General features: G+C 44.3%; 3 protein-coding genes across 6 annotated transcripts; 2 read left to right on the top strand and 1 right to left on the bottom strand.

Annotated features, from left to right (window-relative positions):
* The first annotated feature begins 29,657 nt into the window (after positions 1-29,657).
* LOC139382273 (protein Aster-B-like) lies at positions 29,658-111,466 on the top strand. 3 transcript variants are annotated; one of them, XM_071126141.1, is made up of 22 exons: positions 29,658-30,333; positions 45,830-45,907; positions 89,872-90,091; positions 92,310-92,330; positions 93,649-93,672; positions 95,698-95,718; positions 96,503-96,526; positions 101,538-101,622; positions 101,868-101,971; positions 102,196-102,291; positions 102,409-102,489; positions 102,616-102,731; positions 102,963-103,149; positions 103,366-103,549; positions 103,720-103,866; positions 103,978-104,242; positions 104,353-104,456; positions 104,576-104,782; positions 105,017-105,107; positions 106,179-106,286; positions 106,553-106,673; positions 107,229-111,466. In XM_071126141.1, exons 1-22 carry the CDS (start codon positions 29,915-29,917, stop codon positions 107,316-107,318), a joined length of 2,793 nt encoding a protein of 930 aa, XP_070982242.1. In that variant the 5' UTR covers positions 29,658-29,914; the 3' UTR covers positions 107,319-111,466. The 3 variants fall into 3 exon arrangements, with proteins under 3 accessions (XP_070982242.1, XP_070982244.1, XP_070982245.1); XM_071126143.1 differs by lacking the exons at positions 92,310-92,330; positions 93,649-93,672; XM_071126144.1 differs by lacking the exons at positions 92,310-92,330; positions 93,649-93,672; positions 96,503-96,526.
* LOC139382274 (C5a anaphylatoxin chemotactic receptor 1-like) lies at positions 106,002-137,889 on the bottom strand. 2 transcript variants are annotated; one of them, XR_011628625.1, is made up of 3 exons: positions 137,762-137,874; positions 107,584-107,764; positions 106,002-106,622 (listed from the first exon to the last, which is right to left on the bottom strand). XR_011628625.1 is itself a non-coding variant. In XM_071126145.1 (2 exons), exon 2 carries the CDS (start codon positions 134,015-134,017, stop codon positions 132,962-132,964), a length of 1,056 nt encoding a protein of 351 aa, XP_070982246.1. In that variant the 5' UTR covers positions 134,018-134,029; positions 137,762-137,889; the 3' UTR covers positions 129,870-132,961. The 2 variants fall into 2 exon arrangements, 1 of the variants encoding a protein (XP_070982246.1); XM_071126145.1 differs by lacking the exons at positions 106,002-106,622; positions 107,584-107,764 and adding an exon at positions 129,870-134,029 and having other exon boundaries at positions 137,762-137,889.
* On the top strand, positions 115,258-125,098 carry LOC139383015 (dapper homolog 3-like). Its single transcript, XM_071127308.1, has 4 exons — positions 115,258-115,488; positions 122,808-122,931; positions 123,309-123,422; positions 123,618-125,098. Exons 1-4 carry the CDS (start codon positions 115,258-115,260, stop codon positions 125,096-125,098), a joined length of 1,950 nt encoding a protein of 649 aa, XP_070983409.1.
* Positions 137,890-144,179: the final 6,290 nt, after the last annotated feature.

Raw genomic sequence — 144,179 nt, 5'->3', positions numbered from 1 at the left:
CAGAATTCAGAACGGTATTCTCCCTGTACATCAAGTCAGAACCGTGGATAAATAAAGGGGGCATATAACCAGACAATGAAAGCTCTTACAATATTCAACGTGTTAATTTCTCTAAAACAGGCTACAGGCTACATGTGCAACAATAAGTCAGAACAGTAGGCTAAATTATGAGGGAAAAGGGACCAAATTATTAGGGTGAGGCACATGTGCTACTAACAGCTTACATCACAACATACCCTTAGTATTACTTTCTTCGCTACAGTATATATATTTTCCTAACATATTACATCATTTATGCAGCAGCATACAATACATTTTTGGACTCACCTCGTTGTGCTGTGCTCACTTAAACAGGAGGGTGGTGCATAGGTCCTTTGTGGGAAAATTTTGTCAACAAACTTTCTCATCAAAGTCTGACATTCTCTGGATTTATGGTGCTTTCAAGACAACTGGGAACTCTGAGAAAAACAAGGTTGATTCCTGATAACGTCAGTGATCTTCAGGTCGGAGCTTTAGAAAGAGGCCAGAGTTCCCGACTTGCAATTCTGAGTTGGATGACCATTCAAAGCGTATTTTGTCAGTCAGAGCTCAGAGTTCCTAGTTGTCTTGAACTCACTGATTTTCGCAGTTCCCAGTTTCCAGTTGTTTTGAACGCCAGTAGATTGTCGACTTGATTCATGATCATGACTGCTAGCTTGCTAGCTAAGATTTTGAATGTATGATGTTGACATGATCAGTCCAATCAAAGCTACGGTAGATATAACATGATTTGATGTCATTTTATCTGTTGGCAATGACCTTGAGCCTTCTTGGATGGGCACTTCTAATATAACTCTATGGCAGCACCAAGGGGCTTGAATTTTCGAACTCTACCGGTAGATTTGCAGTGACGTAGTGTCCCCATGAGTGACAAAACACTGAGCTAATCACGGCGCAACTAGAGGACATTACCAACCCCTACGCTGGCTGCCCCACCACAACAGAAAGGACTGTTAGGCTGAAACACCTGCATTTTGGAGCTGCCTTACTCAAGAAAGCAAAAAAGAGACCAAGTTTGTATGCAGCTTTATTAATAAGAGCACCTCCTCCCAGCTGTCCACTGCACTGAGGCTAGGAAACACTGTCACCACCGATTAAATCCACGATAATCGAGAATTTCAATAAGCATTTCTCTATGGCTGGCCATGCTTTCCTCCTGGCTACCCCAACCCTGGCCAACAGCTCCACACCACCCGCAGCTACTTGCCCAAGCCTCCCCAGCTTCTCCTTCACCCAAATCCAGATAGCAGATGTTCTGAAGGAGCTGCAAAACCTGGACCCGTACAAATCAGCTGGGCTAGACAATCTGGACCCTCTCTTTCTAAAATGATCTGCCGCCATTGTTGCAACCCCTATTACCAGTCTGTTCAACCTCTCTTTCGTATGGTCCGAGATCCCTAAAGATTGGAAAGCTGCTGCGGTCATCCCACTCTTCAAAGGGGGTGACACTCTAGACCCAAACTGTTACAGACCTATATCCATCCTGCCGTGCCTTTCTAAAGTCTTTGAAAGCTAAGTTAATAAACAGATCACTGACCATTTCGAATTCCACCATACCTTCTCCTCTGTGTAATCCGGTTTCCAAGCTGGATACTAGGGCACTTCAGCCATGCTCAAGGTACTAAACGATATCATAACTGCCATCGATAAAAGACATTACTGTGCAGCCGTCTTCATCGACCTGGTCAAGGCTTTCGACTCTGTCAATCACCGCATTCTTATCGGCAGACTCAACAGCCTTGGTTTCTCAAACGGCCTGTTGTCCGGACCTCTGGCAGTCTCTATGGGGGTACCACAAGGTTCAGTTCTTGGGCCGATTCTTTTCTCTGTATATATCAACAATGTCGCTCTTGCTGCGGATGATTCCCTGATCCACCTCTACGCAGACGACACCACTCTGTATACATCTGGCACTTATTTGGACACTTAACAAACCTCCAAACGAGCTTCAATGTCATACAACACTCCTTCCGTGGCCTCCAACTGCTCTTAAACGCTAGTAAAACTAAATGCATGCTTTTCAACCGATCGCTGCCCGCACCTGCCCGCCCGACTAGCATCACTACTCTGGACGGCTCTGACTTAGAATATGTGGACAATTACAATTACCTAGGTGTCTGGCTAGACTGTAAACTCTCCTTCCAGACTCATATTAAACATCTCCAATCCAAAATTAAATCTAGAATCGGCTTGCAACAAAGCCTCCGTCACTCATGCTGCCAAACATACCCTCGTAAAACTGACTATCCTGTCGATCCTCGACTTCGGTGATGTCATTTATAAAATAGCCTCCAACACTCTACTCAGCAAACTGGATGCAGTCTATCACAGCGCCATCCATTTTGTCACCAAAGCCCCATATACCACCCACCACTGCGAACTGTATGCTCTTGTTGGCTGGCCCTCGCTACATATTCAGTGGACCCACTGGAGCCAAGTCTTTGCTAGGTAAAGCTCCGCTTTATCTCAGCTCACTGGTCACGATAACAACACCCACCCGTAGCATGCGCTCCAGCAGGTATATCTCACTGGTCATCCACAAAGCCAGCACCTCCTTTGTTCTCTGCTGTTCTCTGCTGCCAGAGAACAGTTCTCTGCTGCCAATGACTGGAATGAATTGCAAAAATCGCTGAAGTTGGAGACTTATAACTCCCTCAAAAACTTTAAACATCAGCTATCTGAGCAGCTAATCGATCGCTGCAGCCGTACACAGCCCATCCGTAAATAGCCCATCCAATCTACCTACCTCATCGCCATATTGTTTTTATTGACTTTTTTGCTCTTTTGCACACCAGTATTTCTACTTGCACATCCTCATCTGCACATCTATCACTCCAGTGTTCATTTGCTAAATTGTAATTACTTCACTACTATTGCCTATTTATTACCTTACCTCCTCACGCCATTTGCACACACTGTATATAGACTTTATTTTCTATTGTGTTATTGACTGTACGTTTGTTTATTTCATGTGTAACTCTGTGTTGTTGTTTGTGTCGCTCTGCTTTGCTTTATCTTGGCCAGGTCGCAGTTGTAAATGAGAACTTGTTCTCAACTGGCCTACCTGGTTAAATAAAGGTGAAATAAAAAATATATATTAACTCAACGAATGGATTGGATTTTTTTACATTGTTTTCAAACAGATATGTGACACGTATTAATGCCAAAATAATATGCAAAACAGGCAAACAAAAAATTGACGGGTCGCCACTGGCCAGTTTATACTTGGTCTAACAACATGTCTGTTGTCACGCCCTGATCTTATAGATCCTTATTATTATCTATGTTTGGTTAGGTCAGGGTGTGACTCGGGTGGGAAAGTCTATGTTTTCTATTTCTTTGTTTTTGGTCGAGTGTGGTTCCCAATCAGAGGCTTGGGGATCATATATAAGTTGTCATTTTCCTTTTGAGTTTTGTGGGATCTTGTTTTCTGTTTAGTTTCTTAGCCTTACAGAACTGTGCGCTTTCATTTTTTTTGTCTTTGTTATTTTGTTTCGGTGTCATCAATAAAAAGATGATGTACGCCTCTTCATTCTACAAACGAGAGCCGTTATATCTGTAGACAATTAGAATCGCTGGTCAAAACAACTTTTAATTTCCTCTGGTGGAAAGTCTGTAGATCATCACTGCGACTGTCAGTTTCCTTTTCACACAGACATGAAAAAGTTTTTGTTTATTTTACCCCTTTTTTGTGGTATCCAATTGTTGTAGTAGCTACTATCTTGTCTCATCGCTACAACTCCCATACGGGTTCGGGAGAGACGAAGGTTGAAAGTCATGCGTCCTCCGATACACAACCCAACCAAGCTGCACTGCTTCTTAACACAGCGAGCATCCAACGTGGAAGCCAGCTGCACCAATGTGTCGGAGGAAACACTGTGCACCTGGCAACCTTGGTTAGCGTGCACTGTGCCCGGCCCGCCACGGGAGTCGCTGGTGCGCGATGAGACAAGGATATCCCTACCGGCCAAACCCTCCCTAAACCGGATGATGCTAGGCCAATTGTGCACAAACCTCCCGGTCACGGTTACGACAGAGCCTGGGCACGAACCCAGGGTCTCTGGTGGCACAGCTGGCACTGCAGTACAGTGCCCTTAACCACTGCGCCACCCGGGAGGCCCAGACATGAAAAAGTTTAACGCCTCAAACTCTTTGTGCCTGTAGGACCATATCACTAGAGTCTCCCTGGATCCCTGGGGGCCACAGTGTGCTCTCAGTCACTGCACACTGCAGGTGACAGGGGCATGGCCTGATTGACTATGTCACACTGTGAGCCTCAGCTGGTCTGGTTTGTCCATGCGCTGGGGATAATCCATAGAATTTATGATGCATTACATAGGAGATAGGAGGTGGGGGAGGAAATAGTTATCATCCCTTTAAGGGACCATTGCAGCCATACATTTCTCATGGAGTAGATGTATCTATGCCCTATGGAACTAGCATGGTGCAGGATACATTTGTTTTCTTTCTTATTTATTCGTTTTTATGTTTAGTCGACGACCATCTGAAGCCTCATTAATGAAATAATTAGCATATTTTTTTTATTTTGAGAACAGCATCACGAATAACAGCTAACTAAATGTGACTGCCTAAAGAATTTTTGAATTAATTACCTTTTTGTTGCAGCACAATATAATTTGTGATGTATTACTGTACGCAATACCACATGTGTTGCATGAACAACCATGTAGACATGGAGACTTTGGAAATAATTTCATCATGGTATTTACTTTAATGGAATAGGAAGAACTGTGAAACAGAGAAAACGTATGTTAGTAACATCTTTGATAATGTCAGGGGTGTGTACGGGAGGCGAAGTCAGGTGCAGGAGAGCAGAGTATAATAAACAGGCGCACATTAATTGCGGTCCAAAAATGACAGCACATAAGAACAATAACGTGCCAAAAACACGGAACATAGCAAAAGTATAGCGCCTGACAAAATCTACATAACAATAAACAATTACACATAAAGACATGGTGGCGAACAGAGGACTAAATACATGCAGTAATTATGGAATGAAAACCAGGTGTGTAATGGAACAAGACAAAACAAATGGATATATGAGAAATGGAGCGTCGATGACTAGAAAGCCGATGACGTCGATCGCCGAACGCCGCCCGAACAAGGAGAGGAGCCGACTTCGGTGGAAGTCGTGACAGATATGCAAGATAACATGTGGGAGGTTCATTGTTTCTCCTTTAAATTCAAATGGGTTCCTTTTGTAACACCAAGACTGGAAACACAATAAAACACAATACATTTTACACATCACAATAGCAAGAGCTTTGTTAATGGTCTGAAAATTAAACTTAGCAGCAAAATAAATTCTAACTTCCATTGTTACCATGGAAACTGTCTCCCCTCCAAAGCATGTACTGTATATTTATTACAACATGTCTATCAAAACATGTATGTGAATGAGTATTTTCATTGAACAGTGAAAAAAACTGCTACCACAGATTCCTTCCCTCAGTGTTTCTGGAGCTGTCAGGTAGCTGAAGATGAATGTGATGTTGTCGACACACTGCAATTACTTCAGCTGGCAGTCGGTGGGAAACGCACATGTTCACTTCGCCTCTCTCTCTCACTCCCTCTCTTTCTTTTCTTCTCTTTTCTGTCTTTCTCTCACTCAAAAACATCAGATTGTGCAGGCAGTGCAACTCGGCTACAAAGGCCTTTTTGGTCAAGTCAATCTACGGTAGTGTCACACCCTGACCTTAGTATTCTTTGTTTTCTTTATTATTTTGGTTAGGTCCGGGTGTGACATGGGTGATATGTGTGTTTTTGTCTCATCTAGGGTGTTTGTACTGTCTAGGGTTTTTTGTAGATTTATGGGGTTGTTTACATCTAGGTGTTTATGTAGGTCTATGGTTGCCTAGATTGGTTCTCAATTAGAGGCAGGTGTTTATCGTCTCTGATTGGGAACCATATTTAGGCAGCCATATTCTTTGGGTATTTTGAGGGTGATTGTTTCCTGTGTCAGTGTTTGTGCCACACGGGACTGTTTCGTTTACGTTTCACTTTGTTATTTTGTATTTGTGTCATGTTCAGTCTTTTCTATTAAAACATGGACACTTACCACCCTGCGTATTGGTCCGATCCTTGCTACACCTCTTCAGACGAAGAGGAGGAAATCCATTACAGGTAGCTAGTTTGAATGTTGTCTGTGCTGCCAACCAACAGCACACTGCCTGAGTTTCACAAGCAGTGTTCCAACGACAGGTACCACAGGCCTGGTCTCCACACCTTGATGAAGAGGTGGAGGTGGGGGTGCTTAACTCTTTCTGGAGTAGTGGCTAATTTGTGTAATTTATCTTGTTATGTGTTCTCTGGGGTGGCTGGAGATCCAGGTTCAATTCAACCTCTCCTCAGCTCAGATGATACAGCAGTTTAATGTGCTCTGTGCGACATCATTGATCTATTCACAAAGTGTTTCCAGTTACACAAGCTGTCATACAGACTGGCAAACTCATCATTAAGTGAATTAAGATTTTTTGAGCACACAATTGTAACGAACCCCCCCCCCCCCCCCCCCATCAGGCTAATGGATTACAGTCATCTTGCCAGCTAAGAACATGAATAAGGTGTGTCGTGGAAATTTCCTTAATTACCAAATGATGAGAGAGCAAATCACACACGAGTCAGAGTTATGCTTAATCTTCACCTTTAATAATAATTAAGCTTTTGCAATAGCATTTTGACTTTCAACAGTTCAGTATCTCTAATGAAAAGTTGAGAGTCCTCAACATAATGGCAAATGGGTTCCTTTATAGCAAAGATCTACCCCCTCTCAAGACGACATGACAAAACACAGGTCTTAGGAACTTACACAAAGAAAAGACTTTACAACTGAGAGGAGTATCCCCAAAGAAGACAGAGTTGGCTATAAATTATTGTTCAGCTTGGTCTCCTAAACTTAGCTCTTATCTCGTCCTTGGTACAAAATGGTACCAAGACATTACCCCCACCCTATGATATATATCAAATTGTCATTTAGATACAACCAACTCTAAATACAACCAATCCTGGACAAGCTCACGGAGAGGATAGAATGATTCCAGACACTGCCATCCTCCTTTCCCCGATGGGAAAAGTAGGGACTGGCACACAGACACAGTGGAGCAAAAGATATGTTTACACATGATTATACCTTGACCTCTCCCCTCTCTGCGGCCCATGCAACTTAGTCTTGACACAGAACAGATAACTGCAACCCTGCCACAGTATTATACAAAAATAACATTCTTGATGAGAAGTAACTTACAAACATGAGGAATATAAAACATCTTACCTATGTTACCCACCAATTCTGATTGTTCCCTAACAGGTGTTCATTAAACAAAAATATATATATATATATATATATATATGTATGTATTTCACCTTTATTTAACCAGGTAGGCTAGTTGAGAACAAGTTCTCATTTACAACTGCGACCTGGCCAAGATAAAGCATAGCAGTGTGAACAGACAACACGGAGTTACACATGGAGTAAACAATAAACAAGTCAATAACACAGTATAATATTTTTTAAAGAGTCTATATACATTGTGTGCAAAAGGCATGAGGAGATTTTGCAGATTAACACTGGAGTGATAAATGATCAGATGGTCATGTGCAGGTAGAGATACTGGTGTGCAAAAGAGCAGAAAAGTAAAAAAATAAAAACAGTATGGGTATGAGGTAGGTAAAATTGGGTGGGCTATTTACCGATGGACTATGTACAGCTGCAGCGATTGGTTAGCTGCTCAGATAGCAGATGTTTAAAGTTGGTGAGGGAGATAAAAGTCTCCAACTTCAGCGATTTTTTCAATTCGTTCCAGTCACAGGCAGATGGAACTGGAAGGAAAGGCGGCCAAATGAGAAGTTGGCTTTAGGGATGATCAATGAGATACACCTGCTGGAGCGTGTGCTACGGGTGGGTGTTGCCATCGTGACCAATGAACTGAGATAAGGCGGAGCTTTACCTAGCATGGACTTGTAGATGACCTGGAGCCAGTGGGTCTGGCGACGAATATGTAGCTAGTGCCAGCCGACTAGAGCATACAGGTCGCAGTGATGGGTGGTATAAGGTGCTTTAGTAACAAAATGGATGGCACTGTGATAAACTGCATCCAGTTTGCTGAGTAGAGTATTGGAAGCTATTTTGTAGATGACATCGCCGAAGTCGAGGATCGGTAGGATAGTCAGTTTTACTAGGGTAAGTTTGGCGGCGTGAGTGAAGGAGGCTTTGTTGCGGATTAGAAAGCCAACTCTAGATTTGATTTTAGATTGGAGATGTTTGATATGAGTCTGGAAGGAGAGTTTACAGTCTAGCCAGACACCTAGGTACTTATAGATGTCCACATATTCTAGGTCGGAACCATCCAGGGTGGTGATGCTAGGGTGTCTCCCCCTTTGAAGAGGGGGATGACTGCGACAGCTTTCCAATCCTTGGGGATCAGACGATATGAAAGAGAGGTTGAACAGGCTGGTAATAGGGGTTGCGACAATGGCGGCGGATAGTTTCAGAAATAGAGGGTCCAGTATGTCAAGCCCAGCTGATTTGTATGGGTCCAGGTTTTGCAGCTCTTTCTGAACATCTGCTATCTGGATTTGGGTAAAGGAGAAGCTGGGGAGGCTTGGGCGAGTAGCTGCGGGAGGGGCGGAGCTGTTGGCCGAGGTTGGAGTAGCCAGGAGGAAGGCATGGCCAGCCGTTAAGAAATGCTTGTTGAAGTTTTCGATTATCATGGATTTATCGGTGGTGACCGTGTTACCTAGCCTACGTGCAGTGGGCAGCTGGGAGGAGTTGCTCTTGTTCTCCATGGACTTTACAGTGTCCCAGAACTTTTTGGAGTTAAAGCTACAGGATCAAATTTCAGCTTGAAAAAGCTGGACTTTGCTCTACTGACTGACTGCGTGTATTGGTTCCTGACTTCCCTGAACAGTTGCATATCACGGGGACTATTCGATCATATTGCAGTCTGCCACAGGATGTTTTTGTGCTGGTCGAGGGCAGTCAGGTCTGGAGTGAGCCAAGGGCTATATCTGTTCTTAGTTCTGCATTTTTTGAACGTAGCATGCTTATCTAAGATGGTGAGGAAGTTACTTTTGAAGAATGACCAGGCATCCTAAACTGACCGAATGAGGTCAATATCCTTCCAGGATAACCGGGCCAGGTCGATTAGAAAGGCCTGCTTACAGAAGTGTTTTCGGGAGCGTTTGACAGTGATGAGGGGTGGTCGTTTGACTGCGGACCCGAAGCGGATACAGGCAATGAGGCAGTGATCGCTGAGATCCTGGTTGAAGACAGCGGAGGGGTATTTGGAGGGCCAGTTGGTCAGGATAACGTCTATGAGGGTGCCTTTGTTTACAGATTTAGGGTTGTACCTGGTGGGTTCCTTGATGTTGACATGCATGACACCAAGGCTTTTTCGATCACAGAAGTCAACAAATGAGGGTGCCTGGGGACATGCAGGGCCTGGGTTTACCTCCACAACACCCACAGAACAGAGGAGAAGTAGTATGATGGTGGGGCTAAAGACTATCAAAACTGGTCGCCTAGAGCGTTGGGGACAAAGAATAAAAGGAGCAGATTTCTGGGCATGGTAGAATTTATTCAGGGCATAATGCGCAGACAGGGGTATGGTGGGGTGCGGGTACAGCGGAGGTAAGCCCAGGCACTGGGTGATGATAAGAGACGTTGTATCTCTGGACATGCTGGTTGTAATGGGTGAGGTCACCGCATGTGTGGGAGGTGGGACAAAGGAGGTATCAGAGGTATGAACAGTGGAACTAGGGGCTCCATTGTAAACTAAAACAATGATAACTAACCTGAACAACAGTATACAAGGCATATTGACATTTGAGAGAGACATACAGCGAGGCATAAAGTAATCGCAGGTGTTGATTGGGAGAGCTAGCTAAAACAACAGGTGAGACAACAACAGCTAACACAACAACAGCAGGTAAAATGGTGATGACTAGGCAGAGAGAGTCGGATTAACTACACACAGAGCCTGAATTTGTAGCTGGGTCCGACAGATAAAAATAAATAAACAGAATGGAGTACCGTGATTAATGGACAGTCCAGCAGGCATCAGCTATGTAGACAAGTGATCTTAATGAAGGAACTTCAGAAGAAACTTCAGTCCAATCGGGGAATTTATGAGTTAGTTCTTTATATTTGTCTTAGTGAATGGTATAGCTCTTAATGGGCTCCTGCCCCATATGTATTACTCACAGTGATATAACTGCCTAGCCACCTCCCACTCCCCTTTCCAACCATGTATTAGAGCAGCGACATTATAGGACACATTTACTGCAAAATGGGAGAACAGCCCAGTACAATCGGGTCTGACACATCCCATTTAGTTCAACATTTCAGTTGAATGCATTCAGTTTTTGGTAGCCTAGCGGTTAGAGCGTTGGACTAGTAACCGAAAGGTTGCAAGATTGAATCCCAGAGCTTACAAGATAAAAATCTGTTGTTCTGCCACTGAACAAGGCAGTTAACCCACTGTTCCTAGGCCGTCATTGAAAATAAGAATTTGTTCTAAACTGACTTGCCTAGTTAAATAAAGATACAAAAATAATTAAGAAACCCTATGTTTTTTTAATCATCTTAGGCGGCAGGTAGCCTGGCGGGTAGTATCGTTGTGCCAGTAAGCGAAAGGTTGCTGGATCGAATCCCAGAGCTGACAAGGTAAAAATCAGACATTCTGCCCCTGAGCAAGGCAGTTAACCCACTGTTCCCTGGGTGCTGATGACGTGGATGTTGATTAAGGCAGCTCCCCGCACCTCTCTGATTCAGAGAGGTTGGGGTAAATGCGGTAGACACATTTCAGTTGAATGCATTCCATTGTACAACTCACTAGGTATCTCCCCCTTTCCCCTTCCTTAAAGATGCAGTCTGGGATCTTATGACTTGCAAAAGTACACAGTTATCGGGGAGCTGTTTTGGCTTGTGAGCACTACTTTCAAAACTACTGGGAGAAATTACACATAACCTTTGGAGCATCGCTTCAAGCCAAGTGATATTGCTCCATTGGAGTGCCTTCAAATCAGAAAAGGTCATTTTGAATCTATTCCAGAGGCCCTAATGGCCTAATTGTTTTTTCATGTTTGGAATGCAGTGAAAAAAGGGCAGTTTAATACAATACAATACAATACATTCACCAATCAATACCAGTTAGTCAAACGTTGACAAGCCCACCAAGTTCTAACAGACAGACAGACAGACAGACAGACAGACAGACAGACAGACAGAGATTCAATCCTAGGAGGGACGTGAGCCACCCATCTCTAGTTAAACACACATTTTTTGATTTTCCTCCCAACCACAAACATAAACACCTTAAAATGTCAATTAATAGCCCCGGCATTTATTTTTCAATCATGGACAACCGGTGCTTATTAGAGACAGGCTTCTATTTGAGCCAGGCGTCTATTTCCTTAATGCACACAGCTTTTGGTAAATAAAATGTTGAAAAGACTACCGCATGTGTATTGTGACCAGTATGACCATAAACATTATAATAACATCCATCCTAGATTAGACTTGCAAAGACTAGGCTGCCTATCATACACCCCCGATTTCACGCCTTACCATCACTGAGAGCGATACCGGCACCATAGATAGCAATGTTGACCGAATATATATATATATTTTTTTTTTATGTTTAATGCACGTGACTGTGGGAATAGCAGAGCTGTATCTATGGTAACCTCGTAACAAATTCATTTAGATGTGATGTTTATTTGAAACAGACGTTTATTTGATGAAATGTGTTCTGATGCCCAGCTATTAAAAGGGACAGGCAGCTATTTGAGACTCAGAGTTTAATAACGTTTTATGATAGATCAATGGGAGGAGCTAGTGTTTATATTTCACATCCAAATGTTTAAGAAGCATCATAGACAAACCTCTCACAAACATTTATTTTAGATTCAGGAAAGGCAGATCATCAATAATAAGTTAATTATTATTAAGTTTCCACCTCTCTAAACTGTTATCTAATTACAGTGAAGTCGCCACCGCTCTAAACTGTTATCTAATTATAGTCAAGTCTCCAACTCTCTCCCAAGTGGCGCAGTGGTCTAAGGCACTGCATCGCAGTGCTACCTGTATTGCTAGAGATCCTGGTTCGAGTCCAGGCACTGTAGCAGCCAACAGGGAGACCCGTGGGGCAGCCCACAATTGGCCCAGCATCGTCCGGGTTAGGGGCAGGGATGTTCTTGTCCCATCATGCTCTAGCAACCCCTGCGGCAGGCCAGGTACAATGCATGCTGATGCAGTCGCCAGGTGCTTCCTCCGACACATTGGTGCGGCTGGCTTCCGGGTTAAGCAGGCATTGTGTCAAGAAGCAGTATGGCTCGGCTGGGTTGTGTTTCGGAGGACGTACGGCTCTCGACCTTCGCCTCTCCCGAGTCGGTATGGGAGTTGCAGTGAAGACTTTAACTACCACGTAAAATGAAGTTAAAAAAAGTAAAAGTAGTAAAAAAAATATATAAATACTAATAATCAAATTAAAAAGTCTCCACCTCTCTAAACTGTTATCTAATTACAGTCTCCACCTCTCTAGACTGTTTCCATTTAGAATCATTTATAAAACTGGAGATGAAAACTGACACAAATACTTTTTTCTGCCGGTTTGGACTTAATTTTATTTACAGGGGAGGAAATTAAATTTCAATTTTATTTGCTCTCTTATAACATACCTTTTTCCTTTCAATCAAGCTAAAGTAAACCGACACCCACTTGCAATAACCCTTAGGAAGTAGTACAGATCGATCACTTGGCTGGCACAGACAACACAGGATACAACCCAGGATATTCTCCATGACAAAAAACTGTTATTCCCATCCAACAGACATCTCTTGCTCTAACAGGCTCAAATTATGAGGGGCATGTTGGTGGTTCACTAACTTCAGACAAGGAGCCAAAGAGAACACATCTATTATCTGTCCCCACCTCATTGGCTAAGATGCTATTCTGGACTTGGGTCACGTGTCTCTCCCACTCCGAAATGTACAGTGGCTCCTGGCTGCTGTCAGTTTTAATAGGGAAAACTGACTGGAGCCATGGAGGAGATGGAAACGCTCCGCTCCTTCAATAGAAACATTGTTTAGCAAAGTTATCAATAGTGGCAGAGTGGCCATTGCCAGATAGAAGGCTTGAATTTGAACCAACCACACACAGGTCACATTGAGGAGCTTAGCACTCTTGTGAGGAGGAGGTGGTGACACACACACAGACGTCCACTCTGTTGTCTATGGCCTTTTAATCCTTTGTTCTGAAAGAGGCGGAAAGGTCAGGATTAGCATCAGGGTCTATGACATAACTATCTATCATAGAGATTTCACTGTCACTATATGAGCCATGTTTCCCTCTGAACTCAATATCAGTGCAACACAATTGTGAAATGTGATGTAAATGAGACAAAAAATGTGTCATTAACATCAGTAGTTGTTTGCCAGACACCACTAAAGGTTATCCCAAACACCATTGAATGCTAAGACATGAGATTACACCAGTGCCACTTCTTCCTTTACGCAGACTATTTGATACTCGTAGCCCCGTGACTGCCTAGGGGGGCAAAAATAAATAAATAAACTCAGTCAGGGTCTCAATTTACTGTTGAGATTTAGAAAAGTAGAATTCACAAGGTGCAATTTCGACATTTGGTAGTGCATCAGCAGTTTTCAACTTGTTATGACATTCAATTAGCCCATGTCAGCTAACATTGCTAGGTAGGGTAGTTTAGCCATCTATCTAAACCTTGTGGTCGGCCTAATCATTACCGGACACGCAGGGCATGTGCCCAGGGGCCCTGACATCCAGGGGGGCCCCGTTGATATTGTCGCCAAGTCATGGAAAAAATGCATAGAAATCCAGAAAATTGGCTTTAAAACTGCAACATTTTCTCTGCCCCATGGCAAAATGTGTAGAATTAGGATGGAAATTGTGCGTCAGGCAGGTACAGTGGTTAATTTTTGGAGGGAAATTCTAAATTAAAACTAACAACCAATTATGCCCACAACACGATAGTTAGAAATGTCCAATGCACCTGTCAGTTTGAATACAAAAAAAGGCACATTTCTGTATCCTTGTAGAATTTGACCATCTGGCAGCTGTTTCTCTCGTGGTGCCAAGTTCCGGGTAGAGAGCTCTGTGTGGATGTTTCCTGGGCTGGGTGCCACGACTAAGAGTCACTGACTCTGGCTCCACTGTCTGGTGGTAGTTTAACTGTTGCTAAAGCACAGTCTGAGAGAGAGAGAGAGAATGTTGTAGTAACATTTTGTGCAACAGTTGGCTAACAATTTGACATCATATATAGCTGTCGGTTTTTAAAGGGTGGTTGTATCACATTGAACATTGAGGTAGAGTATGTATCTGTCTCCCTGGACTCATACACCTCATGTGAGTGAAATGGGGGGACATGGTGATGATGATGATTGATTGTGGAAAGATTGTCAAAGTTGTGAATCTGAATAGCATTAGGAAATTAAACAATGTGTAGGCATATTTAGGAAGACCTACCTCACATATTTTGGATGTTTCTGTTTGTGGGAAACATGTATTTAATCTCGATAACTAAGAGGTTAAAATGAGGGAGGTCAGTTTACTGTTTTGGTCAGCAGCATGTGCTTGCAACTGATAGGTCACTGGGCAGTGGTCTGCTCTCTCTGGCTCCGAGAGGCAGGGAATGATTGCTCGGATCCAGAGTAACGGATTTTGCCCCGCCTACAAGATGCGCTGATTGTTCTTGCTTGTTCAACGAATCAACTTCCCAGTGCGCACTGAACTACTCCGCGTCAATTTCACGTTCAATGAATAGCCTTCTCAAAATTGTTGATGTTGAGGAAACATTTTACAACTTTGAAGAACATATTTAAGGTAAAGCACATTGAAATACAGATAACGATTATGGAATAGGCTTTATTGGCGTTTTTCTCTATATAGCCACACGGTCAACTTCAACAAATTGTTAGGCTAAATCAATGAAATCGTACGCTAAACAATGAAATATAAGGATGGAGGCAATTTAATATTTCATGTAATAACTGAGAAATCAACGCGTCACACTGGCCACGGTTTGTGCAGGACCTCTGCAAAGGTAGGATATTATTTTCCTTCAGCATACAACATTCCTTGTTCACTTGTTGACATTCATTACATCCTACGAGTATAAGTTAGTTTGAGTGAACATCGATGTGGGTAATAGAAATATCATGCATCGACTGTCATGTCAAAAATACAGTATTCTCTTCTGCCATGACTTGAGTCGCATCGTTTCCTTATAACACAATCATATTGCTTGGCATGCCTGGCAGTGTTAAAACAAATAACAGTTATTAGGCGTATCACTTCATGGAAAACGTTTTCAAAGACCATAACTCAGGATCCTCTTGAACACTTTTTTTTGGAACTAATCAGACTGGGCAGTAATTAATATTGGGAGACTGGGTGTGTGAGACCCACTAGTCAGTTGGACAGGTTGCTGACATTCTGCATTCTCCTCTCTCTATTGGCTTTTTAACATGACCCCATAGCCAGCTGTTATGCAGGGCAGCATGTGTGCAGCGCAACAACTGGAGGAATACCCATAGGGGTCCCCAGTCCTTCTCTCTCCAGTCCTACCCTTGTGCCTCTGATTATGCATGTTTCTAAACACTCCTTTGTATGCATTTACCCCATAAAGCCTTTGTACACTAACTAAACCTTTCTCTCTGTACCGTAGGCTATATCTCTACCAATAATATGTGCTATCTCCATTTCATTCTGAGTGAAACTCTCTCAGGATGCATGCAGTATGAATGTAGCTAACACTGGCTCTCATCCTAGCCAACTCTAACTGAATAACACCCCTTGCTTCTCACAGCCAGACTCTCTCAGCCTCAGACAGCTTCTCTTCTTCTGTAATGTGTCAGGCCTGGGAAAATGCTTCTCTAGCTCACAGGAAGTGTCAGTCAGGGCCCTTTCTCTTTCTGTCATATTGAAACTACAATGTTTTCTTCACAGATAAAATAAGTTCACAAACCTCCTCCCACACTGCAGTGCCAGGTGGCTTGGAGGCAAAAATGTCCATTCATTAGAATCCACATAATAATCCTGTTGCTGCAGGATTATTTCCCTGCTGTAGCAGACTGGCTCAGAGATCCTACATCTGTACTAGAGAGTTGGAGATACTCTGAAGTGGCTGGTGGTGAAGAAGCATGGGAACGGTCTGTCCGAGAGACTGTGGCGGCACTAATGACTTCTATGGAAATTACAGAGTCAGACTGGCCTTAAAAGGCATTGTTTGTTTGAGATGACCTGAACCAAAATGTCATTTCTGAAAAGGATTCAGTGATTGGTCTGCCTGTTTGTAGCTGGACATAATGTGTGGTTTTGACAGAATGTTAAAGATGTCTATAACACCATTACCATGTAGGATGATTAATACTGTAAACCTGTCTTCTCTACACACTACAAATTAGCCATATCTAGTTAAACCTCTCTCTTCATTCATTCAGTCAATCAATCAAATGTATTTATAAAGCTCTTTTTACATCAGCCGATCTCACAAAGTGCTATACAGAAACCCAGCCTAAAACCCCAAACAGGAAGCAATGCAGATGTATAAATACGGTCGCTAGAAAGGCAGGAACCTAGGAAGAAACCTAGAGAGGAGCCAGGCTCTGAAGGGTGGCCAGTCCTCTTCTGGCTGTGCCCGGTGGAGATTCTAACAGTACATGGCCAAGATGTTCAAACGTTCATTGATGACCAGCAGGGTCAAATAATAATAATCACAGTGGTTGTAGAGGGTGCAACAGGTCAGCACCTCAGGAGTAAATGTCAGTTGCCTTTTCATACCCAATCATTCAGAGTTAGAGACAGCAGGTGGGTAGAGAGAGAATTGAAAACAGCAGGCCCAGGACAAGGTAGCACGGTGATCAGGTCAGGGTTCCATAGCAGGTAGACTGGGGACAGGAGGGGTCAGTAAACACTGTAGCCCCGCCCGACAATACAGGACCAACCAGGCAGGATATAACCCCACCAACTTTGCCAAAGTAAAGCTCCCACATCACTAGAGAGAGCTCTTCAAACCACCAACTTACTACCCTGAGACATGGCCGAGTATAGCCCACGAAGATCTCCCCCACGGTACAAACCCGAGGGGGGCGCCAACCCGGACAGGAAGATTACATCAGTGACTCAACCCACTCAAGTGAGTGGGTTGATCACCCCTCCTAGGAATGGCATGGAAGAGCAGCAGTAAGCCAGTGACTCAGCCCCCGTAATAGGTTTGGAGGCAGAGAATCCCAGTGGAGAGAGGGCAACCGGCCAGGCAGAGACAGCAAGGGCAGTTGGTCGCTCCAGTGCCTTTCCATTCACCTTCACACTCCTGGGCCAGACTACACTCAGTCATAGGACCTACTGAAGAGGTGAGTCTTCAATAAAAACTTTAAGGTCAAGACCAAGTCTGCGTCTCGCACATGGATAGGCAGACCATTCCATAAAAATTGGGCTCTATAGGAGAAAGCCCTGCCTCCAGCTGTTTGCTTAGACATTCTAGGTACAATAATGAGGCCTGCGTCTTGTGACCGTAGCGTATGTGTTGCTATGTACGGCAGGACCAAATTGGAGCCCATGTAATGCTTTGTAGGTTAACAGTAAAACCTTGAAAACAGCCCTGGCCTTAACAGGAAGCCAGAGTAGAGAGGCTAGCACTGGAGTAATATGATACATTTTTTTCTCTTTTTTTTATGGCCATGAAAGCAATTCCTTCTAGTTATCACAAACCAGTTATCGCAAACACATCACTTAACCCTATATAGAAGATAGAATGTGGATAATAGAGCATATCAAACCCAAATAGACTGTGTCAAATGCTTTGTTGGAACAAATCACATCTATTAAGCTTAAATGAATGTGCCGTCATCTAATTAATTCCTAACAGGCTCAATCAGGCTTAATAACCCAGACATTTCCTCCTGTGATTAAACAAACACTGTCGGTCTGGTGAAAACCCACCTTTCACTGTTTTGGAATGAGACTGTGTTAAAGCTTGTCTGTCTGACTGACTATTTCACTCACAGCATACAGTGTCACATGTTCCACACTCCAATCTGGGCCCATGTAGGTGTCCACACTGGAGCAAGTGCTATTTTTAGAACACACAGAATACTGTAAATAAAATATGAAAGCTCTCCTTTCCTCCATAGACGTGGACCAAAACAACATTCAGCTCTTTTTAGGACGGATAGAGTCAGAGGTAGACATAAGTATTCAATGCCAGGCTGATTAGTTGTGATGCACTTCATTAAGCAGAGTTTGGTTTAGGATGGCACTTTAATGTGTGTAGTGTGAAGATACAGTCACAGTACAAGGCCCTCAATGCACACAAGTATGCCTTTGGAGAGTGTTGGTATGATATGAATCCTTGTAGCCATTGATGTAAGATTCATGCGACAGATAAACATAGTACAGATACTTTCCAGAGGCATTTAAAATGCTATTTGTGTTTACACAGGATTTTTCTGCGTAACTCATTTCTATCTGTGGTCCATTTCGGTTGTCATGTACCATCTGACATTGTTGTCACATGCACATACAGTAAGCAACACAGAAGCAGTTGTATAGCTTCTGTATACAAGATTAATGGTCATGAATACAGTGGTTTGGTACATAATGTGTCCCACTACAGTGGGTTAATTAGTGATCAGATTCCAGTGAAGCCTGTAGCGTACTGTGAGGCCTGTAGCATACTGTGATACCTGGAGCTTACAGTGAGACCTGGAGCGTACAGTGAGACCTGTAGCGTACAGTGAGGCCTGTAGCGTACTGTGAGGCCTGTAGCGTACTGTGAGGCCTGTAGCGTACTGTGAGGCCTGTAGCGTACTGTGAGGCCTGTAGCGTACTGTGAGGCCTGTAGCGTACTGTGAGGCCAGTAGCGTACTGTGAGGCCAGTAGCGTACTGTGAGGCCAGTAGCGTACTGTGAGGCCAGTAGCGTACTGTGAGGCCAGTAGCGTACTGTGAGGCCAGTAGCGTACTGTGAAGCATGTAGCGTACTGTGAGGTCTGTGAGGCCTGTAGCGTACCGTGAAGCCTGTAGCGTACCGTGAGGCCTGTAGCGTACCGTGAGGCCTGTAGCGTACCGTGAGGCCTGTAGCGTACTGTGAGGCATGTGAGATCTGTAGCGTACTGTGAGGCCAGTAGCATACTGTGAGGCATGTGGGATCTGTAGCGTACTGTGAGGCCTGTAGCGTACTGTGAGGCATGTATTGTACTGTAAGGCCTTTATTGTACTGTGAAGCCTGTAGCGTACTGTGAAGCCTGTAGCGTACTGTGAGGCCTGTAGCGTACTGTGAGGCCTGTGGGATCTGTAGAATACTGTGAGGCCTGTAGCATACTGTGAGGCCTGTGGGATCTGTAGCGTACTGTGAGGCCTGTAGCGTACTGTGAGGCCTGTAGCGTACTGTGAGGCCTGTGGGATCTGTAGCGTACTGTGAGGCATGTGGGATCTGTAGCGTACTGTGAGTCCTGTAGCGTACTGTGAGTCCTGTAGCGTACTGTGAGTCCTGTAGTGTACTGTGAGCCCTGTAGCGGTCTATAGCGTACTGTGAGGCATGTGGGATCTGTAGTGTACTGTGAGGCATGTGGGATCTGTAGTGTACTGTGAGGCCTGTGGGATCTGTAGCATACTGTGAGGCCTGTAGTAGCATACTGTGAGATCTGTAGTGTACTGTGAGGCCTGCAGCGCACTGTGAGGCCTGTAGCGTACTGTGAGGCCTGTGGGATCTGTAGCGTACTGTGAGTCCTGTAGCGTACTGTGAGTCCTGTAGCGTACTGTGAGTCCTGTAGCGTACTGTGAGTCCTGTAGCGTACTGTGAGCCCTGTAGTGTACTGTGAGCCCTGTAGCGGTCTATAGCGTACTGTGAGGCATGTGGGATCTGTAGTGTACTGTGAGGCATGTGGGATCTGTAGTGTACTGTGAGGCCTGTGGGATCTGTAGCATACTGTGAGGCCTGCAGCGTACTGTGAGGCATATGGGATCTGTAGCGTACTGTGAGATCTGTAGCGTACTGTGAGGCCTGCAGCGTACTGTGAGGCCTGTAGCATACTGTGAGGAATGTGAGATCTGTAGCGTACTGTGAGGCCTGCAGCGTACTGTGAGGCCTGTGGGATCTGTAGCGTACTGTGAGGCCTGTAGCGTACTGTGAGGCCTGTAGCGTACTGTGAGGCCTGTGGGATCTGTAGCGTACTGTGAGGCATGTGGGATCTGTAGCGTACTGTGAGTCCTGTAGCGTACTGTGAGTCCTGTAGCGTACTGTGAGTCCTGTAGCGTACTGTGAGTCCTGTAGTGTACTGTGAGCCCTGTAGCGGTCTATAGCGTACTGTGAGGCATGTGGGATCTGTAGTGTACTGTGAGGCCTGCAGCGCACTGTGAGGCCTGTAGCGTACTGTGAGGCCTGTGGGATCTGTAGCGTACTGTGAGTCCTGTAGCGTACTGTGAGTCCTGTAGCGTACTGTGAGTCCTGTAGCGTACTGTGAGTCCTGTAGCGTACTGTGAGTCCTGTAGCGTACTGTGAGTCCTGTAGCGTACTGTGAGTCCTGTAGTGTACTGTGAGCCCTGTAGTGTACTGTGAGCCCTGTAGCGGTCTATAGCGTACTGTGAGGCATGTGGGATCTGTAGTGTACTGTGAGGCATGTGGGATCTGTAGTGTACTGTGAGGCCTGTGGGATCTGTAGCATACTGTGAGGCCTGCAGCGTACTGTGAGGCATATGGGATCTGTAGCGTACTGTGAGGCCTGCAGCGTACTGTGAGGCCTGCAGCGTACTGTGAGGCCTGCAGCGTACTGTGAGGCCTGCAGCGTACTGTGAGGCCTGCAGCGTACTGTGAGGCCTGTAGCGTACTGTGAGGCCTGTAGCGTACTGTGAGGCCTGTAGCGTACTGTGAGGCCTGTAGCGTACTGTGAGGCCTGTAGCGTACTGTGAGGCCTGTAGCGTACTGTGAGGCCTGTAGCGTACTGTGAGGCCTGTAGCGTACTGTGAGGCTTGTAGCGTACTGTGAGCCATGTAGCGTTCTGTGAGGTCTGTAGCGTTCTGTGAGGTCTGTAGCGTACTGTGAGACCTGTAGCGTACTGTGAGGCCTGTGGGATCTGTAGCGTACTGTGAGGCCTGTAGCGTGCTGTGAGGCATGTGAGATCTGTAGCGTACTGTGAGGCCTGCAGCATACTGTGAGGCCTGCAGCGTACTGTGAGGCATATGGGATCTGTAGCGTACTGTGAGGCCTGTAGCGTACTGTGAGGCCTGTAGCGTACTGTGAGGCCTGTAGCGTACAGTGAGGCCTGTAGCGTACAGTGAGGCCTGTAGCGTACAGTGAGGCCTGTAGCGTACTGTGAGACCTGGAGCGTACTGTGAGACCTGGAGCGTACTGTGAGACCTGGAGCGTACCGTGAGACCTGTGGCGTACCGTGAGGCCTGTAGCGTACCGTGAGGCCTGTAGCGTACCGTGAGGCCTGTAGCGTACCGTGAGGCCTGTAGCGTACCGTGAGGCCTGTAGCGTACCGTGAGGCCTGTAGCGTACCGTGAGGCCTGTAGCGTACCGTGAGGCCTGTAGCGTACCGTGAGGCCTGTAGCGTACCGTGAGGCCTGAAGCGTACCGTGAGGCCTGTTGCGTACCGTGAGGCCTGTAGCGTACCGTGAGGCATGTGAGATCTGTAGCGTACTGTGAGGCCAGTAGCATACTGTGAGGCATGTGGGATCTGTATTGTACTGTGAGGCCTGTATTGTACTGTGAGGCCTGTATTGTACTGTGAGGCCTGTATTGTACTGTAAGGCCTGTAGTGTACTGTGAGGCCTGTGGGATCTGTAGAATACTCTGAGGCCTGTAGCATACTGTGAGGAATGTGAGATCTGTAGCGTACTGTGAGGCATATGGGATCTGTAGCGTACTGTGAGGCATGTGAGATCTGTATCATACTGTGAGGCCTGTATCATACTGTGAGGCCTGTAGCGTACTGTGAGGCCTGTAGCGTACTGTGAGGCCTGTAGCGTACTGTGAGGCCTGTGGGATCTGTAGCGTACTGTGAGGCCTGTAGCGTACTGTGAGGCATGTGAGTCCTGTAGCGTACTGTGAGTCCTGTAGTGTACTGTGAGCCCTGTAGCGGTCTATAGCGTACTGTGAGGCATGTGGGATCTGTAGTGTACTGTGAGTTCTGTAGCATACTGTGAGGCCTGCAGCGTACTGTGAGGCATATGGGATCTGTAGCGTACCGTGAGGCCTGTAGCGTACTGTGAGGCCTGTAGCGTACAGTGAGGCCTGTAGCGTACAGTGAGGCCTGTAGCGTACTGTGAGGCCTGTAGCGTACTGTGAGACCTGGAGCGTAATGTGAGACCTGGAGCGTACTGTGAGACCTGGAGCGTACTGTGAGACCTGGGGCGTACAGTGAGACCTGTGGCGTACAGTGAGACCTGTGGCGTACCGTGAGGCCTGTGGCGTACCGTGAGGCCTGTAGCGTACCGTGAGGCCTGTAGCGTACCGTGAGGCCTGTAGCGTACCGTGAGGCCTGTAGCGTACTGTGAGGCATGTGAGATCTGTAGCGTACTGTGAGGCCAGTAGCATACTGTGAGGCATGTGGGATCTGTAGCGTACTGTGAGGCATGTATTGTACTGTAAGGCCTTTATTGTACTGTAAGGCCTGTAGTGTAATGTAAGGCCTGTAGTGTACTGTAAGGCCTGTAGTGTACTGTGAGGCCTGTAGCGTACTGTGAGGCATGTATTGTACTGTAAGGCCTTTATTGTACTGTAAGGCCTGTAGTGTAATGTAAGGCCTGTAGTGTACTGTAAGGCCTGTAGTGTACTGTGAGGCCTGTGGGATCTGTAGAATACTGTGAGGCCTGTAGCGGAATGTGATATCTGTAGCGTACTGTGAGGCATATGGGATCTGTAGCGTACTGTGAGGCATGTGAGATCTGTATCATACTGTGAGGCCTGTGAGGCCTGTAGCGTACCGTGAGGCCTGTAGCGTACCGTGAGGCCTGTAGCGTACCGTGAGGCCTGTAGCGTACCGTGAGGCCTGTAGCGTACCGTGAGGCCTGTAGCGTACCGTGAGGCCTGTTGCGTACCGTGAGGCCTGTAGCGTACTGTGAGGCATATGGGATCTGTAGCGTACTGTGAGGCCTGTAGCGTACAGTGAGGCCTGTAGCGTACAGTGAGGCCTGTAGCGTACAGTGAGGCCTGTATTGTACTGTGAGGCCTGTATTGTACTGTAAGGCCTGTAGTGTACTGTAAGGCCTGTAGTGTACTGTAAGGCCTGTAGCATACTGTGAGGAATGTGAGATCTGTAGCGTACTGTGAGGCATATGGGATCTGTAGCGTACTGTGAGGCATGTGAGATTTGTAGCGTACTGTGAGGCCTGTAGCGTACTGTGAGGCCTGTAGCGTACTGTGAGGCCTGTAGCGTACTGTGAGGCCTGTGGGATCTGTAGCGTACTGTGAGGCCTGTAGCGTACTGTGAGGCATGTGAGTCCTGTAGCGTACTGTGAGTCCTGTAGTGTACTGTGAGCCCTGTAGCGGTCTATAGCGTACTGTGAGGCATGTGGGATCTGTAGTGTACTGTGAGGCCTGTGGGATCTGTAGCATACTGTGAGGCCTGTAGTAGCATACTGTGAGATCTGTAGCGTACTGTGAGGCCTGCAGCGTACTGTGAGGCCTGTAGCGTACTGTGAGGCCTGTAGCGTACTGTGAGGCCTGTAGCGTACTGTGAGGCATGGTGATAGTATGGTCACTGTGGATCATAGTATGATTCTCCTTGAACATGCAGTAGACATGCAGTAGGAACTAGGGTATAGCCTGAAAGTCTTTGACAAAGGTATAAATCACAGCAGAGCACTAGAGCCCGCAGGCAGCTCTGTCCTCCACAGCACCAGCTGTTTCACTCGCACACTCTGACTTCCTGCCATGCTGAGAGGAGAGCGGACTACTCTTATCAGTCAGAGATGCTACCATAGCTCTATTATAGTTTAGGCTTATAGAAAAGATGCTGACGATAATTCATGATAGCCCTGTATGTGATACTTACAGGTAGTACGGTCAAAGTACTTCAAAGTATCTACAGTGCCTTGCGAAAGTATTCGGCCCCCTTGAACTTTGCGACCTTTTGCCACATTTCAGGCTTCAAACATAAAGATATAAAACTGTATTTTTTTGTGAAGAATCAACAACAAGTGGGACACAATCATGAAGTGGAACGACATTTATTGGATAGTTCAAACTTTAACAAATCAAAAACTGAAAAATTGGGCGTGCAAAATTATTCAGCCCCCTTAAGTTAATACTTTGTAGCGCCACCTTTTGCTGCGATTACAGCTGTAAGTCGCTTGGGGTATGTCTCTATCAGTTTTGCACATCGAGAGACTGAAATTTTTTCCCATTCCTCCTTGCAAAACAGCTCGAGCTCAGTGAGGTTGGATGGAGAGCATTTGTGAACAGCAGTTTTCAGTTCTTTCCACAGATTCTCGATTGGATTCAGGTCTGGACTTTGACTTGACCATTCTAACACCTGGATATGTTTATTTTTGAACCATTCCATTGTAGATTTTGCTTTATGTTTTGGATCATTGTCTTGTTGGAAGACAAATCTCCGTCCCAGTCTCAGGTCTTTTGCAGACTCCATCAGGTTTTCTTCCAGAATGGTCCTGTATTTGGCTCCATCCATCTTCCCATCAATTTTAACCATCTTCCCTGTCCCTGCTGAAGAAAAGCAGGCCCAAACCATGATGCTGCCACCACCATGTTTGACAGTGGGGATGGTGTGTTCAGCTGTGTTGCTTTTACGCCAAACATAACGTTTTGCATTGTTGCCAAAAAGTTCAATTTTGGTTTCATCTGACCAGAGCACCTTCTTCCACATGTTTGGTGTGTCTCCCAGGTGGCTTGTGGCAAACTTTAAACAACACTTTTTATGGATATCTTTAAGAAATGGCTTTCTTCTTGCCACTCTTCCATAAAGGCCAGATTTGTGCAATATACGACTGATTGTTGTCCTATGGACAGAGTCCCCCACCTCAGCTGTAGATCTCTGCAGTTCATCCAGAGTGATCATGGGCCTCTTGGCTGCATCTCTGATCAGTCTTCTCCTTGTATGATGTGAAAGTTTAGAGGGACGGCCAGGTCTTGGTAGATTTGCAGTGGTCTGATACTCCTTCCATTTCAATATTATCGCTTGCACAGTGCTCCTTGGGATGTTTAAAGCTTGGGAAATCTTTTTGTATCCAAATCCGGCTTTAAACTTCTTCACAACAGTATCTCGGACCTGCCTGGTGTGTTCCTTGTTCTTCATGATGCTCTCTGCGCTTTTAACGGACCTCTGAGACTATCACAGTGCAGGTGCATTTATACGGAGACTTGATTACACACAGGTGGATTGTATTTATCATCATTAGTCATTTAGGTCAACATTGGATCATTCAGAGATCCTCACTGAACTTCTGGAGAGAGTTTTCTGCACTGAAAGTAAAGAGGCTGAATAATTTTGCACACCCAATTTTTCAGTTTTTGATTTGTTAAAGTTTGAAATATCCAATAAATGTCGTTCCACTTCATGATTGTGTCCCACTTGTTGTTGATTCTTCACAAAAAAATAAAGTTTTATATCTTTATGTTTGAAGCCTGAAATGTGGCAAAAGGTCGCAAAGTTCAAGGGGGCCGAATACTTTCGCAAGGCACTGTATTTTCTGACTATTAACCATGCTTTGCACCACAGGAGTTTATTTAATTCTCTGAGAGCAGGCAGGACAATGAAATGTTCAGCTATGTATCCTCTGTGATCTCTCTCTGAATTGTGTAAAAGTCTTAACTGATTGCAGTACTTAGAGCTGCTGTACTGTTCTCACCAGAGCCTTACATCATGTGCTTACTTTTCCATGAAAGTCTTAATGATCGTTAACATGACTCTGTAATCTGCACATGCTTTGTTACTGCGTGCTGTTGACATGGCGATGGACGAACAATAAAATGGGGAGAAGACAGAACAATACTGTGAAACGTTTGATGGTCAGAAATGAGGCATGAAAGGAGGCTAGCGGACAAGCAGTCAGACTGTAGCGCAGAGCGATGGACCGCAGCGGTCCAAGTAATGGAAAATAGCCATCTATGTCTCAGCTGTAACAGCAAAGTGACTCTGTGGTGGGTCCAGCTGTTGGTCCTAATAATGTACACCAGGCACAATAAATGATGAGGGCATTTGAGGTTCCTCCATCTGTGCCTGATGGCCTCGAGTTGCCGCACGTTCCTTTTTAAGGGGAGGCCAGCATCTTAGAAAGGCTCGGGGACAGTGTGGTCTTCTGTACCGCTTTGTTCCTTTTCTTTAGCATATTTATTCATCATTTCCATGTGCACTTTCATGTAGAAACCATATGTTATATGCAGTGGCGATTTTAGCATGTACATCTTGGTGGGGCAAAAAATATATATGTTTTTGATGCGTGCCAGGTGGTAAACAGAGCCCTGAATGATGCATTGCCACTGGTTATATGACATGACTTCACTGTTGTGCTGTTACAGTGGAATATAACACCTTATTAATGAAGTGACTGTATAGAGGTGAGACCACTCTTCTCCTCCTGTCTCTTCATTCTCAGCACCAGCCTCTTGTTTAGTGGTGGTTACATCACCTGTTCACCTGAGCATGTCCAGGGCGACCGGAACGTGTGAAGCTGTAAAGAGAATTTATAAAGCATGTATAATGCATGCTGTTTTCCCACTGCCATGCTGAGCCTGCCAACAGGTTGGTCTGTGGAGAGGGGGGGTGAGGGTTGATTTAGAGAGGTGGGGGTAGCTGTGGAGCACGCTCAGACCAGACTAGATGAAAGGTCTAAAGGAGTCCCGCAGTGTCACCACGAGTCTCCGTTTCCCCCGGTAACTTAATCTGCTGCTGATGAGTCACGGGGACAATCACCTTGGAATTTGACACCTGGATGAGAGGTGTGTGTGCGTGAATTGCTGCTCTCTATTGTACTACCTTCCAACTTTAAAGGCATAATCGACCTGAAGAGTGATATTTTAATTTCTCCCAAATTTGCTGTCGATCGTTTCACAGATTGTGGGACGTTTGTTCATTACTGTCTGTATTGTTAATACCTAGCATAAAAATAATTGGATGGCTAAGACCTGAAGGTGAACTGTCTCCACATTGTCCTCCTTTTAAATGGTCATTTGACAGAATAATACATTCAGTAGTGTACAGTGGAGTGTTGTGTAGAAAACAAGCTGATATTACATGGTACAGTATCGTACTGTAGGCAGCTTTTGGAAACAAAAGTTTTTTTTGTTTTTTTTACCCCCTTTTTCTCCCCAATTTCGTGGTATCCAATTGCTGGTAGTTACTGTCTTGTCTCATCGCTACAACTCCTGCACGGACTCGGGAGAGGCGAAGGTCGAGAGCCATGCGTCCTCAGAAACACAACCCAACCAAGCCGCACTGCATCTTAACACAGTGCGCATCCAACCCGGAAGCCAGCCACACCAATGTGTCGGAGGAAACACAGTACACCTAGCGACCTGATGTAGTGTCTTCTAGTTCATCATTGGCTGCTAGTAATAGCCCAATATTTGACCACGGCACCCAGGTGAATGTTGTTATCTCTTGGGGCCAGTGCTGGCTCAGTGATTTGAATCGCTAGATTTCTTTACTATGTCTCAAATTCAGTTGCAAATGCAACACCTTGGCACATTCATCCATCAATCTTCCCAGTTGTTGTAGTAGGCTAGGTAATATTAATACAATTCATCTAACGAAGGTATTATTGTTTCAGTTTTATACAGGTTACAGACCTCTTAGTTTGAACTTTGAACATTCAAGATTTTAAAAGTTTGTTTGGAAGCGGAAAACATCCTCTTCCACTATCAAAGACCAACTTGATTTACAAGATCAAGGCCTGTACTTTTATATAGAATAAGCAGTATGACTATAAGCAGAATAAGCTATTTCTTCATAACATTTTCAATACTGTGTATTAGTCAATATGCTGAGCTTAGGTCATGGGAAACTGGCTTGTTCAACCCAGATGGTTATGATTACCATTGACTTCTCTGTGTGTCTGCTGTGCTCTGACCTACAGGTAACTGACAAAATAATGGAAACACTTGAGTGAATGTTGGTGTTTCCTTTATTTTGGTATTTACCTGTATATCCTCTGTGGGTTGGTTCAACAGCCAGTCTGCTTTAGTGGTTATTTCTACCCACGCTGTCTTTTCACACTGTTTATAAAGAGGCCATGGAGCAGGCTTGTTGACACATAAAACTGTTAGTGTTGTTGACAGATACAGCCGTTTGAGTGTGTCATAGAGGACATGAAACCTGCCTTTTAGAGTGTGGGGTAGAGGACAGGAAACTTGCCTGCTCCATACAGTAACAATGGAAGGCTAGAGCTCCATTCTGCAGTAACAGGTTATTACTTCATCAAAGCCTTCATCCAAGTGTTTTTCTCTTTCATAATAATTGTCTTCTTCATACCCCCATGTCTCAGATATTTACACTTTCCCCATGGCAATATCACTTACCCATCACACAGTTTAACAAATACATCTGCTACTTAAATAAAGTGATCGTCAATGTGTCTTTGGGGCTATGTACAGTATATTACACGGTGAGTATATCTGAAACTAATACTACAATTACCTCTGAATTTGTACAGTGAAATGTAGACTTGAGTACATGGCTAGTGGTTCAAAACTTCTCTTATTGGTTACTGTTCTCTGAGTTAGTAAGGTGTATGGACTGGTGGTGGACTCAGACAGTGGAGACACAGAGTAGCACTGCCTGCTAACAGCATTACATGCATTACATGGAGATCCCAGTGTAAGAACAGGTTAGTGTAAATGAGAAAGTGTGTGTGTGTGTGTCTCTACATATTTGTTTGTGTGTGTTTTCTGTCTGTGTTCATTGTGTTTCCTGGGTGCATGTTTGTGTGCGTGTCTTTGTGTGTGCGTGCGTGTGTGTGTGTGTCTGCTTTGCTGTGTCATCGCCCTCAGAACCCCTATCACCTCCCTCTAACCTGTAGGAAGTGTCTGTGCGGAGCCAGAGAGGACAGCGGGACACTGGCGCTCCAGACGACGGACTGCAAGAGCCTACCCAACCTACAACACAGGCATGGGACAGTAACCAATAACCTGGAGCATACAGTACAGCATACAGTATAGAGCTCATCTTTTCGGTCAACTTCAAGACTGGAGGGTTGCTGATACTTGGAGTCTTCCTGTCTAGCATTGGGAGTAGCAGCCAGTCAGTCCTAGCAGCCAGCAGTGGACAGTAGGCAGCCAGCGAGCAGAGGGAGCGAGAGAGCTGTGAATGTTTAAGTGTGTAACTGGGCCTGCCAGTCCCGGGGGAGAGCGGAGGAGTACTGTTACACTCCCTGACAGACCTTATACATGTTTCATCTGCTCCTTGGAGAACAGACGCCCCCTTTGTTGTCTCATCCATCCGTCTCTCCTGGCCCGAGACGCTTCTGCAAATCGCTAGTCTCGCCGTCGCCCGACGACCAGCAACAGCCACACATCTCCCCACAGCTGAGGACCAGGCCAGGCCCAGGGTATCTGAAGGGCTCACCTGTAAGCAAACCTTGAAAACCAGTGGTGAGGAACCAGAAGAGGATATAAGGCTATATGAGAGATCAGTAAATGAGGACGACCCAGTATTTTTTGAGTGTGTGCTGTGCTATTGGAGCATCTTGGCACCTGACTCTCAACAACCAGCTACCGCCTCAGCTTCCGCCAACTACAGCTCCCAGCAAGCCTGCCAACTACTAAAACGGTGAGCCAGCCAGCACCTCTCCTCCAATATCCACTGTCCTAGTAGCAGTCTCTGAGTGTGATTGTGTGTGTCTGAGTCTGAGCCTCGACCATGAACGAGAACTTACGGCCCCCGTCGCTCCAGTTGAGTGTCCCTCGCGATGCCCCTGCCTACTCGGATGGGGGGAATGGCGGGGTCTCGGATGGTCCTGTGTGGTCAAGCTCGTCCACACCAACACTACGACGCAAGCGCTTCAAGATGCGGCGCATGAAGAACGTGCCCAGCGAGAGAGAGAAGGAGAAATACAGGGGCAGGCTGGTGAATGGGTGGCTAGTCTCTACCCGCTCCCACTCGAACTCCAAGGAGTACCTGCAGCTGCCCTCCATCGAGATCACCCCATCCAGTGACGAGGATGGGGCCACCTGGTCCAACTGCTCTACGCCCAGCGCCTCACCCCGACGCAAGCGCTTCCTGCTCCGCAAGTGGCTGAGGGTGAGAGAGAAGAAGGAGCACGCCGGCAGCGAGAGCAGGTTGGTATGGAGTATTACCTCCCCCAAACTTAAACTTCTCCTTTCTTCCCTCCTGTTTCTCCCTTAAACCCTTCATGCTTCTTTGAGCCTGCTATCACTGTCCACTAACGTTTTAGCCAGTACTAACACTAACAGAAAGAACCTTGTCAAGGTCCTTGTCATGTTAGAATGTCTGTTTTTTTTAAATTGAGCTGTAAGATCGAATAAGAATCACAGGTTTATGATCGTGAGGCAGCAGCCTGCTGCCCATTGTGCTGCCCACAAAATCAATGCTGCCCATTGTATTCAACATTATATGTATATATATATGTATGTTTTACACACACCACGAGGCAGGAATAGAAGCTGTCAGTTAAAAGCTATCTGTTAAAAGCTGTCAGTAGCGCCTGTTCAAATGCAGTGTTCAAATGCACCATGAGCTAGAGGTAACAAAATCATTCTGAAAATCCCTGCTGAACTGCACATAGATGTATTTAGAGAACATAGAGGCCGAGGGTCAGTGGATTCAAGCAGTCTAATGATTTGGTTACTGTGCATTACCATGTAAAGAGCCCCATGATCACAAGTTTCAAGTTATATTGTTACATGCACAGGATACAGCAGGTGTAAAACAGTATAGTGGAATGCTTAACCTCTACGCTATTTCCTAATATTCCACAATAGAAGTAGTAATATAGATAAGAACTAAAACACTTGAAATGCAAGACACTTGAAATGCAAGACAACACAAAAAAAGAAAAGAACAAGAATGCAGTTATATACAGGTCTTACAGTATACACAGATCAAATCCAATTTTATTGGTGACATACACATGGTTAGCAGATGTTAATGCGAGTGTAGCGAAATGCTTGTGCTTCTAGTTCCGACCATGCAGTAATATCTAACAAGTACCTTAATCCCACATGTGTAAAGGAATGAATAAGAATATGTACATATAAATATGTGGATGAGCGATGGCTGAACGGCATAGGCAAGATGCAGTAGATGGTATAGAGGACAGTATATACATATGAGATGAGTAATGTAGGGTATGTAAACATTATATAAAGTGGCATTGTTTAAAGTGACTAGTGATACATATATTACATCCAATTTTTAATTATTAAAGTGGCTAGAGATTTGAGTCAGTATGTTGGCAGCAGCCACTCAATGTTAGTGATGGCTGTTTAACAGTCTGATGGCCTTGAGATAGAAGCTGTTTTTCAGTCTCTCGTTCCCAGCTTTGATGCACCTGTACTGACCTCGCGGGGTGAACAGGCAGTGGCTCATGTGGTTGTTGAACTTGATGATCTTTTTGGCCTTCCTGTGACATCGGGTGGTGTAGGTGGCCTGGAGGGCAGGTAGTTAGCCCCCGGTGATGCGTTGTGCAGACCTCACTACCCTCTGCAGAGCCTTGCGGTTGTGGGCGGAGCAGTTGCCGTACCAGGCGGTGATACAGCCCGACAGGATGCTCTCGATTGTGCATCTGTAAAAGTTTGTGAGTGCTTTTGGTGACAAGTTAATTTTCTTCAGCCTCCTGAGGTTCTTCACGCTGTCTTTGTGGGTGGACCATTTCAGTTTGTCTGTGATGTGTACGCCGAGGAACTTAAAACTTTCCACCTTCTCCACTACTGTCCCGTCGATGTGGATAGGGGGGTGCTCCCTCTGCTGTTTCCTGAAGTACATGATCATCTCTTTTGTTTTGCTGACGTTGAGTGTGAGGTTGTTTTCCTGACACCACACTCCGAGGGCCCTCACCTCCTCCCTGTAGGCTGTCTTGTCGTTGTTGGTAATCAAGCCTACCACTGTAGTGCCGTCTGTAAACTTGATGATTGAGGCGTGCATGGCCACGCAGTCATGGGTGAACAGGGAGTACAGGAGAGGGCTGAGAGCGCACCCTTGTGGGGCCCCAGTGTTGAGGATCAGCGGGGTGGAGATGTTGTTTCCTACCCTCACCACTTGGGGGTGGCCCGTCAAAGTCCAGGACCCAGTTGCACAGGGCGGGGTCGAGACCCAGGGTGGGTGACGAGTTTGGAGGGTACTAGGGTGGGTGACGAGTTTGGAGGGTACTATGGTGTTAAATGCTGAGCTGTAGTCGATGAACAGCATTCTCACATAGGTATTCCTCTTGTCCAGATGGTTTAGGGCAGTGTGCAGTGTGATTGCGTCGTCTGTGGACCTATTGGGGCGGTAAGCAAATTGGAGTAGATAAGGTCTTACCGTATACGCAGGTCTTACCGTATACACAGGTATTACCATATACACAGGTATTGCCATATACAATCTATTACAGTATATACAGGTCAGTCCAGTGCCAGCACTGTTAATACAATGTGCAGGGGTTCTTGAGTGATTAAGGAAGGAATATACATGTATAGTGCATTCGGAAAGTATTCAGGCTCCTTGACTTTCTCCACGTTTTGTTACATTGCAGCAATATACAAAAATGTATTAAATTTGATTTTTTTGCTCATCAATCTACACACAATACCCCATAATGACAAAGCAAAAATATTAAAAAAAGAAAATATCTAATTTCCGTAAGTATTCTGACCCTTTACTCAGTACTTTGTTGAAGCAACTTTGGCAGCAATTACAGTCTCTAGTCTTCTTGGGTATGACGCAACAAAGCTTGGCACACCTGTATTTGGGGAGTTTTTCCCCATTCTTCTCTGCAGACCCTCTCAAGCTCTATCAGGTTGGATGGGGAGCGTTGCTGCACAGCTATTTTCAGGTCTCTTCAGAGATGTTTGATCGGGTTCAAGTCCGGGTTCTGGCTGGGCCGTTGTCCTGTTGGAAGGTGAACCGTCGCCCCAGTCTTCCCTCGATCCTGATTAATCTCCAGTACATTACTCTACAGTAGATTACAGTTTTTGTTTAAATACAGTACTGTAGACCAGAATACACTGTACTTTACTGTACTGCACTATAGTCTACTGTACCGAACTATACTGTGCTATACTATTGTCGAAACTCGAAACTTGTCAAACAAACAACTATGATAGGTACAGAATTTATCACAAATAATTTTGATATCAATCATTATTCTAATGAGCTCCACCCCCAAACAAAACCAGTCTTCTTCTTTGGGAGTGGCAATCATTAGAATAATAGCCAGTTTAATTGGACAGATATACACTGCTCAAAAAAATAAAGGGAACACTTAAACAACACAATGTAACTCCAAGTCAATCACACTTCTGTGAAATCAAACTGTCCACTTAGGAAGCAACACTGATTGACAATAAATTTCACATGCTGTTGTGCAAATGGAATAGACAACAGGTGGAAATTATAGGCAATTAGCAAGACACCCCCAATAAAGGAGTGGTTCTGCAGGTGGTGACCACAGACCACTTCTCAGTTCCTATGCTTCCTGGCTGATGTTTTAGTCCCTTTTAAATGCTGGTGGTGCTTTCACTCTAGTGGTAGCATGAGAAGGAGTCTACAACCCACACAAGTGTCTCAGGGAGTGCAGCTCATCCAGGATGGCACATCAATGTGGCAAGAAGGTTTGCTGTGTCTGTCAGCGTAGTGTCCAGAGCATGGAGGCGCTACCAGGATACAGGCCAGTACATCAGGAGACGTGGAGGAGGCCGTAGGAGGGCAACAACCCAGCAGCAGGACCGCTACCTCCTCCTTTGTGCGAGGAGGAGCACTGCCAGGGCCCTGCAAAATTACCTCCAGCAGGCCACAAATGTGCATGTGTCCGCACAAACGGTCAGAAACAGACTCCATGAGGGTGGTATGAGGGCCCGACGTCCACAGGTGGGGGTTGTGCTTACAGGTGGGGGTTGTGCTTACAGCCCAACACCGTGCAGGATGTTTTGGCATTTGCCAGAGAACACCAAGATTGGCAAATTCGCCACTGGCGCCCTGTGCTCTTCACAGATGAAAGCAGGTTCACACTGAGCACATGTGACAGAGTCTGGAGACGCCATGGAGAACGTTCTGCTGCCTGCAACGTCCTCCAGCATGACCGGTTTGGTGGTGGGTCAGTCATGGTGTGGGGTGGAATTTCTTTGGGGGGGCCGCACAGCCCTCCATGTGCTCGCCAGAGGTAGCCTGACTGCCATTAGGTACCGAGATGAGATCCTAAGACAGATAATATACCTGGGCATTACAGATCAGACTTTTGACCAAATTCGTAGTTATTGCGTTTTGCCTTTGTAGGGCAGTGTGTGAATGTTTAAATGTTTAAAACTTTTAAATGAAAATGGGAAGTTAATGTTAAAGGGATACTTCCTTTATCTACTTCCCCAGAGTCAGATGCATTTGTGGATAGCATTTTTATATATCTGTCCAGTATGAAGGAAGTTAGAGGTAGTTTCGCAAGACAAAGCTAACTAGCATTTGCCCAATGACTGGAAGTCTATGCTATCTGCTAGACGCTAGTTAGCAATTGCGCTAGCGCTAGTTCACAACTTCTTCAAATTGCACGCAGAGACATAGAAGTGGTATCTACGAGTTCATCTGACTCTGGAGAAGTAGATAAAGGGCCTCATTGCCAAAATCCCTAAGTTTCCCCTTGTTTTTTTTCTTCCACAAAATTTAAATCACAGTGCAGGTATCCCAAAACTACCACTAACAGGTCCCGATCATTATCATCCTAAAAAAATATAGAATCTTTAACTAATTCCTAACGCAACACTTCTGTAATGTTAGTAATAGATATGCATCTTTCAAATTATTTGCCAAGGATATAAAGGACTCCGCACGTGCACAAGACAGGTTGCGGGAGACAATGCACGCAAATGGATTTAGAATTTTGGAATATTTATACCTTACAGTTGAGACGTCGAGCGTCCATAACCTCGATGTTAATTTGGGCCAAAACACTGCAGACTCAAGTGATCACTATCGAACACAACAGAAAGTAGCTACTTGATAAAGGCCTTAGGGGCCAAGTGTTCGGTTTGAGATTCTGCCATTAACTGCAGTAGATAACTTCATTGCCCTCTAGTGGTCATATTCAATATGCCCAAAATACGCAATAGGAACGTATTCTGCATTGTGCACCTGGAATTTATGAATATTTCTTATTGTTTTAATGGAAAACCCCTAATAGCCAGTGTGTAGAGTTAAACATGCGAAGGGGGATATTACACGTTCTACCTTTGTGTACCTATTTAGGATACATGACAATGAAGATAATGTTACCATAATTCTGTTACCGGGTGTTAATCCACATCACTTACTAAATAACTAAAAGAGATGTTTTGCAAACTCAAGGTGCCATGTCATAGCTGACACCACATTCTTACTGCAGACATGTTTGAATCTTATTTCGGGAGCAGGTAGAGGCTTGAGTTTTTGGAAAACATGGTCAACTAAAAAACTGAGGGAGATTAACCTCATTCTATTACCCAGCTTCACATCTGCACTGTTTTTAAAGTAAATGTTTTTTTTGTAAAATTGACAATGGAATTTGTTAAAAGCAGTCCTTGTGTATAGAGTTTTGTTGAACTTTGCAATCAATGGTTTTAGTTTGGAATACTTTTAAAGTGAAAAAAAGTATCAGCGTCATTCTGTTACCATGAATTGCCTTACTGTTTGGAGTCACTGTCTAAGAAGCAAAGAATTCCATAGCACACGTGATCATCTATTCTCAACTTCTTTCCTGTCCAGTAGAAGAACCAGTAGTTTCTCAATTTATTGACATGAGAAATGAGCTAGTTGTAATTTGTTCTAATATGTACAGTATGTTGGACATACTGCTCTTTCATTGAAATTATGTGAAAACAATGTTGATTCAACCCAGTGGGAGGTTTGCACCGGAGTAACACACAACACACTAACATCAAGCATTTATTTCACTGTTCACCTTTATCTGTTTTTAATGAAGCATGTGACAAATAACATTTGATTTGATTTGTCAGCAAATTACACAAGATGAGAACCTGCAATGCAGACTATTCTTGTTATGTTAAGGGGAATTGAGAAGCTTCTAGTTCTGCTGGTATTTGTGTTCTCCCTCTCCCCTAGCAGGGAGCAGAGATGGTAGTAGCAGATGGTAGACATACAGAGGGTTATTATGTCATGTCCATGCCATTTGACTGAAAACATCCTATTTTACCTAGAAGCATGTGTGCATAACCCTATCAGCTCCCTAAGTTAGATAAACTGGACCATTACCATTTCAGACTAATCACATCTACAGTGGGGAGAACAAGTATTTGATACACTGCCGATTTTGCAGGTTTTCCTACCTACAAAGCATGTAGAGGTCTGTAATTTTTATCATAGGTACACTTCAACTGTGAGAGACGGAATCTAAAACAAAAATCCAGAATATCACGCTGTATGATTTTCAAGTAATTAATTTTCATTTTATTGCATGACATAAGTATTTGATACATCAGAAAAGCAGAACTTAATATTTGGTACAGAAACCTTTGTTTGCAATTACAGAGATCATACGTTTCCTGTAGTTCTTGATCAGGTTTGCACACACTGCAGCAGGGATTTTGGCCCACTCCTCCATACAGACCTTCTCCAGATCCTTCAGGTTTCGGGGCTGTCGCTGGGCAATACGGACTTTCAGCTCCCTCCAAAGATGTTCAATTGGGTTCAGGTCTGGAGACTGGCTAGGCCACTACAGGACCTTGAGATGCTTCTTACGGAGCCACTCCTTAGTTGCCCTGGCTGTGTGTTTCGAGTCATTGTCATGCTGGAAGACCCGGCCATCTTCAAATCAAATCAAATTTTATTTGTCACATACACATGGTTAGCAGTTATTAATGCGAGTGTAGCGAAATGCTTGTGCTTCTAGTTCCGACAATGCAGTAATAACCAACAAGTAATCTAGCTAACAATTCCAAAACTACTACCTTACAAGTGTAAGGGGATAAAGAATATGTACATAAAGATATATGAATGAGTGATGGTACAGAGCGGCATGGGCAAGATACAGTAGATGGTATTGAGTGCAGTATATACATATGAGATCAGTATGTAAACAAACTGGCATAGTTAAAGTGGCTAGTGATACATGTATTACATAAAGATGCAGTAGATGATAGAGTACAGTATATACATATACATATGAGATGAATAATGTAGGGTATGTAACATTATATTAGGTAGCATTGTTTAAAGTGGCTAGTGATATATTTTACATTTCGCATCAATTCCCATTATTAAATTGGCTGGAGTTGAGTCAGTGTGTTGGCAGCAGCCACTCAATGTTAGTGGTGGCTGTTTAACAGTCTGATGGCCTTGAGATAGAAGCTGTTTTTCAGTCTCTCGGTCCCAGCTTTGATGCACCTGTACTGACCTCGCCTTCTGGATGATAGCGGGGTGAACAGGCAGTGGCTCGGGTGGTTGTTGTCCTTGATGATCTTTATGGCCTTCCTGTGACATCGGGTGGTGTAGGTGTCCTGGAGGGCAGGTAGTTTGCCCCCGGTGATGCGTTGTGCAGACCTCACTACCCTCTGGAGAGCCTTACGGTTGTGGGCGGAGCAGTTGCCGTACCAGACAGTGATACAGCCCGACAGGAAGTTTGTGAGTGCTTTAGGTGACAAGCCAAATTTCTTCAGCCTCCTGAGGTTGAAGAGGCGCTGCTGCGCCTTCTTCACGATGCTGTCTGTGTGGGTGGACCAATTCAGTTTGTCTGTGATGTGTACGCCGAGGAACTTAAAACTTACTACCCTCTCCACTACTGTTCCATCGATGTGGATAGGGGGGTGTTCCCTCTGCTGTTTCCTGAAGTCCACAATCATCTCCTTAGTTTTGTTGACGTTGAGTGTGAGGTTATTTTCCTGACACCACACTCCGAGGGCCCTCACCTCCTTCCTGTATGCCGTCTCGTCGTTGTTGGTAATCAAGCCTACCACTGTTGTGTCGTCCGCAAACTTGATGATTGAGTTGGAGGCGTGCGTGGCCACGCAGTTGTGGGTGAACAGGGAGTACAGGAGAGGGCTCAGAACGCACCCTTGTGGGGCCCCAGTGTTGAGGATCAGCGGGGTGGAAATGTTGTTGCCTACCCTCACCACCTGGGGGCGGCCCGTCAGGAAGTCCAGTACCCAGTTGCACAGGGCGGAGTCGAGACCCAGGGTCTCGAGCTTGATGACGAGCTTGGAGGGCACTATGGTGTTAAATGCCGAGCTGTAGTCGATGAACAGCATTCTCACATAGGTATTCCTCTTGTCCAGATGGGTTAGGGCAGTGTGCAGTGTGGTTGAGATTGCATCGTCTGTGGACCTATTTGGGCGGTAAGCAAATTGGAGTGGGTCTAGGGTGTCAGGTAGGGTGGAGGTGATATGGTCCTTGACTAGTCTCTCAAAGCACTTCATGATGACGGAAGTGAGTGCTACGGGGCGGTAGTCGTTTAGCTCAGTTACCTTAGCTTTCTTGGGAACAGGAACAATGGTGGCCCTCTTGAAGCATGTGGGAACAACAGACTGGGATAGGGATTGATTGAATATGTCCGTAAACACACCAGCCAGCGGGCCGTGTCAGTGGCGGGCCGTGTCAGTGGCACTGTATTGTCCTCAAAGCGGGCAAAAAAGTTATTTAGTCTGCCTGGGAGCAAGACATCCTGGTCCGTGACTGGGCTGGTTTTCTTTTTGTAATCCGTGATTGACTGTAGACCCTGCCACATACTTCTTGTGTCTGAGCCGTTGAATTAAGATTCTACTTTGTCTCTATACTGACGCTTAGCTTGTTTGATTGCCTTGCGGCGGGAATAGTTACACTGTTTGTATTCGGTCATGTTTCCGGTCACCTTGCCCTGATTAAAAGCAGTGGTTAGGGGTTTCAGTTTCACGGGAATGCTGCCATCAATCCACGGTTTCTGGTTTGGGAATGTTTTAATCGTTGCTATGGGAACGACATCTTCAACGCACGTTCTAATGAACTCGCTCACCGAATCAGCGTATTCATCAATGTTGTTGTCTGACGCAATACGAAACACATCCCAGTCCACGTGATGGAAGCAGTCTTGGAGTGTGGAATCAGATTGGTCGGACCAGTGTTGAATAGACCTCAGCGCGGGAGCTTCTTGTTTTAGTTTCTGTCTGTAGGCAGGGATCAACAAAATGGAGTCGTGGTCAGCTTTTCCAAAAGGAGGGCGGGGCAGGGGCCTTATGCGTCGCGGAAGTTAGAATAGCAGTGATCCAAGGTTTTTCCAGCCCTGGTTGCGCAATCGATATGCTGATAAAATTTAGGGAGTCTTGTTTTCAGATTAGCCTTGTTAAAATCCCCAGCTACAATGAATGCAGCCTCCGGATAAATGGATTCCAGTTTGCAAAGGGTCAAATAAAGTTCGTTCAGAGCCATCGATGTGTCTGCTTGGGGGGGGAATATATACGGCTGTGATTATAATCGAAGAGAATTCCCTTGGTAGATAATGCGGTCGACATTTGATTGTGAGGAATTCTAAATCCGGTGAACAGAAGGACTTGAGTACCTGTATGTTGTTATGATCACACCACGTCACGTTAACCATGAAGCATACGCCCCGCCCCTCTTCTTACCAGAAAGCTGTTTGTTTCTGTCTGCGCGATGCGTGGAGAAACCAGCTGGCTGCACCGATTCCGATAGCGTCTCTCCAGTGAGCCATGTTTCCGTGAAGCAAAGAACGTTACAGTCTCTGATGTCCCTCTGGAATGCTACTCTTGCTCGGATTTCATCAACCTTGTTGTCAAGAGACTGGACATTGGCGAGAAGAATGCTAGGGAGTGGTGCACGATGTGCCCGTCTCCGTAGTCTGACCAGAAGACCGCTCCGTTTCCCCCTCCAAGTCTTTTTTCTGGGTCGCTGGCTGGGATCCATTCCGTTGTCCTGGGTGAAAGGCAGAACACAGGATCCGCTTCGCGAAAGTCATATTCTTGGTCGTACTGATGGTGAGTTGACACTGCTCTTATGTTCAGTAGTTCTTCTCGACTGTATGTAATGAAACCTAAGATGACCTGGGATACCAATGTAAGAAATAACACGTAAAAAAAAAAAACTGCATAGTTTCCTAGGAATGCGAAGCGAGGCGGCCATCTCTGTCGGCGCCGGAAGTAACTGTGCTCTTACTGAGGGAAGGAGGTTGTTGGCCAAGATTTCGCGATACATGGCCCCTTCCATCCTCCCCTCAATACGGTGCAGTCGTCCTGTCCCCTTTGCAGAAAAGCATCCCCAAAGAATGATGTTTCCACCTCCATGCTTCACGTTTAGGATGGTATTCTTGGGGTTGTACTCATCCTTCTTCTTCCTCCAAACACAGTGAGTGGAGTTTAGACCAAAAAGCTCTATTTTTGTCTCATCAGACCACATGACCTTCTCCCATTCCTCCTCTGGATCATTCCGATGGTCATTGGCAAACGTCAGACGGGCCTGGACATGCGCTGGCTTGAGCAGGGGGACCTTGCGTGCGCTGCAGAATTTTAATCCATGACGGCGTAGTGTGTTACTAATGTTTTTCTTTGAGACTGTGGTCCCAGCTCTCTTCAGGTCATTGACCAGGTGCTGCCGTGTAGTTCTGGGCTGATCCCTCACCTTCCTCATGATCATTGATGCCCCACGAGGTGAGATCTTGCATGGAGTCCCAGACTGAGGGTGATTGACCGTCATCTTGAACTTCTTCCATTTTCTAATAATTGTGCCAACAGTTGTTGCCTTCTCACCAAGCTGCTTGCCTATTGTCCTGTAGCCCATCACAGCCTTGTGCAGGTCTACAATTGTATCCCTGATGTCCTTACACAGCTCTTTGGTCTTGGCCATTGTGGAGAGGTTGGAGTCTGTTTGATTGAGTGTGTGGACAGGTGTCTTTTATACAGGTAACGAGTTCAAACAGGTGCAGTTAATACAGGTAATGAGTGGAGAACAGAAAAACAGGTCTGAAAAACTAACAGGTCTGTGAGAGCTGGAATTCTTACTGGTTGGTAGGTGATCAAATACTTATGTCATGCAATAAAATGCAAATTAATTACTTAAAAATCATACAATGTGATTTTCTGGATTTTTGTTTTAGATTCCGTCTCTAACAGTTGAAGTGTACCTATGATAAAAAGTACAGACCTCTACATACAAGTAGGAAAACCTGCAAAATCGGCAATGTATCAAATACTTGTTCTCCCCACTGTATATCCCCCTCTAGGGATGCAAAACCAGTTTGTTCACATCGTATTATCTGTCAATGGTTCACATACACATACAGTATTCCTTTCTGCTGTTGAATAGTCCTGTCTTGGTCTGTTTTGCTGTGAAATAAGTGATATATGAAGACTGAAAAGACCAACAGTGGGCTTATGTTACAAAAACCACCACAACTCAATATTAATGATCCCATCATCAATTATTTATTTGGCAGTATTGCAGACCCAAGATATTTCCATCATGTTGGGTAGAGGCGACACAGATAGCGAACATAACGAGATATTTGCATATTTTTCTCCATCTCAACTCTTGTAGCCCTAAGGGAACCACTGCCTCTGACTGCCTCTGCAGCACACAGCCATGAATCAAGCATTCACAAAGGAAGCTGTGACCAATGACGGCACACTATTTTCAGGGCTGTGCCGTTGGTCCAGACTTAACCCACAGTGGATGTCTGTTTGTCATATGCTGCTCTGGCTCCAGCGTTCTCCTCCCACTCTTTATATTGCTGTGATTTACAATGTAGTGCAATGGGGGCTGTCAGTGCCAGCATGGCGTGTAAGTGCATGGTCAGAGCAGCCTTGATGGGAACAAGGAACTGCTTCTTGCTCAGGTGATGTAGTGAGGAAATTGGGGGATGGTCTGGTGGAAGCTACTGTATATGTCCCCTGGCTGGCTCTCAGTTCCAATACCATGGCCATATCAGAGATGCTATGTGCAGCCCCTCGCAACTGCAACACCACAATAAATGTACTTCATACATTATTCACTCCCACAGCATGGTTCTGGAAATGGATGGTCTGTCATACTAGCCTTTGCACACCAACAAAGTATAGTTTCCAGGTTTCCTATTTTGCATTGAGATTCTGTCTGTAGCAAGCCTCAGGTGAAGCCATTGTAGTCACATCTGGTTCAAGGCCATTGTCAGTGTACTTGAAAGCAATGCAATAAGCATTCATTGTATTGTAATTGTATTGAATGCCCTGAACTCAGTCATTTCAACAATGCGAAAAGTAAATCAGTTACAGAGGAAGTATTGTTTTATTGTTACATTCTTACTCAAGGGTGATAGCTCATAGCCACATTTTTATAAACACTATCTGTTTCACAAGGTAAATCTTGGAACCTGAAGGAATGGATGACTCTAGTTTCTACGGCTACAGGTAACTACAGCTTCAGTCCAAGCTCAAGTGCGACCTAGCTGTGTATTTGATCAGTTAATGTATAAACATGGTACGATGACATTGATAGTTAAACTGGCTTGTGTGACTTATGTACCCCTCCGGACGTTCTTAGCACATTTTAGCAGGACTTCACAGAGAACACCCGTCAAACATGCTGTGAGTACAGTACACTAACTACCGATAATGCTATAAGTTGTACCATGGGAGAATACTGGACCATGGTTTAGGCACTATTCCTTAGCAGTTAGCTGAATTCCTGTTCGACAATCCAAGACAGTGCACAACTATGTGTGCTTTGTCTGACTCGGAACAGTGTTTCAAATGAGCGTCTAGGTCTAATCATTGCCAAAGACGTGTTTGATAGCGTCTGAAGTTGTCTTAGATGTACTATTATCTGTCTAGAGTTTGAATTGTTTCAATGGCAAATGTGTTCCAGTTAGAATGCAAATCCCACTGTGTGGATTGTCTATCATTCTCTCATACAGCAGTAAGATTGAAAGTGAATGGCCAATTCACCACAGCTAAAGGCTGTTCTTTGGCACGACGCAAAGTGGTGTGCCTGGATACAGCATTTAGCCGTGGTATATTGGCCATATAACAGAAACCCCTGAGGTGCCTTATTGCTATTATAAACTGGGGGGGGCATTGTATGAGTGTGTGTGGGGGGGGGGGGGGCGGTGTGTGAGTATAGTGTATAGTGTACTCACACACCGCTCCCCCCCCCCACACACACTCATACAATGCCCCCCCAGTTTATAATAGCAATAAGGCACCTCGGGGGTCTGGCAGTGTGTGAGTATAGTGTGTGTGTGGGAGGTCTGGCAGTGGTATTCGCTTTAGCCCCTGTCGAGTCTCTGTTGTGAGCAGATAAGACCTGGAATTATTTAGGGAAACAGGACAGTATCTTTCACCAGGCATTAGTGTCTCTGTCTGGACTGTGGATTTAAGTATTTCAGAGACAAAAACTTTCGGCAAGATACTGGAGATTAAAGATAACAGTTAACAAGACTTGGAAAGTGTTGCTAATGCAATAGAAGAGATTAGAAATGCCTCCCAGATGAAATTTGAGAAGGGTTATTTCTGAAATGGTTTGTTCAAGAGATTTCCAGGGGCAGATTATTATTTTTCTTTAGTGTACAGGTTTTCCTCAGCTTTCAACTAAGGAATGTGGTGAAGGAGAAATGTTAACCCTGCTCACATTTTTTTTGTAAGTGGCTATTTCTTGCGAATCAACCATTGTTGATACTTATACAGATAACATAATAGGAGATATGGTTGCCGAGGGGATGGTTGTCTCATAGTCTATTAAAGTCCTCCATTTTGTTTGGATTGCCTCTCAGAAACTCATCCTGAAAAGCAATTGCTTTGGAATTAATTCAAAGCCCGGAGAAAACACCATGACCACTACTCTGTATGCCTCTAAGTCTGATGCAATGCCAGTGCTCTTTAAACCTACAGTGTTTTGTTACATCTCCTACAGTAGCTATCATGTTCAAAGCACATATTGAACCAATTGTGTATGAGTTATGAATGATTTAGTGAGGCTTTATGCCACTTCAACTTTCATTGCTTGTGTTTTGAAAGAGGCATGCACAATCGTGTACACTCCATACACTAGTCTGACCATCACACACATGCAAACAAACTCAAGAGCAGTGAGTTTACTAATAACCTACACCTGATTTAATGTAGAGCAAGTACAATCCAGGCATTGCTGAATGTTTCATTAGGGTATACATCTCCCTCCAACCCTTAAAACAACATTAATAACTACCTGGACAACTTAGGCACAACTTCACTGTCTGGCATGCCAGTTGAGAAACCACAGACTCTAACTTGACAGTGGGGAATATGACCAAAGCAACAACAACAAAAAGGCCCTCTCTAAAAAACCAATGGAGTCATGGACACAACCACCATTTTACAAGGTCTCAAAACACGTAATGATTGACAGTATTTTACTGAAGCATTATTTAGCCTAGTCTGCAGTTTTAAACTGGCTCCTCAGAGGCAACGTAGTGAGCAAAAAAAGATTTCATAGGTTCTGTTTTACTTTTGAAGACTGGAGGAAACAGCTCTCAGTTTCTCTTTTGGATAATTCTGAACATCTGTCTTATGCAAATGTATTATGTTAAAAGCTGCCCCTATGACTGTATGATCATGTTACAGACGAAATGTGCTCATCCTTAGACATCAGACCATTTCTCAATGTCAGCTACCTACAGGTAATGCCAAAATAAAGGATACACTTGAGTAAATGAGGGATACAAAGTATATTGAAAATAGGTGCTTCCACACAGGTGTGGTTTCTGAGTTAATTCATCAGTAAACATCCCATCATGCTTAGGGTCATGTATAAAAATGTCCACTTTCCTGTTATTTTTAGCTACCATGGCTAGAAGAAGAGATCTCAGTGACTTTAAAAGTGGCGTCTCAAAGGAGCATAGGGTGTTTAAAGGGTGTGTGTGTGTGTGTGTGTGTGTGTGTGTGTGTGTGTGTGTGTGTGTGTGTGTGTGTGTGTGTGTGTGTGTGTGTGTGTGTGTGTGTGTGTGTGTGTGTGTGTGTGTGTGTGTGTGCGTGCATCTCAGTCACCAGATCTCAATCCAATAAACCACTTATGGTAGATTCTGGAGCGCCGCCTGAAACAGCGTTTTCCACCATCAACAAAACACCAAATTATAGAATTTATTGTGGTAGAATGGTGTTGCATGCTTCCAGTAGAGTTCCAGACAAGGTGCATTGAAGATGTTCTGGCAGCTCATGGTGGCCCAACACTATTAAGACACTTTATCTTGGTGTTTCCTTTATTTTGTCAGTTACCTGTATGTCTTCAACATTTCTGGAAGGACTTAAAATGCTTCTAACTGGGAATCAAATCAGTATACAGAGATAGAATGGGTTAATCCAAGCAGCACAACAGGACGGGTGGGATTCTCTTAAATGCCACAGTATATGGTTGGTGAATATCTCCACCACAGACCTTTAACTCTGTATCTCTGTATAACTCATGATCAGTGTTTGTGTGTCTTGTAGTGCCATCTAGTGGATATAACTAAGAAGTGCATCTATTGTGGTGAACTGATGTACATATTCTCAGGACACAGAATCACAGTAGCAGTGAAATGTTCTATGAATGCACCTGGAGTGGGTAGGGCCACATGGTATGTTTTCATACGATTTATTCTGTGTGATTGTGTATTGGTGTATGACTGACATGTGTTCCTCTCTGTTGTGTTCTGTCACACAGCAGCCAGCAGAGCAGCCAGCAGAGCAGCCATGACGATGACTCCTCTCGCTTCCTGACTCCCTTCATCCGAGAGGAGAGGTAAATACAAGAAGATTCTGAATTTACTTGCATGTGTATTCTGTTTGTATTCTACGTTTTGTATTTATGCAAAAGGGTTTAATTGTTTGTCTGGTTTGATGAAAGCAAGGGGAGAGCGCTGACTGTATGAATCAGGATGCTCAGGAAATGACTCTATTATGTCTACTTTTTTTACTGCTGCTTTTTCACCACTAGATGGCAGATGGTCCTCAGCACTGCTCTTTTTCACCTCTAGATGGCAATTGGTCCTCAACACTGCTCTTTGTCACCACTAGATGGCAGTTGGTCCTCAGCCCTACTCTGTTTCACCACTAGATGGCAGTTGGTCCTCAGCAGTGCTTGGCATCTGGACTGTAACGCTCATTATTGACAATTTAGAGGCACTTTCTATGGTGTTGGTAATGATTGCAATGAACATGTTCTTCTATGGGACATGTCAGTCTTCAATTTAGCTGTTTTTAATCATTGTAATTTAGCAACAATAACAAGAAGTAATATGATAAGGTAAGGATTCAAGGCACTTGATATTATCAAGCAATCAATCAAATGTATTTATAAAGCCCTCTTTACATCAGCAGATGTCACAAAGTGCTATACAGTAACCCAGCCTTAAACCCCAAACAGCAAGCAATGCAGATGCAGAAGCACGGTGGGTAGGAAAAACTCCCTAGAAAGGCTGGAACCTAGGAAGAAACATAGAGAAGAACATGACTCTGAGGTATGGCCAGTCCTCTTCTGGCTGTGCCGGGTGGAGATTATAAGAGTACATGGCCATTAAGGCCACATGGTTAATCAAGATGTTCAAACGTTCATAGATGACCAGCAGGGTTAAATTATAATCACAGTGGTTGAGGGTGCAACAGATCAGTACCTCAGGATTAAATGTCAGTTGTCTCGAGACGAGACGAAAACAGCAGGTCCAGGACAAGGTAGCACCTCCGGTGAACAGGGCAGGGTTCTATAGCCGCAGGCAGAACAGTTGAAACTGGAATAGCAGCACGATAGCCAGGAGTCATCAGGCCAGAAAGTTCTGAGGCATGGTCCTAGGGCTCAGGTCCTCCGGGAGGGAGCGAGAGAGGCCCCATCTGACGATACCCCTGGACAGGGCCAACCAAGTAGGATATAACCCCACCCACTTTGCCAAAGCACAGCCCCCACACCATTAGAGGGATATCAACAGACCACCAACATACTACCCTGAGACAAGGCTGAGTTTTGCCCACGAAGATCTCCTCCACCGCACGAGCCCGTGGGGGAGCAAAACCTGTCAAAAACACGTCTGTGACTCAACCCTCTTAAGCGACGCACCCTTCCTAGGGACAGCATGGAAGAGCACTAGTAAGCCAGTGACTCAGCCCCTGTAACAGGGTCAAAGGCAGAGAATCCCAGTGGAGAAAGGGGAGCTAGACAGGCAGAGACAGCAAGGGCGGTTCATCGCTCCTCACTAAGTGAGTGACCTGTGATTATTAAGCATGATAAATTTGCTAGCAATTGTAATTCACATGTTAGTGGCAGGGCTTTGAATGTGAGTGAGAGCATACTATTCCTCTCTTTATGTGGTGTGAGTGGGCTGTGGTGTGAGTGGGCTGTGGTGTGAGTGGGCTTTGGTGTGAGTGGGCTGTGGTGTGACTGGGTGGTTGGCTGCGGCTCCAGCTCAATATTACCTCTGTCAGCAGTGGGGATATATCGCAGTGGTCTCAGGGAGCACAAATGTCAGGCATGGGGAGTAAATCAGATAGAGAACAGAGAGAGGGAGAGAGTGTGGTGCCTGCCTGCCTCCCTGCCTGGAGAGAGAGAAGATCATACCTCAGCTATGAGATACCACATCAGGAGGAACTCAATGGCCTGAGCTCACTCTGGAGAAAGGGCTGTTTGAAGCTTCTAAAGGCACCTGTCATATCTGCCTCTTTCAAATGCTGTGTCTTTGTAATGAAAATGAAAATACAGTGGTTTAGTGGTGACAGAAAAAGATATTCAAACGAATCACAGCCAAATTGACTGTGAGGAAACTTGAAGCAGTGATAATGGCTTTGAATAAATTGAAATACAGAGTATTAACTATTATTGAAGAATCAGCTGAGCTGGTGCTGATGAAATCCCCCCTTTTTATCTCTCTCTTTATTTCTCTCTCACTCTTCTATAGTATCTACGGTGGGCTACAACATTCTACTCTCCCTTTCCTCTCTCTCCCTCTTTCTCTCCTGCTCTCCTCTCCGTCCCGCTCTTTTTCTCTACAGTTCCTCCCCCGCTATTTCTCTGTGTACTGCTCCGAATAGGAACCTTACGTTTGACCTTATGGGATTTCTCCTGAATGCTACTCTTTTCTCTCTGCTTGCAATACCTGGCTGCTGCTGCTGGGGGTTGAACGGTCTGTACCCAGCTTTAGAGGGTACGGAATGTCATGTCTCCTCTGCAGGTAACAGCTACATTTAATGTCTGCTCTGGATGTTCTGTCTGATCTGTGGCTGTCTGCAGCGGTTTGTTTGCTCACAGTGCAGCTACAGCACGGCACAGGCTAGCTGGCTTACCGGTAGGCTAGCTGGGATGCCGGTGGCAGTGTGTAGATGTTCCTGTGCAATAGGAGCAGGCTAGGTTATTAGCGTTAGCATTTATTGCACCAGCTGAAGAGGTTTTGCTCTGACAAATGCATTCTGTGGTTTGTTGTGTTTGCTAACTGGCTTACAAGATTATCCAGGATGACTCCCTCTTCTCTCATTGTTTTAGGTGCCATTTGCAGAATTCTGCGATTGGACAATAACTGTTGATTATGCCATGGTTTGTTAAGGTATTCACCTGTATGAGTGAAATATATGAGGATGCCCCTGTGAATGATATCTACTTTCTCATCTCTATGCCTTCCAGGTCTGACAGTCCAGTGGACAAGATCAGGTAAGTCTATACTCTTCCCTATGCTTCCTTTTCTCTGCTGGGGTGGTGGAACCTGTGCTCTGTGGTTATGGAGTGGTGTGTAGGTTGTGGGGTTAGATGGTTGTGGGGTTAGATGGCGTGGTGTATAGGTTGTGGGGTTAGATGGAGTGGTGTATTGGTTGTGGGGTTAGATGGCGTGGTGTATAGGTTGTGGAGTTATGGAGTGGTGTATAGGTTGTGGAGTTATGGAGTGGTGTATAGGTTGTGGGGTTAGATGGTTGTGGGGTTAGATGGTGTGGTCTATAGGTTGTGGAGTTATGGAGTGGTGTATAGGTTGTGGGGTTAGATGGTTGTGGGGTTAGATGGTGTGGTGTATAGGTTGTGGAGTTATGGAGTGGTGTATAGGTTGTGGGGTTAGATGGTTGTGGGGTTAGATGGCGTGGTGTATAGGTTGTGGGGTTAGATGGCGTGGTGTATAGGTTGTGGGGTTAGATGGAGTGGTGTATTGGTTGTGGGGTTAGATGGCGTGGTGTATAGGTTGTGGAGTTATTGAGTGGTGTATAGGTTGTGGGGTTAGATGGTTGTGGGGTTAGATGGCGTGGTGTATAGGTTGTGGAGTTATGGAGTGGTGTATAGGTTGTGGGGTTAGATGGTTGTGGGGTTAGATGGCGTGGTGTATAGGTTGTGGGGTTAGATGGCGTGGTGTATAGGTTGTGGGGTTAGATGGAGTGGTGTATTGGTTGTGGGGTTAGATGGCGTGGTGTATAGGTTGTGGAGTTATGGAGTGGTGTATAGGTTGTGGGGTTAGATGGTTGCGGGGTTAGATGGCGTGGTGTATAGGTTGTGGGGTTAGATGGCGTGGTGTATAGGTTGTGGAGTTATGGAGTGGTGTATAGGTTGTGGAGTTATGGAGTGGTGTATAGGTTGTGGGGTTAGATGGTTGTGGGGTTAGATGGTGTGGTCTATAGGTTGTGGAGTTATGGAGTGGTGTATAGGTTGTGGGGTTAGATGGTTGTGGGGTTAGATGGTGTGGTGTATAGGTTGTGGAGTTATGGAGTGGTGTATAGGTTGTGGGGTTAGATGGTTGTGGGGTTAGATGGCGTGGTGTATAGGTTGTGGGGTTAGATGGCGTGGTGTATAGGTTGTGGGGTTAGATGGAGTGGTGTATTGGTTGTGGGGTTAGATGGCGTGGTGTATAGGTTGTGGAGTTATTGAGTGGTGTATAGGTTGTGGGGTTAGATGGTTGTGGGGTTAGATGGCGTGGTGTATAGGTTGTGGAGTTATGGAGTGGTGTATAGGTTGTGGGGTTAGATGGTTGTGGGGTTAGATGGCGTGGTGTATAGGTTGTGGGGTTAGATGGCGTGGTGTATAGGTTGTGGGGTTAGATGGAGTGGTGTATTGGTTGTGGGGTTAGATGGCGTGGTGTATAGGTTGTGGAGTTATGGAGTGGTGTATAGGTTGTGGGGTTAGATGGTTGCGGGGTTAGATGGCGTGGTGTATAGGTTGTGGGGTTAGATGGAGTGGTGTATAGGTTGTGGGGTTAGATGGTTGTGGGGTTAGATGGTGTGGTCTATAGGTTGTGGAGTTATGGAGTGGTGTATAGGTTGTGGGGTTAGATGGTTGTGGGGTTAGATGGCGTGGTGTATAGGTTGTGGGGTTAGATGGCGTGGTGTATAGGTTGTGGGGTTAGATGGAGTGGTGTATTGGTTGTGGGGTTAGATGGCGTGGTGTATAGGTTGTGGAGTTATGGCGTGGTGTATAGGTTGTGGGGTTAGATGGTTGTGGGGTTAGATGGCGTGGTGTATAGGTTGTGGAGTTATGGCGTGGTGTATAGGTTGTGGGGTTAGATGGTTGTGGGGTTAGATGGCGTGGTGTATAGGTTGTGGGGTTAGATGGCGGGGTGTATAGGTTGTGGGGTTAGATGGAGTGGTGTATTGGTTGTGGGGTTAGATGGCGTGGTGTATAGGTTGTGGAGTTATGGAGTGGTGTATAGGTTGTGGGGTTAGATGGTTGTGGGGTTAGATGGCGTGGTGTATAGGTTGTGGGGTTAGATGGCGTGGTGTATAGGTTGTGGGGTTAGATGGAGTGGTGTATTGGTTGTGGGGTTAGATGGCGTGGTGTATAGGTTGTGGAGTTATGGAGTGGTGTATAGGTTGTGGGGTTAGATGGTTGTGGGGTTAGATGGCGTGGTGTATAGGTTGTGGGGTTAGATGGTGTGGTGTATAGGTTGTGGGGTTAGATGGTGTGGTGTATAGGTTGTGGGGTTAGATGGGGTGGTGTATAGGTTGTGGGGTTAGATGGGGTGGTGTATAGGTTGTGGGGTTAAATGGGGTGGTGTATAGGTTGTGGGGTTAGAAGGGGTGGTGTATAGGTTGTGGAGTTAGATGGCGTGGTGTATAGGTTGTGGGGTTAGATGGCGTGGTGAATAGGTTGTGGGGTTAGATGGGGTGGTGTATAGGTTGTGGGGTTAGATGGGGTGGTGTATAGGTTGTGGGGTTAGATGGGGTGGTGTATAGGTTGTGGGGTTAGATGGGGTGGTGTATAGGTTGTGGGGTTAGATGGCGTGGTGTATAGGTTGTGGGGTTAGATGGCGTGGTGTATAGGTTGTGGGGTTAGATGGCGTGGTGTATAGGTTGTGGTGTTAGATTGTGGGGTTAGATGGGGTGGTGTATAGGTTGTGGGGTTAGATGGGGTGGTGTATAGGTTGTGGGGTTAGATGGCGTGGTGTATAGGTTGTGGGGTTAGATGGGGTGGTGTATAGGTTGTGGGGTTAGATGGCGTGGTGTATAGGTTGTGGGGTTAGATGGCGTGGTGTATAGGTTGTGGGGTTAGATGGCGTGGTGTATAGGTTGTGGGGTTAGATGGCGTGGTGTATAGGTTGTGGGGTTAGATGGCGTGGTGTATAGGTTGTGGGGTTAGATTGTGGGGTTAGATGGGGTGGTGTATAGGTTGTGGGGTTAGATGGGGTGGTGTATAGGTTGTGGGGTTAGATGGGGTGGTGTATAGGTTGTGGGGTTAGATGGGGTGGTGTATAGGAGGCTGCTGTCCTGTCACCCTATGGCCCCCAGCCCACCCACCCTGCATGTGCTAGATCTGTGGCTTTGTCCCTGCTGACTGAGGTGTCTGAATACGCTTTTCATTTGGAAAGGCGAGTCGGGAATACAGTTGCAAGCCATGGAATGTCATTGTTTGTTTTTTACTGGAGAAACAACATCAGTCACAATAAGGGAAACAAACAGGGCTTTGTTAGTGGACAGCAGGCTGCTGCGATTCGTCTGTTAGCTACTCTGTTTGGTCAGGTTTGAAGATCTGTGTGCAGTCACTTCATTCTGAAGGGTCTCTTTAGACTCTTACACCTGTGGAGACACTTGCCAGGTCTGAGTAACACTGTTTATATGACACAAGCCTTAAAGGTGAGTGATAGTATTGCAATGGGGAGGTATGAAGGTTTTGATTTGGATGTGCAGTTTGGTAGTTGTCTTTGTTCCCCTGTCATTACTCCTTGTGCATGTTTGTAGGAGGGGAAACTACTATCAACACACAATTCACAGTTCAGTAGGTCTGTCAGCAGTGTGTGATTTTAGTGTGGATGTGTGTGTATATGGGATTACTGGTTGTTGTTGTGTTAAGGTTGGGATTGCTGATTTGAAGTGATTTTATAGGTAGGGAGAGGGGTCTAAGGACAATGTTGATGTGTTTGCAGGTGAAGCTGCTTAAAACACAGGGAGCTGATCCTCCGTTGTCCCTCGTCATTGTTAGGCAAGTTTGAAGTCATTTGTCTTGGGTTACCATGGTTACTTACAATTAATGTGGTTACATATATATCCTCTTTCATAACTATCTTGTAAAATTTTCAAAATGCATTCCTATTGGTCGTTAATATCTATGACCTTATCTGTTCAGATCGTGGCGGACAGGATATGATCAGGCACACTGGTGGAGTGGTGGTATGTGTCTGGCCTGGGTTGAATAGCCAATCATGCAGGTTGTGTGATGAACAGACAGAGCCAGGTTTGGACCACTATAGCCCCTGACCACCATCACATCACGGGAGCTACAGATGGTCGACTAAACTCCATCTAATACTCTTTCTTTTGTGTCCAGCCATTAAGTCCCTGCCTTTCAAAATAGCCAATACAGTAAGCCATAATAAGTGTATTGTGGGAGTGTGGATGAAGCCGATTTGTTGCTTTTCTATAGCCAACTTAAGTGTACCTTCATGTCAACTATGCAACTCAGCAAAATATTACAACTTTGTTTAGAAATGTATCTCATGCTTTAAGACAACACAGGATGGAAGCCTCGGTCTTCAGAAGCTTACCAAGCTCAAACATCCAGCTATAATGTTAGACAGTCATGGTTAAGGCAGATCACTGAGAGCATCTTCATGCATTATTGAGAAGTGTAATTTCAGGGCACATGAAGTGCCTTTTATCTTTCTAGGCTGTGCAATAGAGCTCTCGGTTCTGTGGTCAACAGGGTATTTACCCTGCAATGAGACCAGAAGACTGGAGTGCTAGTGCCTTGGTGGTCATGATTCACACAATGTTGACTTGCGATCAGTATGTTGTTGGTTGTATTGGCCACTGTAAGTAATACATAAAGAAATCCATTCAAATCAAATTGTATTTGTCACATACACATGGTTAGCAGATGTTAATGCGAGTGTAGCGAAATGCTTGTGCTTCTAGTTCCGACAATGCAGTAATAACTAACAAGTAATCTAGCTAACAATTCCAAAACTACTACCTTATAGACACAAGTGTAAGGGGATAAAGAATATGTACATAAAGATATATGAATGAGTGATGGTACAGAGCGGCATAGGCAAGATACAGTAGATGGTATTGAGTGCAGTATATACATATGAGATGAGTATGTAAACAAAGTGGCATAGTTAAAGTGGCTAGTGATACATGTATTACATAAAGATGCAGTAGATGATATAGAGTACAGTATATACATATACATATGAGATGAATAATGTAGGGTATGTAAACATTATATTAGGTAGCATTGTTTAAAGTGGCTAGTGATATATTTTACATCATTTCCCATCAATTCCCATTATTAAAGTGGCTGGAGTTGAGTCAGTGTGTTGGCAGCAGCCACTCAATGTTAGTGGTGGCTGTTTAACAGTCTGATGGCCTTGAGATAGAAGCTGTTTTTCAGTCTCTCGGTCCCAGCTTTGATGCACCTGTACTGACCTCACCTTCTGGATGATAGCGGGGCGAACAGGCAGTGGCTCGGGTGGTTGTTGTCCTTGATGATCTTTATGGCCTTCCTGTGACATCGGGTGGTGTAGGTGTCCTGGAGGGCAGGTAGTTTGCCCCCGGTGATGCGTTGTGCAGACCTCACTACCCTCTGGAGAGCCTTACGGTTGTGGGCGGAGCAGTTGCCGTACCAGGCGGTGATACAGCCCGACAGGATGCTCTCGATTGTGCATCTGTAGGAGTTTGTGAGTGCTTTTGGTGACAAGCCAAATTTCTTCAGCCTCCTGAGGTTGAAGAGGCGCTGCTGCGCCTTCTTCACGATGCTGTCTGTGTGGGTGGACCAATTCAGTTTGTCTGTGATGTGTACGCCGAGGAACTTAAAACGTACTACCCTCTCCACTACTGTTCCACCGATGTGGATAGGGGGGTGTTCCCTCTGCTGTTTCCTGAAGTCCACAATCATCTCCTTAGTTTTGTTGACGTTGAGTGTGAGGTTATTTTCCTGACACCACACTCCGAGGGCCCTCACCTCCTCACTGTAGGCCGTCTCGTCATTGTTGGTAATCAAGCCTACCACTGTTGTGTCGTCCGCAAACTTGATGATTGAGTTGGAGGCGTGCGTGGCCACGCAGTCGTGGGGGAACAGGGAGTACAGGAGAGGGCTCAGAACGCACCCTTGTGGGGCCCCAGTGTTGAGGATCAGCGGGGTGGAAATGTTGTTGCCTACCCTCACCACCTGGGGGCGGCCCGTCAGGAAGTTCAGTACCCAGTTGCACAGGGCGGGGTCGAGACCCAGGGTCTCGAGCTTGATGACGAGCTTGGAGGGCACTATGGTGTTAAATGCCGAGCTGTAGTCGATGAACAGCATTCTCACATAGGTATTCCTCTTGTCCAGATGGGTTAGGGCAGTGTGCAGTGTGGTTGAGATTGCATCGTCTGTGGACCTATTTGGGCGGTAAGCAAATTGGAGTGGGTCTAGGGTGTCAGGTAAGGTGGAGGTGATATGGTCCTTGACTAGTCTCTCAAAGCACTTCATGATGACGGAAGTGAGTGCTACGGGGCGGTAGTTGTTTAGCTCAGTTACCTTAGCTTTCTTGGGAACAGGAACAATGGTGGCCCTCTTGAAGCATGTGGGAACAACAGACTGGGATAGGGATTGATTGGATATGTCCGTAAACACACCAGCCAGCTGGTCTGCGCATGCTCTGAGGGCGCGGCTGGGGATGCTGTCTGGGCCTGCAGCCTTGCGAGGGTTAACACGTTTAAATGTTTTACTCACCTCGGCTGCAGTGAAGGAGAGTCCGCATGTTTTAGTTGCGGGCCGTGTCAGTGGCACTGTATTGTCCTCAAAGCGGGCAAAAAAGTTATTTAGTCTGCCTGGGAGCAAGACATCCTGGTCCGTGACTGGGCTGGTTTTCTTTTTGTAATCCGTGATTGACTGTAGACCCTGCCACATACCTCTTGTGTCTGAGCCGTTGAATTGAGATTCTACTTTGTCTCTATACTGACGCTTAGCTTGTTTGATTGCCTTGCGGAGGGAATAGTTACACTGTTTGTATTCGGTCATGTTTCCGGTCACCTTGCCCTGATTAAAAGCAGTGGTTCGGGCTTTCAGTTTCATGCGAATGCTGCCATCAATCAATCCACGGTTTCTGGTTTGGGAATGTTTTAATCGTTGCTATGGGAACAACATCTTCAACGCACGTTCTAATGAACTCGCTCACCGAATCAGCATATTCGTCAATGTTGTTGTCTGACGCAATACGAAACATATCCCAGTCCACGTGATGGAAGCAGTCTTGGAGTGTGGAATCAGATTGGTCGGACCAGTGTTGAACAGACCTCAGCGCGGGAGCTTCTTGTTTTAGTTTCTGTCTGTAGGCAGGGATCAACAAAATGGAGTCGTGGTCAGCTTTTCCGAAAGGAGGGCGGGGCAGGGCCTTATATGCGTCGCGGAAGTTAGAATAGCAGTGATCCAAGGTTTTTCCAGCCCTGGTTGCGCAATCGATATGCTGATAAAATTTAGGGAGTCTTGTTTTCAGATTTGCCTTGTTAAAATCCCCAGCTACAATGAATGCAGCCTCCGGATAAATGAATTCCAGTTTGCAAAGAGTCAAATAAAGTTCGTTCAGAGCCATTGATGTGTCTGCTTGGGGGGGAATATATACGGCTGTGATTATAATCGAAGAGAATTCCCTTGGTAGATAATGTGGTCGACATTTGATTGTGAGGAATTCTAAATCCGGTGAACAGAAGGACTTGAGTACCTGTATGTTGTTATGATCACACCACGTCACGTTAACCATGAAGCATACGCCCCCGCCCCTCTTCTTACCAGAAAGATGTTTGTTTCTGTCTGCGCGATGCGTGGAGAAGCCAGTTGGCTGCACCGACTCCGATAGCGTCTCTCCAGTGAGCCATGTTTCCGTGAAGCAAAGAACGTTACAGTCTCTGATGTCCCTCTGGAATGCTACCCTTGCTCGGATTTCATCAACCTTGTTGTCAAGAGACTGGACATTGGCGAGAAGAATGCTAGGGAGTGGTGCACGATGTGCCCGTCTCCGGAGTCCGACCAGAAGACCGCTTCGTTTCCCTCTTTTACGACGTCTTTGTTTTGGGTCGCAGGCTGGGATCCATTCCGTTGTCCTGGGTGAAAGGCAGAACACAGGATCCGCTTCGCGAAAGTCATATTCTTGGTCGTACTGATGGTGAGTTGACGCTGCTCTTATGTTCAGTAGTTCTTCTCGACTGTATGTAATGAAACCTAAGATGACCTGGGGTACCAATGTAAGAAATAACACGTAAAAAAACAAAAAACTGCATAGTTTCCTAGGAACGCGAAGCGAGGCGGCCATCTCTGTCAGCGCCGGAAGTTGGCCAAAGTGTGGATGTGTTAAAAAGATGTTGACTTTAGTCGTGATATAGGTTTCGCTGCGTAGTAACAACAAAGTTTGTACGCTGTTGATCTTTTGGTTGAATACACCAAGCCGATGTGTTAATTGGGGTATTTGGAAGGAAAACATAAAAATACAAGGGTGTTACCAATGGTAACGACAGTAAAACTGTTTGCACATTCTCTTAAATAAAATACATTCTGTTTATATACCAGAGGTAGCCAATGTGATGTTATTGGTCAATTGCCTCCTGTTACACAGCTTGTGAATGCCGTATGTATTAGCTCCACACAGGTTCAGCTAAATGGACTGTAAAGTTATTCCTTCAGTGCTTGTGAGGCGTTATCCATTTATTCCTCAATGGAATAGATTTCTCACATCGTTTTTCTTCCGCCTTTCAATCGGTAGATCGTTGATCCATCCCTCCGTCCGTGGGGTGAGACAGCACCTATTCCCCCTTCAGTTTGTGAAACCTGGTCCCCCTCTTTACTCTGTTAGGGAGCACTGGAGGAAACAAAATGAATAAATAATTTGCAGAAAATTGACAAATTGTTGCAAAGGGGAGTTAAGTGAATCTTTTTTCAAATAATACTGCACCTTGTTAAGTCTGTTTATACAGTAGTTGCAGTACTCCATCTTTGATTTTATGAGGTGACATTCACTAATGTTTGTCACTGAGCTATATAATGATGAAGATGATTATGATCATGATGATGCCAATGATACGGTAATGATGATGGTTTGGGATTTTAAAGGATGACGTGATAATGGATGACTGATAATTCTGGGTCAGGGGCAGGGCAGCTATGACTGTAGGAGATGCTGTGAGGTCATGACGCAGCTGCACCCCCCCCCCCCCCCCCCCCCCCCTCTCTCTCTGTCTCTGTCTCTCTCTGTCTCTGTGCAGTGGAGTGAAGTGCTGATATGCCTATTCACATAGACACCGCTAGGCTCCAGTCTAGAGCAACTTGAGCTGCTAACACATGTCTCGCAGCTCCTACAGCACAGAGAGAGAGAAAGGACGGGCGAAAGAGAAAGGAGAGGGAGAATGAGAGAGCATCTGTGGAGGAGAGGTATGGTAGGAATGTAACCAATAGAGCACCTGACCTGAGCAGGAAACAACCTCTTTACTGGAGAATTTTAGAGGAAATAGCTTAACATTTGATTAACCATATGGAATTTAAAGCAGAAGATGAGTCGGATGTTGTGTGTTAGATTTTTACTTTGATGGTTATAATGGAAGCATTTGAGCCACTCAACCTTAACTCTTTGGACTTGATGTTGGTTTTAATGCTTCTCAGAAGAACAACCTACTGAAACGTTTGCTGTCTACGTTAGACATCACATTTTATGCTGGCATGAGACTTGAGCTGTCTTTGTTAGAGCTTGGGTGTGTTGTGTGAGAGGGGATGAGGTGATTGTACTCGTGGGGGCCGGGAGGATGACATAGCAGGCCAGTAGTGTTGTGACAGACTGAGGCTGACAGAGAGACACAGTGGGACAGAGAGCAGAGCGGGCGAGGCCATGAGAGCCAGGCGAAGGGACACAAAAATAAGGTCAGGTTCTTTTGTCTCTATTCTTATCAAGTTTTTACCTATAGTTTATTAAGTCTTGTACCACATGTAAAATGAGTCTGTTCTACAGTATTTGCGCTGTTAATAGAATGTGGTCTCTTCATATGGGGTTGACATCTTGTGTGTATAAAAGTGTATTCCACTTTTCTACTTTCCATTTTCTAAGAAAGTGAAACTGCTGTGTTAAAGGTCCAATGCAGCCGTTTTTTATCTCAATATCAAATCATTTCTGGGTAACAATTAAGTACCTTACTGTGATTGTTTTCATTTAAAATTGTCAAAAATGAACAAAAATAGCTTCTTAGTAAAGAGCAATTTCTCAATCAAGAATTTTGCTAGGACTGTTTGGGGTGGTCTGAGTGAGGAGGGGGAAATTAAAAACGATCTGTTATTGGCAGAGAGGTTTGTAACGCTCTTTCTTACTGGTGTATTAACACATTTACTGCCTGGTGATGTCACCAGGTAGGCCAAAACTGGCTCTAATTTCAGGTAACCTTTTCAAACAGCTGTTATACAAAAAGGGCATTATCATCATGTTCACAATATATAAAACGTTTTTGACTGCACTGGGCCTTTTTAAGTCGTTTTTTTTCTGCTGATGGTGACATTGACTTCTCTAATCTTTGTTGTTAAATGCATTTTGTGTTTCAATATCCAATTAACCTGCTGCAACAGTTTCAACAGCCCCCCAGCACTTCATAACAAACACAATACATCATGTGGAATTTGATCCTTCGTTACAACACCTATATATGTAACATAATCAGATCGACACTCCAGTTAGCAGACAGTAGCTTAAATCACTACAGAACATTAGACAATTATAGATTTATAATTGTTTAAGACCTCCAGTGGAGTATAGGGATCTTCCAGCCGGCTTGTGGGCCTCCCAAATCTGTCCTGGGATCTGTGCTCCTCAGTCGGCTCCATTAGGGGTAATTTGGCTAGATTTATGTTCCCTGTAAAGCTGAGAACCCAGTGCGGCCTACGGGGACTCCCTGTAACCCCACAGTGATGAATACCCGACAGACCATTTTCTGCTATCCTTGCGTAACTCTTTGTCTCTTTTCAATTACTGTGAATGATCGTCACTAATGAGCACATAGAGGGCTATTAGGAGAAGCCCACCTCAGTCCACCATTACTGCAACATGGAATATGATCATTCTGGAGGTAATAGATTGGTCCAAGTTAACCAGTTTACCAAGAGGGGTTTCTCTGACACACATAATACTATATGTGTTTTCAAGTGTCTTGGTTTTTAGATTTTTTTAAAGACTATTTTAAGATTTACAGTTTCCAACAGTAACCGTTTGATGTCCCACATGGAGGCTGATTTATTAAACACACAAACAAACCCAGTCAGAAAGTCTATCAGTCAGTCTCACAGGGTTTAAACAGCTCCTGCTACATGATGGGTGGGCATCTGTCTCACCGGAGATCTCCCTACACAGGTGAGGCTAGTTACCCAGCTAGACACTCAGTGGTCCCAACTGGTGTATTAATGATATGGCTGGTACTTTGTCTCTCATCTCTGTCACCAATAGGGAACTGTACATGTTGTACTAATGTTTTCCCCTCACTGATCCATCCTTACACATCCATTAGACCATGTGTCTGCAGGTAGACCTGAACTTGAGTTGCTGTGCTGTGACGTGCTGACTAATCATCAGACCTCTGGTGACTGGCTGTAATTCTGTTATGATCATTAGTGAATCTGTCCTGCTGCTTAGGCCCAGTAAACACCTGCATCTCACCACATCAGCAGACAAACTACTGAATGCTAATTTTACTGCGTACAAGCACTCATGTACCCATCATTATGAGCAGAGTCCATCTGCCCAATACCCAGTTAGGTAATTAAGTTAGATCCTTAATTGTGGAGTAGCGGTGGGCTGGTGATGAAACCGCTGCAGGCCCACGTGGGTAACTTACCAGGGATACTGCAGAACTACAGAGAACTGTCGACTGGCAGATGTGTTCAAAGAGGACATGCAGAGCCTAAATGAAGTTAAAAAATATCCCTCTCTTCTTAATCCCATCCCTCTTTTTTTGGGAGGTATCTCCCAGACTTCATAAATCAAGAAGTAATTTGTATCCTATCTGTCCAGACGTGATAGATTTCTCCCAAGCTGGCCTAAAGGTGCCATATATTAATCATTCTAGGGCAGTCCACCTCTAGCCCAGGGGTGGGGAGATAGGAAGACCCTGGTTCAATGTCACTACCCCAGAGGGGCCAGCTCTCTGAGGGCATGGGTCTCTGTCACTCTGCCTACCCGTGGGATGAAAGCCCTGGAGGGTCTGGCACTTATCAGAGGATGATCAGAGGGAGCTGTGAAGGGTATGGAGAGACAGATCAACCAAAGCAGATGGTAGAATATGTCATCTGTTTTGAAGCCACCATATTTAACAATGTCTCAGGAAAATTGAGCCAAATGTAAGATTTTTTTCTGTAAAGAATTCAGCTGAATGAATTCAGCCTTAAATAACAAGCGTGGGTTTGAGGGAAAATCATCAGCCAGCCAAGCTCAGGGAACCACTTTAATGGGTGTCGGGAAGCCCACTTTCATACATAAGTGAGAGAGTGGGAAGTTATGAGTCTGCCTAGTGAGTGGAATCCAGTAATGTAAGACTCTCACCCTCTGAGGATATGAATTGATAGAATGAACTAAGGGCCGCCGAACAGTGATTCAAAGGAGGTGTGGGCACAGCGCTGCATGCTGAGTCACTGGTGGAAGAGAGAGGCCTGGAGGATGAGCCACTGGCCTCCCACGCACATCATCACTCCATGACCTTGGGTGATTGTTTTGTCTGTGTTCCCTGTAGTCAGTGGGCACTGGAGAGAGGCAGGGATTTCCCGTATATGGGTTTTAATTCTGCACCATCCCTTGGTAAACCAGTGGCTCTAAATTAGTTAGGCTAGGATAAGGCTATTATTTTGATCTAAGTAGATATTACAGAGTTGGCTCTGTTATTATGATCTGAATGAAGCCTGTCTTTCTCTTATGCCACTCTCCACACACACTCTTTATAATAATACGATAATAGCAGAGCACGCATCATCATCCTAAGCATTGAAATATCATGCTGCTCTTCATCACGTTGAGCAAAGCCAGACAGGGACAATGTTCATATCCTCAGGCGTCTGCTAGCCTGGGCCTCCTTTAATAATGGGGGTTCTGCTGTATGTTGTTCCTCAGAGGACCAGGTATACAGATACTGACTCCCCGCCAGTGGGCTGTGGTGAACTAAAAGAGCTCTCACAGTGCTCTCACCCCTGCCCGGTGGCATGCTTCAAGTTAGGTATCATGGTAATTCTCCTGTGTGCCACCCCATGTCTTGTTTCCTCAGCCATATTAAAGTCTCACACCTTCTTCTCTACTGATAGGCCAAGCAGAGGAAGTGGAAGAAACTGATATGGAGACCACAAAGGTAGGATATACTGTATTCAATAAACAGACACAAGTACAGTAGTTTGTTTAAAAACACTCAAATCAAAGCCTTTAATATTCCACCATTCATACTGTACTTCCTATAATGTATATCCTACCCAGATAAAACCCTTCACTCAGCTGTAACTATATTCAGGAATACCACCAGAGGGGGCATTCTCCCTATGGTGTGAATGCCATGACTGCCCTGGTACTGTGTTGACCCAATGGCTCGTCAGTCTTCACATATCACAGTCTCATTAAATACTGTACTAGAGTTTCTGCCACTTGTCCTTTCCTGCAAGCACATGGTCTATCAGGTTTCTGTCAGCATTGTATTGTATAGGGACAGTCACCATGGCTCCAGTGTGCTCTGCACTGCACTGTACTGCCTGCACAGTCACCCTGGTTAGCTGATCCAGAGGTGGCTCACTACTGTATTGTATGTCCCTAAGGAACAGGATAGCTGTATCCTAAAACTAGATCCAGACTAGATGTATTTTAACAGCTTTACCTGAGTTGCATTGGTGCATTCGCCCCACTCCAATTGTACCGGTGGATTTGTCAAACCATTAGGGTAATAGATCACCTCTGAGATTACGCTAGCAGAGTTATGTAATATGTGTTTGTGTCAGTTTCTGATGTCCATCAGAGTATACTATAACCTCCTTTTTGGTGGTACACGACCTGATGATGATGTAATCTCAGCTTTCCATCAATTCATCCCCTGAGGTGGGATTGTAGAGGATGTACTCTGTCTTTGTGGGATTTTGGAATGTGAAGTTTGGGCCTGCAAGGCTGTTTTCTGGAAGCTTTGGTAAATGATGCTGCTTTTTCACAGTGAGTGGCGTGGATCATCTGCTCAGCTCAAAATAGCTCAAGTGCCATTGTGCCTTGTGGGGTTTTGTGGCATGACAACTAACAGTAACAGATGAAAGTGTGTGTGTGTGTGTGTGAATGAAAACACCAGGCAAGGTCCACATATGGCCTTCAAACAGCGGGCAAACTACTACTGACTTTGATAATGACGCATCCCATGTATCTCTATGGCAACAGAGTATTCTTTTTGGGGTCTGGAAAAATACAGAAAGTTTGTTTTGCTCTTGGTCACTGAGATCTCCTCTTTTAGCCAAAATAATGAGCAACTGGTTATTTTTCTACATGACTCTAAGCATGATGTGATGTATTAATTGCTTAATTAACTCAAGAACCACACCTGTGTGGAAGCACCTGCTTTCTTTCAATATACTTTGTTTTGGCAGTTACCTGTATGTCCACTGCAGAGATTAATAAGTCAAATATTGAAGGACGAAGTTAGGGACAAGTAGTGGGTACTGTAAATACAATACTGTAGTACAGACAGGCCCTGGGAGACTGTCCACATAGCCTGTGAGCATCATCAGTGAGGTCACAGCCATACAGAATAAAATATAATGCTGACTAAACATGATGAGAGCAGAACACAATCCTCCAGTCCTCACCACACCATTAGACATCCCTTCCTGGAACAAACACAGCTGCCACTACTTTTTGCATTCAGGGCCCATCTTGGGTTGAGTCATTGATATCTCTCACGGAAAAGTCTAAGTGGGATCCTTGAGATGTCCCAACTCTGATTTTACCCCATTTTAGTAAAAAATATAAATTATTAAGGTAAGGGGTTAAGGTTAGGGTAAGGTAAGGGTTATGCTTAAGGTTATGGTAGGGGTTAGGGTTTAGGGTAGGGACGTTCTAAAGTTCCCGGATAGCACAACCCATCTCTCACTGTGGCAGAACTGCAACCTACAAGTTGTTTGTCATTGTCACATCACTTACTATCCCCTCCATTTGACCCCACCACGCACTAAGAGGTGTGTTTGATACCCTGTTGCACTCTCATCAAGTCTGTTTTCTCTTTCTCTGTCCGTCTTCACAGTCAACAGACAGCAAGAGTTGCTTTGTCAGTCATGGTGTCTGGAAACTTAAGTTTTTACTCGACTGGCTATGTTGGAGTTGTCTATTGGTTTCTTTATGCATCCAAACAGTCTGTTCCCTGGCCCTCTCCTCTCCTTTTTTGTTCTGGTATTAATTCTGTGTGTTGGAGATTTTGTGTGAGAGCCTGTCTATTTTGGTCCTGCTTCCCTTGCAGAAGCAGGAAGTGGCTGTGTTTTTAATGAGTGCTTTAATGTACTTTGATTTTATTTATGGTGGAGCCAGAGCATGATCACATCTCTCTTTTAACTTTTGGGAAAACAGTGTTTCCTTGACTTGGCCATTGTTTCTACCCTGTGGTGTTTTGGTTATGTCTGGGCTGGCTAATCCCATAGTATTTAAACTCTTGAACTGTATGTGTGTTAGATTTGTCCATGTGGATTACATCAGGTGTGCATGGTTGTGACAGTAGGGCCATTACAGCTCTCTGTCTCTACCATTGGCCATGTGCGACTGTGGGGTTGGCATTAGCTAGCGTGGACACATTTTCCCTGGTCGGTCTGACGGTAAACAAATGTGACAGCCACTCAGTCACCTGATCGCCCATAGTGGCTGGCAATGGTCAACCTATACGTGTCTGAAAAAAACAGTGACCATAAATATGGTCCTAGGGAGAGACTCCCAGCAGGCAGCACAAAATCTGGCCTGCCTGCCTGACAGAAGAAAATAGACATCCCATCCCACACACCACACCACAGTGTGGGAGTAATGCAGATTAGCTAGAAATACTATTCTTAGGAACAAATAAAAAGTCTGGGCTGGACTTGGTCTCAGGACATTTGAAATAGTTACACAAATCATGTGTCTTGCTGTTGACTCGCATAAGTGACATAATAAATGTACTGAGATTACATAATAAATGTACAGATATGCTGATACTACAAATGTATGTCAAGATCTACAGCCACTGCAAGCTGTAGATCAGGACATTGACATTGCTGTTCTTTAAAAAAAAAAAAAAAAATTTAAACGCATACCATTTGTCTTTCTACCGACAATTATAATTACAATTCCTGTGATAGAGATTATTATAACTGGCACAAACCTTTAATAGTCAGTGTTGCTGCTGGTGTAGTGCAGTCAGTAGTGGGTGTTGATGAGAGAGGGACAAATCTGTCCCACCTGCCTGATAGGGAAAAGGCTATACGTACACTCCTGACCTGAAAACCGATATTTCATTCCAGATTTGTTTTAAATTAGGTTAAGGGCTTGGTTAAGGTAAGGATCAGGTTAGTTGTTTGCAGGTCAGTAGTCTCCTTATAATCTCGCCCGCCTGACAGGCTTTCTCTCCTACAGGGAGCTGTCCATTCAGCACCACCCTGCTACTGCGCTGGAGCCTCAGCCTCACAGACAAACCTCCACAGCATCCTCCTGTTGCATTCTGTACAGTGCAGAAGAACAGCAAGGGCTGAAATCATCTCGACATCAAATGAACAGTCACTGGATGAAACTAACTAGGGAAAATAAATGAATGAATATCAAACCAGTTATAGTAAGCACTCACTTAGCCACAACAACATCCCTAAAAACATCCAACTGTAAAAGGCCACCTGAGCTACCCCCTCAATGCCCATAGATGGCCAGTGTAGTTGATTACATTCATTAGTCTGATGACATCGTTAGAGCAACAAGCTTTTGCGTCATTATTTTGTTCATGGAAGTGTTCTTCACAGGCAGGGACACAATAACCATGTCAACTTTGTACGCAAAGACACTGGGCAAGAGAAAATGTGACGTGTCATTGCTGAAAATTCTGCTGGTTTCCAGGAAACATCATGTGGAGTTGAAGACATTGTGGTGGTTTGTGTCACTCTGTTACTGTGGAGGCCAGTGGCTCTCTGGGTATCGTTTATCTGGGAAAACATCTCAGACCTCAAGTATACGTCTCTTTGGTAGTGGTTCATCTTTCTCTTTGGTATTCCATAAAGGAACTTGGTATGAGTAAAGTATTGTCCTGCTGTGTGAGTTAATCTGAGTTGATGGCTCCCTCACTGTTCTATCCTTCTGCATCAGCTATAGCACACAAGGAAGCTATAAACAATGTATTTTGTCCATGCTTTGTCAAATCAAATTACATGTTATTGATTGCGTACATTTGATGCAGATTTTATATGGCGAAATGATTTATGTCCCTAGCTCCAACAGTACAGTAATACCTACAATACACTCTAATCCCCAAAAGAAAAAGAAAATAATTAAGAATTTATAGAAATATTAGAACGAGCCGTGTCAAACCCCGGAATATAAATACAGTGCATTCGGGAAAGTATTCAGACCCCTTGACTTTACACTCCTCCTGTGTAAAAAGTGCTGAACAAATAGCTATATTGACTACGTCCTAGCTCGCTCACTAATGTCTTTATCGAAATTACGTCGTCCCCTTATGCTGTAGTTTGTACATCTTAATTGTCAGTAGAAACCACCATTTGTTTAAGCAAGTCAGCCACATTAGCTATGTTTTTTTAAGGCAATAAATTAAGCTGAATTAACTGTTTCACTGCCAGACAAGGCTCCGCTGATAGCCAGGTGTTGCCTTGGTAAGGTTTTGGGACTTCTGTTGGAACTCTGCTGTTGGGACAGCTTAATGTAGGCCCTAACAGTTTGTGGGCACCGTTTGTCACCGTTATAGTGCAATTAATGTATTGTTTTGTGTTGTGTAGTGGCTTTGCTGGCATGCATTCCCCCCAAGATTTACATGCTAAAATCCCGCACCAAGATTTACATGCTAAAATTGCCACTGTACATATGTGTGTAAAATAATATGTAGACATTACTAAAGTGACCAATGTTCAATGACTATGTATACTGAACAATAATATAAACGCAACATGGAACAATTTCGAAGATTTTATGAGTTACAGTTCATATAAGGAAATCAGTCAATTTAAATAAATGTGCACCTGTGTAATGATCATGCTGTTTAATCAGTTTCTTGTTTCTTGATACCTGTCAGGTGGATGGATTATCTTGGCAAAGGAGAAATTATCCCTAACAGGGATGTAAACAAAGTTGTGCATAAAATTTGAGAGAAATGTGTGTATGGAAAACGTGTGTGTATGGAAAATGTATGAGATCTTTTGTTCAGCTCATGAAACATGGGTCCAACACTTTGCACGTTGCGTTTATATTTTTGTTCAGTGTACATATGGAAGCTGTGTTTAAGGTGCAGGGCTGAGTACTGGGTGGTAGCCGGTTAGTAACAGTGACTAAAGTCATGTCTGTGATAGTGTGACGATGTCTTATCACATCTCTGGAAGATATTTTGGCATGCTCAGCATCTTGTTGGAATCTGACAATTTGGAGTGTAATTTACATAATTCTGTTAGGTAAAGTGCTCATTCTGTGAGCCCCTCTGTTCGGTCTCCCTCTCAGGCCCACCGGAATGGGAGCAGAGTGGGGGGGAGGGGACAGTGAGGGACAGTGACTCAGCAGCAGGTTCTCTCTCTCTGCTGATGTGGATGGAGCAGCAGATTTATCACGGGTCTGACTCTGAGTCAGATCTCTGCCAGGCTTGTTCTGGTCACCAGAACATTAATATGATCTCACCCTCCTTTCACACCCAGTGTCCCTCCCTCCCTCTTTCCTTCCTTTATCAAATCCCTTGCTTGCTTCTTAAACACACTCTCCTCATGCTCTGTGGATGCACCTCCCTCGTGAGAGTGTCAGAGACATTAAAATGAAAAAACATGTCTTAACTATTTTAAGTAGGCCTAGTCTGCCGTGTTGACAAGTGCTTTGTTTCACCCCATTATTCCCTAATGAATCCCACTTACATATTAGTACAATGAATACACATGATTGAATTTGTGTTATATGTATTCTGCTGTAATTCTACCTACCTAGTGTAATAAGCTAGAGAGTCAGTAAAGGTCTGGGTTGTGGTAACAGACATGGAGAGTGGTTAATATTAGTGATAGCTGCATTAGCTGTCTTAATGAGGTGTCATGTGTGCCCTCTTTTTAAGGTGATTCCAATGGGGGAATGGGATGCACTCTGACCCAGTCAATGCCTGTGGTTTAGTTGCCTAATGTGTTTGGAGAGTGTTATCTTTAAGGGGGCATGGAGAAGGTGCTTTGTGACACTAATGCCCTGTAGCTTCAGGAAGTGATATAGCTTCCTCACCTCCCCATGTATAATATCTTTAATGTTCTCAATGTGTGTTGAAAAGAACATCCATGACAAAACCCATGGCAAAACATGTCAACCCTCTCACAAAATATGTTCCCATATGTAAGCGCACACACACACACAGTCTTGTACTACTAACCTTGTGGGGACACACAATTCAGTCCCATTCAAAATCCTATTTTCCCTAACCCGTACTCTTACCTTAAACCTAACCCTAAAACTTACCTTAGCTCCTAAGCCTAATCCTAACACTAATTATAACTTTTTACATTTTGTATTTAACCTTTATTTAACCAGGTAGGCTAGTTGAGAAAAAGTTCTCATTTACAACACCGACCTGGCCAAGATTTAGCAAAGCAGTGCGACACAAACAACAACACAGAGTTACACATGGAATAAACGAACATAGTCAATAATACAATAGAAAAAGTCTATACAGTGTAAATAGGCCATAATGGCGAAATAATTACAATATAGCAATTAAACACTGGAGTGATAGATGTGTGCAAGTAGAGATACTTAATGGTATGGGGATGAGGTAGTTGGATGGGCTATTTACAGATGGGCTATGTACAGGTGCAGTGATCTGAGAGCTGCTCTGACAGCTGGTGCTAAAAGCAAGTGAGGAAGGTATGAGTCTCCAGCTTCAGTGATTTTTGCAGTTCGATCCAGTCATTGGCAGCAGAGAACTGGAAGGAAAGGCGGCCGAAGGAGGAATTGGCTTTGGGGACAACCAGTGAAATATACCTGCTGGAGCGCGTGCTATGGTGACCAGTGAGCTGAGATAAGGCAGGGCTTTACCTAGCAAAGACTTATAGATGAGCTGGAGCCAGTGGGTTTGGTGACGTATATGAAGCGAGGGCCAGCCAACGAGAGCATACAGGTCGCAGTGGTGGGTAGTATATTGGGCTTTGGTGACAAAACGGATGGCACTGTGATAGACTGCATCCAGTTTCCCCGAGTAGAATGTCGAAGGGTATTTTGTAAATGACATCGCAAAAGTCGAGGATCGGTAGGATAGTCAGGTTTACGAGGGTATGTTTGGCAGCATGAGTCAAGGATGCTTTGTTATGAAAAACCCTAAACCCCCTAGAAATAGAATTTGACCTTGTGGGGACTGTCACGTCCTGACCTTAGAGAGACATTTTATTTCTATATTTGGTTAGGTCAGGGTGGGATTTGGGGTGGGATTTCTATGTTGTCTATTTCTTTGTTTTTGGCCGAGTATGGTTCCCAATCAGAGGCAGCGTCTATCGTTGTCTCTGATTGGGGATCATACTTAGGCAGCCCTTTTTCCCACTTTCTGTTGTGGGAACTTGTTTTTGTTAGTTGCTGGTTTAGCGCTACATTACTTTACGTATCGTGTTCATTTAATAAATTCAGAAAGTACGCCTACCACGCTGCACCTAACCCTAATCCTACCTTTAACCCTAACCTTAACCCTAACCCTAACTTTAACCCTAACCCTACCTTTAACCCTAACCTTAACCCTAACTTTAACCCTAACCCTACCTTTAACCCTAACCTTAACCCTTCCCCTAACTTTAACCCTTCCCCTAACTTTAACCCTTCCCCTAACTTTAACCCTTCCCCTAACTTTAACCCTTCTCCTAACCCTTCCCCTAACTTTAACCCTTCCCCTAACTTTAACCCTTCCCCTAACTTTAACCCTTCCCCTAACTTTAACCCTTCCCCTAACTTTAACCCTTCCCCTAACCCTAACTGTAACCCTTCTCCTAACTTTAACCCTTCCCCTAACCCTAACTTTAACCCTTCACCTAACTTTAACCCTTCCCCTAACCATGGGAACCAGGGGATGGAACTCACACTGCACGTGTCTGTCTGTTAGTCTACTGGTGGCTGATACTGTAAAGGCAGTTCCTTTATCATGTGGACCAAACACTCGCACTCAGAGTGGACTGCAGTGTTTGTCTGTACACACACACACACACACACACACACACACACACACACACACACACACACACACACACACAAAAAAAAAGCTATTATACAGTGCTGCCATGTCTTCCTACAGGGACATATTCTGCAGGGTTATTTTCAGTGACATAACAATGGAGGCTCCTCAACCCGGGCTGCACCAAGATGGGGATGCATAATTAAAAGCCGTAAGGGATGAAGAAAGGCCCTTATAAAAGAAATGTCTCTGTATTATTCAGTAAGGCCAGTGCCATGGTAACTGTTATGTGGCAAGCTGAATTTGTATTATTCGTAATGATTCCGATGGAAGCATCCAACACATGACAAAACGCTAGACAATTTCCCCTATCCCTTAACACATACACAGACACCCACTTACACTCTCTCTCTTTCCACTTGCCATGAAAAGAACAACTGCAAAGTGGCCTGGGTTTGCCAGAATTTCAGAACAAAATCTTGTCTTGCTCTTTCTGTCTCTCTCTGAGTGAGACACACGATTGTTCTCCCTGGACTGGAGCTTTGCTGTTCCTACTGTCTCTCTCTCTAAATTCAATTCAATGCAATTCAGAGGGCTTTATTGGTATGGGAAACATATGTTTACATTGCCAAAACAAGTTAAATAGATAATAAACAAAAGTGAAATAAACAATCATAAATAAACAGTAAACATTACACTCACAAGAGTTCCAAAGGAATAGAGACATTTCAAATGTCATATTATGGCTATATATATGTAACGTCTGCATCCAACTCACTCTCAAGCATGTAGATCCCCTGAACGCAGTTCACTCTCCAGATCCCAATCGCCTGAATTCTGATCACCTGTTCACACACCTGTATGTCATTATCAAACACTATTTAGTTCAGTTCTTTGCACCTCATCATTGTGAGGTATTGTTTGTTTTGTGACACTTCTATTCTGAGCTCTGTTTTTCCCGTAACTTACTCCTCCCGTGTATGATAGTTTTTGCCTACCTCACTAACAACGCCTTTTGCCTATTCCCTGTCTGTACTTTAGCCTATTGAATTTCCTGTTATCAACATATTGCCTGATCTCCTGGACAACGTTACTAGCCTTTTTCCTGCCTGTACTGTTGCCTGTTTGGACCCCTGTGTATGACCTTCTGCCTGCCCCTGGATCCAGCTACATGCCTCCTCCTGTGTATGACCTTCTGCCTGCCCCTGGACCCAGCTACATGCCTCCTCCTGTGTATGACCTTCTGCCTGCCCCTGGACCCAGCTACATGCCTCCTCCTGTGTATGACCTTCTGCCTGCCCCTGGACCCAGCTACATGCCTCCTCCTGTGTATGACCTTCTGCCTGCCCCTGGACCCAGCTACATGCCTCCTCCTGTGTATGACCTTCTGCCTGCCCCTGGACCCAGCTACATGCCTCCTCCTGTGGTCCTTTACAAATAAACACCTGCGCTTGAAACCATCTATCTGTCTCCCATCGTGTTCATTACAATATAGAGTGTTGTAACGATGTGCAAATAGTTAAACGACAAAAGGGAAAATAAATCAACATAAATGTGGGTTGTATTTACAATGGTGTTTGTTCTTCACTGGTTGCCCTTTTCTTGTGGCAACAGGTCACAAATCTTGTGGCTATGATGGCGCACTGTGGAGTTCATCAAAATTGGATTTGTTTTTGGTGGGTTTGTGTAATCTGAGGTAAATATGTGTCTCTAATATGAACATACATTTGGCAGGAGGTTAGTAAGTGCAGCTCAGTTTCCACCTCTCTGTTTAGAGCAAAATAGCATTCTAGTTTTCTTGTTCATTCATTCCAATGTGCCAAGTAATTATCTTTTTGTTATCTCATGATTTGGTTGGGTCTAATTGTGGTGCTGTCCTGGGGCTCTGTGGGGTGTATTTGTGTTTGAACAGAGCCCCATGGCCAGCTTGTATAAGGGATTCTTCTCCAGGTTCATCTCTCTGTAGGTGATGACTGTTAATATCTCTCTGTCTCTCTGTCTCTGTCTCTCTGTCTGTGTATTTACCATATTCTCTCCAAGCGGCCTGTTGTCATCTCCAATTCTTTATAAGCTTTCCTCCCGCGCGGTCAGAGCTTGCCAGGGATATTTCTGCCAAACAGTTCATTTTCGGGATGGAAAAAAGTTTTCAGTGTAAACTTTAATGACTAAAACCAGAGAAAGTATGTGGAAAAGATAATGTAGCCATATATTTTTATAATATAATCTTGCAGAACTAACAATCAACCAAAGTAAAAGCTGGACGGTCTGGGAGAATAAATTCCTAAAACAATGAATTTAGCAGTATTGATTTTGTTATTAGGTTTGAGCAAAATAACACAGCATTAGCCATGACAGAATGCATAGAATATGTAGGTAAATAGCTTTAAATGTGCAACATTTTCTCTCAGCTCCATGGCAAAATGTGTAGAATTGCAGGAATTGACCTTTAAAACATCTCTATGCTCTATGAACATTTTTGTAGAATTGCAGGAAATTGGCTTAAATTCAAGAATTCGGTACGATGGGGGCTTCTAAAATGTTCTCTAAAAGTCAGCCGAGCCAACAGCCAACCGTGTCCATTGCCATGCCCCCTGCCACGCCCACCACCTAAGCCCCTTTTAGATCCAGAAAAAGACCTTCTTTCCCTGTATCTCTACAGAGAGATGAACCTGGAGATGAACCCGGAGAAGAGCACCCTGATGTAATACATAACATTATTAGTGCAAGGATAACGTAATAACATGATGCTGGTAATGTACAGTATGTGACATAGACAAGCACCATAGACTAGCAATATAATCTGTCACAGGTTGATATGTTTTAGGTTCTAAGCTTCCTTTTATCTATTTGCGGTCAAATGAAACAAGCTCTGAAGTGTTTAGAGATGCACCTAGCATCCTATAATAATCAATACAAACCTGCAAAACAGCAGTCATATAACTAGCTGGCCATATTTTGCTTCAACGTACTCTTGTGTGTTTGATTGCTGGCATTGGCAAGGGGATAGTACAGCTCATATCTGTTGATTATGTGTGAGGAGAAGGGATGGTGATGAATGTATCTCAGCTTTGGGTTATTTTTGGATTGACTGTCATTCAAGTGGAGGTAGATTCTGGCTAAGACAGTTTTCCCAGGCTAAGTGCCATTTCTGCATCATATTCTCACACGTTTCTATCCAAGCTTTCCAATACTACTGTGCGAGGAAAACCGATATAACAGAAAGCAGGGGACACTGACCCAAAGGCAGCGGCTCTTCTTTATATAGGCTGAAACAAGCCTGTTGTAATGATGTATAGTATGGAGTCAGGCCGGGGCAGTTGAGTGTTAACAGAATCTGAGAGCATTTAGTCTACAGTGTTAACACTCCCTGTATTCACACAGAGGCCTGCAACTCGTCATTAATGGACCGTGAGCCGTGTTATTTAGGAGCAGCCAGGCGTACACAGTCCACAGCGTCCGTCCGTGCCATTCCTGCCTGACGGGTGGCTAGCTAATGAAAGTGCACGCTGAAGGGTTCCATCTGTACGCTTGTTTTTTCAATGAGCGTTGACTGAACATTAAAGTTATTTTCCATTAAGCTTTTTAAAAGCATAGTAAAGACCGCCGTACATGAGAGAGAGACCTTTGAGCACCAGGGGATTTACGGAGCAGTTGGAATATAATCATTCTCTCTCCCAGATAAAAAGAATGGGTCAGGTTTTGATTCGTCATAGGCCTGCTGATAAAGGCAGAATGGACATTTCGCCATTTCTAACCCCACTCAGCATGTTTTTGTAAAGCACAACATTTTAATTGAATTACCCTTGTATTAAGGCATTGTTTCTTTTTTCAATGTTTTTATTATCATTTTCAAAGATTTACAGGATTTCATATAGTTAATTGTGTTTCATCCATATCAGGTTATTTCGATGCATTAGTATGATTTTTTTCTAGATAAAATCCCTAATCTCAGACTAGTCATTCTGTAATACAGTCGCTGGGTGTACAGGTACATGAAGTATTGACTTGATCACAGTGGTTCCCTATAGTGGTCAGATTTCTAGGGGTACAGCAGTAAGTTGGGGCATAATAATACAGAGACATAAAGAAATACCCCTCTCTCCCAGTCAGGCAGTCCTGCATGTCACAACCACCACTCCTCACCACCCCCAGGCCCAGAAACCTGCTTCTGCCATGTCCTCCACAGATGGCCCAGTCCCTGTCCCGTTGGCAGTTGGTGCCATGCCGTGTGTCCTGTGGAGGGCTTTGTCCTGTTGGCAGCCTGTTTCCTCTCCCTCTGTCACCTCTCAGTGACCCTGCCCCCACAACTCCCTGCAGTCACAAGTGCGCTGTCTTTCTGTCCCCAAGTGCCTCTCAAAGCAGGGCAGCAGGGATTGATGTACAGTGGTACTTTCACTGTGATACATATCTAACTTATAGTCTAGTGTAAAACACTATCAGATTGTGGCTTGTATTCACACACACACACTACAGTTTTGCTGAATTGTCTCAGCAGGACTCACTAAATTTCTTCTCTGTGTCTTGTCTGCTGAGTGTAAGGGGGAGAAGTGTTGTTTTGACAAAGTTCTAATGTGAGTAAAGCACATTGATCCATGCTCAGAGGATGATGCTCTCAGATTGGAGCTTGTGCAACACTGCTTTCAGCGAAGTGCACTTTAAAACACCATGCCAGTAGATAACCTAGTGTGTGAGTGCTATCCTAATATGTCCCAACACCCATTGACGGGATAAATATCTGATTGTGAGGCGGTCCATTCTCCCCAACTCCACCCCTCTCTGTTTCCCTCTCTCCCTCCCTTTCTCTCTCACTGTCTTTCTCTGGTCTCCCACTTCAAGAGTGGTGGCAACACACACACATGGCTTGTCGCCGTGGTAACCACATGGCCAAATTACGCCCGGCTGAGACAGACACTTCTGATTCAGCTGTGCAATGCCGCATTGGGGTTGCCATGGTGACGGTGTAAACAGTCCTTTGGCCCAGAAAGACAGAACAGAGGCTCTCAACATTGGGCGGTCATTGGAACAGCGTCTAAAAGAACACAATACTGACCTGTGTGGCACTAGTAGTAAACCAGGCCTGTGGCAGAACATGCCATTTAGCTACTCCTATGGACCCCATACACTACCCAGTCATGCCTTAGTGTTTCTCTCAGTCTTGGTCAGTTGGGCCATCTGGGTCTCCCTTGGGTGCACAACAATGAGAGCAAATAAAAGTAGGTTAGTTTTGATGTGAGGCCAGGCAGTCTTATCCAGGCAGGGAGAGACTGGGCTGTGGGCCGGGTACGAGTCTTTGTCCCACAGCGCTAGCCAGAGCACCCACAGGGTCAATTATTTCCAGCACCAGACCTCAGGCTTTTTTGGGGGTGTTTTCTTTACATGAAACTGAGGCTAAATCATTAGGCGTGTCATTGCAGTATGTCTGGTGCTGTACTATGTACTATACAAAGTTGACAAATTGGTATTTTTGATATATGCAGCTTTCAAATTTAAGAGCATGAGAAGGTTAGGTGTTTAATCCACTTTACATCAGCATTTTAAGCTATGTGAGTGACCTAACTTTGGACAAAGAGTTCCACCCCCTTGGATAAGGCCTTTTTGGGAGAACCTGTGGGTGAAGTTTTCCGCTCAACCTGATGAACTTAGTGATATGGTGTATCCAGGCAGCATACACATCCTTAATAGGCTTTGAAAAAAAGTATAAATCACAACTTTGCCAGTGGTATTTTTAGATGCTCTCTGTCTTGATGGAACCACTCAAGTCCAGCCCTGCGGAAGCAGCAAGAAGCTAAAGCCTGATTTAAGGGTAATATTAATTTGTGTAAATTAGTTATTAATTATGGCCGTGTTTACACAGGAACCCCAATCTGATCTCTTTTTTTCACTAATCAGATCATCTCTGAAAAATATCTGCTGTGAAAAGATCTAATGTGATTGGTCAAAAATACCAATTAGTGGAAAAATATCAGAATTGTGCTGCCTGTTTATACTTAGGCATACCTAGCTTCACATAGGCTATGTAGCCTACTGAAGTGGCATTGGCTGATAAATTACCTTGTTGCAAACAGTTTCTTAGCGAGTCATGGTGATGACAGTATTTAAAGTGGTAACTTCAAATGCAAAGGTCAGTGAAAATAACTTAAGCAAGCGTTTTTCACTGCAGCAGATTGACTAATGACAAAGGTGTAAATGCGAACGTATTTGAAGTGCAGATTGACATATGGTTTAAGGTCTGTAGGAGTTGGACCATTAGATTTATGATCCATACGCCAGTGTAATATCTCAAATATTTAATTGTTTCCTGTTTTCATTACACCAGCTATTGGTGGTGCTGGAGGCAACTATAAGTAAATAATAAACTGTAAATATTGAATCCACTATATGTTGTGAGATTAAAGTGTTAATACAAAAATGATACTGAACAAAATAAAAACGCAACCTTTAAAGTGTTGGTCCCATGTTTCATGAGCTAAAATAAAATATCCCAGACATTTTCTATATGCACAAAAAGCTTATTTATCTTAAATTTGTTTACATCACTGTTAGGGAGCATTTCTCCTTTGCCAAGATAATCCATCCACCTGACAGGTGTGGCATATCAAGAAGCTGATTAAACAGCATGATCATCACACAGGTGCACCTTGTGCTGGGGACAATAAAAGGCCACTCTAAAATGTCAGTTTTGTCACACAACACAATGCCACAGAAAGCACAAAAAGCTTATTTATCTTAAATTTGTTTACATCACTGTTAGGGAGCATTTCTCCTTTGCCAAGATAATCCATCCACCTGACAGGTGTGGCATATCAAGAAGCTGATTAAACAGCATGATCATCACACAGGTGCACCTTGTGCTGGGGACAATAAAAGGCCACTCTAAAATGTCAGTTTTGTCACACAACACAATGCCACAGATGTCTCAAGTTTTGAGGGAGCGTGCAATTGTCATGATGACTGCAGGAATGTCCACCAGATCTGTTGAATGTTAATTTCTCTACCATAAGTCGCTCCAATGTCGTTTTAGAGAATTTGCCAGTATGTCCAACCAGCCTCACAACCGCAGACCACGTGTAACCACACCAGCCCAGGACTTCCACATCCGGCTTCTTCACCTGTAGGATCGTCTGAGACCAGCCACCCAGACAGCTGATGAAACTGAGTATTTCTGTCTGTTGTGGGGAAAAACAAATTATTATTGGTTGGGCCTGGCTCCTAACTGGGTGGGCCTATGCCCCCCAGGCCCTCCCATTGGGTCCTAATGAATTTACAGTGAGACAGGACGGACAGCTGATCGTCCTCTCCAATTGACTGATTTCCTTAAGTGAACTATAACTCAGTAAAATTGGTGAAATTGTTGTATTGTATTTTTGTTCAGTACACCTTGTAAATAGACGCATACGGGAATAGAAAGAGATGCTTGTATTGCCTATTGACATTTCATAATTAGAAATGGCCTAGTTCTTACGTGTGTTACCTTGGTTTGTAAACTCAGTAAAAAAAGAAACGTCCTCTCAGTGTCAACTGCGTTTATTTTCAGCAAACTTAAAACTTCTTAGGGCTACAATCCCGTTACCGGGATCGATATGACAAAAGTGCAGAGCGCCAAATTCAAACAGAAATCTCATAATTAAAATTCCTCAAACATACATGTATCTTATACAATTTTAAAGGTAATCGTGTTGTTAATCCCACCAAAGTGTCCGATTTCAAATAGGCTTTACAGCGAAAGCACCACAAACGATTATATTAGGTCACCACCAAGTCACAGAAAAATTCAGCCATTTTCCCAGCCAAAGAGAGGAGTCACAAAAAGCACAAATAGAGAGAAAATGAATCACTAACCTTTGATCATCTTCATCAGATGACACTCATAGGACTTCATGTTACACAATACATATATGTTTTGTTCGATAAAGTGCATATTTATATTAAAAAAATCTCAGTATACATTGGCACTAGTTCACTAGTTCCAAAAACATCCGGTGATATTGCAGAGAGCCACATCATTTTACAGAAATACTCATTATAAATGTTGATGAAAATACAATTGTTAGACATGGAAATATAGATACACTTCTCCTTAATGCAACCGCTGTGTCAGATTTTAAAAAAAGCAAACCATGCAATAATCTGAGTACAGCTTTCAGACGAAAAAGCAGCCAAAAAGATATCCGCCATATTGGGTAGTCAACAGAAGTCATAAATAGCATTATAAATATTCACTTACCAGGAATGCACTCCCAGGAATCCCAGTTCCACATTAAATGTTTGATTTAGTTCGATAATGTCCATCATTTATGTCCGAAGAACTACTTTTGTTTGCACGTTTGGTAAACAAATCCAAAGTCATGAAGCGCTTTCCCTAGATGCAGACGAAATGTCAAAAAGTTCAGTTTCTGTCCGTATAAACATGTCAAATGATTTATGGAATCAATCGTTAGGATGTTTTTAACATAAAACGTCAATAATGTTCCAACCGGAGAATTCCATTGTCTTCAGAAGTGTGATGGAACAGAGCTCCCTCTCATGTGAACGCACATGGTCAGAGCATGGTCAGCTCATGGCAGACCTTACTCATTCCCTTCTCATTTGGTCCCACTTCACAGTAGAATCCTCAAACAAGTTTCTAAAGACGGTTGACATCTAGTGGAAGCCTTAGGAAGTGCCAACCTTAGATTTCCCACTTCCTGTTTGGATTTCTTCTCAGGTCTTTGCCTGCCATATGAGTTCTGTTATACTCACAGACATCAATCAAACAGTTTTAGGAACTTCAGTGTTTTCTTTCGAATATTAATGATAATATTAGCAACTGGGACTGAGGAGCAGGCCATTTTTCATCCAAGCTACTCAATACTGCCCCTGCAGCCATAAGAAGTTTTAACATGAGTAAATATTTGTAGGAACATGACAAGATTCAACAACTGAGACAAACTGAACAAGTTCCACAGACATGTGACTAACCGAAATGGAAAAATGTGTCCCTGAACAAAGGGGGGAGTCAAAATCAAAAGTAACAGTCAGTATCTGGTGTGGCAACCAGCTGCATTAAGTACTGCAGTGCCTCTTCCTCATGGACTGCACCAGATTTGCCAGTTTTTGCTGTGAGGTGTTACCCTACTCTTCCACCAAGGCACCTGCAATTTCCCGGACATTTCTGGGGGAAATGGCCCTAGCCCTCACCCTCCGATCCAATAGGTCCCAGATGTGCTCAATGGGATTGAGATCCAGGCTCTTTGCTGGCCATGGCAGAACACTGACATTCCTGTCTTGCAGGAAATCACGCACAGAATGAGTAGTATGGCTGGTGGCATTGTCATGCTGGAGGGTCATGTCAGGATGAGCCTGCAGGAAGGGTACCACATGAGGGAGGAGGATGTTTTCCCTGTAACGCACAGCGTTGAGATTGCCTGCAATGACAACAGGCTCAGTCCGATTATGCTGTGACACACCGCCCCAGACCATGACGGACCCTCCACCTCCAAATCGATCCCGCTCCAGAGTACAGGCCTCGGTGTAATGCTCATTCCTTCGCCGATAAACTTGAATCCGACCATCACCCCTGGTGAGACAAAACCGTGACTCGTTAGTGAAGAGCACTTCTTGCCAGTCCTGTCTGGTTCAGCGGCAGCGGGTTTGTGCCCATAGGCGACGTTGTTGCCGGTGATGTCTGGTGAGGACCTGCCTTAAAACAGGCCTAAAAGCCCTCAGTCCTGCCTCTCTCAGCCTATTGCGGACAGCCTGAGCACTGATGGAGGGATTGTGCGTTCCTGGTGTAACTCAGGCAGTTGTTGTTGCCATCCGGTACCTGTCCCGCAGGTGTGATGTTCGGATGTACCGAACCTGTGCAGGTGTTGTTTACACGTGGTCTGCCAATGCGAGGAAGATCAGCTGTCCATCCTGTCTCTCTGTAGCGCTGTCTTAGGCGTCTCACAGTACGGACATTGTAATTTATTGCCCTGGCCACATCTGCAGTCCTCATGCCGCCTTGCAGCATGCCTAAGGCACGTTCACGCAGATGAGAAGGGACCCTGGGCATCTTTCTTTTGGTGTTTTTCAGAGTCAGTAGAAAGGCCTCTTTAGTGTCCTACCTTTTCGGAACTGTGACCTTAATTGCCTACCGCCTGTAAGCTGTTAGTGTCTTAACGACCGTTCCACAGGTGCATGTTCATTCATTCTTTATGGTTCATTGAACAAGCATGGGAAACAGTGTTTAAACCCTTTACAATGAAGATCTGTGAAGACAGGGTCCTGAAAAAGGGACGTTTAATTTTTTGCTGAGTTTAGGTGGGTTTGTAGGTGGGTGGACTGGACTGTACTGTATGTGTATTGTAAGTTTTATATCAGTGTGCTCTGGGGTGTAGTGTGCCTTCTGGGGATTGGTTGTATGATTCAGAAGAGGCCAGAATGTAAAGTGACCTGAATGCCGGTGATGTCAGCCCCTCCATTCATGAACAGCATGAATAATTGAGTGGCCAGCAGGCTCAGAGCACCAAGCAGTGGCAGAATGCAAAGTAGAGCCACCACTTTCTCTTCGTCCCTCACTCTCTCTGCCACTGTCACTCTCCCTCCCTCACTCTCTCTGCCACTGTCACTCTCACTCCCTCACTCTCTCTACCACTGTCACTCTCCCGCCCTCACACTCTCTCTGCCACTGTCACGTTCCCTCCCTCATACTCTCTCTGCCACTGTCACTCTCCCTCCCTCACTCTCTCTGCCACTGTCACGTTCCCTCCCTCACTCTCTCTGCCACTGTCACGTTCCCTCCCTCATACTCTCTCTGCCACTGTCACTCTCCCTCCCTCACTCTCTCTGCCACTGTCCCTCTCCCCCTCTTCTACTCTATCAGCCTGTGTGTGCCTGTGAATATTGGACAAAACTGGTGATTGTGAGAGTCGAGAACACCCTTGCTTGGATACATACATAGCAGGCGCAAAAATCAAGAGGAAGCGGTGACAAATGCATGGGGAACAGGGCGCACCAGTCAAGAGGAAGAGCTGACAAACGCACAGGGAACAGGAGAGAGGGGAGTCTGTGAGTGAAAAAGGGAGGGAGGGAGCAGCCTCAGAGAGATAGACACAGAGAGATAGAAATAGGTTGTGGACTAGCCTCAGTACACCCTCCAAAAGGAACGATCTGTGCTCTCTCTGCTTCCTCTCATCCGCCTGGCATGCTCCGGAACCCATCCTCCCCCCTTCCCCTCATCCTCCTGTCTCTCCTCCTTTCCCCCATCTGTCCCTCCTCCACCCATCCGTGGCTCCCTCTGGTTGAATGAAGCCTTGGCTTGAAAGGGGGCTGATCGCATCGGAGCTGGGTCTACATGGCTACCAGGTTAGTGGGGAGGGAGAGAGCAGCCTGCCTGTCTGCATGCAGAAAGACAGACACACTTGTGCTGCATTCCAGTGCTGTATATGCAGATGGGTGGGGGTGGAAGGGGAGTGTCAGTCAACAGCACAGCGATCCTCTTGTCCCGTTTGGCAGGTGTTGTCACAGGGACGTAATCTAGCTTGTTATTAAGAGATCACGCTGGCAGGAGGAGATCAGACCCCTAAGCCTGCTGAAGGAAATCTCCCAGGGCTCTTCTCTTCTCTCTGTTCTGTTCTGTTCTCTCCCGGGGAGAGAGGAGGAGAAGGAGCTCTCAGATGAGCCTTGGATGAACGGCTCCTTGCTGCTCCTTTCTCTATATGAGGATATGGAGGTTTTTGAGTGCATCACAGCAACCAACGGAAGCTGGATGTTTGTGAACAATGTAAAGGATGCTGTTGTGCCTATGATTGACTGGTGAGGAGTTGAGACCATCGATCGGCTTGGATATGGTGGCCTTGTAGTTCTGTGGCCCAAGTGGATTTAACGTGTGTGTGTTTGTGTGTGTGTGTGTGTGTGTTAGGCAGGTAGGTAGTTGGGGGGGGGGGGGGGGGGGGGTGGTAAGTGTGTTTATTGTATGGAGTTTATTGCATGGGTGTGTGTACGTGATGTTTGAGTGTGGTGTGTGAAAGTGTAGGCTAGTATTAGTTGTGTGTATGTGCTGTTTGAAGCTATGTCATGCATGATTTGTGTGCGTGCGTGTGTTGCCGTTGAGCTCGGTCCACCCCTGCACTTTTAGCATGGTGAAGCACAAGGTCCATTGCCAGATGGGTATTTTCCAGGGTCAGCAAAAGCGTCAGTGAGAACAAGGCCCCTCGGAACAGCCCGGAACTCTGTGCATTGTGAAGCAAAGCGTTGCCCTCCTCATTTGGATAGCCTGAGCCCAGAGATTTAGAGCACATTACAAAAAGACAACAACAAAGTGTCACCAGCAGACGGATTTGCTTTTCTCACTGGGCATGTGTAGAGTACCAATCTCATTATAATGCTTTTCAACCTGCATCTTATTGCTCAGTGTTCTTTCTTTGACCATCATTTGCTTGTGTGGTCTATATTTGGTCTATTTGTGTTCCATGTGCAGTCCAAGTGCATTGTTTTGTTGTTCTGCTGCAGTATGTACAGTCCATGTTCTTATCAACCTTATCTTACATACAATACAGTCAGGACTGATTGTTTCTGGTGCTGTAATGCAGATCAGCCCACATGCTTCCCTGCCTTAGGGACCTGCTGTAGCTACACACTCAACCTGGTCTCAGGGCAATTTGTAGGATTTGGTACGTACGTTTAGTATGATATATTACATTACTTTAGGATACGTTATGAATGTAAAAAATATCATACAAATTAGAGCATACAAATTAGTATCATATGTCTTACCCCGGTCGTACAGCAGCATATGAATTGCTTGAAGTAACATATTATACATATTTGAGAACGTATAGTATTATATGTCTTTCTCTGAGGCCAGTTTGCTAGTTGCATCCTAACAACAAAGGAGAATTATGGGCAGAATTTCTGTTGGTGGTTAGGTGAACTAACGACAAAGGTTAGGTCAAATGGGTTAAGGGTAGAATTAGGGTTAGGGGAAAAGTTAAAATGCTACAGTTGTCTTCGACTCGAGCATGCAACCTTTGGATTGCTAGACGGTCGCAACTAAACACTCATATATCCTCCCTGATAAACCTCCCTACTTTCTGTCTAAAGTAATTAGACCATTAGTAGGTATCATATGTCTTGGAGGGGCTCATAAATAAGTATTGTATGGCTGTGAGGCCAGGCTTCAAAACTGTATGCAAATGATGTTATTAGATGGCAGGTTGAGTATTATACTAATATAGCGGGAAAAGTGGCTGGTTACCCAGTTCTACTCAACCCTCAATCACAGTCAACCATGATAGTGTTGTCTCTCTCCCTCCCTCCCTCCCTCCCTCTCCAAATCCCTTATTTCCAGTTAAAAGGCCAAGCTCAACAGAAGGTCTGTCTCTGCTCAGTAGATTATATATAGAAGCATATTATGAATATTTAAAGAAATTCTCTCTAGTCACAGTTGCTATAGCAATATCCATATAGACTGTGCTTTGTTGCGCTTCATTTGTGGGGGCGAGAAGCCAGATAGGCTTTTTAGCTGTTTACCCACACATCCACCACATCCGCCATGCATTGTCTCTCACTCGTCATGACAACCACATAATTTTCTCTTACGAGTCATAATATACAAATGGTGCAGCTACTTTAATATTTTGTGTCATTGTTCTGGGTCAGCTTCAGGTATAGGCTAACGTCCAGAAACAGCTGTCTCTATTGTTCTGCAGTAGGATGCCATTCTTACCGCCCATGTATCTGTCCTCTCCTCTCATGCTGAACAAACGGGAGACAATTTACTTGACAGTAATGTGTTTGGTTCATAGAGTAACTCATTGTAGCATGTGTACTTATTCCTCATGTTATTATTTGTTTAAATTCTGCATTGTTGGGAAGGGCCCATAAGTAAACGTTTCACTGTGAGTCTACACCTATTGTAGCATTGTAGCACTGCCGAGAATTCCCTGACGAAAAGCAGTGATGTTGGTTTCCATGGAGACGCAGTCTTTATCATGTTGAGGGATGTGTGATCCAACTCTGAATGCTCACGATAACTGGCTGCACTGTTCTGAACATTTTTCAGACGCACATTCAATGCATTTAGGCTCTAGTCATGCAATATTAGTCGGCTTAAGTTGATGATTCATGTTTTGAAATACAGGTGCATAGGCTTCTATCCAATCAGGAGACAGAGAACAGAGCTGACAGCAGGTGATGTTAGGGCCTGTGATCATTATGACCCTGGGGTCAGTCAGAGCCATTACACTTATGGAGTGAGACTGGCCATAATGGGGTTATAAACCCACAGTTAATGGTAATGATGATGACTGGCAGATATCTGACTGGGTAGTTCTAGTATGGTGTGTGCTCAGTTCTGATCTTAACTCTGTCTGGTTCTGTAGATCTGATGAAAGTCAGGTGAGCGTGAGATTGTTAGTAACTGAGCCAGGATGTGACATGAAAGATAATGCAGCTCACACAGCCCACTGGCATATGAGAACTGTTCTGTGTGTGTGCTTGTGTGTGTCAGTGTCTGCGTGAATGTGCACCCAGGTGCATCTGCGCCCTGTGGGTGCGTACGTCTATACTTCTGTTTGTGTTTGTGTGTGTGTGTGTGTGTGTGTGTGTGTGTGTGTGTGTGTGTGTGTGTGTGTGTCAGACAGTCTCTGGGTTCAGGCAGTGATTCACATGCAGGAGAAATAGCAGTGTCCTCTGCTTTGTACCAGCTCATTGCATTATTCGCTGATACCACAGCACTACATGTTATGAGGGCCGCTTGTGAGACATTTCCTGTACACTCATATATCCTGTGCACTCATATCCTGTACACTCATATATCCTGTACATTCATATATCCTGTGCACTCATATATCCTGTGCACTCATATATCCTGTGCACTCATATCCTGTACACTCATATATCCTGTGCACTCATATCCTGTACACTCATATATCCTGTGCACTCATATATCCTGTGCACTCACATATCCTGTGCACTCATATATCCTGTGCACTCATATATCCTGTGCACTCATATATCCTGTGCACTCATATATCCTGTGCACTCGTATATCCTGTACACTCGTATATCCTGTGCACTCATATATCCTGTGCACTCATATATCCTGTGCACTCGTATATCCTGTACACTCATATATCCTGTGCACTCGTATATCCTGTACACTCATATATCCTGTGCACTTGTATATCCTGTACACGCATATATCCTGTACACTTTTACATGCATACAGCTGAAGTCGGAAGTTTACATACACCTTAGCCAAATACATTTAAACTCAGTTTTCACAATTCCTTACATTTAAGCCCAGTAAAAATTCCCTGTTTAGGTCAGTTAGAATCACCACTTTATTTTAAGAATGTGAAATGTCAGAATAATAGTAGAGAGAATTATTTATTTCAGCTTTTATTTCTTTCATCACGTTCCCAGTGGGTAGGAAGTTTACATACACTCAATTAGTATTTGGTAGCATTGCCTTTAAATTATTGAACTTGGGTCAAACGTTTCGGGTAGCAAGCCTCACCTTTTTCCTCCAAACATAACAACGGTCATTATGGCCAAACAGTTCTACTTTTGTTTCATCAGACCAGAGGACGTTTCTCCAAAAAGTACGATCTTTGTCCCCATGTGCAGATGCAGTCTTTTTTATGGCGGTTTTGGAGCAGTGGCTTCTTCCTTGCTGAGCAGCGTTTCAGGTTATGTCGATATAGGACTCGTTTTACTGTGGATATAGATACTTTTGTATCTGTTTCCTCCAGCATCTTCACAAGGTCCTTTGCTGTTGTTCTGGGATTGAGTTGCACTTTTCGCACCAAAGTACGTTCATCTCTAGGAGAAAGAACGTGTCTCCTTCCTGAGTGGTATGACGGCTGCGTGTTTATACTTGCATACTATTGTTTGTACAGATGAATGTGGTACCTTCAGGCATTTGGAAATTTCTCCCAAGGATGAACCAGACTTGTGGAGGTCTACAATTTTTTTTCTGGGGTCTTGGCTGATTTCTTTTGATTTTCCCATGATGTCAAGCAAAGAGGCATTGAGTTTGAAGGTAGGCCTTGAAATACATCCACGGGTACACCTCCAATTGACTCAAATTATGTAAATTAGCCTATCAGAAGCTTCTAAAGCCATGACATTTTCTGGAATTTTCCAAGCTGTTTAAAGGCACAGTCAACTTAGTGTATGTAAATTTATGAACCACTGGAATTGTGATAGAGTGAAATAATCTGTCTGTAAACAATTGTTGGAAAAATGACTTGTGTCATGCACAAAGTAGATGTCCTAACCGACTTGCCAAAACTATAGTTTGTTAACAAGACATTTGTGGAGTGGTTGAAAAACGTGTTTTAATGACTCCCACCTAAGTGTATGTAAACTTCCGACTTCAATTGTATACCGTTACACACACATGAGTATAGGCCTATACTCACAAATGCTCAAACATATTCTGAATCATCATTGTCTTGTATATTGAAGTATTATGCATTAGGTACATGTGCATACAGTCAGTTCTCCAGAAACATGCAGTACATTTGTACAAACACACTTTTGCTTATCAAATAACAACACCACATAATTTGTTTGTAACCACAATATACTCGATCAGAGCTGATGATCCATCCCATTAGTTAGATGAGAGATCAGCTCTGGGTACTGCAGAGCACAGCCACAGAGATCCCTGACAGTTAGGATCAGCCAGTTCACTACCCAGCCCCACCCAGTTCACTACCCACAGCACCACCCAGTTAACCACCCAGTTCACTACCCAGTTCCCCACCTAGTTATCCACCCAGTTCCACACCTAGTTCCCCACCTAGTTATCCACCCAGTTCACTACCCAGTTCCCCACCTAGTTCACTACCCAGTTCCCCACCTAGTTCACTACCCAGTTCCCCACCTAGTTCAATGCCCAGTTCCCCACCTAATCCACTACCCAGTTCCCCACCTAGTCCACTACCCAGTTCCCCACCTAGTTATCCACCCTGTTCCCCACCTAGTTATCCACCCAGTTCACTACCCAGATCCCCGCCCAGTTCCCCAACCAGTTCACTAGCGTTGACCAATAGCAGTGGATTATAAAGGGAATAGGGTGTCATTTGGGACGTTGTCTTTGCAGGCTGGTCTCAAGAGACAGGACCTAATAAACAGGTTGGCCTGTGGTTCAGGAAGGGAAGCGTCCCTTGCTCCACTCCACTTCTCTCCTCCTTTCCTCTCCTCTCTTCCTCGCCTCTCCTTCACTCCTCTCCTATCATCCTCCTCTACTTCACTCCTCTCCTATCCTCCTCCTCTCCTTCACTCCTCTCCTATCCTCCTCTGCACTCCTCTTCTATTAGCGCTACATGTTTCTCTACCTCTATCCAATCTGTCTGTCTTGATCGTCTGTAATGTAGGCAGTATACAATGGCCAGGAGAGTTTGACTTTGGGAAGGCTGGAGATGGAGAGATAGAGAGGGAGAGATTGAGAGAGAGAGGCTGGCACCGTTCCTCCTGTCCCCTGCTACAGTGTTCTCTGGTCATATTTTCAGATTGACAATTGCACCATAACTCAACTGAATATCAACAACATTATAATAACCATGGTACTTAACTGTCCCTGTTACTCTGAGGGTCTGCTCATGGACTTGTTCTCATCTTTCCAGAATCGTTAGAAAAGCCTTATTTTGTCTATAGCTCATCTTTCCATGGTGTTGATAACTTGTTCAGTCTGAAGAGATTGAAAACAGCACCTACATCATTAGGATTTTTAAGCATGAAAATGAGATTGCAGAAAAGCTATCCAATAAAGGTTTAAATGTCAATGTCAGGTGGATTAAGTCCAATTATTTTCCAAATATAATTTTTCAGTGTGTATTTACACGTGCATCCCGGGTGAGTGCTTCTCCTGGCTCTTCAACGATACAGCAGTGGGATATTACATCTATTATCTGACTCATGGTTTTCACTAATCCTCATGACTCATGTAGAGTATGCCATCTGTTTTTGACCATGCTATTTTTTCTGGTGCTTGCTGTTGCTGCTGTTGTTGGTCTGTGGGTTATGTAGGCTAGCTGCTGCTGCTGTTGTTGGTCTGTGGGTTATGTAGGCTAGCTGCTGCTGCTGCTGTTGTTGGTCTGTGGGTTATGTAAGCTAGCTGCTGCTTCTGCTGTTGTTGGTCTGTGGGTTGTGTAGGCTAGCTGCTGCTGCTTTTGGTCTGTGGGTATGTAGGCTAGCTGCTGCTGCTGCTTTTGGTCTGTGGGTTATATAGGCTAGCTGCTGCTGTTGCTGCTGCTGCTGGTCTGTGGGTTATGTAGGCTAGCTGTTGCTGCTGTTGTTGGTCTGTGGGTTATGTAGGCTAGCTGCTGCTGCTGTTGTTGGTCTGTGGGTTATGTAGGCTAGCTGCTGCTGTTGGTCTGTGGGTTATGTAGGCTAGCTGCTGCTGCTGCTGTTGGTCTGTGGGTTATGTAGGCTAGCTGCTGCTTCTGCTGTTGTTGGTTTGTGGGTTATGTACACTAGCTGCTGCTACTGTTGTTGGTCTGTGGGTTATGTAGGCTAGCTGCTGCTGCTGCTGCTGTTGTTGGTCTGTGGGTTATGTAGGCTAGCTGCTGCTGTTTTGTTGGTCTGTGGGTTATGTAGGCTAGCTGCTGCTGTTTGTCTGTGGGTTGTGTAGGCTAGCTGCTGCTGTTTTTGTTGGTCTGTGGATTATGTAGGCTACCTGCTGCTGTTGCTGCTGCTGTTGGTCTGTGGGTTATGTAGGTTAGCTGTTGTTGGTCTGTGGGTTATGTAGGCTAGCTGCTGCTTCTGCTGTTGTTGGTCTGTGGGTTATGTACACTAGCTGCTGCTACTGTTGTTGGTCTGTGGGTTATGTAGGCTAGCTGCTGCTGCTGCTGCTGTTGTTGGTCTGTGGGTTATGTAGGCTAGCTGCTGCTGTTGGTCTGTGGGTTATGTAGGCTAGCTGCTGCTGTTGTTGGTCTGTGGATTATGTAGGCTAGCTGCTGCTGCAGCTGTTGTTGGTCTGAGGGTTATGTAGGCTAGCTGCTGCTGCTGCTGCTGTTGTTGGTCTGTGGGTTTTGTAGGCTAGCTGCTGCTTCTGCTGTTGGTCTGTGGGTTTTGTAGGCTAGCTGCTGCTGTTGTTTTTGGTCTGTGGGTTATGTAGGCTAGCTGCTGTTGTTGTGGTTATTGATCTGTGGGTTATGTAGGCTAGCTGCTGTTGTTATTAACTGTATTAGTGGGTAGCTTTCAAGCCTATTGGCCGTGATATAACCTGAATACTCACTCCGGGGATGAATGGGAACAAACGTCTCGGTCTTTACATGGTACACTAGTAGGCCTAGCATTACCTGTGGGACGGCAACACATTAGCATCATTAACATTTAGCCAGCAGCATTCCACCCTGCATCCCATTGCTGGCTTTCCTCTGAAGCTAAGCTGGGTTTGTCCTGGTTGGTCCTTTGATGGGGGACCAGATGCTGCTGGAAGTTAGAGGGCCAGTAGGAGGCACAGTGATTGGGGACAGGGCAGTCATTGGGGATATTGCCCTGTGTAGGGTGCAGTCTTTTAGATGGGACATTAAACAGCTGACCTGACTTTCTGTGGTCAGTAAAGAACCCATGGCACTTATCATAAGAGTAGGGGTGTTAACCCCGGTGTCCTAGCTAAATTCCCAATCTGGCCGTCATACCATCACGGTCACCTAATCACCCCCAGCTTCCAATTGGCTCATTCATCTCCCTTCTTCTCCCATATAACTATTCCACAGGTCGTTGCTATAAATGTGTTTTCAGTCAACTTAACTTACCTGGTAAAATAAGTGTAAAAAAAATGGCTTACACTTAGATAAGGTGTTTAAAGAACTGTAGAGTGGTACTATTAGTTACTACTGTTATTCATGTAATGTGTGTCATTTGTTTTTTAATGGGTTTTGCTCCGTCCCTACATTTTCTAACAGTGCAGAATATGTCGTTTCATGATGTGATGAAAGAGTTTAGATAAATATAATTAATACTCCCTCTCTCTCTCCTTCTCACCCCCAGCACTGCCAGTAACTCGAACAGGAGTACGCCTGCTTGCTCGCCCGTCCTGCGTCCTAAACGCTCGCGCTCACCCACGCACCAGAGCCTGGAGCCTGGTGAGAATATGGTGGAGAAGGGCCACTCGGACCACTCCTCTGATAAGTCTCCCTCCACCCCCGAGCAAGTGGTCCAGCGAACCTACTCTCTGCAGTCCGCCCGCAGCGGAGGCAAGAACTCCAAGGTGAGCCTCACTGCGCAGGTGGGCCGTCTCCGTCTCAGAGCCCTCTTCTTTCCACCACCCACACTACAGTACAAGATCATTGTCCTCTTTTCACCAATCGCACTACAGCACAGTACAGGATCATAGTCCTCTTCCACCAATCACACTACAGCACAGTACAGGATCATAGTCCTCTTCCACCAATCGCACTACAGCACAGTACAGGATCATAGTCCTCTTCCACCAATTACACTACAGCACAGTACAGGGGCATAATCCTCTTCCACCAATCACACTACAGCACAGTACAGGGGCATAGTCCTCTTCCACCAATTACACTACAGCACAGTACAGGGGCATAGTCCTCTTCCACCAATTACACTACAGCACAGTACAGGGGCATAGTCCTCTTCCACCAATTACACTACAGCACAGTACAGGGGCATAGTCCTCTTCCACCAATCATACTACAAGACAGTAGGTCATAGTCTCAAATAGTATTGCCAACAGTGCCGTTTTCAAAATGACTAGTTCATCATACAGTGCATTCATAACTCACAAATAAATAATGTCAGTCTGGCCTATCACTTCAGTTCAGCAAGACAGTTGTATCATCCCTGAACATCACTTCCAATACAATCTGAAATCAACATTTATTTGGTGATCACTGAGGTGATACAGGGGGATTAATTATGTTTTGTGATAAGATTTGTGTTTTTTACTGTTTACCCCTGACATAGTGTCTTGATAACCTCCAAATGTTGCCAGTAAAGTCTTATTGTCTTCCTGCATTCCATAAAACATGTTCTGTAAGAAATAGTCAACGAGAAGGAGTGAGATATAGTGATATCTTGTGAAATGCCATGGTTTTATCAGCTTTTATTTTCCATTCCATAGTGATTTTACCCCCATCATACCTCCGCATCGGCACACCATACTGGATCAAACATGCCATCCTCATGTAGACCCAATTGACAGTGGTATAATGTACTCCTGATAAACGCTGCTATGACTCTGATAGGGTAATGTCCAACTCCCATCCTCAAACTATAGGTCAGATCTAACTGTCACCCTCGTACAATTGGCCAATCATAGACTGAGTAACGAGACCTTCAGCACATCAGTTGTGGATAAGGACCCATCATCATCAGGAAAGATGCTTCACTATATTCAGATTCACTGTATTCACTGTATTCTTCCCTTATTACCTCCCTCCCTTTCTCCATCCCTCCCTTTTCCCCTCCCTCCATCCCTTTCTCCCTTTCTCCCTCATCCCTTTCTCCCTTTCTCCCTCCCTTTTCCCACCCTCCATCCCTTTCTCCCTTTCTCCCTTTCTCCCTCCCTTTCTCCCTCCCTCCCTTTTCCCCTCCCTCCCTTTTCCCCTCCCTCCATCCCTTTCTCCCTCCCTCCCTTTTCCCCTCCCTCCCTCCCTTTCTACCTCTCTCCCTTTCTCCCTCCCTCCCTCCCTTTCTCCCTCCCTCCCTTTTCCCCTCCCTCCATCCCTTTCTCCCTCCCTCCCTTTTCCCACCCTCCCTCCCTTTCTCCCTCCCTCCCTTTTCCCACCCTCCATCCCTCTCTCCCTCCCTACATCCCCTGGACCCATCTGGTCCTATCAGAGCAGCATTGTAATCACAGGCCGGGCACTCAGTCAGTCAGCCCACTCCATCGCAGCACTCAGGCAGTCATTAACTGCAGCTATCTCAACTCTGCAAGGCTCGTTCTGACAGAGGGTAGTAGGCAGATCAAGAGGCTGTAGTCTCACTTCTCGCTCATCCGAATCTGAATTGAAGAGTAAGGTAGTGGAGTGAAGGACAGGAGCTTTGACTGTGGGTAACTCAGCGTACATCTCAAGCAAAACATGAACATGAGAATATTGGGTGATATATTTAGTACTTTCCTCCTCTGAAAATCTTATTGTTGTGAAGTGATAAGGAGTGTGGTAGTTGGCAGTAATGGCTCTCTCACCTCTCATCCGTTTTCCCATTCACTCACTGTTCACAGTGCTCCCCAGTCCTTGTGGTGTCAGACACCTGTTGCTTTTGTTGTCATTGTGTTCTCCTCTTCTCTCATCATTTCTTCTTGACACAGAGCGCTTGCTTTCTCTTACTTTCGCTGCCGCCATATGAAATGTCTGTGATCTGAAACTGACTGTTTAAAAAAAAAAAAGGGTTCTTTCAGCTGTTGTATCTTGCAGTTTTTTAGTTTCTGATTTCTTTGTTCTTCTCCTGATGCATGCTAGTCTCACAAGCGACTTTCCAAAGTAAGCATTACTCTTTTCTGTTCTTTAATCCCACCCCACCTCCATGTCTTGTGAGCTGTCCTGTGCCCCCTCCACCCACCTCTTCCATCTGAACACACTCCCTGCAGATGGTATCCATGTTGCTATAACCTTCTCCTCTACCCCCCTCTGCCACCCTGCCACCTTTCCTCTCATCTAACTCCCTGCAGGGCTGCTGGCTTTCAGACACATCTCTCTCCCAGCTTGTCTCAGTGTGCTTCTGTTCTATCTCCTCCAACCCCTGTCCCAAGTCCATTAAAACTTCAACATAGCTCGTTGTTGTGTCTAAACTAAGAGCACCCTCATCTCTGAGATGCTGAGTATGTGCCTGAATGCAGAAGGACGGTGGCAGGGGGAGACTGTCAAATTCCTTCCGCATCCCTTTCCACCACTCCTGTGTGACATGAATTTTTGATGACCTTAGAGCTTTCTACATCAGAAGCTCCTTTTCTCTGCCTCGCACCAAAAGCCCAGAATACACCACTCCTCTCCTCAGACAAGACAGCAGCAGAGGCCATGTGTCACCGGTTAGTTACAGCATTCTCATGTAAGGACCCTTTGATGCATGTCAGCACATTCGCTGCATTCAGCTTTGTCACGGACTATGAGACAGGCAGACAGGATGGGGTTAATGGCAGCCAAGCGACATTTGGTCAGTTGAGTTGGTGTTCAGGCGGTGTCTGTCCCATTTCACAGCACACCCAGTCGATGACATCACCCCTCAGGCCCGTGGTGTGGCCGAGTGCCAGCCCTCTCTGGTCCCACGTGAGCACCCAGCCGGCGGTCAGCAGGAGTCACATGACCCTGGCACTGTGTGCAGTCGCCCAGGCAACGTGAGCTCTGTCACCCTAGTCTAATGCAATCCAGAAACACACAGACAGACAGGCAGGGAGAGGGGCTCCTCTCTGTATAGGACCTGGGCCGGCGTTCCCACACTAACTAATTGGCTGGCCGCTTCAGTGATGACGGCTCTGCTCAGTCTCCCACTGTCACCAATCAATGAGGCTGTTTATGGAACTGCAAACAGTAAGCAGCACTACAGAGAGAGTACATAGAGACTCAGCATAAAGACCCATCTCAGACCAAAACACTGAGACATGGACACATCATGAAAGTAGAGTTAGATAGGACAATAGTGTGTCTTGGCACTACAAGTACGCAAACCTGGATATTTTAGTGTTTTAGCCTAGTACTCTTAGTACACATGTAAATCAAAAACAAAGCCTTTTCCCCTCTCTTGTTTCTGATCTCTTTCCTTCATGTTGGTTAACTCTTCATTTTCTCTTTAATTTCCTTTCAGTATGACAGACTTAACCTGATTAAAGTAAGCATTTCCTCTTGCTTTTATTTGCCCATTGATCCCCTAGCCTGATTTGACCAGTGACCTCCTCTTCCCGTCATCTGTAGATGTGTGATGCACAGGTGGCCGGTGGCACCTTAATTGGGGAGGATGGGCTCATAGTAGTGACTGGGAAGGAATAAATGGAGTGGTATCAAAGACATGGTTTCTTTCCAGCCATTATTATGAGTCATCCTCCTCTCAGCAGCCTCCTGTGGTGTGATGTCAGTCAGCGCCCCTACCTGTTTCCATTTCCTGTCTCAGACCAGAACTTCCTCCTCTCCTCTCTCTCCTCCCTCCTTAAAGTGTCCCTCCTTTTGTACAATGTTATATATCAAAACGTTGATATAACATCTCAGTTGGTAGAGCATGGTTGGTTGTGTGTTTTAGTAGTTGTGGAATTGTGGGATTTAGCAGTTGGTTGTGGGTTCAATTCCCATGGGGGACCAGTATGAAAATGTATGCACTTAGATCTGATTATTCTTTAGGCTTGGTGCTACAGTCTTTATTTACTGTTCCACTAGGTTGAACAAGCCTGCTCAGTTCTGTTCATCAGAACTACGTTGTTGTTCTAGTGTTGATTGAAGCTATGTGGGTTATACCTGATAGGTTTGTCTGGCTTACAGCTAGTGCTGGCCAGTTCTGGTTTGGCCCGGTTGGTTGGTTGAGAGAGCTGACCCTGAATCTGGCCTGGTTGTGTAAAGTAACTAGTCGTTCCAGGCCTTTCTGATCCTCAGGGGAATCCAGGCCAAGACACTACTACCGTACACAAGCTCTCTCTGTTACACAGTGCACTTAATCAGTGGGTGTTAACCTGATTCGTAGAGTTGCTGACACACATCCCCAGACACACATGTGCTTCGTGGGGAAGCAAATATGTGATTTAGACATGCATGCACATTTACACACATGTAGGCTATAAAGATGCACTTACAAACATGCAATTACACCAACTCTAAAACACATTTACAATGGCACGCATACACACACACACTTTGCAGACACCTTAAGGCTTAAGTCGTCTCTCACGCCTCTGTCACCTTCAGATGAGATTAGCCCTGTCCACGTCAGAGCCCAAAGCCCAGGGACAGGACTGGGGCCTCACAACTCTCAGACAGGAAACACTACACGCTTATCTGATAGCTGAAATATTGGATTATCTACATTCACATCTCCAAAGGATTGATTGACAATAGTAACCTCGCACCAGTATGCCTCTTGTATGTTGTCACTGAAATGACAAAACGTATTATTTGTAGTTGCCTGGTTAAGTTTTTTAATGACGTCAAGAGGAAGCCATTTTGTTCTACTCCTGCTATTTACTACTTGACACAAACGGACATTTATTTACCGCTAAAATCGTGCTTGATTATCCTGCCATTTCTTCACCCACTGGATCTCCCTAGCATGCCTACCTCTCGGATCACAATGGTGAGACGTATTACACTCTCTTTATAGCCCCATAAAACAGAAGCAGGTGAGTTATGGTCCCGCCAATAACAGTGTGTATACTGCCCTCTGCTGTCAGAAAATATACAACACACAGCAGTACACAATTCATGTCTATATGCAAGCATTTAGAAGCAACTGTAAATCGTTAATACATTATTTGAAACAGTTAAAAACAAAGATAAATATATTGTACCACACACAACCCTAGCCCAATCTACCATCTGCTTATCAAATATCCATGCAAATGAATATTTGTGAGGCCCAAAAACAACAAAGAAATCAAGAAATCGTTGAAAAGTCTAACTAAAATATGTGACAAGCTCAAAGGGATACAACTCTGTTGGATAGCAACAGAGGTCTGTTTTCAATGTAAGAGGTGCCCACCCAGAGGTTGACATTCACACCTTCTATAAATACCCACTGTCGGTTTTTATCGTCCCTTGACCTCTATGTGTTTATGATATTGAGCCCTGTGGCCAAGTATTGGTGTATCCTTGTCTCATTGATTTACACTTGTCTTTGTTCTCTCCTATCTGCTTTGTTCCTCGCTGTCTACAGAAGAGCCAGAGCTGGTACAATGTAAGTTTCATCTTCTTCTTACTCTTTCTGTTAAGAGGTGTGTGTGTGTGTGTGTGTGTGTGTGTGTGTGTGTGTGTGTGTGTGTGTGTGTGTGTGTGTGTGTGCGTGTGTGTGTGAGAGAGATTATGAGGTGAAGGGTCCTAGACCCTGTTTAGAATCACACAAGGTTATATGCCAAAGGTCACTTGTATGGAGCTGAGGCTTACCCAGGATGCTAACCAGTGGGATTTAGAGTTCTAAGAATCTAGGTTTACAGTGTGATGGCATGCTGAATTAATCAGAAAAAATGACTGATGACTGATTAATAATGAATGAACCAAATGCTGTGAGGATGAATAAAAGTGTCCATTTTGTTGCCCACTCCTATACCTTACTACAGATGTGATTCATAGATGAAATGTTTGACAGACAGAAGCGTCTTGTAGCGAAAGTATGGTGACAGCCTGATCCAGTGATCTCAGTCCAACACCAAGACCATTACACCAAGAGGTCCTGACTTAACACAATGTTGCCGGCCAGTGTACTAAGAGACAAGGTTGCTACATTCTAATGGGGCTGAAATGAGTTCCTTTCGTTATGATTCTTCTAAAACAGCCAAGTAAATCTACTTGATGGCTCAGTTGGCCATCTTTATGTGAGAAAGGATTTGATACCCAGATATGGTGGTATTATGAAGCCATGGTTTCTCCTATGGTGTCTCTGTGGGACTCTTTTCCCTTGTTCTGTTGTTTTATTCCTTTCTTTTGTTGTTCTTTGTGTCTATATATTCCCCCTCTCTCCCTAGCATGAAAGACAACACATCCTGAGAGTAAGCATTACTTGTATTCTTGTGCAACTTTTCAAATATCTCTCTGCTTATTCCTTTTTCTTGGATCACTTGGCTGGTCTGCCTTTCCACTTGTCTGCTCCTCATCGCTCATTGATTTGATTGATCAGTATGTTGTTTTCACCTGAGAGCGAAGCCACAATATGCAGCACTATGGTGGTTAGATGACCCAATGCCATGGCCACATTGTGGTTGTGTCTGGAAAAAGTGTGTTTTCAAAATGGCTGCTGTGTGAAGGGGAACTATAGGCTTCTCAGAGCTGTGATGGTGGTGATGCAACAGGGGTGTATTCATTAGTCGGAGACCGTTGCAAAACATTTTGTCTGTTGCGAAAATTTCACCAACGGAAACTGTTTACTCCAAATGGAAAATGTTTATTTTTCTTTTGTTTCTTTTTTGAGGTAAACAAAAACAAGAGTTTCTAATGGATTAATTATTGTATGTCCCTCCCTGTTTTGTTCCGTTTGCTTCCATTTGGTTCCTAGAGTAAACGGTAAACAGTTTCCATTGCAAAACATTTTGCAACAGGCCAGTCTGCTGTGCCCAGTAGTCTGCGACTACTGAATACACCCGAGGTGGTAACAAGTCTGCTCAATGTATCATACTAAACCCACGGACCATGGTCAGTGTCTGGAGCAGCCCTGAATGCCTTGAATGACAGGGGAATGGAGCATGAGACTGGTTAGCATGTTCCAGTCCTCCCACGTCTTCAAATGTGTTCGTTTTGTCATTATGGACTCATTGGTTATAGTTGGGCATTGTTGCATAGTGAAACCTGAAATGGGGATTCTCCAGAATGTTGAGGAAAAACATGGTCCACATCTAATGCTTTCTGATACTCTCACCTTTAGCTACTCACATTCATTTCTCTACTGTTCTACCATTACTAAAGGAAAGCATCATAATGTCAATCTAGACATGATGTTGCTCCCAGAAGCATTAACTATGTAATTATGCCTAATCTCTGTTCTGGACCATTAAAACGTATATTGGTATCTGTCTGATGCAGTGCTATACCTGAGGGTATGTGGTAGGCCAATGCAGTCACTGTGTTTCTCTACAAGGCAGTGATGTTCTCCCATGGCACTGAACCTACTGGGATTACATCACAACCGTCCTGATATGAGGTCTAAGCCCAGTAGAGACACACAACAGGCCCCACCCTGCCGTATCAACTTTCCTAATGACTCTGTTGCAATGCTTTCATGGCAACTGTACAGGACCTACGCAGGGAGTTGAGGTATTAACAAGGAAATCAATGTCTGCCAGACACCGAATGTAGTGGCTCATAGTATCGACAGTGACTAAAGTGGCTGGTTTAAGAGACTGCTTTTCTCCTAGAGATTTGTGAGGTGAAATGTCTGCCTCCTCATACTCACTGGTCTATGAAAACATTCTAGTTTATCTCCCCTGCATATGAGAGAGAGAGAAGGGGGGGGGGGACATGTTTACTCTGAGGTAGATTCTCACACAAAGGACACCACTGTAGATCTAACACATATTTTTTACAGCAGTGTGTCTTATGCAGGACAGGGTGAATAGTCAGAGATCCTGGCTTGGCTGTGTTTCTAAACCAGCCAGCACCTCTCTGCTGAGCTGTTCCCACATCTGGTTCTAATCAACAGACCCTCCACCCTCCCAGCATCAACAGACCTTTGGCAGGGAAATTGACAAAGAAAGGTGTGTTTCAGATAGAGACGAAAGTCTTCACACACACATTCATGCACACTCCCTTGACAGTGCCACTTACAATACACATGCATACACCTTCCTGACCACTCCTCTCTACAGTGGTTTTGTAGCAACCTACGGACAGTGGGGTGAGAGACTGGCCTCATTGTTTGTGTGGGGATAGACTGTAAACCATCCCTGAAACTAATGGGGCCCCACCCTGGTTGACTGTGCCGGTCTCCGACATCTCTCTCTGTTTACCCAGCAGGTTAATGATTAACCGCCACCTCAGGGACTGTCTATAGCCCCATCACCACCTGGCAGCTACACTGTCCTAGGACTTGTCACATTGTCACCTGGAGAAGATGGGAGATAGTCGTATCAATAGCTTCTGCATTTGCTTTAGTCTTCATTTTCCTTTTTAGGAAAAGCTCTTGGAAAAACGTTGAATTCAGATACTACTCGATTATCTGACTGTTTTTCTTGGATGCAGTTTTCGAAGAGAGTGGGCTTGCATGGCTCGCCAACGTCTGATGGAACCTTTTTCAAGGCGATGCAGAGGCATTTTCAACAGGGCGAAAGCTGTTCACGTCTGAGAGGGATCTGTGAATGATCTGCACTGGTTTCAATAGTGTGCTGAGGATTATTTTGCTTCCCTTCAGATTCAGTTTCCTGGAGCGTATTTCTCCTCGCTGATTTGGCTAGATGTTGAGGCGGGTTGTGGAAATTGAGTAAGCAGGAAAGGTGTAGAATTTGTGGCGGAATTCCAGGGCACAATTCCAACCACAACTGAGACTAATGGAGTGCCAAATGTAGCCACAGTTTTTGTTTTGTTGCTGTTGTCGTGTCCACCTCCCACCACTGTTCTGATAGGTTGTTTTACCCAGCTCAGAGTCAGATGAGAACCAATCTCTGTGCCTGTCTATCTAGTCTGATCGTAGTAACTGACAGGGATCTGGTTTCAGGAGTGCATTACTTGACCTTAAGGGCCAGGGGAGTTGTAGGGGGTAGAGAGTAGGGAAATAGGTCACAGGGATCCAGGGGGGGGGGGGTGTTTAGTAATAGTAACACCTCTAAATGTGTTAAGCCTCTCATGCAATTGCTTTCTAATACCTGAATGGTCAAAAACAGGGGAAGTGGACATACTCCCAGAGGTGCAATACTCCAACTGCATTAGACTGAGGCGTCATGCGACTCCGTGCCGCACCACTCAAGATTAATGGACATGTTTTTCTTCACGGAGCATAGAAGTAACTGAAGGTTGTGTGCACATCTGTCCTCTGTAACTCAATCACCTTGTCAGCCAGCGAGACGGGGCTGCACTCCTTTCCAGTTAGGAAACACTCTCTCTTTCTCTGTGTTTTTCTCTTTACCAAGGATATTTTTCTTGCTTTCGCTGCTGGTGTGTCTGAGCTGTGCTCACCAAAGCACTCTGAGGCGTCTGGATCTGGACAGGGTAACACTGCATGCCTGCCAGAGCTGCCATTATAATAAAAGACTTGTGGCCAGGGTTACTAGAGGCCAACGGCCGCAGCTCCTCTCTGTGTTTGATAGAGACAGAGGGAGAGGGAGAGAGGACTGGAATCATGTGGCAGCAGTCAGCTGGGTCCAGCTCTCACACTGAAAGGGAGTAGCACCCATACCGGGTCAGTCACAGCAGTCTCCAAGAAACAACCACTGGACACACAACAGCTCTGTCTGTTTGTCTGCAGCAGACCTGGACCACTGGATCACTCGCATTTAAATCCACCGCTCTGAGGACCCCACGAGGGCACCACTAGTTTAGGTGTGCCTGAGGGAAGTGAGTGGAATATGGAGGCTCAGGAGGCTCACAGAGGACTGGAGTCAGACTGGCAGGTGGTGCTGGAGCTGGATAAAGCCCTGGCTGGGTGGCTCCCACAGGATCCGGCCCAGGGAGAGTTTGGCTGGGAGTGGGGCTGGGTCGCCTTGGACAACCAAGACCAGGACTGGGAGTCAGAGGAGGTCCCTGCAGTAAGTGACTGACCCTCCCCCCAGAGAGCTGATGCCAGGAGGGGTAGCGGCGGGGAGGGAAGAGGGGTGAGAAGGTTGGGATGGGCAGTTTGTGTACTGTACCTGCTCCAAGAGCATAACTCTGTGGTTCCCTCCCGCAATTATATTTTGGAAAGCAAATGAAATGAAAGGCATGAGTCAGTAGCTATTTGCATTCCCATAGTACCCATGGACCCTTTCCCTGGACAAAGTAAGAAGGCTGCAGTTTAAGGGGAATAGCCAGGCTTTTGTTGTGAAACGGGGGCTCTAATACTCTTGATATGTTAGGCAGTTATAGAGAGTACTTTCTGTGAACATTTCTAGACTGTAAATATGTCCGACTCATAATCCATTTTTCCAGCCTTCAAAGTTCTCGAATTTACCAAGTTTTCTTGACAGGCACCAGTGGTTTTCATTCATAGCTTAACAGAAACAGATGATGTCTATCCATTCTGGGCTGTTCTGGTTATATGAGTATAGAACATGTACTGTAGCTAGTTGATGTTAATGTGAACAGTCTGATGTTTTCCTTCTGATAGAAGCAGCGAGAGGTTTTTCCCATGAAGGGATGTATTTGGTTACCGTACTGGCAGGCATTGTTTCCTGAAGCTGTTCCTATTAAAAGACAACATCTGTCTCAGACACATAGAGCACTCACCCCTGCACTCACACTGGCTGTGGGTCACAGCAATACTTCCCTCTTTAAACAAGCCTGAATCCAGGCCCAAGATAAGATGTACCTTAATGCCTGAGAATGTAACAAGAGAGAATGAATTCCTCTGTGTGAGAACAGAACATTTCTAAACCGACAATGGACAGAGACTAAATTTGATAAGATAAACCAATAGCTACATAAGGGTTTGCTAACAGAACAGATTTGATTTGTGTCTTTGTCCCTCTTTGTCCTACATATTAACTGTTGCGCCACAAAAAGCAGCATTGTGTGTGTTCGTATAATGATGTTACTATATATTGTTGTCTTGGGAATGTGACTCACATTAGGAATGCTCACGATGCTCAAAAGCATGCTTATTTAATGTTTTGAAGTGGCTAAATGTCAACAGGGGATCGTGCTTTTGTATAAAATGCCCTTGTGAAAATGTCCAGTGTGTATATGTGAGATAGAGAGCGTGTGTTCAGGAATGTGTATATGTGAGATAGAGAGCATGTGTTCAGGAATGTGTATATGTGAGATAGAGAGCGTGTGTTCAGGAATGTGTATGTGTGAGATAGAGAGCGTGTGTTCAGGAATGTGTATGTGTGAGTCGTCCCTCTCTCAAGAAGTTATCATTGTTGCTCTCCGTCTCTCCAGGTGTTGAGCCCCACATACAAACAGCGTAATGAGGACTTCAGGAAGCTCTTCAAGCAGCTACCGGACACAGAGCGACTCATCGTGGGTGAGTTACTAACGCAAAATACTAGGCAACTATGGCCAATTCTGTCAGCAATACGGTGGATATAGGAAAATCTTTTGATTTTGGACACGTTTGCATTGGCTGGTTGGAGTCAATTCCATTTAAACTATCAATTCAGGTAATGCATCTTTTGAATTGACTATGTTGAAATATAATTAACCCCGACCTTGATGGGTGGATGTATCCTTCCTGGGCTCTGATATTTGACCTCTGACCTGTGCTGGCAGATTACTCCTGCGCCCTACAACGAGACATCCTCCTGCAGGGCCGACTCTACCTCTCAGAAAACTGGATCTGTTTTTATAGCAACATCTTCCGCTGGGAAACGCTGGTACGCACTGGGCCTCTGCCTGGGGCTTTCTGTTCTTTTGATCTTATCTATATTTCTCTGGTATTGGTTAGTTTGCAATATTGAAATATAATTGATTGTATTTCTATAGTTTGCATCACAGTATATTTTGCATTATTGTGGTTCAGCAACAGTTCAACAGATATATTTATCTGAATATTAAGCAATGCTGGAACAAAAACTATTTTGCTTGCATGTGTGTGCAGCTGACAGTGAGGCTGAAGGACATCTGCACCATGACGAAGGAGAAGACAGCCCGCCTCATCCCCAATGCCATCCAGGTGTCCACAGATGGTGAGAAGGTAAGACAGGATAGGGACTGAATTTTTGGCATTAACTGACTGAGGGGAGGCTCAAACCTTCTCCTTAGCCTTATTTCAGAGCATATTTTTTGAATTATTTCCATTCTCTCCTCACAGCACTTTTTCACCTCATTTGGAGCGCGGGACAGGACCTACATGATGATGTTCAGATTATGGCAGAATGCACTGCTGGACAAAGTAGGCCAGCAACCTCAATTAACCTCATCACAAGTAGATCTACATGTTCAGTATATTGCTACTTTTATTTTCCATTGAATCCAAGTCTCTGCCGTACTGATTGTCGTCTCTAACCCTGTGCTGTAGCCCCTGTGCCCCAAAGAGCTATGGCACTTTGTCCATCAGTGCTATGGCAACGAACTAGGCCTGACCAGTGACGACGAAGACTACGTTCCCCCTGACGACGACTTCAACACCATGGGGTGGGTGTGGTTTCCATGGCTACAGATATAAACAATGCCTCATCAATTACCATGGTTGATTAAAATGCCCTTGATCTTCTGCGGGTTGTTATGAGAGGCTGGCCTCATTACTGAAGCATACACAAATACACACCACTCTCTCAGCCCCGCTTCACATCCCTCTCAGCAACACTCCAGAACTCCTAACCCTAACCTCCAGCTGGTCCCTGTTCCCCCACGGTGATGGTGCAGGTTCTGTGAGGAGATCCCTAACGAGGAGAATGAGATCAGTAATGACAACTCGTCTAAGAGCAGCGCGGAGGCCAAACACGATGGCAGCCCACCATCCATACACAAGAAATGCATCATCACCAACAGCACCATCAGCTCATCCATCAGCAGCGAGCCCCTCTCTGTGAGTCTCAGCGACATAATAGAGGTCAGAGGTTAAATCAATTACTGTTATGTTATTTGTTTTGATGGAGTGGGAAATGCATTTGTTATTCTGCCCTATAACTTGCATATGGGGAATGTTTCGTAATTTGATAACCAAAACATGAACACAGCCCAATCCTACTCGTAACTATGTACTAAAGTATCCTACAGTGCCTTTCTAGTGACTGACACCCCCCCCCCCCCCCTCTGTGTGTCCTAGTTTGACCTACCTCCAGAGGAGTACATCGACTGCCTCCCTGACGGAGAACTGCTGGCCTTGCCCCTGGTGCTGGAGCAGAGGCTAGCGGAGGCCAGCGGCCTGGTGCCCTCGACCTCCCTGGACTTCAACGACAATGAAGACATCCCCACCGAACTTAGCGACTCTTCAGAGACCCACGACGAGGGTACGGCTTCAATCTTCCGTCCAATCAACAGATTTGATGCATATACTGTATATATGGCATAAAACAGGCTCTTCAGTGATGCCGCTAAGTCTTGGTAATACTGTCTCCATATGTTATTATGTCCCTAAGGGCACTTCATCTAAAGTGTGTTTCCCTCTATGGTTCTCCAGCAGGGGAGGTGCAGGCCTTCCACGATGACCTTAAAGGGAGACAGTACATCGATGAGGTTTACAAGTTCAGTGTGGACAAGATGTATGACATCCTCTTCACAGAATCCCAGTTTATGACCGACTTCATGGAGCAGCGCAGGTTTTCAGGTCAGTCAGACATTCTGTCCGTTGGCGTTAGCATCACATTATTGTCTCTTCCATTGGTGTTGTCCTTTGACTATGTAGTGATCGAATGTGTATCCATATAATGCCACACAGATATAGTGTTTCACCCCTGGAAGAAGGACGACGCAGCGGGGAACCAGACGAGAGAGATCATGTACACCATCTCCCTGTCCAACCCCCTGGCCCCCAAGACAGCCACGGTCACAGAGACGCAGACACTGTACAAGGCCAGCCATGAGAGTGAGTGCTACATCATCGATGCTGAGGTCATCACACACGACGTGCCCTACCACGACTACTTCTACACGCTCAACCGTTACATGCTGACACGGGTGGCCAAGAACAAGTGCCGGTTAAGGTGAGGAGGGCCTTATAGCAGCTGTTGTAATAACATGTGGCTCTTGAAACTGTTACATGTTCATTTAGAAACACTGCCTCAACTTATACCAGTGGATGCCTTGTCCCTAGGGTGTCCACTGAGCTGCGTTACAGAAAACAGCCATGGGGATTAGTGAAGGGCTTTATCGAGAAGAACTTCTGGAGCGGGCTGGACGAGAATTTCCGCCATCTTGGTAAATTCCTCTACTAGCTGTTATGTCTGTCACACCAAATATTCAGCAACATTTAATCTGATGACCGAATGCCATCCTAATGTATTAACGTAAAAACGGCTTCTGTGGTGCCCTGTCAGAGTTGGAGCTGTCGAAGGTGGAGGATGTGGTTTTGGGGTCGACCCTGCCTTCTCCCAAGGTCAAGGGGGTGAAGACGTCTGTGAGACGGAGGAAGAGACCCCTGGTCCACCTACGGAGCCAGCACCTGGACGACGCCCTCCTCAGCCCCGTCACCACACCAACCGACGATGAGGTCATCCACCGCATCAAACATGCGGGCGTGACAGGTCAGATGGCAGGGGGACACTTTAAAAAAGTTTATATTATATAAACTATATATATTATATTATATATATTATATATTTTATATTTTTTATACTCTTATAAACTCTTAATGCACTGTATATTCTTATACACTTTCATAAGGTACATACATTACATACACTGTTATACATTTCCACACATCATATTGTGTTAAATATATCTAGTTGACCTTGTCTGTGTTTGGGCTGCCCCCTCAGGTTCCACTCAGACCAGGCACATGCCTGAGCACCTTCCTGGAGGCTTCGCCCTCTACAGCGTGTCCAAACTGCTGCTCATCATCAGCTTTGTGTGAGTACACACTCATACACACACACACATGCAGTATACACACTCACTTTCAGATCCATCTTAACAATTTGTGTTTCATTTGTAGTTATTTCAGTTCAACTCTCTTTGAAATATTTAGTAGTTAGCAAAAATCTGATTCTGTGTTAAACATTTCTTTGTTTTGTTTGTCTTCTGAATGTGATTCTCCTCTCCTCTCCTCTCCTCTCCTCTCCTCTCCTCTCCTCTCCTCTCCTCTCCTCTCCTCTCCTCTCCTCTCCTCTCCTCTCCTTTCATTGCTTGCCATAGGATCTGTCTAAGGTACATCTGGCTAAAGATAAACCACTTAGACCTGAACAGGAAACATACTCCTCCCTCATTTTAGCTGGTTCATTAAAACCTCTTAAGGATTCGCCCCTTTTTTTCAATTTTTGCCTAAAATGACATACCCAAATCTAACTGCCTCTGGCTCGGGACCTGAAGCAAGGACATGCATAATCTTGATACCATTTGAAAGGAAACACTTTGAAGTTTGTGGAAATGTGAAATTAATGTAGGAGAATATAACACAGTAGATCTGGTCAAAGATAATACAAAGAAAAAAAACATGTTTTTTTGTATTTTTCTTTGAAATGTAAGAGAAAGGCCATAATGAATTATTCTAGCCCCCGAGCAATGTCTGTTCAACGTTTTAGACTGATCCAATGAACTATTGCATACTATTCAAAATGTTGTCAAGACTGCCTAAATGTGCCTAATTGGTTTATTCATACATTTTCAAGTTCATAATTGTGCACTCTCCTCAAACAATAGCTTGATATTATTTCACTGTAATAGCTACTGTATATTGGACAGTGCAGTTAGATTAACAAGAATTTAAGCTTTCTGCCCATATCAGATATGTCTATGTCCTGGGACTTTTTCTGACAACCTCATGCTAATCACATTAGCCTACATTAGCTCAACCGTCCCGAGGTCTGGACACCGATCCTGTAGAGGTTAATGAATATGCAGACTAAAGCACCTGTGTAGCTTTCATTACTCATCTTCTTTCCTTTGTCCCTTATATTCTTCTGTTTTCCTCTCCTCCTTCAGCCTGGTTTTGCTGGTGTTCCTCAACATGATGCTGTTCTATAAGCTGTGGATGCTGGAGTATTCTGCACAGCATCTTACCACCTGGCAAGGGCTGCGGATACATGAAAGGTACGCTAAGTCGCTAACCACCCATAGGTTTTTTGGCATTATGCCTATTGCCTACATAATACTATAATTGATGTGACTGTGTACTTAGTCAAACCCAGACTGCATATGCCTGTTTAGTTTCATCTGAAAACCACATGGGCTTCATCCTGTTTTCCCAACCTCAAAAAACAATGCTGCAGAATTGCCCCTGAACAATACTTAGCTTCAAGTTGCTCTTGGCCGTGGCATCTGGGTGTGTTTGACAGTATGTGTGTATTTCTGTCTAGTAAACTGCCCCAGACGCAGATGGAGTGGGCCCAGCTCCTGGAATCGCAACAGCTTTACCATGACGCTGAGCTGCAGAAGTGGAGAGAGATCATCAAATCCTCAGTGGAACTGTTAGACCAGGTAGGGAACAGTGGTACTATTAGACCAGGTAGGGAACAGTGGTACTATTAGACCAGGTAGGGAACAGTGGTACTATCAGACCAGGTAGGGAACAGTGGTACTATTAGACCAGGTAGGGAACAGTGGTACTATCAGACCAGGTAGGGAACAGTGGTACTATTAGACCAGGTAGGGAACAGTGGTACTATCAGACCAGGTAGGGAACAGTGGTACTATCAGACCAGGTAGGGAACAGTGGTACTATTAGACCAGGTAGAAAACAGTGATACTATTAGACCAGGTAGGGAACAGTGGCACTATCAGACCAGGTAGGGAACAGTGGTACTATCAGACCAGGTAGGGAACAGTAGTACTATCAGACCAGGTAGGGAACAGTGGTACTATCAGACCAGGTAGGGAACACAGAAGACATACAGTTACAAGCATTAACACAAGGCTAAGAATCAAATCCTCTAGGTTTTTCTGCAGGGTCTCAAAGTGTGAAAGATATTTCTCATAAGAAACTATGATTATAGTTACTTGCAAGGTTTTAATGTTTTCTGTTTTCCTCTACAGATGAAAGACTCTCTACTGAACCTTCAAAGGGGCATTGGCTTAAGGGACTACAGCTCAGAAGCTGAGGAGAAAAGAAGCGGTTACAACTGACATACGAGCTTAGGCCATGAGGGCATGGTGTGCAATATAGGAACTGTTTGTGTATAAGTATGCAAACAAAACAATGAGAGACAAGAGACCAACCGACTGCCAGGCAAGCTGGCCCCAGTGTGACAGGGACCGCCTACCGGCTGCCGTCCCCCAGCTCAGAGGTCATGACCCCGCAGGTCAGGACGTGCCCCTATCACAGACAGGAATTGAACAGTGGGGTTCCCACAGCACTGAGGCATCGTGGGAAGGCAACAGCTCCGCTTACCTTGACGCCACTTCTGTCTCTTATTTTTCTTTGTCTTTTAATGTTGGAAGGACATCGTACTGTCAGCCATTGCCACATGGGGAATGGAGGACAACAAAAAGCTCAGCATGTGATTTTACTCATCACCTTAACTCCTCTCAATGAGCGTCTGTCTGTGGTTCCATTCCTGCTCTGTGAGTGTCTAAAGACAAACAAAAGAGGAGAGATAGATGAGGAAAGGGGACCTACAGTCTCAAGACTTTCTACACTCCCTTGACTGTTCCATACCGATCCTCCCCTACAGGTGCGCGCTGCAGTGTCCCTTTTATGAACTCCTCTGATCGTGGCCACAGATCATGCTCTAGAGTAGCAGGATCACCAGCAAATATATATTATAGAGTATATGTATGTGCAAGCACATTTCCACTGAAATGTCTCAACTGCCTTGTTTTTGCCCCGGGCTCAACAGTGCAGCAGGGCTGGTTTCCCTAATCACCTAGAGCTAGGCTGTTGTGTTGGAATTTGCATAATGATTGACTTAGGTGGAGGTTCCTTCTCACAGGTACTCAATAAAGAGAAACGTTAAGAGATTGTTGTTGGGGATAGTGAGGATATGTAATGTGGCGTGTCAAAACATCCATGCTTGGTGGCAAATGGATCTCCTGGATCTTATGGATCTTATGGAATTTAGAGTCTTCTTGAAGGTTTATGAATGAGCTTTACGTGGTATTGCCACTATTGTACTAGTTGGGTAATGCAGTTCATTGTCCATCAGACTTATCAACTTATCAGTTGTGGAACAGTATTTTGATCCATTTTTAAGAATGATAGCTAGCCTGTCACTTCTACTTTCAAAGTACGGCAACAATACAGAGCTTTTATTTATCAGATACTGGTGATTTGTTTTATGCACAGTGTTAATTAGTTCCATTATTTGTTGCACATTTATCAAAATGAGTTTGTACTGATCCATAAGACCCGAGAATGTAGTACAACTTGACCCGTAGTCTTTTCTGTGGGAAAAGACAGCACGCAGACTAAGAAGTCATTGATACTTGAAAAAGGGATACTGCAGCAAGACAATTAGGGAGACCTGTGTTCTTATGTAAGTGTTTTATTACTAAACTGTGACCATATCTCTTAAATGTTTGAGGATGAAAAAAATTATATAAATATATTTGAAATATATATGTATATTTCAATATTGAATATTTCAAGATATATACATAGCATATATTAATTGTTTATTTATGTATATAGGAAAGTTATCAAAGCTCTAGCTGGGTACAATAATTTATAAAGAAAACTGTTTTCTTCAGAAAAGCATGCCAGATATGTCTGTGACATGTCTAGTATGCATGTGTGCTTGAGTGTACTGTATGTTTATGTGTGCGTGTGTGTGTGCACATGTGTTAATTTATACAGTGTGACATTTCTATCATTCCACACATGGATGTGTCTCAACATTTAATTTCTGGCACATGTAGCCAAACTGCCTTTTATAATGCCCATGCGTTTGGATGCAGCCTTGCATTAGCCTCTCTGGCTAACAGTTTACAATCAGCCCATATGGACATCTCTGTGTCCATGCCAAGTGGCTTGACTCAACCACACACTCACACACACCCTCTTTGCTTATCCATATCAACAACCTGCATCCCTGCTTATTCCAAATCATATACACACCCCCATTCTCCACGTCCAGTGTTTGGGTTGGAATCTGTACACAATTCAATTGAACCATAACAGAGGGTAGATAAAGCCTTCAGAAGATGCCATTCATTTTCACTTAGCTATTTATCATTGATTTTTTGAAAGACAAGTAAATACCTGCTGGATTAACCTCAGGTAGGCAATGTCTGAAGTGTAACCCCTAGCTGCGGCATGAGCTCAGTGATAAAATCACTTCCAAAAAGAGAAACTGTACTGCACTTTAAAGACCTTCCAAATAGTGAATGAAAGAAATTCAGTGGTATTGCAGCCCTTATGTTATAGTGAAACGGAAGCCCTTTTTGCATTCTAAAAAGTATTATGTTTATCCAATATAATATAATGCTTACTCTGTATCTTTTGATTTAAATTTCCTTTCAACACATTTCTGTTCACTTGATGATGTAATTACATGATTTTTGTGAGTGACTGTTCTCTTAAATATTTCAGGGTTAGACAGGACAGGAGTGGGTTGTGCGTGAACTGTGGAGGAGTGGATATCTATCTCTTTAATGCAGGGGCGTCAAACGGATTTTGCCCCAGGGGCAGCATTCGGTCCTCAATGAACGAGTGACTTTTTGAAAATGTGTTATACAGTATTTACTCGCAATCAAAATGTGCAACAAAGAAAATCATCTATTCTGACTGTCTAGCTTTCATTTTGGTGATTGATAACAAGCTGGACACAGTCAAGAAACTGTATGAATGTAAGTCCATTATATGATTTCTACACAGTTTCGATTTGGTTTCAGTCGTTTTAAAGTATGTTGAAAATGTTTGACTCCCCGGCTTTAATGTGTGCTGGCGTTGCATTGGTGAGTTACTGAATGAGTGATCTCTCATGACAGACTATAGGCTAGATTCTAGTTCTGGGTTTCCAAGGTTACTGAATGAACATGTTTTAGGCTTGGCTCTCCTGCAGCGTGTCATATGAGGACTTTTAATATCACAAGGTGTATTATTGATCATTTGTGGAAATCTTAAGATCTGAACAACAGTGATTGGAAAGTATTTCTGTTTTATAGAAATCCCTTTCACAATCAAGCTATATTATACTGAAAGATGTGCGGAGGTTATGTTTCAAATATGTGATTATATTTCATATGTAAAAATGTGATTGAAATGCTTTTGTTTATTTTTAAAGTGTATGGACTTTTTGAGTTATAAAATTGCTTGGATTTCTATATTTATTTCAGTAATTGAAATGGACCATTTCAAATCATCTGAAAGAAGCACGGTAACATACCCATTGGGTTTCTCATGTTAGCAACTAGAATGTCTCCATAAGATAGGTGTATTAATTGTCATTCATTCCAAATGTTAAACTTAAAGTCATCTAATTCTGAAATTCGTGACAATACCACTAAACATTACAACTAGTTTATAAGTATGGAATTAGCTGTTATGCAGAATTATAGCATGTTATGTATCATATGAGTAAACATCTTATGCTCGTGCTTATGAACTAGTTATAAGGGTATGGTTGATGTTTGTTTATGCAACAAGCTATTATACCATAGTGTAACAATATTCATAGAAAACACAGGATATTCAATCATATTATTCAGCATTACAAGTAATCACCTAAAAAATAAAACTCATGACCCCTTATAGATCTGATTTGCTTTTTTTTTGGTTTTGTTTTTGTTTTTTGTTTTTCGCACTCGCTCTCACATATTTTGGCATTAGCAAGTATGATTGTATGATTGCTATTCTGGCTCTAAAGCTCTGTAACCAAGGCTCCAGATGTCTTGACAGCGCCATTATGTTGTCATCAACACTGCATACATTATGTGCTTCACTGACTACATTAATTGAAATATGCCTTGCTGAATCTCTGGCTAACTTACAGGAGTCCCAACCTCCTTGAAAATGACTACTGAACAAATGACTACTGAACACTTCTAACAAGTGTGTCTTGGCATTATCTTACTGGTGTAGCTCAGTTCAAAAACCTAATGTTTAGTTTTTTAGACCTGTTTTGATCTGTAAAATGATTCTTAATTAGATTTATATATGGTATACTGTACGTATACGTTGTGTATATCTGCAGTCTACACACACTGACAAGAGAATCAAACCTGCGCTGTGCGTGGGTTTTGACTTGCCAATGACTTTGCCTAATAGAGACTAAGATAAAGTGGCTTTCTGGTAGATGTGAAGTTGAGATTGGAGGTATGAATAAAAATTGAACAAAAAGATTCAAGATTGTGACGTTTCCTCTTTTAAAAAAGATGTTCTCCATGATGAAGCATGGAGAATAACGCTACATCAGCAACAACTGAACATGCAAGGCAAAGAGGGGAACATTGGTGAGTTAGATTCTGGGGTTCTTGCAGTCTTGGTTAATAACAAATTTTATCAAGCACACCTGGACATACTATATTTAATCTCTGTTAACCCAGAAGTAATATTTTGCGTAATTTGGTCAGCTGTGTGATTCATTTGTGTTTATACGAGTTAGAACGAAGTCTCCACCCCTGCAAAAGGAAACCACAGACACAAAAACCCAGACACGTCACAGGGGATATGAAACCGAATCATCCGTTTAGAACCTTTTCTCAACACCTAATAATGTTCTCATCCATTAATTAAACATCTGTGCACAGTCGAAATTGGTTTGTGCACATGCTCACTTCACAGAGGAGCCATTCCACAACATAAATATGCAAATGACTGATTCTACAACCCGCCAATAGGATCTCCCTAGCTCATGCTTGTCTTCGCCCCATCTCCTTACTTGTTCTGCCCACTATGCTAAATTGCTCAGATGAACTAACTATGTGGTTAGTTATAAATATATTTCAAGAAACTCTCAGCCATGCCCCTGTGGCATGCTAATGCAATTATTATTTAGGCCACAAGATGGGGACATGGTTCATCTACGCATAATAAGTAGGCTGTCAATGAGGGACGGATTTACGTGTTTTTTAGAATAATGCCCTCCCACGCTTGTAGTACTGGATACATATTTACCAGACTAATATTACGCTATGTAACCTGTAAAATAAATGTACGTTTAGCACTATAGTGTGTGGGTTGTTCCTGCTTCAGCCATTATCCTACAACAACACATCAGTAATTAATTTTGTGCAGAAATCCCCATGCGCACAACAAATTCATTACTCATACCTTCTCAAAATGTGTCAATATTTTGACCATCAGATTTCAGACTTCACTGTTCTTCTTGCAAAATCAGTTCCTTATCCTCAAAGGCCTTTCTTGACATTCAGAAATGTGTATTGTGGGAACATGTTGCGGGAACATGTTGGACCCACACACACACCAATGTGATACTGATATATTTCTGCACTTTTTCTCATTCAAAATTGTATATGGGTATTTCTATGAAATATTGATAAAAAATTAATGAAGTGTATGTGTTGCTATTTTGGAACATATCAGGATAAGTAAGGTAAGACCCAGATTCAGACCGTGTCAAAGTAACAATGTTTATTACAGCAACAGAGGCAAAGGTACAGGAAGGCAGGCAGGCACAGGGTCGGGTCAGGCAGGTCGGAAATCAGATCGGGAAAAGGTACAGGACGGCAGGCAGGCTCAGGTAGAGTGGTCAGGCAGCAGGTTCAAGGTCAGGACAGGCAACCAGGAGTTGACAGGACAAAGGCTGGTAAGCTTGACAAACAAGACGAACTGGCAATAGGCAAACAGAGAACACAGGTATAAATACACAGGGGAAGATGGGCGACACCTGGATGGGGTGGAGACAATCACAAAGACGGGTGAAACAGATCAGGGTGTGACAGAACAAGCTAATATGTCTTACATAAAGGCCTTTTCAAGGTAATTGAGAGACCCATTTTAAGAGAAACATGGTATTTTGAGCCTCCACATTTTAAGTATGTAATTTTTATCTCTTTGAAGTTATATTTAATTTGTATCACAGTAATGTATGAAATAATTAAATACAAAATGTCTTTAATATATTTTGTTTTACAATATTTACCCAATTATATACAAAGACATCCAACATAAATAATGAAAGTTATATTAAAATATATTTATTTATTCAAATAAATATACTTTTGAAATGAACATTTTAAGAAAATAAAATTAAAAACTAAATAGAGAAATCCACCAGATTTTCAATGGGTGATTGCCGCAGCTCTTGTTGTCAAGGCTGGCCTGCCAGACAAATATTGCCCGGCCGAAGCCACCACTGAAGGGACTTTTGGGGTGTAACTTCTCATTATGGCGCGGGAGTAGAACTACAGTAGAACCACATCTGTGGCAGCTTTGCCACTACTGTTGATGCTTCTGATTTAGTATAAAACTATTGAATCCATGATCATTTCAAAATATCATCTGAATTCAGAGGGATGCCGTGCAGTCCCTTTTTATAGTCCCATGGGGATGACGTCACAAGTTATTTGCTTTGTTGGTTGTTGCATCATGTGAATGTGATGACGTACGTCACTGACGCGGAAAGCTGTAAATAGCGCGGGTTCAACCGCTCAATCTGTATAGTTTGAAATATCATCTATCATTCATCATAACGCCCAGACGCAGACGCTACTCTCGTGCTCGCCCAGTCCCTAGGAGGCGCAGACACAGAACTGACTGTGAGGCATAGGAAGTGTGGGAGCAAAAGGAGGCTGTGTGGGAGCAGAAGGAGGATTTAGGATGTGGATTTAGGCTGTGTGGGGGCAGAATGAAGCGTTGGGCTGTGTGGTAGCAGAGGAGGCGTTCGTTAGGCTGTGTGGGAGAGGTCAGCTAACGTTTTTTAGCTAGGGGACAGTAGAGTACAGTAAAGAAAAGTATAGGGTACTGTATTCTTCCCAACTTTACTCTAATGTACTCTATCTACTTTTATCCGGAGTGCATTCAACTAAGGTAGATAGATACACAACAACATATAATAGTCATAGCAACACAATAAAATTCTGTAAACCTTACTGAGAATGTTATTCTAGTTGGAGTGGTCTTTTGGTTTATTCTATAGGTTTGAACATAATAGCTGCCAGTTCTAACATAAGTGGATGTGACAGAAGGGAGCAAAAATAAATATTCTGTTGCAATCACCAGTTGGCTCCTCTTTTCTTATATTAATGGGCTTGAAAAAATATTATTGTAATATCATGCTTACTTAATTTAAAATATACAGTATGTGCAGTTGAAATGTAATCGTAGAATCAATGACAAAAAAATTACGTTTTTTTTAATGTATTTTCATCTTTCATTCAGCACCTAAATTGCACCTGATGGCAACGCCTGGAAAATATGTCTAAAATATATGTGTTACTTCATGTTGCTTACTGGGATATGACTAACGATACCATTGACGATAAGGGTTAATGGCCAGTTCATATCTCTTGACCCTCGTCATATTTCACTCAAAATGTCCCAATGAAGCATGCCATCAACAGGATGACACCATCCGGCCAGCCTCAACCCACAATATTTGAGTGTGCATGGCTGAGGAAGATGTATAGTGCGTAAAAGTAAATAACTCTGTTTTGTCTGTTCACACTGCTATGCTTTATCTTGGCCAGGTCGCAGTTGCAAATTAGAACTTGTTCTCAACTAGCCTACCTGGTTAAATAAAGGTGAAATAAAAAATAGGGAATGGGCTATAGCCATCCCACCAAGACACATAGCATTCTTCATCAAATGACAATTGAGGCTAGATTGCAAGGGGTGGATGAAATCCTGACTGTGATATCAGAGCCAATAGACTGTGGAGGAGGGCGGAGCACACCATTCTACGTCTGACAGCTACGAAATAGAAAATGTATAGCGCACAGCCACAGGCACTCATGCTGCAAATAGGCAACCAGCGTTATAGCCTAACCTAAATGCAAAGAAATCAGCTTGGATATCCACATGTGCGATGAAGAACAAAAGTGGTTGCAACAAGGGGGGGTCAAAAACAACAAGATAAGGACTTGAGCAAGAATATTTTGTAAAAATAAATATTGCAAGTAATTCAGGTGTTTCTATCAAACCATTGGAAAAGGTTTTGGAACCATGTACGGTGCCTTTTCTTTCCCAATGACTGCGGAGCGCAGTCGAAATAAGGAGCGTATGGAGGCCAGTCTGACCGGACTTTGTGAGCTGGAGATCCGCAAGCAGAGGCAGGAGTGCCTGGTCCTCGGTGCTCTGGCCCTGGGGGAGCCCATGCCCGAAAATTACACAAGGAACGAGCTATCGGGTTTCAGCAGTTGGGGGCAAGAGAACTTGACATTGAGACGTCATCTGGTAAGACGTTAAAAGAGGTGGAGGTAGTTTGGACATTGTTGCCTTTTTATGTGATATAGGCTAATTCACCTCGTAGGAACATTGTTGTAGTGCACAGAATGGCTACTCGACCAGGGTGGTCGGTCGCCACCGCGATTAACCCCCAGTTTACCCCTAGGCTCTATAGAGGGATAGGCTACGGGATTTATTTTCCCCCGTTAGTGGACAATGCATTGGTGGTGTGCGCCTTTTGTCCAGCGACGAAACTTATCTGCAAGAAAAGTTACTTAACTTGATTAATAGTATCCCCATCTGAAAGGATCTAATCGTTTCCATCCTTCGGCTGCAAATATATGCCTTGGGGAAACGGAATGGGGGGTGGAGCACCCGTCTTTTGGAGTCCACTGTTTAATGACCCATTGTTCCCTGCATGGTCCTACATTTATGTTGTATTTTACTTAGCAAGTGTTTATACATATTCATTCGTTGACTTTTATTTTTCAAATGAGTTCATAACGGGAGCTGATAGGACATGTGAATAGTTCTATTTGTATTAAATACATTTTCATCTGATAGTATAGTATCATATATGTTGTAATTTAGATATAAGTTATGAGGCACGTTTCTTTAGACTGGAGATTTTCGTTGTCCTTGTGGGAACTAACGTTAGTTTATAGGCAGGGATGTACTATGCTGCCAGAGGTGGGCGTGATGCGTGTCCCACCACTCAAATCACCTCCCGTACGGAGAATCCGACCATCCAACCGATGTCATCCCAAATAATAATAAAAAGAGCGTTAGCTATCCGTGATGGCAACTATTACGCATGCTTAACATTAGCCTATTATAGAGAAAATGGGCTTTTGTAAAAAATTAAATATATCTTCAAACAATACATGTTTTTCTTTTGAATGAATGGGATGTAACAGTTATCTCCTTACGCCCAATTTTCAGCCCTCTATCTTTAAAAAAAGAAAGATATACAGGCTAGTAGCCTTTAGACTATACTACACCATCGACTCGCACACGGCCCACTGTTCTCAATAGAACGCTCCTATAAAAGAGGGTGAAAGAAATTAAAGCAGCCGCCTCCCTCTCCTCCCAGCTTCCCCCCGCGTTCCTCTCCTCCGCCGCGGCCCAAACAATAGGCGCATATGGAGAGGAATACTAATGCACACGAGGGCCTCGGTGTGCCGACAGGCGAATCATGCACCTCGGCCGCCGCTTTGAATGCACAACTGGAACACATCACCCAATAAGATGTCAACGCAGAGCAAACTGGCTCCGCTTCGACGGTGATGGTGAATACTATTTTTTACACTGTGCGACGAGTGACTCCCCCTAAATGCCGCACAAGTTCTCGCAATTTGTTGTGCACGTTTCATTAAGTCATTCCGGTCGGTCCATTTGAGGGATCTGTCAATTTGGATCGATAGATACTGACAGATATTAACTTAATTGTCTTTCCAAGCATGCAAATCATTTTGCAGAAAATTCCTTGGAGATTATTGGTTGGAGAATTGTGTAACAAGAATGTCTATTGAGCCCTTCAAACATCACTTCTCCATGTGTTTCCCACTGGACCCAATCTCATTTTGCATGTAGAGAGTCTATGTTGTGTGGTGTTTTTAAGGCAGGTTCACACATAAGCTACTGACCCATGTTGCCCTCTCCTGGGAATGTTTGGGACAGTTTCCTTGGCCTTTGCTTTTGCCCCAGGGCCTCCTGTCCTGTCTATAGGCCCAGAGGCCCAGTGTGTAGTTGCTGATAGCCATGCCATGCCAGACAGCAGCTGGTAAATCACAAGACATTGACCCCACTCTGAGCCACCATGCTGTGTGTGTTTGGAGAGTGCAAGCATTAGCAAGCCCGTGTGTGCGTGTGTGTCGATAGACTTGTGTGTGTGCGAGCGCATACATCTGCGTCTCTATTGATCTATGTGCTTGGCCTCAGTGTGTGGTGATTTGGGCATGTCTAAGACGCTGTGTGCCCATGTCTTCCATAGAGTGCCACATCATTACTGTGAGTGCCACATCATTAGTGTGAGTTCCCTTCTCAGCGGTGAGTGACTGATGTCTGCGTGGGTGAGAGCTGCTTGGGCCCGGGGGGGGGGGGCTTTGAATGACTGATGTCTGGGTGGGTGAGAGCTGCCTGGGCCGGGGACTTTGAGTGACTGATGTCTGGGTGGGTGAGAGCTGCCTGGGCCCGGAGCTTTGAGTGACTGATGATATAGATGGGTGAGAGCTGCCTGGGCCCGGGGCTTTGTGTGACTGATGTCTGGGTGGGTGAGAGCTGCCTGGGCTTGGGGATTTGAGTGACTGATGATATAGATGGGTGAGAGCTGCCTGGTCCTGGGGCTTTGAGTGACTGATGTCTGGGTGGGTGAGAGCTGCCTGGGCTCGGGATTTGAGTGACTGATGATATAGATGGGTGAGAGCTGCCTGGGTCCGGGGATTTGAGTGACTGATGATATGGGTGGGTGAGAGCTGCCTGGGTCCAGGGATTTGAGTGACTGATGATATGGGTGGGTGAGAACTGCCTGGGTCCAGGGATTTGAGTGACTGATGATATGGGTAGGTGAGAACTGCCTGGGTCCGGGGATTTGAGTGACTGATGATATGGGTAGGTGAGAACTGCCTGGGTCCAGGGATTTGAGTGACTGATGATATAGGTAGGTGAGAGCTGCCTGGGTCCGGGGATTTGAGTGACTGATGATATGGGTAGGTGAGATCTGCCTGGGTCCGGGGATTTGAGTGACTGATGATATGGGTAGGTGAGAGCTGCCTGGGCTTGGGCTGTGTCCCGTAATGTCTTCTTTAACCTAGCTTCCCCCTGAGCTGGAGGCTCTGAGCAGCTGTGTCACCTGAGCACTGACTGACTGAAGTCAAGCTGGATAGAGTCCATTCAGAGCCTGTTGTCCTTGCTGGGGAGGCAGACCACAGAGGCTGGCGTGTGCAGCCTGCATGCCCCATTCACGCCTGTTATGTAAACATGGTGTGTGTGTGCTTGCATGTCTGTGTGCTGCCACGAAGCTGCCTGACTGCTCCCCTTCCATCCCTCTCTCCACCGGAGAGAGCACAGGATGCAGTCAAATAGTAATGACACCAGGCAGTGTGCGTTATGAGATCAAGAGGCGTCAATTAATAATGCAGCAGAATCAAAAGTATCGTCATGAAAGGGAGCCGCCAGAGACCCCTACAGAGCTACACACTCTGGAAGTCAGCTATGTTTGTGTATGTGTCCTGTGTGTGTGTCCTCAAAGCTTTGTTTGTGTTCTGTGTCATTATGTTTTAATTAGCCAGCCTAATTGTCACAGTGTCTGCTAGTTCTAGATCCATGTGAGCTTGCCGGAGGACCTAGGCCTAATGATCAATTTGGTGAAAGTGTGTCATGGATATATTGATTTCCAATACACTCTCTTCCTCCTTTCCTTGTATTTTTTATTTTGCTCGCACTCAGGTAGCTATAAAACCTGGAGATCTCTTCCACTCACCTATTAGTAACCACCACAATACAATGGTTTCATGTTTGATATTAGTTTAGTGACAGAAAGCATATCTCCAATAGGTTTCATTGCATAATGGATGCTTGGGTAGACACAGCCTGTCTTGGGTATTTTGTCTCTTCGCAAACACAGCGCTTCTATCACACTGATCTACTCTTGTCTGCCTGAGAAAAATGACCCAGAATCCCAGAAATTATTCCAGCGCTGCTGAGTGACCAAAACAGCAGCCAACCTCATGACCAGATATGGTGCTGCTTGTTGTTTTTTGACTCAGCATCCGAATAGGAAAGTTGGGATCTACAGTATATGGAGTGTTTTTATACTGTCTAGCTCATTATGTTAGCTTGCATTGGTATGATGCTGGTTTGGCTCAGGTAAAGCTTGGCTCCTTATTATGACAAAATGACAGACTGAATTTTTCATTAATCTGTCTTTGCACGCTCTACATACTCTCATTTAATTCAAGGAAGAATTTTCCCTCCCTGCCACACTGATGGAGTCAGCTTACGGCTGAAACCTTGGTCCTTTGCATTCCAGCAGTGTACAGCTACATTCTTTTTTAAATAAGCCCCTTGCTCTCACACACACACACACACACACACACACACACACACACACACACACACACACACACACACACACACACACACACACACACACACACACACACACACACACACACAGAGCAATTCCTGTCAGTTGTCTAACAGCCTCTCCATCCCCAAGACTCTGTAATGTAGAGGAGGTCACAGCATTTTGCTGATATCTGTTCAAATGACATAATGTAGCAACAGTCATTTAAGGCAAATTGAAGTGTGTGTGTGTGCTGGGGACACCATGCGTAGCTAGTGTGTGTTGGCTGTGAGTGCTCCTCAGATGACCTGAAATTGCCTGGCTGACTTGAACAAGCATGTCCAATTGCACCTTTTCTTCCTCCCTGGTGTATGATTTGTGTGTGTCCTGCTGCGTGTGCATCCACAAAAATAACATTTCAACTAGAGGTCGACCGATTATGATTTTTCAATGCCGATACCGATACTGATTATTGGAGGACCAAAAAAAGCCGATGCCGATTTTAAAAAAAAAAAGTTTTTATTTGTAATAAAACTAAAAAGTAATAGGTTGTAGTTAATATAGTATTTTTAGGACTCTTTCTCTCTATACCATTTGTATTTCATATACCTTTGACTATTGGATGTTCTTATAGGCACTATAGTATTGCCAGTGTAACAGTATAGCTTCTGTCCTCCCCTTTGGTCATTAATATGATCGAATCCGGAAACTATCATTTCGAAAACAAAACATTTACTATTTCAGTGAAATACGGAACCGTTCGGTATTTTATCTAACGGGTGGCATCCCTAACTCTAAATATTCTTGTTACATTGCACAACCTTCATAATTACGTAAAATTCTGGCAAATTAGTTCGCAATTAGCCAGGCAGCCCAAACTGTTGCATATACCCTGACTCTGCGTGCAATGAAATGAGCGAAATGACACATTTTCACCTGGTTAATATTGCCTGCTAAACTGGATTACTAGTGATTATGATTGATTGTTTTTATAAGATAAGTTTAATGCTAGCTAGCAATTTTCCTTGGCTTCTACTGCATTCGCGTAACAGGCAGGCTACTCGTGGAGTGCAATGGTTAGAGCGTTGGACTAGTTAACTGTGCAGTTGCAAGATTGAAACCCCTGAGCTGACAAGGTGAAAATCTGTCGCTCTGCCCCTGAACAAGGCAGTTAACCCACAGTTCCTAGGCAGTCATTTAAAATAAGAATGTGTTCTTAACTTACTTGCCTAGTTTAAAAAAAGGTATAAAAAACATTGAAATAAATTTTTTTTTTACAAAAGAATCGGAAATCGGCACCCAAAAATACAGATTTCCGATTGTTATGAAAACCTGAAATCAGCCCTAATTAATCGGCCATTCCGATTAATCGGTCGACCTCTACTCTCTATACCATTTGTATTTCATATACCTTTGACTATTGGATGTTCTTATAGGCACTTTAGTATTGCCAGTGTAACAGTATAGCTTCCCTCCCTCTCCTCACCCCAGGAACACATCGACAACTGCCACCCTCGAAGCAGCGTTACCCATGCAGAGCAGGGGAACCACCACTCCAAGTATCAGAGCGAGTGACGTTTGAAACACTATTAGCGCGCACCCCGCTAACTAGCTAGCCATTTCACATCGGTTACACCAGCCTAATCTCGGGAGTTGATAGGCTTGAAGTCATAAACAGCTCAATGCTTGAAGCATTGTGAAGAGCTGCTGGCAAAACGCACTAAAGTGCTGTTTGAATTAATGCTTACGAGCCTGCTGGTGCCTACCATCGCTCAGTCAGACTGCTCTATCAAATCATAGACTTAATTATAACATAATAACACACAGAAATACGAGCCTTAGGTCATTAATATGGTCGAATCCGGATACTATCATCTCGAAAAGAAGACGTTTATTCTTTCAGTGAAATACGGAACCGTTCCGTATTTTATCTAACGGGTGGCATCCATAAGTCTAAATATTCCTGTTACATTGCACAACCTTCAATGTTATGTCATAATTATAGAAAATGTAGGCAAATTAGGCGGCCCAAACTGTTGCATATACCCTGACTCTGCGTGCGATGAACGCAAGAGAAGTGACACAATTTCACCTGGTTAATATTGCCTGCTAACCTGGATTTCTTTTAGCTAAATGTGCAGGTTTAAAAATATATACTTCTGTGTATTGATTTTAAGAAAGGGATTGATGTTTATGGTTAGATACACATTGGAACAACGACAGTCCTTTTTCTCGAATACGCACCGCATCGATAATATGCAACGCAGGACATGCTAGGTAAACTAGTAATATCATCAACCATGTGTAGTTAACTAGTGATTTATGATTGATTGATTGTTTTTTATAAGATAAGTTTAATTCTAGCTAGCAACTTACCTTGGCTTACTGCATTCGCGTAACAGGCAGGATGCTCGTGAGGCAGGTGGTTAGAGCGTTGGACTTGTTAACTGTAAGGTTGCAAGATTGAATCCCCGAGCTGACAAGGTAAAAATCTGTTGTTCTGCCCCTGAACAAGGCAGTTAACCCACCATTCCTAGGCAGTCATTGAAAATAAGATTGTGTTCTTAACTGACTTGCCTAGTTAAATAAAGATTCAATAATGGTGTAAAAAAAAAATAATAATAATAAATTTGCCCAATCGGTGTCCAAAAATACAGATTTCCGATTGTTATGAAAACCTGAAATCGGCCCTAATTATCAAATGTATTTATATAGCCCTTTTTACATCAGCTGATATCTCAAAGTGCTGTACAGAAACCCAGCCTAAAACCCCAAACAGTAAGCAATGCAGGTGTAGAAGCACGGTGGCTAGGAAAAACTCCCTAGAAAGGCCAAAACCTAGGAAGAAACCTAGAGAGGAACCAGGCTATGAGGGGTGGCCAGTCCTCTTCTGGCTGTGCCGGGTGGAGATTATGACAGAACATGGCCAAGATGTTCAAATGTTCATAAATGACCAGCATGGTCAAATAATAATAATCACAGTAGTTGTCGAGGGTGCAGCAAGTCAGCACCTCAGGAGTAAATGTCAGTTGGCTTTTCATGGCCAATCATTAAGAGTATCTCTACTGCTATTTTGATTTGTTTAACACTTTTTTGTTTAGTACATGATTCCATATGTGTTATTTCATAGTTTTGATGTCTTCGCTATTATTCTACAATGTAGAAAATAGTACAAATAAAGAAAAACCTTGAATGAGTAGGTGTGTCCAAACTTTTGACTGGTACTGTATGTATATCATGCTTGTGTATTGGTCTGTCTCAGAGTGCGCTCCAGAGCTCCCCCTGGGGGCTGATGCTGGCACTGGAACAGCAGGTGGGCGAGCTGAGAGTGGACACAGATGATGTCACCTATGAGGGGACCCAAGGGGACAGTCGGCCCAGCTCAGGTACTCCTCATGCTACCACCTTTCAATTCTCTGACCTCTGAACTTTAACCCCTGATCCACATCAGAGGGGCATTGTGTAGTTATATTTTTCTTAATGTAGACACTTTAATTAAACTTATTTTTGCATGTTTGCCCATGTTCTGTATATTTTCTGTGTACTTTTTTACATGAGTTGTGGCCCTATATTTCACTGAAGTACATATATAATGACTAACATTTCATTAGTTTTGACAAAGGTTGTTTTCATGCGCTTCTTGCTACTGTTAGTTGTTCTGTGGTTTGTAAGAGGGACATAAAATTGGAAATGAGTTTTGTCAGCATATGGTTTGAGAAAGCCTGATAGAGGTCTAATGAGTGACATCATCTGTGTTTCCCAGGGCTCTATGAGTCGAGTGAGAGCCAGTCTCCAAAGGGGCATTCCTGTCGCTCTGACTTCCTAGAGCCCCACCCTGGCTGGGGCTTCAGCAGCACAGAGAGGCCGAAGTCTCTGGGTGAGTTCAGTTCCACTCTCCACTTTCAACAGCTCTCTTTCAACCACAATAGGGTTCATGGTATCATAGCAACAATACCATGGACTGTCTTTACTTTATTGCATCATTATTTTAGTTGCATTAAGTGCTCGTATCAGTAGTAAAACAAACCCGTCAATTGATCAATTGACTTCTCTCTGTGCTCTCTGTCTACAGGCTATGCCCTCCAGCTGACAGGTGAGAGTCTGATGGAGCCAGCCCCTCATGCTACTGTTCCCCTCTCCTTCTCCGCCCCCTATCCACACCTTGAGGGAATCGCTGAGGAGGGTACGGCCGAGGAGCCCTGGCAGTGGGACCTACACTGTGCCCAGGGTTGGGAGGATGAGGACCAGGCCACCCAGGAGGATTTCCAGCAGGCCATGAGGGTTAAAGGCTACATCCTGGGTCTCATCCATCGCTATGCGCTCTCACCCCGGCCCTGCATGCCTCGTACCAGCCTGGGGCCTGACCCCTCCACCCCCTACTCCTCCAGCATAAACAGGCAGAGCAGCCTGCGAAGGAAACCTACTCTTCACACCTCCGAGCACTGCATCTCTGACCCACAGGACCTCTACCCTGACCCTGAGTGCCAGGCCTGGTGGTGTGACTCGCTAGAAAGGGAGGAATGGGGGGGAGAGGCCCCATCCATGGAGAAGGACTGTTATCGGTCTTTACCCTACCCCCACTTCAGACCCCACTCCCTGGCCGGGGGCCATCCACCCTCTCTGGACCCCATTTGTGGAGCTCTGGACCCTTGTTTTAGTAGTGCGTCTGATTCCCCCAAGCACTACCCGCTGCCCCACTCCCCGGCTTCATATAACCACTTGGTCAGTGCCCAGTACATCCCTGGGCAGGCCTGCCACACCCCTGTACGCTCCCCCTCACACTTTCCTCCAGAACGCTCCCCCTCACACTATCTTCTAGAGCCCTCCAAGCCCAGCCAAACCTTTGTGTCCCCAGACCAGAGCAGCTCAAAGCCCAGGGCCATGGGGAAGAAAAGCCATGAGGAGAGACAGAGCTCCAAGAAGCCTGGCCACAAGACCTGCCGCTCCCAGTCTGAGAACAGTCTGATGGGGAAGAGGGCTCTCCCTAAGCGCAGGTACAGCACAGCCGAGCACCCCCAGCACCAGAGGGGCCAGGTCCCATATGCAGGCCCCCAGCATAAGAACAATGCTGGGGGGCGACGCTGGTGCTCCACCCTGGAGCTCAGTCAGGAGGAAGGGGAGACCCAGGGTGAGCAGACCCACAGACGCCCACCTCGTAGGGCCCGCCACACCCAGGCCTGCTCTCATCCCAACCCCAACCACCACTCCCAGGTCCATGCCCAGCCTTGCCTCTCAGAATACCCAGAGAGAGCACCTCTGTGTCGGGGAGAGGAGGGCTATGTGCGGGCCGCCCCTGGGGAGTCAGAGTCCAGCATGAGTGAGGTGTACTCCCCTGCCTCCAGCTCTCTCTCCAGTGATTCTGATGAGGGGGGGCTGGTATGGCCCCAGCAGCTGCCCCCTCGCCTGGCCCCCTCCGCTTCCTCCTCCCCTAAGGCCTCCCCAGAGGCCTCCTCGCAGCCCAAGGCCTTTGTCAAAATTAAAGCCTCTCACGCCCTGAAGAAGAAGATTCTGCGATTCCGCGCCGGCTCTCTCAAAGTCATGACCACCGTCTGAGACATATGTCACTGCTTCTACTGCCCATATCCTGCACATTTTAATCCTACATAACCTACAGTTTACACCCTCCGTCTACCTCTGCTGGTTCATGCAGCACTGTCATAAAAACCAAATAAGCTACTTTACCTTTGGGAAAAACTATGATGTCTGTAACTGGCCTAAGATCAGCATGATGATATCATCTAGCTAAACCACATTTCACCATCATCAGAATGTGCATTAACCATCAACTTGTCTAATGAAGTCCTCCTATGATGGTTACACTGCCATGTCACATATTGACACCTGAACGTGAACTGCTACCTCTCTTCTCTTAGCTGCACCACCTTGCAGCCTTGACCTGAAGCCAATGTCTGTAGCACTGGCCATGTAGGGGGTGACTGCAGTGAGGGGTCAACACACACACACACATACACACACACACACTTCTGTAAATACCTACCTGTGGCCTTGTTTGTATGAATGTAGTTTGTAAATAAAAGTTTTGTGGTCTCTTAAGCCATGTGTTTCATTTGACACTTTCTAGTATTCAACCTGGAACCTCATGTTTGCCTACTGGATATTTCTCACACATAAATAGTTATTTTCAAATCAGATATTTTTCAGAGCTGATCTGATTGGTCAAAAGACCAATTAGTGAAAAAAAGATCAGAATTGAGCTGCCTGTGTAGTCATAGCCTCTCTGGCAGCCTAAATTGCTTTCCGTGTGCAACGTTGTATAACAGAAAGTGTACATCAATGTCGCCCCCCTGGGGTGTATCAGTAAACCTGCCTTAAACTTACAGCAATAATTGCTTAATCTTTCTCCAAACATCTGCTTCCGCATATTTTCACAGACCAAGTTATGAAAAAGTTGTTCATTCTGAAATGTAATGACATTATTCCATCACTTCGTGCATGATTGAGAGTATGGTAGAAAATACTAACCCTAACCTGGGCCTTACCCTTTTAACTTAATAACTATGTCCCAAGGTTGAACCCCCTCATCTTTAGGCAAGCACAGAGCACAGAGATTGTGAATGATAAACAATTTAGTCACACTTTATTTGGATAGATTGTGCCTGTAGATGCTCTACAGATTATCATGCTATCAACAAACTATCTATTGATAAGCAAATGCCTGCTAAGCTTACAGTTAGGGTTAGGTTTAGAATAAGGGTTAGGTTAAGGTTAGGCCAAGGGTTAACTTTAAGTCAAGGATGAGGTTAGTAGATAGTTAGTCTAAAGCATCTACATATGAACTATGCAAATAAAGTGTTTGAAATGATTGCTAAGTGACACCTGTGAAATAAAAAATGTAGGGAATGCAGGGGTGGTTTATTGAGAAAGGGACACTGTTGATTACCACAGATGATATGTGAAAGAGAATATCTGCTTTAGGAATAATGTCAGGAGCCACTTGTGGATTTAACAGCTCTAACACAGTTCCACCTCAGACACCGCAAAACAACAACAACCTCTATGTGGATGTCAGCTAAAGCGGATCTGATCGAAAACAGCCTTTAAATACAGATAAAGCCAAATCTAATTGCCAAGTGCGATTGCTGCTGGAAACGTATTACAGAGATAGTTCTGTTGGACAACAAATCAAATTCAAATGCACAATTCAAATCACATAACTTTTGTTTTTATATCTATATCACATATTTATTTTCAAATTTGAGAACATGGAGACATTGACATCAATACAACATCCCCAGTCCTTTATCGCAACCACCAAGGCATTTTACAAAAAAACTATATAATAATACAAAACATTAAATAACACAAAAGAGAAAATAAAATACAATGGTGTCACAATAACAGTGGAATCCTATCTGCACACTGTAGCCTCTGACATATGACATAACTGCCTATACTGAAAAAATTACAGCCATTCTCCACTAGCAGCTCAAACACCATCTGGCCCACGACAGCGTCCCCCAGTCCTGGCCCCGTGGACCCGAGGGGGCACACATCCCCGCCCCCACATTCAACTCGCTCGACTCCAGTCACAAGTTTGGTAATGAGTTGGTAAATTGAATCAAGTGTTCCATCACTTGGGCAAGTACAAAGACTTGCACCCTCTGGGCCCCCAGGACCAGGAGAATCCAGTCTTTACAGTGGCTGGAGACAACAACAAGGCAACAGAGAACAGAATAGTAAATATAACAAAGATAAAACAGGTATGACAGTAACAGTGGATTCCTATTAACAAATCGCAGCCACTTACACAGGACCTGACTGCCTATACTGAAATGTGAGAGCTAAACTATATGAAAAATAGGCTCTCTACATGTTCACTGAAAGGGGACCAAGTCAGGACAAACTTCTCTCAGGACCCCTGCACAAAATGTATCTAACCATTTCAAGTGGCAGAGATGACATCACATCCATAACGCACTACGTAAGAGAAGGAAGTCTTGCCGACCTCCAATTAAAAGAGGGTAAGACAGCAAGCTAGAAGTGAAGCAAATGCTACTGCATTCATCTGGTGTGTGGTAACAGTACAATCCAAAGGTGGTATACCAAAAATAGCAGTGAACGGATTGGGGTCAACAGATGTTACATAGATATGAAAATACATCAAATATGGGGTCTCAATACCACCTCAGAGATTGGCATGACCAAAACATATGCCCCACAGTTGCTGAACTCTGATAGGATCTCCAAAACTTTAGGTCGGCATTTGGATATATTTTTAACAGTTTGTAATTTGAGTAATGGAGACGGTGTAAGACTTTGAACTGAATGAGACCGTGCCTTAGCAAAATGATGAGATGTGAAATCGCTCTATACTACGTTGCCATAATGTCATCGGGTAACCCAGGAAGGCAGGTTAATGTTCTGTATCATGTTGTATAACCTGGATATTGTGCTCTTCAGATAGGGGTTAATGTCTAAGCACCTCTCAACCAGACACTTTAAAAGGCAGGAGCGGAAATGAAGGGGAATATTTTTTTAGGGAAGTCGCGATTTTAGAAATATCTAAAGTGTGTATTGGGAATATTATGGTCAACACTCAGAGTTTCAAATGAGACACGTGTTATTAACAAAAAGGTCACTGAAAAACACCAGGCCATTCCTATGCTAGAACTGGAATGCTGTGTATCTGTGACAGGGTTGGGTAGCTTACTTTCTAAATGTAATCCGTTAGTTACTAGTTATCTATCCAAAAATTGAATCAGTAACGTAATCTGATTACATGCAGTTACTTTTAGATTACTTCCCCCTTAAGAGGCATTAGAAGACAAATGTACACTGCCATTCAAAAGTTACGGGTCACTTAGAAATTCCCTTGTTTTTGAAAGAAAATGTGTTTTTCTTTCCATTAAAATAACATAAATTGATCAGAAATACAGTGTAGACATTGTTAATGTTGTAAATGACTATTGTAGCTGGAAACGGCTGATTGTTAATGGAATATCTACATAGGCCCATTATCAGCAACTATTACTCCTGTGTTCCAATGGCATGTTGTATTAGTCTTTTAAAATGATAGACTTGGATTAGCTAATTGATCATTAGAAAACCCTTTTGCAATTCTGCTAGCACAGCTGAAAACTGTTGTCCTGATTAAAGAAGCAATACAACTGGCCTTCTTTAGACTAGAAGAGATGAGTCTTCAGTAAAGACTTAAAGGTTGAGACCGAGTCTGCGTCTCTCACATGGGTATCTTCACTGACATTTTCAACCTGTCCTTGGCATAGTCTGTAATACCTACATGTTTCAAGCAGACCATCATAATCCATATGCTTAAGAACACCAAGGTAACCTGCTTAAATAACCCACTCCAATTTGCATACCACCCCAACAGATCCACAGATGACACAATCTCTATTGCACTCCACACTGCCCTTTCCCACCTGGACAAAAGGAACACCTATGTGAGAAGGCTGTTCATTGACTACATCTCAGCATTCAACACCATTGTGCCCTCAAAGCTCATCAATAAGCTAAGGACCCTGGGACTAAACACCTGCCTCTGCAACAGGATCCTGGACTTTCTGACGGGCCGCACCCAGGTGGTAAGGGTAGTTAACAACACATCTGCCACTCTTATCCTCAACACAGGGGCCCCTCGGGGTGCATGCTTAGTCCCCTCCTGTACTCCCTGTTCACCCATGACTGCGTGGCCAAGCACGACTCCAACACCATCATTACGTTTTTGCCGACGACACAACGGTGGTAGGCCTGATCATCTACAACGATGAGACAGCCTATAGGGAGGTCAGAGACCTGGCAGTGTGGTGCCAGGACAACAACCTCTCCCTCAACATAATCAAGTCAAAAGGAAATGATCATGGACTACAGGAAAAGGAGGGCCAAGTACGCCCCCATTCTCATCAACGGGGCAGAGTAAAGCAGGTTGAGAGCTTCCTTGTTGTCACCAACAAACTATAATGGTCCAAACACACCAAGACAGTCGTGAAGAGAGCATGACAATGCCTATTCCCCCTCAGGAGATTGAAAAGACTTGGCATGGGTCCTCTGATCCTCAAAAAGTTATACAGCTGCACCATCGAGAGCATCTGGTTGCATCACCGCCTGGTGTGGCAACTGCTCTGCCTACAGAGGGTAGTGTGGAAGGCCCAGTACATCACTGGGGCCAAGCTTCCTGCCATTCAGGACCTCTATACAGGCGGTGTCAGAGGAAGGCCGTAAAAATTGCCAAAGACTCCAGCCACCCTAGTCATTACCACAGATGATATCTGAAAGAGAGTTTAACACAGTAGTGGTGGAGAGGAAGAAGACTTGGATGTGGGGATAATAAGACACCAAAAAAGCATTTTAAAGAGCAACTTGATTTCATGCAAGCGTTTATTTCAACACAAATACATTTATTTACAAGATCAGTATCATTTATTTTATTTCTTATATTTTTGGGGGACACAATTCATGTTGTGGTGTGCTCATTAAGAGTTGTTATTATCTAAGGGCTGAAACATGACATATTTGTCAAAATTACATATCTATGACAATGAACTAAAATCAAAACTATCTTGATCTTGTTGGGTGGTCCTTTGCATGGGGTGATTTCCTTCAACAATCAGTCTTCCAGATAGATGACACAGACACAGGAAACTTGGTATAAAACTCTTTAGTAATACAATGCAATTGCAGACAGAGATTCACATACAGAGTACCTCAGTAGTCCATAGTAAAGATTTGTATGGCGAAGCAGGAGACAACAGTCTTTATGCAACCTACCGTCAATCATATCTTAATTAAGGCAAGGGGGCACTATTTTCACGTCCGGATGAAAAGTGTGCACAAAAAAAAAGTTAACTGCCTGCTACTCAGGCTCAGAAGCTAGGGTATGCATATAATGGTGGATTTGGATAGACAACACTCTAAAACTGTTACAATTATGTATGTGAGTATAACAGAACTTATTTGGCAGGCGAAACCACGAGGACAAACCATCCAGGAATTTTATTTTTGAGGTCACTCTCTTTTCAATTAGTTTTCTATGGGGAACTAGATTTATGAGGGCACTGGTTGCAGTTCTTATGGCTTCCACTAGAGGTCAACAGTCTTTAGAAATTGGTTGATGTTTTTCCTTTGAGAAATGAAGAAGTAGCTATTACCTTTCTGGGAGTCGAGCCAAGTGTACTGTTGTGTTTGGGGCGCGCGACCTGAAAGCTTGCTCCACTTTCATTTTATCCGCTATTGAACACGGTTTATTCCGTCTTAAATTTTATAGATTATTTACGTTTAAAAATACCAAAAGTTGTATTAGGAAAGTTGTTTGGATCAAGTTTACAGGTAACTTATTAGATACTTTGTAGTCATGTTGCGCTAGTTGGAACCGGTGTATTTTCTGAATCAAGAGCACCAAATAAATGGAAATTTTGGGGATATAACGACAGAGTTTATCGAACAAAAGGACAATTTGTGATGTTTAATGGACATATTGGAGTGCCAACAGAAGAAGATCTTCAAAGGTAAGGCATGACTTGTATCGTTATTTCTGACTTTTGTGTCGAGCCTGGCGTGTTGAAACATGATTTTCATGTGTTGGTATGCTGGGCGCTGTCCTTAGATAATCGCATGGTTTGCTTTCGCCGTAAAAGCTTTTTGAAATCTGACACTGTGGCTGGATTAACAAGAAGTTCATCTTTAAACTGATGTATAACACTTGTATGATTTCTGAATTATTATTATGAGTATTTCTGTTTTTTAATTTGGCATGCTGCTATTTCAGTGGGTGTTGTCAAATCAATCCCGTTAACCTCTCTGGGATATGTGGGACGGTAGCATCTGGCCAAAAGCCAGAGAAAATGCAGAGCGCCAAATTAAAATAAATTACTATAAAAATCAAACTTGCATGAAATCACACATGCAAGATAGCAAATTAAAGCTACACTTTTTGTGAATCCAGCCAACATGTCAGATTTCTAAAAGGCTTTTTCGGCGAAAGCAAACAATGTTATTATCTGAAGATAGCACCATAGTAAACATAGAGAGAGAAGCATATTTCAACCCTGCAGGCGCGACACAAAACGCATAAATAAAATTATAATTCATGCCTTACCTTTGACGAGCTTCTTTTGTTGGCACTCCAATATGTCCCATAAACATCACAAATGGTCCTTTTGTTCAATTAATTCCGTCGATTATATATCCAAAATGTCCATTTATTTGGCGCGTTTGATCCAGAAAAACACCGGTTCCAACTTACACAATGTGACTACAAAATATCTCAAAAGTTACCTGTAAACTTTGCCAAAACATTTCAAACTACTTTTGTAATACAACTTTAGGTATTTTTTTACGCAAATAATAGATAAAATTGAAGACGGGATGATCTGTGTTCAATACAGGAGGAAAACAAACTGTAGCTAGCTTTCTGGTCACGCGCCTCTATCTAACAGTACACTTCAAGTGACCCTCGTTCAAGATTGCCGTACTTCTTCATTACACAAAGGAAAAACCTCAACCAACTTCTAAAGACTGGTGACATCCAGTGGACGCGATAGGAACTGCAAGAAGGTCCCTTAGAAATCTGGATTCCCAATGAAATCCCATTGAAAAGAGAATGACCTGAAAAAAAAAATCTGAATGCTTTGTCCTCAGGGTTACGCCTGCTAAATAAGTTCTGCTATACTCACAGACATGATTCAAACAGTTTTAGAATCTTCAGTGTTTCTATCCAGATCTACTAATAATATGCATATCTTATCTTCTGGGGATGAGTAGCAGGCAGTTGAATTTGGGTATGCATTTCATCCGGCCCCCTGTCACCAAGAAGTTAACGGGATTGGTGCGTGAAGGGATCACTAAGCAGTTAACATTGTTGCATTGGATTAGATACAAAGCATCTAAGATGAGAAAAACATGTCTACACTGTGGTTTTTCACTCTACTATCTCGGCCTTGAGCCTGTGTGACTATCAGCAGGGGCAGACAATTCTCAGCCTGAGAACTAAAGCACTACATCTCCATTTACCCAGTACTTTTCCATCATTACGCATTGCAAGCATACAAAGGTTATCACATATATACAGTAATCATGGCACTGGTGTGACAGCTCTAACACAGTTCCACCTCTCACACCACCAAAACAACCTTATTGGGGATGTCAGCTAAAGCGGATCTGATTGAATAGAGCCCTTAAATACAGATAAAGCCAAATGTAATTGCACAAGTGTGATTGCTGGCGGAAATATATTACAGAGAGGGCAGAAGTTCCTGTTCTGTTAAACAACACTGGATTCGATTCACGTCTCTCAGCACTTTTTAATGTCACAAAACACTCTGACTCAGCAAGTTCTCATGGTTTACACACACACACATACACACACACACACACACACACACACACACACACACACACACACACACACACACACACACACACACACACACACACACAACTTTACATTATATTCATCTCCTGGGTTCTTTCTGATGTGCTCTTGGACATGCTCTTTCTGGGTAGCGGCTCCTCGGTGGCGAAGTTTAACATACTGCGCAGGGAACGATTAATACTCTGCTTAAAGCCTCGTCCCAGACACACATAGATCAGAGGGTTGAGGCAGCTGTTACAGTAGGCAAGACAGAGGGCCAGGGTGTGGGCCAGCTGTATGTTGGCGCTGTGCGATGAATGCCGGGGGGTCAATAGGATCAGGAAATCCAATATGTGCAGTGGAACCCAGCACAGGAAGAAGCTCAGCAACACAGCAAAAATGACCCTCAAGGTGCGTCTGGAGCGCACCTCACTCACCCTCCCAGACCCCACCCCAGACCCCCGCCCGGCCCTGCTATACACAACCCAATGACACGCCACGATGGTGATGAATGGCATCACAAAACCCAACAGGAAGCGTACTGTAGTGATAGTCCAGCCGCTAACTATAGTGTGAGATCCCAGGCACTCTGATTTACTGGTGCTTAGCTGGACCTCCTTCACGTAGACAAACTGGGGGATGCTGCCCAGCAGGGCCAGGAGCCACAACCCGACACATACCCAGGCGGCCTTGCGTGGCCTCCTCCAGTTCTGGCACCACACGGGCAAGCTGACCAGCAGCCAGCGGTCCAGGCTGATAAGTACTAGCAGCAGCACGCTACAATACATGACCAGGTAGATGAGTCCCTTGAGCAGCTTGCAGGCCACGGGGCCAAAGGGCCAGTGCTGGTCCATGGCCAAGGGCACCATGAGGAGGGGCAGGGACAGGCAGCACAGCAGGTCAGCCAGGGCCAGGTTGAGGAACCACAGAGAGGTGACGGAGCGCGGCATGCGGAAGCCCGTCACCCACACCACCAGAGCGTTGCCCGGGACCCCCAGCAGGAAGACCAAGCTATAGAACACCAGGGCGGACAGGTGACGGGGCCCCAGCACAGGACCAAGGTCCTCAAGCTCGACAAATTCCCATTCAGTGAAGTTCAGGAGGCGCAACTCCTCATCAGTGAAAATCGAGCCCAAATCATCCATGCTTGGAGATGACTGTTGAGGGGAAGGGAAAGACAGTAGTATGATAGTTCCTATAATAGCATTGTATCAATACAATAATACAGGTATTCTTGAAAGACGGGACAATCTCAAACTTTTTTTAAATATATATTCTCATAGGACTTCTGTTAACTTCGTCAGACACCTTAAAAGGAATTACATTTTTACATTTATTGTCCAACAACCTGATTTTGCATTGTCATTATGGGGTATTGTGTGCAGATTGATGAGAAAAATATATATGTAATCCATTTTTTAACAAGGATGTAACGTAACAAAATGTGGAAAAAGTCAAGGGGTCTGAATACTTTCCGAATGCACTGTATGTTGCAGAACAGTGAATAAATATTTTTTCTGAATATTGACAAGCCACTGATGGAGGTGATCCTTGAAACAGACATATTTGTACCTCTAAAAATAAAATTTAAGTACAATTATTAGTAAAGTATAGAAAATTGTTAAATTGAAAATCCCCAGTAAAAACAGGTCTTTCAGCATTCTGACGGAGATAACATTAGACGAGATTATGTTTTACGGAGTTGACAAAAATGCATTATTCTTCATCATTCAAGTGATATACAAAGTATAAATGTTGTTTTCCCTCAGTTGCTTTATGATTCCAAAACCTAATTAAAATAAACATATTTGAACCAAAATTCATTCCTATCTTAAAACCATTTCATTGATTTTATTGAGTTATAGTTCATATGAGGAATACAGTCTATTGAAATAAATTTATTAGCCCCTAATCTATGGATTTCACATGACTGGGAATTGTCCCCAATTGTGTTCATTATTCCTGCCCATACCTCTGTTCACAAAGTTGACATCAGCAACCCTCTCGCTGACACAACGCCATACACATGGTCTACGGTTGTGAGGCCGGTTGGACGTACTACCAAATTCTCTAAAATAACGTTGGATGTGGCTTATGGTAGAGAAATGAACATTAAATTATCTTTCAACAGTTGTCGAGGCCATAATCCATGGATTACACTTGACTGGGAAGGGGTGCAGCCATGGGCGGACCTGGGAGGGCATAGGCCCACCCACTGGGGAGCCAGGCCCAGCAAATCAGTCAATAACTACAGACAGAAATACTCCTCAAAAAATGTTGTTCAGTGTATAAGGGAGATGGAGTTTGCATGCGTGTGTGCGTGCGTGCGTTCGTCCCCTGAGTGAGTTTGAGACTTAGTGTTTGCCCCCCCCCCCCCCCCCCCCCCACTACCATTGGTAGCTACCATTTCTCAGTAAAGCACTATATTTATCCTTAACCACTGATTCCTTGTCTCTTCTCTGCACCTTGGTCCAACCTCACCACGTCACAAACCACAGTGATTTCAATATTGTTTGTTTAATTCTATCAAAAGTAGAGCACTTTACAGGCCACCTCGTTGCACCACATGTAATGAGGACATGAAGGATATTATGGTGGAGCTGACCCGGCTCATTCCTGATTCATTTAGGATTTCAGAGTAATCTGACGGAGGTAACCAACGGCTCTGTTCAATCTGTCTCGTTGAAGCGTAACAGCTTGCACGCTAGAAATGAAGGTAATTTCTGTTTTAGCCGACATACTGTATGCAGCGTTTACAGTGAATGCAGTCTCTGCTAAAGTGGGAACATTGCCTTTAAATTTCAATCAAGTTGTAACACTGAACTTCTGCATTGAATAACCTCACACTCAACCTCACACTCAACCTCAACAAAACAAAGGATATGATTGTGGACTTCAGGAAACAGCAGAGGGAGCACCCCCCCTATCCACATCGACGGGACAGTAGTGGAGAGGGTAGTAAGTTTTAAGTTACACATCACGGACAAACTGAATTGGTCCACCCACACAGACAGCGTCCGTGAAGAAGGCGCAGCAGCGCCTCTTCAACTTCAGGAGGCTGAAGAAATTCAGCTTGTCACCAAAAGCACTCACCAACTTCTACAGATGCACAGCACAATCAATCGAGAGCATCCTGTCGGGCTGTATCACTGCCTGGTACGGCAACTGCTCCGCCCACAACCGTAAGCCTCTCCAGAGGGTAGTGAGGTCTGTACAACGCATCACCGGGGGCAAACTACCTGCCCTCCAGGACACCTACACCACCCGATGTCACAGGAAGGCCATAAAGATAATCAAGGACAACAACCACCCGAGCCACTGCCTGTTCACCCCGCTATCATCCAGAAGGCGAGGTCAGTACAGGTGCATCAAAGCAGGGACAGAGAGACTGAAAAACAGCTTCTATCTCAAGGCCATCAGACTGTTAAACAGCCACCACTAACATTGAGTGGCTGCTGCCAACACACTGACTCAACTCCAGCCACTTTAATAATGGAAATTGATGTAAAAATATATCACTAGCCACTTTAAACAATGCTACTTAATATAATGTTTACATACCCTACATTACTAATCTCAAATATATATGTATATACTGTACTCTATATTATCTACTGCGTCTTTATGTAATACATGTATCACTAGCCACTTTAAACTATGCCACTTTGTTTACATACCCTACATTACTCATCTCATATGTATATACTGTACTCTATACCATCTACTCCATCTTGCCTATGCCGTTCTGTACCATCACTCATTCATATATCTTTATGTACATATTCTTTATCCCTTTTCACTTGTGTGTATAAGGTAGTAGTTTTGGAATTGTTAGGTTAGATTACTCGTTGGTTATTACTGCATTGTCGGAACTAGAAGCACAAGCATTTCGCTACACTCGTATTAACATCTGCTAACCATGTGTATTGGACAAATACATTTGATTTGATTTGAATAGAGCCTCAAATCTCCGGACACATTGGTTAGGATCAGTTTTGAGAGAAACATTATTTGAAGTCAGAGGGCAAGAAATGACATAAGATCTCTCTTCAGTTCGTTTGAATTAATGCACATTTTTAGGAGAGATATGCATGTACTGTATGTATATATTTGCAAAAATATATATGGGAGATTGGAAGTGATGCAGACAATTACATTGATAGAAGCTACAATCTATCTGCAATACCTACAATCTATCTGCAATATCTACTCTTAGCAGAGTTTGGATTTGGGATCCTTTGCTCTGGATAATGGCATTTCTGGGCATAGAGCCCATATGGAAATGAATAATATTGAAAATATTTAGGAATTTCCTGAAGCAAATCTTTCCCCTTTAGAAATGCTGGGGTGATTCCTTTTGCCACAGACCTCTATGCTGGGGTGGTTCCTTTCTCCACAGCCCTTTAAAAATTAGCTCAAATAATGCGACATAATCTTTTTTTGAATGGAATAGTATAATTGTTAAAGCATTGAAAGCAAGATCTTGGTTGGGTTAAATGCATAAGACACATTTCAGTTGAAGGCTTTCAGTTGTACAACTGACTAGGTATCCCCCCTTTTACCATTACATACTATTATGATGACTTGCTAGTTGTTTATTCACACAGTTTTTTTTTTTATTCAATCCGTAATTGTCCATATCAAGACCAAGGTAAATAACCACATTTCATGAATGCTGGAATGGCTTAGTTGTGATAACAGGGTTAAACAGGATTTGAAATTGAGGAATAACACAAGCACACTTTATAAAGTGATACAAGACCAGTCAGCATTTTAAATGACATTCAAGTCATTCAAGTGCAAAATACCTCTAAAATGAAATAATTTCAATCAGATAATCAATCCCCGAACACTGTAAAATTAAGGTTACAATTAAGGTTGTACTTTACCTTAGATTTCAGATGTATGTATCGACGTCCTCTTGTAGATGACTCTGCACACAACCAGAAAAAATAGGAACTGTTCTTCTTTAGCACAATTTCTGTCCACAGACACCTCACCCAATCATGACCTGACCTCCTTATGATCAGGAATTGTAAAAATGTCAACGCATTGCCAAATATACAGGGAGAGATACAAACACAAATGACATAGTACCGGTCATGAGAACACCTGAGAACTGAACGAACACCTATATAACTATACAGACATACCCAGTTTACCTATGTGGGCAAAGACGCAACCCCCACTAAATATTATCACACTGATTACTAAGGATAAAAATTGTAAAAAATCTGAGCATCTCTAGTTTGTATCCTGATAAGAGCTTGGCAGCCCTAAAGTGTTATAGGTTAGGATGTCAAGGTCATGGGTGACTCCAATGAATTAGTGTCCACTTTATCTCTGAGCCCTTAGCTGTTTCCATATTTATGCTTGTCTTTTCTGGGGTCTCCCTGAGGACAGGCTGGCACTCCTTCACAGTGAAATTTGACCCTGTTCCTCACTATTATCTGATTGTTGGCGCCCCCCCCCCCCCCCCTTGGGTTGTGCCGTGGCGGAGATCTTTGTGGGCTATACTCAGCCTTTTCTCAGGATGGTAAGTTGGTGGTTGAAGATATCCCTCTAGTGGTGTGGGGGCTGTGCTTTGGCAAAGTGGGTGGGGTTATATCCTTCCTGTTTGGCCCTGTCCGGGGGTGTCCTTGGATGGGGCCACAGTGTCTCCTGACCCCTCCTGTTTCAGCCTCCAGTATTTATGCTGCAGTAGTTTATGTGTCGGGGGGCTAGGGTCAGTTTGTTATATCTGGAGTACTTCTCCTGTCCTATTCGGTGTCCTGTGTGAATTTAAGTGTGCTCTCTCTAATTCTCTCTTTCTCTATTTCTTTCTCTCTCTCGGAGGACCTGAGCCCTAGGACCATGCCTCAGGACTACCTGACATGATGACTCCTTGCTGTCCCCAGTCCACCTGGCCGTGCTGCTGCTCCAGTTTCAACTGTTCTGCCTTATTATTATTGTACCATGCTGGTCATTTATGAACATTTGAACATCTTGGCCATGTTCTGTTATAATCTCCACCCGGCACAGCCAGAAGAGGACTGGCCACCCCACATAGCCTGGTTCCTCTCTAGGTTTCTTCCTAGGTTTTGGCCTTTCTAGGGAGTTTTTCCTAGCCACCGTGCTTCTACACCTGCATTGCTTGCTGTTTGGGGTTTTAGGCTGGGTTTCTGTACAGCACTTTGAGATATCAGCTGATGTATCAAGGGCTATATAAATAAATTTGATTTGATTTGATTTGATACTAGCTGTGTGCTACTCTATCTGCTCTCTTCATCCCTACATGGCTTGTTAATGAATACTGGATAAGAATCCTCATCTGAGCTCTCAGACTCAGTGCTCTCAACATTTTGCTGCTTTTGCTGGGGTGGTTCTTTTCTCCACAGACCTCTATGCTAGGTTGGTTCTTTTCTCCACATACCTCTATGCTGGGGTTGGTTCTTTTCTCCACATACCTCTATGCTGGGGTGGTTCTTTTCTCCACAGACCTCTATGCTGGGTTGGTTCTTTTCTCCACATACCTCTATGCTGGGGTGGTTCTTTTCTCCACAGACCTCTATGCTGGGTTGGTTCTTTTCTCCACATACCTCTATGCTGGGGTTGGTTCTTTTCTCCACATACCTCTATGCTGGGGTTGGTTATTTTCTCCACAGACCTCTATGCTGGTTTGGTTCTTTTCTCCACATACCTCTATGCTGGGGTGGTTCTTTTCTCCACATACCTCTATGCTGGGGTTGGTTCTTTTCTCCACATACCTCTATGCTGGGGTGGTTCTTTTCTCCACAGACCTCTATGCTGGGGTGGTTCTTTTCTCCACAGACCTCTATGCTGGGGTGGTTCTTTTCTCCACAGACCTCTATGCTGGGGTGGTTCTTTTCTCCACAGACCTCTATGCTGGGGTGGTTCTTTTCTCCACAGACCTCTATGCTGGGGTGGTTATTTTCTCCACAGACCTCTATGCTGGGGTGGTTCCTTTCTCCACAGATCTCTATGCTGGGGTGGTTCTTTTCTCCACAGACCTCTATGCTGGGGTGGTTCTTTTCTCCACAGACCTCTATGCTGGGGTGGTTCTTTTCTCCACAGACCTCTATGCTGGGGTGGTTATTTTCTCCACAGACCTCTATGCTGGGGTGGTTCCTTTCTCCACAGATCTCTATGCTGGGGTGGTTCTTTTCTCCACAGATCTCTATGCTGGGGTGGTTCTTTTCTCCACAGACCTCTATGCTGGGGTGGTTCTTTTCTCCACAGACCTCTATGCTGGGGTGGTTCTTTTCTCCACAGACCTCTATGCTGGGGTGGTTTCCCTGGCAAGCAACAGTTCATCACTGGTGTTAATTTTCTGGAGATGCCCCCTCATCTCCGCCGCACTCATCTCCGCCCTGACGTTATCGTTGTTAATCCAGTAACAATGGCTCTTGACTAACTCTGTGCCATATTTCAGTCCTGATTGGGAACGAGCTGAGGCTGATAACACTTTCTGGGACTAGTAAGTCCAAAGCGGACTCTCCCGGCTCATGTGTTGCCTTAGTCAACTTGTGATACAGTTCAGTAGCATCCTTCTCTGCATAATGTGTCCTCAAGATTTGCCTTAGTGTGTAGAGTGTCATGCCTGTTTTTCCCTACAGATAGCTTCTCATCATAAGCCCTGGGCTCACAGCTCTGATTACTGCTTCTATGATGTCTAATTCACTGTATCCTTTTCTCAGTCCATTTTCAATCTGATATTCTAGGCTGCTGAAGCTGAGCTTATCTTTCTGATTCTGATCTGTCCATGGATTTTAAAGACTTTATGACAGTGGCATACTCCACTCTCTCTCTTTGGTGTGTGCCTTGCTGGAACTGGGCCCACCTCTCTGCTGGGCTGAGGAGCCTCTCCCTCTTTTCGTCCTGCCGAAGCTCCTGTCTCTCCGCTGGGTTCGCTGTCCACTTGCGTCGTTGGCGCTGACTGACTGGGACATGTAGGCAGACTTTTCACAGCGTCCTCCAAGTTCGATATTCCTTTGATTTAATCTTTTAGTTGAAGCCTTCTTCCTTCTTCTCACAGTAACCTTCAATCAGTTTGTGGCGCAATGGCTCTTTCCTTGTACTTCAGAGTCATCTACACCTCCTATTCCACAATATACAGACAGGTGCCGTAAATTGTCCTCAGTTAAAGTCCAAAAACTCTGTTCGATTTCATCCAATGTTTCCCTCTCTTGACTCATATTGTCCTACTCACTTGGCAACAACGACCATGCAGGCAATGGCAAGATAGCTAAAATTGGTTGGGTGGTTAGCCCGGTAACGTTAGCTAGCTGGCTACTCTCCCAATGTCTCTCACTCGTTGTCCGTTCAAGGAATATGGGCCGGTGCTCACATAAAAATAAATCTCAGCAGTGCCTCCAAATTTGTTACCGTTTCTATGGGCTTAAAATATAAACTCTGACGTGAAAGGTACCGTTTAATATAATTTTAATCATGTTAGCATGGTGTAACAGCAGTTTACAGCCTTTTATGTTTGTTTTTCTTCCTCTACCCCAGTGTACTTAAACTTTTCTTCTTCATTTCCCATGGGCTTCACCCGAGTAAAACACCAGTTGCTGGATACAACTGTATTAATCCCCTTACAGTGCATTCGGAAAGTATTCAGACCCCTTCACTTCCACATTTTGTTACGTTACAGCCTTATTTTAAAATAAATGAAATACATTTTCCTCATCAATCTACACACAATAGCCCATAATGACAAACCATTTTTAGAATTTCTTGCAAATGTATAAAACATATAAAACTTACTTACATAAGTATTCAGACACTTTGCTATGAGACTCGAAATTGAGCTCAGGTGCATCCTGTTTCCACTGATAATCCTTGATATGTTTCTTCAACTTGATTAGAATCCACCTGTGGTAAATTCAATTGATTGGACATGATTTGGAAAGGAACACACCCGTCTATATAAGGTCTCACAGTTAACAGTGCATGTCAGAGCAAAAACCAAGCCATGAGGTCGAAGGAATTGTCCATAGAGCTCCGAGACAGGATTGTGTCGAGGCACAGATCTGGGGAAGGGTATGGGATGTTTTTCAGCTGCAGGGACTGGGAGACTAGTCAGAATTGAGAAAAGATGAACGGTGTAAAGTACAGAGAGATCCTTGATGAAAACCTGTTCCAGAGCGCTCAGGACCTCAGACTGGGGCGAATGTTCACCTTCCAACAGGACAACGACCCTAAGTAATGTCATGAAGTTGGCTTTAGAGGGAAGGTTTATGACCCTCATAAATACCTTTCCCCTTTTTCCTCTCTCTACTCTACCGATGTGACTATTGAAGATCCCTTTGTTACTATTGACTGTTGAAGACCCCCTCCGTCTGCTAAACGTGGGCTAGGAGAGGACGGACAGAGTATCCATTCTACCACACTCCAGTTCACCACTACACAGTCTTCAGAGGACCAGAGAACCATGCTGGTCCACCCGGACTCCCATCTACCGAAGTGCAGCTCAGAATAAATATGTTTTTGCATTCTCCTTTTTCAAATGGGCGGTTATTTAGAATGCATAAGATACTGTATTTACGATAGCATAGCTGCCTACGGCCCGATAGAGACACAAAACCTTTTTTGCTCCTCAGTCTTCCCACTCTTTCACTCAAACACAACCCACTCTCTTTGTGTAACCAGCCGTCGTATCTGTTCTGTCCGCTAGGGATGTTTTCCTATATGACATAATTTGTAATCAATGTATGACACATTCTGTGTATATATAATTCTGTGTCATTATTTGGGTATTTAGTAAATACATAATTGAACCCAATTTTGTATTGCTGATTCAACTTGTTAGCCAGGGTTCGTGAAGATAACCAAGAATTTACAACTTTCAGATGAGACTAAATAAAGTGACGATTAAATATTGACTGCTATTGAGGTAAAATATTACCAGGTCTTTAAGAGTTTATTTGGAAGATAACAGCTCTATAAACATTATTTTGTGGTGCCCCGACTTTCTAGTTCATTACATTAACCTGTTTAGCTTAATCAGGTAATATTAATTACAGAGAAATTATTTTATAGAATAGCATGTCATATCACTTAATCCGGCATAGCCAAAGACATGACAATACACAGCCAATACACAGCCAACGCAAGAGGGGCTTCGGAACAAGTATCTGAATGTCCTTGAGTGGCCCAGCCAGAGCCCGGACTTGAACTTGATCGACATCTCTGGAGAGACCTGAAAATAGTTGTGCAGCGACGCTCCCCATTCAACCTGGCAGATCTTGGAGAGGATCTGCAGAGAAGAATGGGAGAATCTTCCCAAATACAGGTGTGCCAAGCTTGTAGCATCATACCCAAGAAGTGTCGAGGCTGTGATCGCTGCCAAAGGTGCTTCAATAAAGTCTTGAGTAAAGGGGTCTGAAACTTTTGCTCTGTCAGTGGGATGTTGTGTGTATTGAGGGGATTTTTTTTCATACATTTTCAAATAAGGCTGTAACATAACAAAATATGGAAAAAGTGAAAAGATCTAAATACTTTCCGAATGCAATGTATATTGTAGCCCAGGCCTACTTCTAATCAGGTAGAAACTATCCTACTTTTCACAAACATTTGAAAGGTAAATTGAGTCGTGATGTACTGTATATATACTTTTGTGCATAGCTTATCATATTTTTTTCAAAAAGGTGTTTCCCCTGAGCTACATTGCTAATGTTAGCAGCTATTAGTGTCATCATTGTTAATTTACACAGCAAGCCTTACAGAATCCTTGTCTAACTACACTACTAAATCTGAATTTCACAACTTTATTGTTAGTCCTTATGCTTATTACAGTACTGTTACATTAAAAAAAATGTGACATTGTTCATATTTACAATTTGTTGGGAGGCCAAAGCTATACACACATGTTGAGAATGATGACAGCACCTGTACTGCACATATGTTTTATGTTTAGCTGTATCTCCATATTAAACTGCCAAAGGCAGACACAATAACTGTGTTGTTCCCTTTTGATATCAACAAGTACCTTCAGGGTTTGCATGTGTTTACTCTTGTGGGTGCCCTAGCCTAAGCAACCAACTAGCTTTAATGGTTAGCCGCCCTGAAAAATATGTGTACTGTCTAAATAAAGAAAACAATTCCATAACCATTTTTGGACAACTTAGAATGTTGCACACCGCGTTCAGCCAAAGCATAGTTTTCCAGTTTTTTTCCAGCGGCTTGCCATTAAAGCTGGTTAAGTAGGAAAATGATGCCTTTACAGCCTGAATGGTGGATGCTTTATGCACAAGTTGGTCCACGGATGGGCAGAAGTGTATTACCGGGAATGCACATCAATGCTAG

Source organism: Oncorhynchus clarkii, chromosome 24 (assembly GCF_045791955.1).
Source record: "Oncorhynchus clarkii lewisi isolate Uvic-CL-2024 chromosome 24, UVic_Ocla_1.0, whole genome shotgun sequence".
NCBI lineage: Eukaryota > Metazoa > Chordata > Actinopteri > Salmoniformes > Salmonidae > Oncorhynchus > Oncorhynchus clarkii.
This window is presented reverse-complemented; position numbering and strand designations above follow the sequence as displayed.

What these genes read in the sequence shown, in the direction of transcription:
- LOC139382274 (XM_071126145.1), bottom strand. Translation starts at nt 134,017, where the DNA reads ATGGATGATTTGGGCTCGATTTTCACTGATGAGGAGTTGCGCCTCCTG.
- LOC139382273 (XM_071126141.1), top strand. Translation starts at nt 29,915, where the DNA reads ATGAACGAGAACTTACGGCCCCCGTCGCTCCAGTTGAGTGTCCCTCGC. An exon ending in CACGCCGGCAGCGAGAGCAG is followed by an intron (nt 30,334 to 45,829) that starts GTTGGTATGGAG and finishes TCTGTCACACAG; the next exon opens with CAGCCAGCAGAGCAGCCAGC. An exon ending in GTCTCAGCGACATAATAGAG is followed by an intron (nt 103,150 to 103,365) that starts GTCAGAGGTTAA and finishes TGTGTGTCCTAG; the next exon opens with TTTGACCTACCTCCAGAGGA.
- LOC139383015 (XM_071127308.1), top strand. Translation starts at nt 115,258, where the DNA reads ATGTACGGTGCCTTTTCTTTCCCAATGACTGCGGAGCGCAGTCGAAAT. An exon ending in TGACATTGAGACGTCATCTG is followed by an intron (nt 115,489 to 122,807) that starts GTAAGACGTTAA and finishes GGTCTGTCTCAG; the next exon opens with AGTGCGCTCCAGAGCTCCCC. An exon ending in GGACAGTCGGCCCAGCTCAG is followed by an intron (nt 122,932 to 123,308) that starts GTACTCCTCATG and finishes TGTGTTTCCCAG; the next exon opens with GGCTCTATGAGTCGAGTGAG.